General features: G+C 44.3%; 10 protein-coding genes and 6 non-coding genes across 17 annotated transcripts in view; 7 read left to right on the top strand and 9 right to left on the bottom strand.

Moving 5' to 3' along the window:
• The window catches only part of LOC129340492 (dnaJ homolog subfamily C member 3-like), a 16,070-nt gene extending 1,279 nt beyond the window's left edge, over positions 1-14,791 (bottom strand). The window contains exons 1-12 of the mRNA XM_054995317.1: positions 14,620-14,791; positions 13,195-13,305; positions 11,340-11,464; positions 10,247-10,321; positions 7,660-7,803; positions 6,580-6,761; positions 5,901-6,020; positions 4,279-4,384; positions 3,691-3,811; positions 2,640-2,772; positions 1,903-2,051; positions 1-92 (exon numbers count right to left, since the gene is read on the bottom strand). The exon at positions 1-92 is cut by the window's left edge and continues 1,279 nt beyond it. Of these exons, the coding sequence (XP_054851292.1) occupies positions 1-92; positions 1,903-2,051; positions 2,640-2,772; positions 3,691-3,811; positions 4,279-4,384; positions 5,901-6,020; positions 6,580-6,761; positions 7,660-7,803; positions 10,247-10,321; positions 11,340-11,464; positions 13,195-13,305; positions 14,620-14,767 (1,506 nt within the window). The 5' untranslated portion in view covers positions 14,768-14,791. The remainder of the gene's footprint in view (positions 93-1,902; positions 2,052-2,639; positions 2,773-3,690; positions 3,812-4,278; positions 4,385-5,900; positions 6,021-6,579; positions 6,762-7,659; positions 7,804-10,246; positions 10,322-11,339; positions 11,465-13,194; positions 13,306-14,619) is intronic.
• Positions 14,792-14,990: 199 nt separating this feature from the next.
• ADAT3 (adenosine deaminase tRNA specific 3) lies at positions 14,991-17,635 on the top strand. Its single transcript, XM_054994853.1, has 2 exons — positions 14,991-15,080; positions 16,556-17,635. The coding sequence occupies exon 2, from the start codon at positions 16,584-16,586 to the stop codon at positions 17,619-17,621; it is 1,038 nt and encodes a 345-aa protein (XP_054850828.1). The 5' UTR covers positions 14,991-15,080; positions 16,556-16,583; the 3' UTR covers positions 17,622-17,635.
• Positions 17,636-26,999: 9,364 nt separating this feature from the next.
• Positions 27,000-27,071, top strand: TRNAM-CAU (transfer RNA methionine (anticodon CAU)). Its single transcript has one exon. It is a non-coding gene; the product is annotated as a tRNA-Met (tRNA).
• Positions 27,072-28,192: 1,121 nt separating this feature from the next.
• Positions 28,193-28,265, bottom strand: TRNAK-UUU (transfer RNA lysine (anticodon UUU)). Its single transcript has one exon. It is a non-coding gene; the product is annotated as a tRNA-Lys (tRNA).
• Positions 28,266-28,518: 253 nt separating this feature from the next.
• TRNAL-CAG (transfer RNA leucine (anticodon CAG)) lies at positions 28,519-28,601 on the top strand. The gene has a single exon. It is a non-coding gene; the product is annotated as a tRNA-Leu (tRNA).
• Positions 28,602-29,543: 942 nt separating this feature from the next.
• On the top strand, positions 29,544-29,617 carry TRNAI-AAU (transfer RNA isoleucine (anticodon AAU)). Its single transcript has one exon. It is a non-coding gene; the product is annotated as a tRNA-Ile (tRNA).
• A 473-nt stretch (positions 29,618-30,090) lies between these two features.
• Positions 30,091-30,163, top strand: TRNAM-CAU (transfer RNA methionine (anticodon CAU)). The gene has a single exon. It is a non-coding gene; the product is annotated as a tRNA-Met (tRNA).
• Positions 30,164-32,649: 2,486 nt separating this feature from the next.
• Positions 32,650-33,032, bottom strand: LOC129338801 (histone H2B 1/2/3/4/6-like). Its single transcript, XM_054993291.1, has one exon. The coding sequence runs from the start codon at positions 33,030-33,032 to the stop codon at positions 32,652-32,654; it is 381 nt and encodes a 126-aa protein (XP_054849266.1). The 3' UTR covers positions 32,650-32,651.
• Positions 33,033-33,424: 392 nt separating this feature from the next.
• LOC129338594 (histone H2A type 2-C-like) lies at positions 33,425-33,865 on the top strand. Of its 2 annotated transcripts, XM_054992949.1 has the most exons (2): positions 33,425-33,505; positions 33,611-33,865. In XM_054992949.1, the coding sequence occupies exons 1-2, from the start codon at positions 33,425-33,427 to the stop codon at positions 33,812-33,814; spliced, it is 285 nt and encodes a 94-aa protein (XP_054848924.1). In that variant the 3' UTR covers positions 33,815-33,865. The 2 variants fall into 2 exon arrangements, with proteins under 2 accessions (XP_054848924.1, XP_054848923.1); XM_054992948.1 differs by having other exon boundaries at positions 33,425-33,865.
• A 2,908-nt stretch (positions 33,866-36,773) lies between these two features.
• On the bottom strand, positions 36,774-64,007 carry LOC129339770 (vomeronasal type-2 receptor 26-like). Its single transcript, XM_054994353.1, has 9 exons — positions 63,928-64,007; positions 61,317-61,608; positions 59,637-60,497; positions 57,988-58,215; positions 49,896-50,022; positions 47,137-48,012; positions 46,199-46,222; positions 39,246-39,447; positions 36,774-36,879 (listed from the first exon to the last, which is right to left on the bottom strand). Exons 1-9 carry the CDS (start codon positions 64,005-64,007, stop codon positions 36,774-36,776), a joined length of 2,796 nt encoding a protein of 931 aa, XP_054850328.1.
• Positions 38,290-38,362, top strand: TRNAK-CUU (transfer RNA lysine (anticodon CUU)). The gene has a single exon. It is a non-coding gene; the product is annotated as a tRNA-Lys (tRNA).
• A 5,365-nt stretch (positions 64,008-69,372) lies between the features above and the next one.
• LOC129339769 (vomeronasal type-2 receptor 26-like) lies at positions 69,373-82,664 on the bottom strand. Its single transcript, XM_054994351.1, has 7 exons — positions 82,462-82,664; positions 80,227-80,518; positions 76,492-77,352; positions 74,630-74,857; positions 74,404-74,530; positions 71,889-72,773; positions 69,373-69,518 (listed from the first exon to the last, which is right to left on the bottom strand). The coding sequence occupies exons 1-7, from the start codon at positions 82,662-82,664 to the stop codon at positions 69,373-69,375; spliced, it is 2,742 nt and encodes a 913-aa protein (XP_054850326.1).
• Positions 82,665-87,096: 4,432 nt separating this feature from the next.
• On the bottom strand, positions 87,097-96,518 carry LOC129339768 (vomeronasal type-2 receptor 26-like). The gene is made up of 6 exons (XM_054994350.1): positions 96,355-96,518; positions 94,949-95,240; positions 93,334-94,218; positions 89,276-89,503; positions 88,576-88,702; positions 87,097-87,998 (listed from the first exon to the last, which is right to left on the bottom strand). Exons 1-6 carry the CDS (start codon positions 96,516-96,518, stop codon positions 87,097-87,099), a joined length of 2,598 nt encoding a protein of 865 aa, XP_054850325.1.
• Positions 96,519-104,494: 7,976 nt separating this feature from the next.
• On the bottom strand, positions 104,495-113,279 carry LOC129339767 (vomeronasal type-2 receptor 26-like). The gene is made up of 6 exons (XM_054994349.1): positions 113,050-113,279; positions 111,911-112,202; positions 109,185-110,117; positions 108,177-108,404; positions 106,178-106,304; positions 104,495-105,408 (listed from the first exon to the last, which is right to left on the bottom strand). The coding sequence occupies exons 1-6, from the start codon at positions 113,277-113,279 to the stop codon at positions 104,495-104,497; spliced, it is 2,724 nt and encodes a 907-aa protein (XP_054850324.1).
• Positions 113,280-118,537: 5,258 nt separating this feature from the next.
• LOC129339765 (vomeronasal type-2 receptor 26-like) lies at positions 118,538-131,136 on the bottom strand. The gene is made up of 6 exons (XM_054994348.1): positions 131,042-131,136; positions 130,652-130,943; positions 127,272-128,156; positions 126,143-126,370; positions 124,696-124,822; positions 118,538-119,439 (listed from the first exon to the last, which is right to left on the bottom strand). The coding sequence occupies exons 1-6, from the start codon at positions 131,134-131,136 to the stop codon at positions 118,538-118,540; spliced, it is 2,529 nt and encodes an 842-aa protein (XP_054850323.1).
• Positions 131,137-137,589: 6,453 nt separating this feature from the next.
• The window catches only part of LOC129339764 (vomeronasal type-2 receptor 26-like), a 13,044-nt gene continuing 10,495 nt past the window's right edge, over positions 137,590-140,138 (bottom strand). The window contains exons 4-5 of the mRNA XM_054994347.1: positions 140,079-140,138; positions 137,590-138,494 (exon numbers count right to left, since the gene is read on the bottom strand). The exon at positions 140,079-140,138 is cut by the window's right edge and continues 67 nt beyond it. Of these exons, the coding sequence (XP_054850322.1) occupies positions 137,590-138,494; positions 140,079-140,138 (965 nt within the window). The remainder of the gene's footprint in view (positions 138,495-140,078) is intronic.

The raw sequence follows: 140,138 nt of genomic DNA, 5'->3' as shown, positions 1-140,138 counted from the left end.
TTCAAAAGGCCAGTGGTGCTGGTGCCCTGCTCCTCCCTGCTGATTCTCTGGATCTAGGGGGTCCTCGCCGGAATCGAACTTCTGCCGCATTTCTGGAAAACAGAAAGGGAAACAAGGCAGCACAAAGAGCTACAAGATGCAGATGAAAACACTAGAGAAAGGCTCAGGAGATGCTGCTTGGCATTCATTTTGCTTATGCATTTATCCATTTTAATTTAGATTAATTGCCCGTTTTATTAGACCTGTCCAACGTGTATTTCATATCAGCATGCCTGGGCCTTGGGCCTTCCGTCTAAGGGAAACTCTCTTCCAATTTGGTTAGCTCAAAGTTATGTAAGACTTTTTGGCATGCATGATTTAACTGCTCCTTCTCCGTGGTATTGCTGGGTCGTCTTCTCGGGATCCCCTTTTCAGATCAGTTATGTCCCTGCCCCCTCCAGTTGGTGGACTCTCTTATACACATGCTCCTGCAATGTCCTTATGTGCTCCAGTTTGGGCTAAAACGGGTTATGCCTCGTTTTAGTTAATGGAATATATCCCCTTTAGCGACATCAGGGCAAAAGGTTCAATTCCTCTTAGAGGATTCTATAACAACAACAACAACAACATTCTATTTATACACCGCCCTTCAGGATGACTTAACACCCACTCAGAGCGGTTTACAAAGTATGCTATTATTATCCCCACAACAAAACACCCTGTGAGGTGAGTGGGGCTGAGAGAGCTCCAGAGAGCTGTGACTGACCCAAGGTCACCCAGCTGGTATCAAGTGGAGGAGTGGGGAATCAAACCCGGTTCTCCAGATTAGAGTCCTGTGCTCTTAACCACTACACCAAACTGGCTTCTGACTCCAAATGCACTTATTTACTCAATTTCTAGAGGCTGCAGAGAAGTATTTCTAGACATGGGTTCTGTGCAAGTTTTCTTTTAGCCTTATTGTTCAAGACCTCAGTCTAAGAACAGGAGAAGAAGAAAGGAGCATGCCTGGAGCCATACACAAAATTACCCAGTCCCTGATCAGAGAAGATTTCAGTGTACAAGGTTATCGTGTGCAGCTGCTGTTCTAAACTCCCTTGCTGATACAGCATACTGGGATGAGGCACGGCAGGCGATGAACGGGTCTCCACTCCCCTGGCCAACCATAAGAGTCCCAGACCAGGTAACACTTGGGCGGGGGGTGGGATCTGACTGGTTATGATTTATGCCTGGCAAACTATCCTGCTGGACGGTTTTGTGGATTCAGGCTGTAGGTGCCCGCTGACTGCCCAACTGCACGCTTGAGTTTTGACTCTTGAAAGCTTGTACTCTGGAAATCGAGTTGGTATTTAAGGGGCTACTGGACCAGAATCTTGTTGTTTGATTGATTCCCCACTCCTCCGCTTGAAGCCAGCTGGTTGACCTTGGGTCAGTCACTGCTTCTCGGAGCTCTCTCAGCCCCACTAACCTCACAAGGTGGTCGTTGTGAGGATAATAACAACATGCTTTGTAGACCACTCTGAGTGGTGTTAAGTTGTCCTGAACGGCAGTATATAAATCAAATGTTATTATTATTATTATTGTTCTGCTACAGAACAACACGGCCATACACAGGGTCTCTCTCTATCTCTCCACACACACCCACCCACACACCCACACCCACACCCACCCACCCTCTTTCATGGGATTCAGCATCCTGTGATATTTTTGAAAAGTTCTAATGCACAAAGATATCAGTGGTCAGTGGGGTGTATGTGACTAAAGTTGTTTTGGTTGTGGGGTGACTTTTTTCAGAACTCTGCATTGTTCCTTATGGACAGAATAATTTAGGCCAAACGAGCAGACTTGCATTAGGCGTTCGTGTTTCCAAATGTAAGAGCATTTTTAAGAGAGTTCAGCAGTTGCGACATAAAGAGGTTTTAATACCTGGATCTGTCAGGACTTCTTTCGCTGCTGCAATGTCGATGAACTTTTTCTCCGCCTCCTTTTTCTCATCTTCAGACTGGAAATTGTCAGGGTGCCACTGCTGAGCCAGTTTCCGGTAGGCTTTGATGATTTCCTGCTTGTTTGCGTTCCTAGAGGGCAATTTGAAATAAAATAATACAGGGGTAGAACCTCAGCTGTCCTGTAAGGAGGAAGTTTACAGCAAAGGTGAGGGCTGAATTGGAGGATCGCATGGAGGAGGAGATACCAACTTTCTGGTAGTTTAGCTCACAAGTTGCCGTTTCAGTGAGTCAGGCCAAAAAGGCCTCCTGAAGCACTGCCTAATCTTTGAAAGAGGAGCTCTTTTTGGGTGCAAAATGGACGGGCTCCTCGACCCGCTGTCCAAGATCCTTTAAACCTGTCCCTCTCTAAACCTTTCCACCAGTACCACTCGGATGCCTCAAAACTGGCAGATGCTGTGGTGTAGGGGTTAAAGAGTCAGACTAGATCTGGGAGACCCGGGTTCAAACTCCCACTCTGCTAAGGACCCTGGGCCAGTCACTCTTTCTCAGCCCATCATGACTTTCAGCGCAGTTGCTGTGAGGATAAAACAAAGAAGGGGAGAATCCGTTTGTAAGCTGCTTTGAGTTCCCTTGGAAGATGGAAGGGGAAAAAGCACTGGGTGACCCAGATACATCCCCTTTCAGGCAGCAAAGGAGATCTGCGGATGGCACACACACCTCCGGATCCCCAGGATCTTGTAATAATCTCGCTTCTTGGACTGCTTCAGCAGCTTCTGTGCCCTCTCCAGACCTTCTTTCAACTCTTCGTTTTCCCCATCAAACTCTTTGGCTTCTTGGTAATCTTCAACAGCTGTGAACAAGACAGAGCTGGTTATAGCCCCACCTTCCCCAGAAATCACACCAACGTTCTGCAATGTTTGCTAGGGGCAGGGCTGGTGGGCACACGTGGAAGCAGGCAGAGCTGCACAAAAGGCACGAATCCAGAGAATCCTGGCTTCCGTTTGAAGGTGCAACATAAGTCTCTAAGTTGTGGTGATTTCAAAGACGGATTTCATAATGTGCAGGCGAATCAACCCTAAGTTTGCCCGAGTCCTTGTAGAACTCCCAGGCTGAACATAAGCTTCTGGATTGGGGAAACTGGCTGAGTGGGTGGCTGGAGAGCAGATGGTTACTGCGTAATACGCCCTAAGTCTTAAGTGAGAAAAGCAAACTATAAATATAATAAATATAATATATGATGAATAACTGTGGCCAAGAGGTCCTGGGTTTTGTCAGCGCCTGGATGGGATATCTGGGAATCTCATGTAAATTACCTTGAGCTGCATGAAGGAAGAAAGGGAGAGCGGCTATATAAGGAATAAATAAAGGATCTAATGCTCCAGGGGTGGGGGGTGGGGGGGATGAAAGTTTTGTGCCCCACCTCCCAGTGCAATCCTAAGAAGAGCCACACCCTTCTAAGACCACTGACTTCTGGTGGCATGAGACTGGCAGGTGGCAACAGGTGTACACTAGGGCTGCTGGTTGTGAGTCTGGGAGACAGTGACAGGCCACACCAACAAAACTCCTGGGGCTCATCTTGGACCTACAATATGGTACCTGTTTGGGGTGGCAAACTACATTGAACCACCCCTGTTGAAAAGGGAACGTGGCCATTTTTGGGAGGTGGCCTCAGCTGAGTTTCAGGTTGTGATCATGACCTAAAAGAACTTGTGTCTAAAAGGCAGGTTGTCTCTCTGGGAGATCTTCTCCGAGTCTCCTCTTCTCTTACCTTTCTCGAATTCCTCATTCAGTATGTATGCTTCAGCTCGGTCCCGCAAGATGAAGACGTTCCTGGGGTCAAGTTGATGAGCTTCTGTGCAAACATCGATGGCTTCGCGAGGTCGTTTGCTCTGTGGAGGGAGGACTCTGTGCCACTGGTTTCCCAACAAATGCAACATCTTCCTTTCATTCGCTACAGACGGCACCAATTCACCAGACAGCCTGTGACCCATATGGGTCAGCGAGCTCCATTTCTACAGATTCTTAAAACTGACTTTACAACTTTTCCATTACAACCATAACTGATGGATCCAGGTCATATTTTACCCTGTCCTTCCCCACAAGGAGTTCAGGAAGGCATGCATGGCTGTCTCCTAATTTATCCTTAACGATCCTGTAAGGTAGGTCAGGCCTGAGAGATGGCAACTGGCCGAGGTTACCCAGCGAACTTCACAGCACAGCAGGGCTTTGAACTCAGATCTCCTAAATCTTAGTCCAACACACTAACCATATACCACACTGCCCCCACTTTTTTGTTAAGCCAGATTCGTTTCAGTCCTGCCTGCCTTCTCTAGCAGGGAAAGACACTCCTGCTTACCTTGGTTAAACAGTGGCAGATGTGTCCTTTTGCCTTTGTGGTATAGATCGCCACATTTGGCTCTGTTTTAACTGCTGCTTTATACTTCTTGATGGCTTCTTCGTACCTGTTACAGGGCAACGACACACAAATCTCAGTATTCAGGAAGGAAGGATGGATAGGGCAGAGGCTCAGCTTTAGGCTGCCTGGCATGCATGCTGAGAGAGAGAACAAACATCCCAAGGACTCTCATGGGCTTTACTTTGTAGTCTGAAGGGTTACGGAGTATTGTGCAATGAATCCACGTGAGTGCAGAAAGGAGACAGGGTCTACAGCGCCGTTATGTTCTTAAAGGGAAAAGATCGGAAGAATGGGAGCAAACAACATGAAGGATTCAAGGGCCGTTTCCCCATGTCCCCAAAATAGCCCCCCACTCACTGAACATTGTCGGGTTTTCCGCATGATTTCTGACGTCACCATTTCCCAAACGGATGCAGGTAGTTTTGATTCCGTGTGTGGAAACGGAATCAAAACTGCCGCATCCGTTTTGGAAACGAAGTCAGAAATTGTGCGGAAAAGCCGCCATCATTCAGCGAGTGCGGCGCTATTTTTAGGACATGTGGAAACTGCCCAGGTATGGAGAGCGGAGTGATTTTTCTCTCCTCGCAGTACTAGAGTTCGGACTCAATCTATGAAACTGATTATTAGTGGCTACTGGTTATTAGTTGACTAAAGGGAACCTCCACTTTCAGTAAACTGCTGAATACCAGAGTCAGGAGGCAACCTCAGGGGAAGGCCTCAGCCTCTACTATGCCCTGTTCTTGGACCTCCAGAGTAACGGGTTGGAAACTGCATGAGACAGGAGGCTGGCTCGTCTTACATTCTTAGCAGTAGGAACAGGGTGCGGCAAGGAAAAGACATCTTCAAAAAAACCATAAATAACTTAAGGAACTCGCTTCTGTAAGATGGGATGATGGCCACTGGCTTAGAAAGTTCTGAAAAGGGTCAGCCAGTTTCCTGTGAAAGAAAGATGGCTAAATGGAACCTCCATATTCAGAGGCAGTATACCTCCAATCAGTTGAGGGGAAGCAGGATGGAAAAAAGACTTGTTCCCTTCACGAATTGCTTGTGGCCTTTTTCTGAGGGAGCCTTTTACACGGCAAGCCATCTTTTACTTCTTTAGAGGAAAGGCAACTAATAAATACTATAAATAAAAAAAAATAAGGCTGGCTGCTACTGGAAGCAGGAAACTGAATCAGATGGGCTTCGGCCTCTTTGAACAAGATCATTCTCACCCTTGCCAATTTTCAGCTTTTAACTCGTTGCCTTTTAACAGTGCCAAGGCAGGCTTGAGAACAAAAGAGCCCAATACTGAAGAAAAGCAGAAACTGGAACTGGAGGGGATCAAGAGCTACACTCTCCCAATGAGTACAGGTGAAGAACTGCACTGGAAGCAAACGTGCAAACTGCTTTAACTTTCATGACATCTACAAGAGGTTCCATCTCTACAGGCCTACCTCAGCAGACATATATTCGGCCCAAGGTATAAATGGCTGCACTACCTCCCCAGATACCCCTCCACTTTCTCCCCACAGACAAAAACCCCAGAATGAAAAGGGAGGGCCCTAACAGGCCCAACGCACCTCTGAGCTTTGACGTGTTCCTCAGCAGATTCCAGCTGCTTCGAGAGGTTCTTCACTTGCTTGTAATGGGAGAAGCATTCCTTGTCGTCTTGGTCTAGCTTAAGGCATTCGCGCACTTGGCTGCGGAAAGATAATTTGTTCTAGCAGCGGCAGGAAGGGCCTGCAACAAGATGTGGCTCACAGGCCAGATGGGTGGGGGTGGCGCGCTGATCACAGGGAGTGACCCACTCAAGGGTGCCCAGAGAGAGCCCACTGCCAAACTAGCCTTCCATTGGAAGACGGACGCCATCGTCTCCTTGCAGTGTGGTGACAGACAGCCCCAGATCGCACCCTCCCAAACAGGAGGGAAATGCACAAAAGGTCTCTATTTTGAATGAGCAATGGTATGCACATCCCTCACAGCACTTACTTGGGCACAAGGACGGGCAGATGCTGTCTCCAGTCACACTAACAGGCTTTGACTGAGATCACTGACCGTCCCCTTCCTGGCACAGTGCCCAGCTTATCTCCCCCTCTGCTACAGGGCAGCCTGATTTGCGATTTCCGGGCACACTCCTACCCAAGCTGTGACTGGGCTCAGACCTTAGCCTGAGAGAGAAAGCAGCCTATGCTGCCACCAGACCATCCATCGCGGCACGCGTCTGCAGCCTCAACAATGACACAATGGCCAGCTGCTCACTTTAGGGACTCCTCGTGCTCCCCCAAGTTGTAGTAGAGCTTGCTGAGCTTCAGGAAAGCCACCCTGTTGTCATTCCGCAGCCTGGTGGTTGGTTTCAGGTCAAGGATGGCCTTGTTGTAGTCGCCGAGGAACAAGTGGCACTCGGAACGCAGCTCTTTGGATTCCGGGTCCCAGGGAGAAATCTGAAACCCAAAAGCTGGTTAGATGTGTAAAGACCCAAAGACGGATCTTCAGACCTCTGTCAGCATCTAGCTTCTCTTGCTCTTGGATAAAACATCTCCCTCGCTGCGGGGCTTGCTGGAAAGTCCAATGATTAATGAATCTCCCTGTCCCCCCGCAATGTCTGCCCATTCCTCAACCACAACAAGGTCAATTGGCCTGGTGTTGTATCCCCCTGCCCCTGGGCAATTTTTTTGTTTGCAGCATTGATGCTCTGCTAATGAGTTAGGAACCGTAGACTTCACCGCTATATTGTACTGGATTCCTGTTAATGCTACGTCCTTGCGAACTTGTATCTATTTACCCTATGGAATTGTTCATGGAAATGTTCTTGATATTGACTGTACTAATCTCACACTCCACCTTGAGTCTCAGTGAAAAATGCAGACTATAAATGACATAAATAAATAATAAATACACCGGATACGGTTTGGGTCATTTTTCTCACCCTCTTCCCCTTTCCACCGAGAACACAGAAGATTACATTGACAAAAGTTATATTATTTTTGTTTTCTTTATACTTTCTCCCTGGCATCTTTGCTGTGGTCCTATCTCCACACACTTCCAAATGGAACTATTGAACAAAGTGCAGGTTTTCCCTCTTTGCAGTTATGTCGTGTTCTATCAAATTTTAAAAAATTCTATGACTTTGGGGTCGTTCATCCTCTATGCCAAATGATTACTGGAGAACTCTTCGTTTTGGCATTTACAATGACAGCATGACCGAGACACTTCCCAGAGCAATCCCTTCCACAGCCACAACCATTCCCTGATTAAGTGAGAATTTCAAGCCAGAGCACCTGGACGTGAGAGAAACTCTCTCCTTCCGGGCCAGAAAGGACAAGTTGTGGGCAAAAGTACCTCAATTACTCGATCCAGAATACTGATTGCTCCTAGGTAATTTTTCCTCTGGAAGGCAGTCCGGGCCTCCTGCATGGAAAACTCTACTTCGCTGACTCGGGCAAGCTGGCTTTGGGCCTCTGTGTTATCTGGATTGCTCTTGAGCTGTTAAAATCATGACACACAGAGAGAGACAGAGATGAAGAGATTTGCCCTGAGGTCACTGCACATAGGACAGGCCCATCCCGATCTTCAAACACATCTAGAAAAGCGAGGAAGATAGAAAAGGGACAAAAGATTGGAGCGAGCGCTAATGGAAAATATGTCCTAGAGTTGGGAGTGCAACACGCCCTTTACAGAAGCGCTTAGCTGGGCAGATGTTCTCTGGTCTTCCAGGGAGGGGCTGTGTCTCAGTGGCAGAACATCTGCATGGCATGCAGAAGGTCCCAGGTTCAATCCCTGGCATCTCCAGTTAAAAGGACCAGGTAGGAGGTGATGCGTAGGACCTCTGCCAGAGACACTGAACAGCCACTGCCAGTCTGAGTAGACAAGACTGACCTTGATGGACCAGGGGTCTACTTCAGTCTAAGGCACTTTCATGTTTGTTCATCTGTTCCACTGCTCCTTTCTCTCCAGAGTCTCTATAGTGGAGAAGACTCCCTAGCAGGATGCACCCCTCATTCCCTGTCATTGCGCTATGCACGGGTTTGTGTGTACACGCCACACATGAAACTTTGCATAACTGCAAGATTTTGAAGCCAAAACAGGAGATAAAAGTTCACTTTGACGAGGTGTGTTTGTCTTAGATTCCTAACTGGGAAAAAAACATTAAAAAGGTGAGATTTTTGTTGCAGCCAGGAATGTGACCCAGGCAGTAGTCGTAGTAGTAGTAACAACAACAACAACAACATTCGATTTATATACCCCCTTTAGGATAATTTAACACCCACTCAGATCGGTTTACAAAGTGTGTTGTTATTATTCTTACAACAATCACCCTGTGAGGTGTGTGGCGTTGAGAGCACTCTGGAAGAGCTGTGACTGACCCAAGGTCACCCAGCTGACTTTAAGCGGAGGAATGGGGAATCAAACCCAGCTCTCCAGATTAGAGTCCTGCTGCTCTTAACCACTACACCAAACTGGCTCTCAAGGTATTTCAAAGAGCCCTGTTCTCCCAGATCAATCTGCCAATTAGTTAAAAAATCAACCTCTGAAGCCCTGTTCTAAAGGCTCCCGCTTTCAGAAATAAGCTGGGCAAGCACCAGAAACAGGGCCTTCTTGGCTGTGGCACTTGGACTATGGACTACACTTTCACAAATTTGCCTCAATGAGCTTTCAACAACAGGCAAAAACATTTTTGTTTCCCCAGGATGTCTGGCTCATTCTGACTACAGCTGCCCTGACCTAACATTCTTCCAGGTTGAGTTATTTTTTTAGATACAATGAATAATTGCGGAGTACTCCTTAGAGCACTGTGCTAGATTCTGGAAAGAGTAGGATTTGATTCCCTCTTCAGTCATGAAGCTCACCCGGGTCAGTCACACTCTTTTTCTGCCTAACCTCTCACAAGGTTGTTGCAAAGATAAGAGTAAAGAATAGTAATATATACTACCCTCAGCTTCCTGGAGGAAACATGTGATAAAAACGAAATAGATTTGATCGAGGGGGATTGTTTTTAATGCCGCTAGTAGTGTTGCTGGCTACCTTATTTCTCAGTTATTATATTAATAGCCACTATTTGCCTTGGGAATAAAATCTGCTACATTAGCAAGCTATAAAAGGTTCAATCCTAATGTACTCCCAAGGAGGCCACAAAACAGGTTGGATCCAGCCAGCTTTTTCCTTCTTTCTTCATCAGCAGAAAAACTGGGCTAGATCCATCCCCAAATACACTACTGCTGATTGTTAGGAAATTTGGGGGGGGGGAGGTGCTCTGTTGTTTTCTACATGTGACTCTTTGTGGTCTAAATTGACTAAAGAACTTATAAATAAAACTTATAAATAAAACTCTTCTCCCCGTGTGCTTTTATCACTCCTCATTTGGGTTGTAACAACAACACGAAGGCCTTGCTGCTAACAGTCAGTTTGCACTCCGAGAACAAATGAAGGCCACATATGTTTCCTTCCTGCCCTTGGGTATGTTCTTCCTCAGTAACGTAGAGATAACCAAGGCGTCTTTCTGATAGTTTACGACCTGAACTGAAGCATAATCTCGACTTGTCAATCTATCATGTTCCGAACATCATGAGTCATTCACTGATTGTTTATATATTCTTGTAAGAATCCTCTGTACTTTAGGCAGTTGTTTACTTGCACGATGCCAGTGTGAGGGTATAAATGTAGGTGCCGCCTGCTTGTTGGCATGCACCTAGCTGTAATACTGTGTGCATCAGGCTTATTTGAGAACTTCTCATAATAAACTTTTTTTGCTTCTGAGATCACCAAGTTTGAAGCCCTGATTTATTATTCAGACAAGGAGAGAACCTTGAAAACGGCAAACAGAGGTAATTAAAGTTTCCCCCAACGCTGGTCTATTCTCAGCCGTGGCTGAAGGTGCATCAACAGCCCAGATGCTTGCACCCGCGGCCCTTTTCTGGACGGGGCTTACCACTGCTTCGAAGTCCTGCTTCGCCTCCTGCGAGCTGCCTTGTTTCAAGAGGATGATGCCTCGCTGCAGTCGGGCCTGGCAGGGGGTGGGGCAGAAAAGGGCAGAACCTTTAGCCTACAGACTTGGAAGCAACAGCCACCATTTCCTGTTTGGGAGCAGGAAGCTGACCAGCAGGTTTTTCTCATGCACAAACAAAAACACGTAATACTTGTCCTGTAAAGGGCAGATCGACAACTCCCTTGTCCTGCAGCAGAACAGGGACTTGTCCACCCAAGAAAACTGCTCCTGTTCCTATTCCTTTGTGTTACCAGTGCGTGCTGTATCAAGGGCTATCACTGCAATCCATTGCAGGAATTTACCCAGAACGACCTGGGCTGGCCTTGGAAATGTAACTTGGAAAGAACTTTACTGGCTCCCAGGAACGCTTTAAAGTGCTGACATTAGGACTTCAGCAATTAGACAGCCTGGAATCGGGAATACATCAAGGGCTGCTTCCTCCCACACAAACTGACCTATTTCTAACTGAGTTATCGTTCCTTATGCAATGCAGGTGGTTTTCAAAGACAAGGTCTTTCTGCAGTGATGGGTGCCCCAGTCACGAAACTCCCTTCCTCCTCTAGCTTGCCTGGCATCAGCACTGGCACGTTTCAGGTGCTGATTGAAGTCACTCCCCTTCATGTAGGTTTCAATGCCTCATTTTGGGCCCATTTTCCAAGGTAGGCGTTTTATTCTGCTTTCCCACCAGGTCTATATTCCCGCTTTTTAATTCTCATCTGCCGCTTTTTAAATAAATGTACAACCGCCAATACGTAAGTTACTTTAATCGAAAGGGATGATACAAAAATTCGTTTGAATAAATATTAGCATGGGTTATTAACAACCCAGAATAAAGTACGTTCTCCCTTATGATTTAGATTCCACAGGGAGGCACTAAAAAGGTGGGAGCAGGGAAAGGAACTGGGCCTTTCATATATCAAGTTGGTGCTTCTAAACCAGAACAATCCCCTTCACCTTATCCTGCCCCTTCTCATACAGAAAATCTTCCTGCTTTACATAGATTTTTTTTTTAAATGGGAGCGGGGAACAAACTTACAGCCAGGAAATCCGGCTTGAGCTCGATAGCCTTGGAGAGATCCGGCAGCGCTGACTTGAACTTGCCCATGGCCAAATAAATGGTTGCCCGTTTGTAGTACGTAAGGTAGTTCTTAGGATCACTTTCTGGGGAGGGCAGGTGGATGCATGGAATAAAAAAAGAGAGAAGACAAAAAAAGAAGGGTGAACAGAAGAACGTAAGAAGAGCCCAGCTGGACCAGACCAACGGTCCCTCTAGGCCACCGTTCTGTTTCACGCAGTGGCCAAACAGTTGCTCTGGAGGACCAACAGCAGGGCATAGAGGCTGAGGCCTTACCCTGATGCTCCCTCAAAGTCTTGGTATTCAGAGGTTTGCTGGTGTTTCTTCCCATATTAGGGTTGTTGTGCGTGGGGGACATACAGATAACACAAGAACTGGGGTGTGTCACACACGTGAGCACACATTTATTTATTTACTTTTTAAAACTTATCGTCTGCTCTCCCTGCAAGCAGGCACAGAGCGGATTCACAACATATAATAAAAACATATAATAAAACATTGGTAGCAATCACATAATGCTGCATTAAAATACTGCACTGAAAGCGTCCCAGGCGGCTCACATTGCACCCCGCATCTCAAAAACATCCCCAAGGTCTATGGGCAGGATGGCTAAGATTTAACAAGTACAGGTTGGGGATATCTTCCTCGCACTGGGAGGGACCGGTTGGGCAATTCATCTGCCTCAACCAGCATAAGCCTGATGAAACATCTCCATCTCACAGGCCCGCGAAATGATAACAAATCTGCCGAGACCAGGTCTCCACAGACAGAGAGTTCCACCAGGTAGGTGCCAGGACTGAACAAGCCCTGGCCCTGGATGAGGCAAGGCAAACCTCCGTGGGGTCAGGGATCACCAGTAGCTGTTCATCTGCTGATCGAAGCAGCCTCCGGGGAAAATAGGGCAAGAGATGGTCCCGCAGATGAAGCTGTCTTATACTGAATCAGACCATCAGCCCATTGAGGTCAGTACTGTCTACTCAGACTGCTGGCGGCTCTCCAGAGTCTCAAGCAGGTCTTGCAGATTGCCTCCTACCTGTACCTTTAACCTGGAGATGCTGCGGATTAAACCTGGGACCGTCCGTGTGCTAAATGGGTGCTCTGCCAATGAGCTCCTCCCCAATGTGGAATTTGCTAATACAAGGTAGAGTGATAGCTTTGGTAGCTTTTTAAGAGGATTGAACAATTTGTGGGGCTTGCTGCTGTGGGATGTTGTGATAGCTGCTGTCTTAGATGGCTTTTAAAGCTTCAGGCAGAGTCCTTCATATCACCTATTGCCTGATCCTTTTTCACTAGAGAAGCTGGGAATTGAATCGACGTCTCAAACAGATGCTCTTCCACTGAGACACAGCTACTCTCCTTAGCCTCTCAGGCAAATTTAAAAACATTCTCAAACTACAGACATTCACATCAGTCACTTGTGGCCCTGGGAAAGCACTAGAGAGAACCACTGCTTTTTTTGTAGTTTACATAGATACGTAGAACACGGCCTTATAATGAGTTAGGCCATTGATCCACCGAGATTGATCCACCGAGATCAGTATCAGCTATTCTGATTCGCAGTGACCGCTGAGGTTTCAGGCAGAAAAGTTATTCCCCAGCACTTGCTGTCTGACCCGGCTGTAGCTCAGCCATTTCACGTGTGTTTTTCTGTAGCCTTTGCAGCTACTCTTATAGACTAAGACAGGTGGAAGCCTTGCAAAGTCATGGCACTGATACAATGACCATCAGAAAATATATCTGCATCTCCTGCTGCCCTGAGGACCAGCCAAGGGGACTTTGCATTCACGGGCTGCAATCAGGTCAACTGGCTACTCACCCACCGCTGAGTGATAGTGGGACAGCGCCTCAGCCAGCTGCCCAGCCGCTAACAGCTTGCGACCCATTTCCAGATGGTTCTCAATTTCAGCTTGTCCAGCAGCCAGCAAACCTGGGAAGGTACACAAGTGAAGAAAAAAGAGAAGTCACATAAACAGGAGGAGGAGATTAAGGAAAGGCATGGAGATTTTAAGCCAGTTCTTGGTGCCAGAATGTGGACTCTTGACTATCTCTCATTCTGAAAGGTTCAGCAATGAGCTAGAGGGAGGGGAACAGTGGTCTACTTGTATTGCTTGATCAGCCCTGGCAGTAGACCCTTCACAAAGAAAACAGCCAGTTTCCTCTCATTTTCTTGTTCTACTGTGGCAGGCATTTTGTCATTGTGACCACCCTATGTCAAAATTCCAAAGGTACCCAAAGGCTTAAAAAGACTGGGATCCCTAACGCACAAGAATGGTGCTCAAGTTACCTTGTTATCTCTGTCTCTCCTTGCATCAATCTCACAACAATCCTGTTAAGCTGGTTTGAAGGACAGTAACTTTTAAAACAAGCAGGACTTTGGTGGGTCACTCCAGACCAACAATCTAGTTAATCACAGTACAAGTTTGGTTTTCATACCAAAAAGGTTCCTCTGCCAAGATCTACCACTTGCAGCAACCCTGTTTTTCTCCACTGTACAGTCAGCAAGTTGTACAAGCAACTTACAAAACCCATATAACCAAATGACCTAGGTTTGCCAGCCTCCAGGTGGGGCTGGGAGATCTCCCAGAATTGCATTTGATCTCCAGGCCAGAGAGGTCAGTCCTTCTGGAGAAAACGGCTGCTTTGGAAGGTGGATTCCATGGAATCAAATTCTGGCTGAGTTCCCTCCCCTCCCCAGGCTCCACACTCAAATCTCCAGGAATTTTCCTATCCCAAGTTGGCAACCATGGATTCAACAGAGTCGAACTTGATTTTAGTTTGCAAATAATTTCTTTTTCAAAGCTGCTTCTGTTACTGTTGGTCCTGACCTCCTGGGGCAATGAATCCCACAGATCAGGCATCTATGGCATTATACTCTGGTGAGGTCCCTGACTTCCTCAGACCCTGCCCTCCTTAGGCTCCACCCCCCAAATCTCCAGGAATCCCCCAACTTGGAGCTGGCACCCCTAAAATGACCCAAATCACAAATAAGGGGATTAAAGTGGGAACCGCATAAGATCAATGAGTAGTTTGAATTAGGTGGGGAGAGATGCCATGAGGCTCTGTGGGCGTGGCTGAGAAACATCATAATGGGCGTGGTTTAAGGAATGGGAGGCGCCTCACAGCCAAGGACGAAGCCTGAAGCCGGGAAAAGAGAAACCCCCAACAGCAACGGGGGGAGGGGCCAGCAGTTATGAAGGGGCGGGGCGAGAAAGAGGCGCTCCCTCCTCGTTTCCATGGTTACCTGGCAACTGCAAGTCCAGCAAGACGCACAGCAAGGACGCGGCCCAGAGCAGCCGCCTCTCGCACCCGCCGGGCCCGAGCGGGGGGCTCTCCGCAGCTCTCCCCAGCAGCCCCAGGCCGCGCCACACCGGCAGCTGCCCGGACTCCATCTCCCAACTCCCGGAACCAACTCACTTCCGCCTCCGCTTCCTCATCGGTGGAGAGACGCTTCCGGCCGCTCTGGCTCGTTCCTCAGCTGCTCCTAGAGACCGGAAACGACCGCTCTGGGACGCTCCCTCTCGGTGGTTCCTTCGGCTGCCCCGGCGAGGAGAGAATGGGGAAGGGGCGTGACTTGCTTTTGGCTAATCCGCTTCGTCCTGGGGCTTCGGTAGCCAATCGGCGCGGTCGGAGGTGGAGGAACCGGGCGAGGAGCCTGAGGGGAAATGAGGCTTACCGATAGGCGCGGGAAGGGGTCGAGGCATGGTAGGCTTGCCAACCTCCCGGCGTGGGTGGGCTGTAGATGTCCCGGAATTACAACTGATCTCCAGGGCACCAAAATCCGTTCGTGGGGGGGAGGCGGGGAAAGGGCTGCTTTTCAGGGTGGCCTTTCAGGCTGTATTCTCTAAGCTCCCTCCCTGAACCCTGCCCTCCCTAGGCTGCGTCCTCCAAATCTCCAGGACTCTCCCAACCTGGAGCTTGCTACCCCAACGAGGTGGGGTAGCAAGGAAGTTGTCCCTCCCCCTCCCCGCCTTTCAATATTGTTCCATCCGTTCCAGAGGATGCCTCTGAGCATATGCAGAGAGTCCTACTCTCGTGAGGTTGCCAGCTCCAGGTTGGGAAATTCTTGGAGACTTCAGAGGTGGAGCCTAGAGAGGGGCTTCTATAGGGAAGAATACCATAGAGCCCACCCTTTAATGCAGGGGGACGAATTTCTGTGGCCTAGAGATCAATTGTAAATCTTTTGAGATCTCCGGTCACCACCTGGAGGTTGGCAAAACTGCGTGATGGAGGACCTCCAGCTTTTCTGCCTATCCTGTTTTTTAAAACGCTGCTCTTCCTCTAAGGAGCGCAGGGCAGCATTCATGGGTCTCCCTTCCATTTTATTGTCGCAAACATCCCTGTGCACCTGGAGTTCTCCCAGGATTACAACTGATGTCCAGACTGCTTGGAGAAAAGGGCAGCTTTGGAGGGTGGGCTGCATGGCTGCACGTCCCTGATGAGTTCCCTCCCTTCCCCATGGCCTGCCCTCCCCTGCCTCCAAATCTCCAGGAATTTCCCAGTCCTAGAGTGACTGACTCATTCATTTTTCTCCCTATGTGTGGCAGAGAAAAGCAAACTCGAGGGTTTGTTCTAGCAAATGGATGAGCCAGGGTGAGAGCCCCTGCCCTCTGTACTGATACCTGTATGTTCATTTCATCATGTTATCTAATGTCTTTAAGGCATTCTGTAAAGAACATGATCATAATGCCTTTGGTGGTTGAGGCGGGCCTCCCACCCCGGCTTCTGTTTTTATTTGTTGTTTACCATCGGCCACCATGGACCCAAATGATTACGTGCGGGATTGTGCAATAGGTTCTGCTGAGGGTGTGTTATGCAATTTCTCTTTTAATGCTACCAATTTTAATTGTTCATATTTTCTATATTGTATATGTGTTAACTGGATGTGATCTGCTCTGAGCCTACTTACAAGGAGAGTGGACTATAAATCAAATCAATGATAAAAATAATCCCAGAGGGGTGGCTGTGTTAAGTCTGTTGCAGCAGAAAAAAACAAGAATCCTTGTTTGGCCACCTTAAAGTCTCAAAATTCCAGCACAAACTTTCATAGCCTAGAGACCCCCTTTTTCAGAAGGGTAAGTGGGAGAGTGGGATTTTGCCCGTGAGATGTCAGCTGCATGCATTCATTGACCTTACTCAATAAACCAGCCATTACTTGTTTCTCCTCTTGCTTCTTTCAGAGAGTGTGACTGGGAGGGATCTATCCTGATGGAGCCACAGTGCAAACGGCAGAAGACAGCGGAGCTGGAAGATGCCTTTCCTTGGCAAGTGGTGCCAGTTCTTTCCGAGAGGGAACTGCGACATGTTGTACTAATGCCAGTCTATGCTGCCCCTGTCCTTGACAAGAAGGAGGCATCTCGGTTGGTGAAGGAGGTCTCTGCCATCTACCCACTGGGCGACTACCCGCACTTGAAGCGTGTCCGAGCTTGTGGCTCTGTGGACAGCTCACACCCACTGGAGATGATCTTGTGCCTGGCAAGTGGCAAACAAGAGCAGGATGCTTTGCAGACTCTCTTGGAACTCTTCCCTGATGGCCAACTGGACCTGTATGGCTTGGGCGAACCATTCCTGACCCAGGTGCCGGTCTACCCGCCCGTGACCAGATTGCAGTATGAGGAAGCTGCCTCACACTGGCCGGTCTCCTTCCACGAAAACAAGCGCATCAGCCAGGCAATGAGTGGGTGCCTGTTCACTCCATCGGAGAAGGCCTCCATGCAAAGCCACATGAAGCTGGCCATCCAAGCCGCGCAGAGAGGGGCAAGGCAGGGAATGAAGCCGGTGGGTGCCGTGGTGGTTGACCCAGCTACTGGGAGGGTCCTGGCCGAGGGGCATGACTGCAGAGATGGCTTCAATCCTCTCCTCCACGCCGCCATGGTCTGCATCGACCTGGTGGCCTGCGGCCAGGGAGGTGGGGCGTACAGCTTCCAAGATTATCCTGGCTGCACCTTCCTTCCATCAGCCAACAACTTGGACCAATCCCCTTCTTTGGCCAATGGGCTTCCGTACATCTGCACTGGTTATGACATGTACTTAACTCGGGAGCCTTGTGCGATGTGTGCCATGGCCCTGGTGCACTCCCGCATCGAGAGGGTCTTCTATGGGGTCCCATCCCCTCATGGAGCCCTAGGGACCAAGCACCACATGCACTGCCGCAAAGACCTTAACCACCGCTACGAGGTCTTCCGGGGCATTCTAGAGGACCAGTGCCGGAACTTGGAACACTTTTCAGGTCTTAATAACCCGTAACAGAGGTTCTTTTTTTAAAATTAAGAGAAAATGTTTTATTCTTATGTTTCTTTTTACCTTGAAAAATAAATTATTTTTAAAATGGTTGTGAGTTTATGATCATTGAGAGTGACTGATCAACAATGTGGCATGGATTTCTAAGGGTGCTATGCATGGTGGGAAGTGAAGGGGTTCTCATGTGGGCCTGGCTTACAGAATGTGGTTATTTACTTATAACCCTGGTGACTAGGCTATAACCATACACCAAGCTTGCTGTCAGTATGTTGGGGCATGACTTTGCACCTTGTAATAATATCCGATTATGTTTTTCTTTAATTAAATAGCCATAGGCTCACCATCAACACCTTCTAAAGTGCACAGTGCAACTCCCATAACAATTTACAATTCCAAAAATTCATATACAATCACACTGTCAATTTCATATACAATCTTGCTTTGAAAGTCCAATGTTAGTAGAGTCCCAATGAAGATGCTTGACACACCACTTCCTCTTTTTTTTATATTTCGTGTCCAAGGCTGGGAATACTCAGTCTTTATGCAATAGGCTTTAAATTCTTTCCCAAGTGAATACCCACAAGTGGAAGTGGCTCACGTGGATGCTGTCTCCCAGGAGGGGGTGCCGCCAGGACTCCCAGTCTCCAAGAAGGAGGAGAATTCACATCCGTCCAGAATCCCTCGACAGGACGCCAGCACCTCTCCTGTTTCGTGATTCCTTTGTCAAGAGGGTTCTTTCAGCAGTTAATCTCTCACAGCTCCATGTACTCCGTATATCTTATGACTAGTCACTTCTCTTAATCCATCTGGAATCGTAGTACAAAGACATAAAAGAAAGACATAATCAGATATTATTGCACGGTGCACTTTAAATACTTGATCGTTTCCACAGTTTGTCTTTGCTTGCAACGTACTTTAGTAGCTGCAGCCCCCGTACTGTATAATTTATGAGTTTGCACCTGGCAAGAGACACTCTGTGAGGAATGTGGCCCAAACTAAAGAACTCTGCTTTTTGCAGCCATAGCCAGAGACCAGGAGTAGCTGACAGTTAAGGCTTAAGTTCCCCCAGAAACCATTCTGGCTTTAAATAAAGTTTTTGTTTTGTACTTGAGAAGCCACAATCTGTGATGAATGATGTGTTCAGTTTGATGGATCACGTAATGATCTCTAACTCTGGCTTCTCAGAGAGGGCTTCCATTGTGCGGGAGCCCACAAATAAATCAAAGCAGCACCCGTGGTATAAGTGGCCGTCTCTTTCCCCCTGGAGACATTCAGTGCAACCCTAACAAAAGTTACTCCAGTCTAAGCCCGTTGATTTCAACAGGCTTAGACTAGAGTAAGTCTTCTTAGGATTGTACTGATTAGTTATTTACTTATTTCTGTCAGACTATGTCATTCCAGAACTGATAGTCTGCTTCACTCCCTTTCTGCAAGAAGACAAGGTCCTTTGATTTCAAAAAGCTTTATTGTGAAGAAACAGCATTCATTTCCAGACGTACATATTCCAGGATAGAGATCCTGGCCAACCAAAGAATTGTCAAGAATGACTCATGAAAAGAAACTGGTTACATTTCACACTCCCAAGCCCAGCCTCCCCCCTTGAGTTCGCATAGCCAAGCTTTTCAGAGGAACGTAGAGCTGGCCAAGGTCGAGCAGACAGATAAGAGGATTTCCTTTCCCATGGACTCGACTCCTTGCAGGTGTTGGGGCCTAAAGGGAAGGAAGACTAAACACTACAAAGTTAAAGATGGTGTTACTCAGGCTCTTGTCAGGATCAGAACGCTCTTTTGTATACCTATGCTTAACCGACTCCATATTTAATCCTTTCAGTGTTCAGTGCTTTCTTCCCCAGGTGCAGAGGTTCCCAGGCAGCTATCTCACAGACCCGCATTGTTTTGGCTACCGACGTTCCACCAAGAACCGGCCTTGGGGAAGCTTTCGCTTTTGCAGCTTCAAAGGGAATATTATGAGAACTGTGGGGGGAGGATGGGTCAGCTATGATATTTAATATGTATCTCTTGCTTTGCCTGGCATTGGTAACAATGCATATGTACCAACCTGGATATTGCATTCAGGCCAGTGGACTATAATAATCTTTTTCTTCATTAAATGCTTTTTGGAAACAATGGACTTTTGTCTAATTGCAGAAGGCAGACTGGAGTAAGGATTTTATCTAGCCACAGTTCTGACATTTTGTTACCAATCTCTGTACTCTGTCTGTGGACTGCTGCGGATCCCCCGTATCCCCAGTAGTTGGAGGGGTTGTCGGGTGGTCCGTGCTCAGCGTCTGTTGCCACGGCAGGGGTGCTTCCACCCCTTGTTCCTCCTGCGACCGCGCAGCAAGTACACCTTTGGTTAATCCAGTGATTGCTGAAATCCCAGAATCAATGGCAATGGTTCTACTCTGGAGCTGTGCCCATTGATGCTCTCCAACATCTGGCTCCCCCGCTCTTGGGGTGACTTCGGCATAGTCCCAGCTCAGAGCACTTCGTTGGGAAGTATCCCCTTCCGTTCGCTCGGCCGTCCAGTTCCAGAACAGCCATGGACGGCCCTCAGCTTGCTCCGGTATAGACCCCAGGCTACGCCGGCTATCCAACTGTATTTGGGTAAACATCGCGCTGATCCTCCGCTCCCTCGTCTCTCTGGGCCGGGCGCCTCACTGCGTCGGGGTCGGCACGCTGAACAATGGAACGGCTGATGCGCTGGGCCTCGTTCTCTCCGTACTGGGAGCGAGGGTAAAAATAGTTGTAACCGTGGACCCTTGTCTCCTTGGCACAACTTGAGAAGATTCCGAGCCTCGAGGACCGGGAGAGACATACGGATCGAACAAAGGGTCCCGAGGCGGGACAGCTTTGGAGTCCGTTTGATCCGGTTGAGGCATTGGAAAGAGGATTGGTAACAAATTTTTTAATTTTCATTCCTGTAACGTTAGTAAATGCGGACAAGAAGATGCACATCCGTGTGCAAGCCCTTATTGATTCAGGCTGTTCTAGAGATATTATTGCACCTGCCTTAGTTAATGGACTAGTACTTCCAGTGAAAGATTTGGATATACCTGTCATTTTTGAACAAATGGATGGCACTAACATGAATCCGGTTACCACAGAGACTGCTCCGATCATAACCGGCATGGGATCACATTGGGAAATCAGATCCTTTGTCATTAGTGCCACAGCTAAATATCCCCTGATACTGGGAAGCCGATGGTTGTGTGATCACAACCCCCACATCGATTGGGCAGAAGGGAGTATTACTTTCACCCATGAATCTTGCAAAAATCATCGTTGGGATCAAAACTGGGGAAGGAATCCCACTATATCTGATTCAGCTCTACTCACCCAAGAAGAAATTAACCAAATACCTAAACAATATAGGGCATTCACTCAAGCCTTCACAGAAGAAGAGGCCAATACTCTCCCTCCGCATAGGAGGACAGACTGTGCTGTGGAAATTTTACCAGGGGCTTCACTACCAAAGGGTCGGTTATACCCTATGAGCCCCAATGAAAGAGACGAACTTCGGAAGTTCATTGATCTCGATTTGCAAAGGGGGTTCATCCGCCCAGCTAATACTCCCCATGCAGCCCCAGTTTTGTTCGTGAAAAAGAAGGATGGGGGCTTGAGACTGTGTACTGATTTTCGGGGACTGAACGCTGTGTCCGCTAGCAACGCCTACCCCATTCCACTCATCAAAGATCTACTCAACGTCGTGGCCCAAGGTAAGATCTTTACTAAATTGGATTTAAAAGATGCTTACTTCCATGTCCGTATCCGAGAAGGGGATGAATGGAAAACCGTGTTTAATACCCTACTCGGACAATATGAATATTTAGTAATGCCTTTCGGCTTGACTGGTGCCCCGTCAGTTTTCATGTCCATGATCAATGAAGTCCTACATGAATTTCTGTACCAGGGTGTAGTGGTGTATCTTGATGATGTGTTGATTTACTCGCAAACGGAGGAGGAACATGTGGAACTTGTACAAAAGGTCCTAACTACACTCATGAATAACAAACTGCCTATTAAACTTTCCAAATGTGAGTTCCACAAAACAAAACTCAATTATCTGGGCTATTGTATATCGTCAGAGGGCTTGAAAATGGACCCAGAAAAAATACAAGCGGTATTAAATTGGCAAGTCCCCTCCACCAGAAAAGAATTGCAGTCGTTTCTAGGGTTTGCCAATTTCTATAGAGAATTCATTGCTAATTTCGCCCAGACCACGCTCCCCTTAACTGAACTGTTAAAAACGAAAGACAAGGGGGAGCAAGCAAAGAAACCTGGTGCAAAGCTTTCATGGACAACCGAATGCGAGGCAGCATTCAATCAGTTAAAAGAGCAATTTGTCTCAGAACCCGTCCTACAACACCCCGATGAAAACCGCCCCTTCATAGTACAGGTCGATGCCAGCGATATGGCAATTGGGGGTGTGTTATTGCAACGAGGAGAGGACGGGAATCTCAAACCTTGCGCCTTCCTTTCTAGAAAGTTTTCTGAAGCAGAGAGAAATTGGAATGTGTGGGAGAAGGAAGCCTTCGCTGTTAAAGCGGCGCTCACAAATTGGAGACATTGGCTAGAAGGAGCCCGACATCCGTTCGAAGTCTGGACGGATCACAAAAATTTAGAGGCCCTGCGCAGCCCTCGCAGACTAAACGCCAAGCAATTGCGATGGGCGGAATTCTTCTCGAAATTCAATTTTACATTAAACTTCCTACCAGGCAAAACTAACTTCCTCGCTGACGCTCTATCACGCATGCCCCAACATAAAAGCAAAAGGGAGGAGACAGTCGACACGGTGTTTTCGCCTACGCAATTAGGGGGTGTGATGACTACGCGCAGCCGCGCTAAGCCCTCCCCGTCACCCGATCAGGGGTGGAGAGAAAAGCTGAAAGCCGAAGTGGAGAAGGAGGGGGGGGGGGAGGCGCCCAAAGACAAACTACAACAATCCGCCACGGGGGAATGGCTTTGGGGAAACCGTTTTTATGTGCCTAAATGTCTGAGAAAGGATGTTTTACAACGATGTCACGATGCCCCCACAGCGGGACACTACGGTTACCTAAAAACGCTGCACTTGGTGCAATGCCAATTCTGGTGGCCAGGCATGCGCAAAGACATTTCCCAATACGTAGCCTCTTGCCCCATCTGTCTCAGCGCCAAATCCTGAAAAGGCAAACCGCCGGGGCTTTTGCAACCCTTAGAAACGCCAAGTCGACCGTGGGAGATTATTTCTATGGACTTTATTACTGACCTACCTCCCTCTAAAGGACATAATTGTATTTTGGTCGTGGTCGATTTGTTTTCCAAGCAAGCACACTTTATACTGTGTACCACCATTCCATCCGCTAGAAAACTAGCTGATATTTTTATGAAAAACATTGTGAAAATACATTCTTTTCCATCCAAGGTGATTTCGGATCGCGGCGGGCAATTCGTTGCCAACTTCTGGCGGGAGCTTTTGCAACTACTGGGAATTGAACAAGGGCTCAGCTCAAGCCACCACCCAGAAACAGACGGACAATCCGAAAAAACTAACCAGATATTAGAACAATTTCTAAGATGCTACATCAACTTCCAACAAGACAATTGGATTGATTTGCTCCCGTTAGCAGAGTTCTCCTATAATAACAGTGTACACGCGTCTACCGGAGAAACTCCTTTCAAAGAAATTTATGGCTTCCACTTCAAGCCGTTCCCGTTCGAAGCGCTCCCCCCTCCTATTACAGCTTCTCAAGACATTACCGAGTGGTGGGGGGAAGCAGCTCAGCAATGGGCTCAAATCAAAAAACACCTCGACAAAGCCAAACAGGACTACAAGAAATATGCAGACCGCCACCGTGCGGCGGAATGGGATTTACAACCTGGTGATCTTGTCTATCTGTCCACAAAAAACCTAAAATTATCCCAAACCAGCAGAAAACTAGCTTTGAAGTTCTTAGGACCTTTCCCAGTGAGTAAAGTAATCAACAAAGTGACTGTTGCTTTAGATTTGCCAAAGAACCTACGCTACGTGCATGATACTTTCCATGTCAGCCTCCTAAAAAGGGCTCCAACAGATAACCAGTGGCACATCAAAGGCCCCCCTATTCCAACGTTAATCGATGACCAGACCCACTACGAAGTACAACAAATACTGGACTCAAAAATTAAACGAAACCAGCTGTTTTACCTAATTAGGTGGAAGGACTTTGATTCTGGGTTTGATGAGTGGGTCAGTGCTGTACATGTTCATGCCCCTAGACTAGTGAAAGCATTCCACTCTCGCTATCCACATAAACCGGGGGGGGGCTTCTTAGGGGGGGCAGAATGTCAGGATCAGAACGCTCTTTTGTATACCTATGCTTAACCGACTCCATATTTAATCCTTTCAGTGTTCAGTGCTTTCTTCCCCAGGTGCAGAGGTTCCCAGGCAGCTATCTCACAGACCCGCATTGTTTTGGCTACCGACGTTCCACCAAGAACCAGCCTTGGGGAAGCTTTCGCTTTTGCAGCTTCAAAGGGAATATTATGAGAACTGTGGGGGGAGGATGGGTCAGCTATGATATTTAATATGTATCTCTTGCTTTGCCTGGCATTGGTAACAATGCATATGTACCAACCTGGATATTGCATTCAGGCCAGTGGACTATAATAATCTTTTTCTTCATTAAATGCTTTTTGGAAACAATGGACTTTTGTCTAATTGCAGAAGGCAGACTGGAGTAAGGATTTTATCTAGCCACAGTTCTGACAGCTCTGACAATTTCCTTCTGAGTTTCAATCATTTTACTTCTTTGTGAAAGGAAGGTTCTTTCCATTGCCCACAAATTGGGCTCGCTGAACTGTGTGAACTTCCCCTATTTTATATTATTTTATCTTCTCCATTTCTATTTTTTATTATTACTGTTGATTCTCCAGAGCTGATTTTGTATTGAAACAAATTTTGACTGACTGACTGCATCTACTACATCTCCATCCAGCTTTTCTCACCAATGGGGACCCAAAACGGCTTACAGCATTCTCTTCTCCTCTATTTTATCCTTACAACAGCTCTGTGAGGTAGGTTAGGCTGACAGAGTGTGACTGGTCCGAGGTTACCCAGCAAGATTCTATGGCAGAACGGGGATTCAAACCTGGGGTCTCCAAAGATCATAGCCCACCACTCTAACTACTATACCTGATTAGATGAACATGGCAGAATTGCCCATAGTGCACCCCTTGATCTGATGGATGGGTGACGGTGTGAGAAAAACTGGCTGAGGCCTGCAGTTTGGCATTTGGGATAATGCGATGGCTCTCAAATCTCGGCTTGGCTAGGCAGACTAGCATAAGTCCATCTCAATTTCATGCCTGTAAAATGGAACAGGGAATGACTTACGTTGTAGGATACTTGAACGTAAAGCAATGACAACCGAATGGCTCTCGGCATGTACAAAGTGAATGTCCCTCACCTCTGCACAGTTGTGATTCTATATTAAATGGATGAGATCAGAAAAGAGGTCATTTAATGTTAGCGGGGCTGGCTGCCTATTAAGACCAAGCTCCAGTACACATTATCTTCCCCCAGCTGTCTTTAAATACTGTTTTTGTTATGAATATTTTAAAGGAATTTTACATTCAGATGAGAGAATCTGACTATACTTAATCCACTCAAAGCCTTTGGTTGGCTATCTTGTTCAACAAACAGAAAGAAATGGAGCCTGTATCTTTGGATGAGTGATATAGGATTCTACCTTCAAAATGCCTCTTTCTATATGGATGTTACTGCTGCGCACTAAACTGCTGGAATAATATACACCCAGTTCATTGAAAGATGATGCTCTGGTCTGCTGCCTTTGATATTGTGCCCCAGAATGCCCCCAGTTGCTTGGGGCAGCCCCACCTGAGGCCAGGAAGGAGCCTGCTGGGATCTCCCAATTATACTGCAAATTATAAAGAATGTTAAAAAGGGGTGGCAGGTGTCCCCCAGGTCTATCCGTCCACGATTCCCCCCGGCTCAGGATGGATTTTTAAAGATTGCTGTCATGCTTGAGGAATTCCGCAAAACCAAAATATCCTCCCATGCTTCTGTGAACACGGCAGGGTGGTTACGGAAGGGTAAAGGGCAACTTAATAAGGTTTGCTTATTCTGTTTTGTTTATTCATTATAAGGAAGCATAAGCAGAAAATAAGATTTTAAAACCAGTTTTCATATTTCTGACATTCACACTGCCTAGGTTACAGCACAGAGTCACTAGGGAAAACAATGGCTTAAAGTAATGTGTGTGGGATGGATTTTCAACTAAAGGAACAGTATATGGGGGAATAGTACCTCTCCATTGCCAATATTGAGGCCCCTGATCCATATCAAACCCTCTCCAGGCTGTGCTTTAGAGTGAAATACTATGGCCGGAGTCCAAATCATGGAATCCCAGCTTCATGCACAGTATCTGGAGATTGTGAAGCAAAGGCTGTTTCCAAGGCCCACCTGGCAATGCTACCTGGCAAGGAAGGGATCTTATTGTTTGTAGGAAAATATGCTTAGGTAGAAAATGGAGAGCAAAAAGCAATCATGGAGCAATCCCATGTCAACTGTGGTAGAGCTGCCACTTAGTTTTAAAGCCACTGTTTTCGGATTACTGGTGTTCAAAATATAGTGTGCAAGCTTTTGAGTCACACAGGGCTCTTTTTTAGTAGGCTATCTCAAATGAGAACCATTCTGTGCTGGGCTTGAGTTTTACTGAGCTGTCTTACACCTGCCCTTTCTACTTCAAGGCAGAAATCACCACTCATAAAACAAAAGTCCAGTGACATTCATAACCAAAAGATGCAGGAGCAACTGAAATAACATTAAATGGTGTGTAAGGTTTGGAGTTGTCCAGAACTCTTTATCAGGCTAGATGTCCAAAAGTGGGGTGGGGTGGGGAGGAGCAGGAGACGTTCTCAGGCCCCGACCCTATGGTTTTTCAGTGCATACCTATGAAGACTTACTCCAGTCTATGGCCATTGAACTAAATGGGGTTCAACTGGAGAGACTCTTCTTGGGATTGCACGGTCTATAGCTGTTGTATCTTGTGCAGAATGCCAAGTCTGGGTAGGTAAGGTTGCAGCCTTATAAAGAGAGAGAGGAGGTGAATAACTGCCTTCAATTGGAAATATTTTTAAAGAAATTATCCAAATGCCAGAACACAGCTTTTTAAAAAATACTTACAGCGCAATCCAAAGAAGAGTTACTCTAGCCTAAGTCCGTGGGAATCTTTTTGGGGTTGCACTGCAAGTGAAGAAGGGTGGGGGGAACGTGGTGGTAAATGGCACCTCCCACAAAAGCGAAATGGTGATATTTTCTAAAAGCGACTATATAATTCTGCAAGTTAGAGACTCTTAAAGAATCCAGTATTAAGACACCTAATACAAAATAGTTCTCTCAAGGAGCAGAGTGGCGCAGCGGAAGCGTGCTGGGCCCATAACCCAGAGGTCGATGGATCGAAACCATCCTCTGCTAAACTATTTTTTCCCTTTCCTTGATATGTGTGAATATTTTTTAGCCATTGGGAAGAAGAAAAATGCCGCTTGAAAAAATACTGATGGAGGACTGATAGAATGGGGGGGGGGGGAGCAGCTTCGCCAGCACCAAAGAAGATCCCTTCATGCAGCCTCAAGGCTGCTGCAGCGCGACCCACAGAACCGACAAGACTGCGCTTTTAAAGACATGGCAATTCTCTGCCAAACAATAAGGCTGCCAACATCCAGGTGGGACCTGGAGATCTCCCGGAATTTAAATTAATCTTCAGGCGACAGAGATCAGTCCCATCTGGAGAAAATGGTTGGTTGGTTGTGGGGGAGGGCTGTATGGCATTATAAACTGCTGAGCTCCCTCTCCCAAACCTCCAGGAATTTCCCAGTCCAGGCTTGGCAACCTTAGGCTTCTGTGGGTTTTTTTCCCTCCTAGAGGTGGGTGGGAGACAGAGATTCCGTCGATTTTTTAACTTGCTTTGACTTTTCCCTGAAGGTGCATAAATATGAATTCCTTACACTTTTCAATTTTTTTAAAACATCCCGATGAAGAGTTCTGTAGTACTAGGAAGCCTGCACGTTGTGTTGTCTTGGATACTGGTTGGCCTTAAAGAGGTTTTACGTGGCTTTCATTTTTTGGATCGCTCCAGCCGATGCCTTGCAAGATCGCATGCAAAAATAGCCGTAGGCCGCCATACAGTCAACCGGCACGTATTGAGTACGATACGCATTCATATTTTTAAAATGTCATTTATTTATTTGTATATATTTGTTATTTTTAGTCCGCGGATCTCACTGAGACTCAAGGCAGGGTCAGTACAGGCAGTTCAAAGTCATTTCAATAGACGTGCAATAGGGTATTTACATGCAAATTTGCAAAGATTTAAAACTAGCAGAGATCCGATGCAATGCATTTCACGAATGCTAAAAGGGAGCATAAAGCAATGACCAACCTCTAGGCACGCCCGCTGAGCGAGAGAGAGGGAAAGGGTTCACAACGTCATGGAAAAAAAAATAATGAACACTTTGTAACACTAAAGAGACTCTGTCGGAATAATGTCTTTGGGAATAGGCTCATTTGCTTTTAAATTGCAAAGAGAAAAAATTCATCGCCCGAACAGGGACTTGAACCCTGGACCCTCAGATTAAAAGTCTGATGCTCTACCGACTGAGCTATCCGGGCTCTTGTACAAGAAGTCATTCCAGATTTGTATAGTAGAGATCAATCAAGAAAATTAACATACCTGATTTTGGGTTTCTTGGTAGATTTTCTCTTGAATTCTGCAATATTCCTTTTGTAACAGTTGATTCCTGCCCCCATGGAGATAAAAATAGAAATTCGCCCTTATGCATAGCGATGCATAACAGAAAAAATTAATGATTGATGCCCTAAATACTATTATCATTAGACAAATATTACAGCTTTTTAGAAAGTTGTCAGGATGGCCGAGCGGTCTAAGGCGCTGCGTTCAGGTCGCAGTCTCCCCTGGAGGCGTGGGTTCGAATCCCACTCCTGACAGTGAAAATTTTGAGAAAATTCTATCAAAAACAAGTTTTTAGAAAGAAAAAAAAGCTTTCGTGTGGGAAACCTGTCACTTTGGAAGGGGAAAACAATTTCTGCCGCTTTTTTTTTTTAAAAAAACCCTTTCAGTTCCAACTGGATAATGCAGCAATTTTCCATTTAGATGCACGTCGCTGTTTTTATTATCACTATATCAATGTTCTGTTGTCAGAATTTAAAATCAGGAGTTATTAATTTTTTAAAAAAATAAGTATAAGCCCGCCTTTTTTCCTGAAGCCTGGAATCAACTCCATGGTGGGTAACTGCACAGAATAAAAGAGGAGCAACAGAAATAAAATTTACTCCAGATTCCACCTACAGAATTCACTTACAGAATCTACAAGCTCTGCTGCTGGACAGTTTGACAGTCTCTTATGAATACCCTCAGCAAGGAGGCCTTTTTCTCTTTTTTAGAGAAACCGTTGTATAAAATTGGTGGTGGGACTGGAAACACAATGGCAAGTCGAGCTGCAGCTAACCACGCCTCTAAAGGGGAGATAGCAGCGTTTTGCAAAAATTGTATTTTCCAGGTTGTCTTCAAGGGCAGCCATAGGGAGTGTATGGCAGCAGTCAAGCCTCAATATAACGCGGCGCATAACAGTGAGGCCAGATTGTGGGAAGCGGGTGAACCAGAAAAAAACACATGCACTTCTCCAGCCAAATAACACCCCAAACTCATAGCTGAACCTGCCAAAGTAAACTGTGCCCCATCTAAAAATGGAAAGGCAGTTCTTTTGGAAGTTCAAAGGCTGCGGCAATTTAAAACGGTCTGGCAATCCCTTTGCAGTGTAATCCCTTTGCAGTGATAATACAGCGCCACCACCTAGAATCCACTTGTATGAATTTAAATCACATTAGATTGACACTGAGTAGCTATTCTTGAAAACTTTTCCTAAGGGTGGCCGGTTAGCTCAGTTGGTTAGAGCGTGGTGCTAATAACGCCAAGGTCGCGGGTTCGATCCCCGTACGGGCCAGTAGCAACTTCTTTTGGTATTGCTATTTATAGTCCTTTCTTCGGTTCCCTTTGCGTTCAGTGAATTACTTCCAAGTTGCTCTGCTTCATTGTCTTTTTTTGGCAACATCCATGTGAGCCGAATGCAAAACTCGCTATTTTGCTATTCTGTATCCAAAACAAGCTTCCCACCGTAATGTTGCTGACACACAATCCTTGCCTACGTGGAAACAAGAAGTTGCACGAAAACTCACGTGAGTCTAAATCAAAACCTCCCCCCCCCAAATAAAAGTTGCTTAATATCTTTTATTAGGAGCAACTAAAACTGCAACAACAGCGGGAGAGTTTGTTATCTAAAACTTAAAGTTAGGATAAATGTTCAAAATATCAAGGGGAAAAGGGAGAAGGAAAGAAGACATTTCCAAACTTGGTGTCCCATTGCGAATAATATTTAGACAGAAATACTTTCCAAAGTTTCATGTTATAACAACCGCAGCCTCCTTAGCGCAGTAGGCAGCGCGTCAGTCTCATAATCTGAAGGTCCTGAGTTCGAACCTCAGAGGGGGCAGGACGTTTTTCCTCAGCTACGAAAAATAATGAACGTTTTAAAAGAGTCAACTTGTTTTCCGGAAGGGTCACTTTAAGTGATCTTCAAGTCTAATTGTATTGCTACTGCTCCTTTGGGAAGACACCAAATTAATCTCGCACTCTTGACATTTTCCAGTAAGTTTAAGTGGGTGGCCGAGGAGGTCTTCAGTAGAACTGCTGGACTGGAGTCTACTAACACCTTAGAGATCAACTAGATTTTCAGGGTTTAAGCCTTCGTGAGTCAGAGCTCCCTTCTTCTAAATCTGAAGAAGAATCAGTATCTGAAGAAAGGAGCTCTGACTGTCGAAAGCTTAGACCCTGAAAATCGTGGTGACTTTTCCAGAACTGTATCTTAATTAGTACTAGATGTCACTGAAAGCAGGTGAAGGGAAGACAAAACCAGCCAGTTATCTTGGGTACAGGGTCTGCCATTGTTAGTTTCAGATCGAGTTTCCAGACAACATACATCTAACCCAAGTTCTGCTCTGAGTCTTCCAAACCTGAGCATGATGTTTCAACATATATTCTGACCCTCCCATTAGCTCCCTCTTTAGTAGTAAAAAGAATTAAGCAAGGCTACAAGCTTCTTGTCCCTTTGACCTGTAGGAGAGGGCACATTCTACTTCAAGCCTCTCACCATCTCTCACAGCCTTGATCCATCATCTCTATTGACCACCTCTCTCCCTTTGTCCTACCAGAGCATCTTCAGTCCTCTGAAAAGGACCTTCTGCAGGCGCCAACCTGCACATGTGCAAAAGCAACAGCTGCCCACACAAGCACATTCTTTGTGGTGGCCCCCACCCTACCTGAGGGCCTACCTGAAGAAGTCAGGAAACCTCCCACTCTTTTGGTTTCAAAGCCAGGAGATGGTTTCAGAGATGCATTGGTAAATGGACAGGGACTATAGACTTCACTACTGCATACTGTCTGTTGCTATAGGCATGACCCTACTGGGTAGTTTCTATGCTGTTTAATATATCAGATTTATAGTGCAATCCCAAACAGAGTTACTCCAGGCTAAGCCCATTGATTTCAATAAACTTATTCTGCTTAGAATTGCTTAAGCTCTCTTTCAGCGTTTCTTCAACTCGGTCTTGGATTTCTGAGGGTTTTAAATCTTTGCAAAGATGCATTTAGGTATCCTATTACATTGTTTATTGAAATGGACTTGGTGAGAAAGGCCGACTCTAAACAATGGAAATAATAACGAACAGGCATCTTTACCTGCACCTTTTGTTCCTTTAGGAATAGCCCCTTCCCCTTGAATTCAGTATTGATTTCTGAGCAAGTGCAAAGACGATTGTACTGTCGCCCTTCACTGGACCACCCTATAGCCTCAGGTGGATAGCCGAGTCGCTCTGCAGTAGAGGAGCGAGATTCAAGCCAGTAGCACCTTAAAAAATTCCAAAGGTTTTACCTAGGCTATACCTTTGCCTAGATTTCCCCCTAAAAAGTTGTTGTTTGTGTTATTGGAGTGGAATCTTGCCGCCCTTATAGTCTCTATGGCTTTTTAAAAGGCCTCACAGTGAAATCGTAAGCAGAGTTAAGTCCAGTCCAAGCCCATTGATTTCAATGGGATTAGACTGGAGTGATTCTGTTTAGGATTTCCCTGTCAGTCACCTATCTGCTCAGTTAAAAACCATGAGCGTGTGATGTGAACATCCAGGTTTGTTGCTGGTCTAAGCTCACCAGAGCGGTCATTCATTAGTTGGGGGGGCTTTGTAGAAATGGAAACTATTTCAAGTTAAAGATGTGTAACCAAGTAACAGCAGCTCTTCTAGGCAAGAACTGGGTGGCTCTTGCCTTTGGGTCCCAAATGCCTTCCGTGTACACTCGACCTGAAACCAGAGATCTTGACTTTGATATAGTCTACAGGGAACAACTCACTAGATGTGATTCAGGGTGCCATAACTAAATAAAACCCATTTCAGTTTGATTAATGATCAGTGTAGTTAATGCTCTATGACGACTGAATGCTGCAAATCTAATGTAAAACCAAAGAAGTCACTCCTTTGTAGATGAACTCTCCCACTCTTTAAAAAACGGATAACTTTAATCTTTAACCACACTGAGAAAAGAAGTCACAAAGTACCAAGTATAAATACATTTCAGAGAGCAACACATTTTGTAACCCAAGATACGAACGTTTCGTTTTCAGGCTCCCTATAGACACTTTGCAAAGTCTAATGTCAAGCCAAAGAAGTCAATCTTTGGAAGAGGAACTCTCCTACTATGCTAAAAAACCCCTAGGGTCAATCTTTGACCAGGCTATCAAATGTATAAGTCGTGAAAGTATCACAAAGATACATCGCAATGCGATACATTCTGCAAGCCAAGATCCAAACGTTGCCTTCGCAGGCTCCCTCTGGGCACTTTGCAATCGCAGCTCTTTGGGGAGCAAGTGGGTGGCTCTGAAAAGAGCCTTTGGGTTTGCAGGGGGGGGGGCTGGCTGCTTGCTTTGGGGCGGCTCACTTGGAGCTGGTGTACTTGGTGACGGCCTTGGTGCCCTCGGAGACGGCGTGCTTGGCCAGCTCGCCGGGCAGCAGGAGGCGCACGGCCGTCTGGATCTCGCGGGAGGTGATGGTGGAGCGCTTGTTGTAGTGCGCCAGGCGGGAGGCCTCGCCGGCGATGCGCTCGAAGATGTCGTTGACGAAGGAGTTCATGATGCTCATGGCCTTGGAGGAGATGCCCGTGTCCGGGTGCACCTGCTTCAGCACCTTGTACACGTAGATGGAGTAGCTCTCCTTGCGGCTCTTCTTGCGCTTCTTGTCGCCCTTCTTCTGCGTCTTGGTGATGGCCTTCTTGGAGCCCTTCTTGGGCACTGGCGCGGACTTGGCAGGCTCGGGCATCTTCTGCTCTGCAAAACTCACCAACAATCAAGAATCTGGCAACGCGGCGAAACGCTGCTATTTATAGGAGTTCTTATGTAAATAAAGGCTCCTGAATTCTCCAATTGCAATTCGCTAGAATCTCTGTGACGTAATAAAGAGAACTCTAGCGCTCGTTCGGTGGATTTGCATTGGGCAATTCTTGGCTACCTCCGTCTCTGATTGGCTGTATCCAGAATCTTGTCTGTTATTGGCTGGTTCGAGGAGCTCCACGCAGCAGGTCGTGGAGTAAGCCAATCAAAACGTTCCTTTCCAACGCCTAGGGAAAGGATATAAGGGCTGGGGACCCTCGAAGTTGCACTTTTGGAGCTCGGAAGGTTTCGTAGTAGCTGTTTTGTTAATATAGTGCTGAGATGTCTGGACGCGGCAAGCAAGGAGGCAAGGCCCGCGCCAAGGCCAAGACTCGCTCTTCCCGCGCCGGGCTGCAGTTCCCGGTGGGCCGCGTGCACCGCCTGCTGCGCAAGGGCAACTACGCCGAGCGGGTGGGCGCCGGGGCTCCCGTCTACCTGGCCGCCGTGCTGGAGTACCTGACGGCCGAGATCCTCGAGCTGGCCGGCAACGCGGCCCGCGACAACAAGAAGACGCGCATCATCCCCCGCCACCTCCAGCTGGCCATCCGCAACGACGAGGAGCTCAACAAGCTGCTGGGCAAGGTCACCATCGCCCAGGGCGGCGTCCTGCCCAACATCCAGGCCGTCCTCCTGCCCAAGAAGACCGAGAGCCACAAGGCCAAAGGCAAATAGAAAAAGCTTCTCTCGGTTTCGGTTCTTGCGGGTACTTTTCCAGCTGCGGTACCCAACAAAGGCTCTTTTAAGAGCTACCCACAGTTTCCATGAAAGAGCTGTCCTCGCCCTGTACAGTCCAAGCCTGCCTTTGATACTGCACTCTTAGTGCAAAATACCCAGCAGTGCAAGGCACAGCTGGGACCTGAAGAAGGGAGCTTTGGACCTGGAAAGCTGCCCTGAAAATCTTGCTGCTCTCTAAGGCGCCAGTGGACTCAAATCCTGTCCTAATGCAGAACAACACAGCTACCCGCCTGAGCCGTCAGTTACGTTCAGGCGGCCCCTGTGTTGGTCTACAGTGAAAAGAGCAGAGTCCGGTGGCACCTGAGAGACCGGCAAGATTCTCAGGGTATAAGATTTCCAGAGTCCTGCCAGTAAAAAGGACCAAGATTGCAGCCCTGTAGCACAAGATTTCCGGGGTATAAGCTTCCCAGATATAATCGTATGGCTAGCATTAGATACTAGAAAAGAGCCAAGAGTCCAGTGGCTTTTATAAGACTTAACAGAATTTGGGATAAGGTATGAAAGCTCATGCTCTACCACAAATTTTCTTAGTCTTATAGGTGCTGCTGGACTCTTCTACTGCTACAGCCCATCTTGATCTAGCATTAGGTGGTAAAGAATCCAGTAGCACTTTTAAGACTAACCAACTTTATTGTAGCATAAACTTTCGAGAACCACAGCTCTCTTCGTCAGCATCCGATGAAGAGAGCTGTGGTTCTCTAGAGCTTATGCTACAAAAAGTTGGTTAAAGGTGTTACTGGACTCTGCTATTTTGCAACTATAGACGAACTCCTCTGGATCTGTGGCCCTTAGATAGGAGTGGTTGTGGTCACAAATCTGAGGGCATCGGGATTGGTATAAAAACATCGGAGAGTAAAGACTAGGGCAGGTTTGCAGTAGGACAGCAGGACTGGTGTCACCAGAGGCCTCAGTCTTAACCATCAAGATTTTCTGGGTCGAAACTTTCCAGAGTCTTCTGGAAAAGTATTTAAAGTATCCCTTCTTCGGGTACTTTAAATATAGTAAAAGACACTGGGCTGTTTTAAAGGCTGCCACAGTATCTGCTCGCAACACTTGGATGTTGGGGGCAATTTTACTATGAACGGCCTGGCTGTCCTTTCTTCCCACGACCCCCCTCTCCGAAGCTGCACAACTCTAACTTTCTGAGTAGATCGCTAAGCGAGCAAAGCTTCCTTCCGGAACTTCTTTTCCGACGCTGGAGCTGCACAGCCGGAAGGGCTGTTTGGGAAGGTTTCTCTGTTCCTCCTGAGAAACCAGCGGTGTAATCCGAAGAAGAGTCCCTCAGGTTTATGCCCATTGAAATCAGTGGGCTTAGACTGGAGTAACTCTATTGAGGATTGCATTGTGAATACATCTTAACTGTAAAACTACGTTGCAGAACGAAGAAGTATTTCCCCCTCGCTTTGAATTTGCCTTTTCTAGTTCCTGCAAATGTTCAGCTTCCCCACAGATAATTTGGAGAGGGAGCTCCAGTCGGACCAATCAGTGCAAGCGCGGGAATTTTGAAAAAAGGACGTGATCCAATCGGTGCAAGCGCGGGAATTTTGAAAAGGGGCGTCGGGCCAATCGCTTTCCAGATGGGCGTCTTTAAGGTCAGACGAGAGAATCTCCCTTTCTCTCCCTCGCCTTTCCTTTTCGTTAATGTCCAGCTTGCCCTGGAGTTCTAGGGAACTGGGAAGCGCTCCCCCTAGATTATTCTACCTGGGCTGGTCTCAGTAAAGGCCCCATGCGACTTTTGTTCTTTGACTTAGTTATGGGAATAAACAAGGCTGTCTATATTCAACCCCCCTCCCCTTCTCAGAAAGGTGGTTTCAAAAATACCTTTCACAAGCAATGCAGTTTTTATAATTACTCTCTTTACTAGCAACAAAGCCCATTGTGGGAAAAAATACAACGGGCTCTAGAAAGGAGAGGGCAGGTGGGCAGATATTCACTCCTCCTCCGTCACTGATTCCAGCTGGTGAAGGAGGGGGATGGGCGTTGTCATCTGCTCCATGCCTGATCTGCCTGATCTCCGCCATGTGAAGGGGTGGCAGGCTTTGCTACCTGCTCTGCTTCTGATCCCAGCTGGGTGAAGGAGGTGCCAGCATTGCCACCTGCTCTGCTGCTGATTCTGGCAGGTTGGAGGAAGCAGGCATTGCTGCAAGCTTGGCTCCTCATTCTGGCAGGGTGAAGATAGGGTGGGCATTGCCACCTGCTCAGTGGCTTATTCGGGTAGGTTGAAGAGGGCTGGCATTGCCACCTGCTCTGCTCCTTATCCCGGCTGGGTGAAGGGAAGAAGGGCATTGCCTCCTGCTCTGTGCCTGATCCCAGCCAGGTGAAGGCCAATGCAGGTGGGCATTGCCACCTGCTCCACTCTTAATACCAGCTGAGTTAAGGGGGGGGCATTGTCACCTGCTGATCCCAGCTGGGTGAAGGGAGGTGGGTATTGTCACCTGCTCTGGTCCTGATCCCAGCTGGGATTAGGAGTTAGAGAAGGAGTCACTGATCTGCCATTGGAAATCAATATATCCCATTTTTTAAAAGGCTGACTATGAAGCAATTGACATCTTCGGGATCATTTCTTTAGGGGCTGAAGACAAATTAAAGGGTGGGTTTTGTCTTCAATTTGTCAATTGAAGACAAATTGTGGGTGGGTTTCTTTCACACAAATGGAATGAGTGCGCTGAATTTATGCAGGAGAGATACATTGTTTGACTATGTGTGTTCAGCAAGTTTATTGCTCCCGGGGAGGACTTTCCAGCCCCTGAAGAAATGAATATTATACGAAACAAGCAGATTATTTGTTGCTGGACGCTTGTAGGGCAGGTTTTTGGAGCCCCTCGGGAGCTTCCCATATTCTTCACAACTCATCTACAAGAGAAGAAAAGAGAAAGCATCTTTATACTAAAGCAATTTATTTGGAACAATTAACCTTGAACTGATGGGCTTCTCTCTCCTGATACTCGTGGAAGGAGGGCAACTCAGGGGAGCCCCTCAGGAGCTTCAGTTTTTCATTCCACCTGTAAGAGAGAAAAAGAATAAAGAAAGCATCTTAGTACAAGAAAGGACAGTTTCTTTCCTTTCATTGAAGGATTCATTTTTCCTTTCAAAGTTTATAGACTATTTGTGATATTGATTGTTAGAAACATTGACTGCATTTCATGTTGTCACACTCGTTGCATTGCCATTTTGATTGTAAATATGAAGATTACTGACTAGATAAAACTTTATTTTGTTTTGGATCTATACCTAGTACTGGTGCTTTGAAGTGACTTGTTTCTCATTCTTGGGATCTTGTTTGCTTTTTTCTATTGTTTCCTTCCCAAGAAATACCTCTAGTTTGTTTGCTTATATGCCACTCCTAATATCAGCTGGGTTAAGGCTGATGGTGGGCATTGCCACCTGCTCCACTCCTTATACCAGCTGTGTTAAGGTGGGGGTGGGCATTGCCACCTGCTCTGCTCCTAATATTAGCTGGGTTAAGTTGGGTAGTGGGCATTGCCACCTTCACTCCTAATACCAGGTGGGTGAATGCTGGAGGCGGACATTGCCAACTGCTCCCATCCTGCTCCTGGCCTGGACTTCCCACCATGGCATGTTTTCTGGAGGGACTTGGTGCCTTGCCTAGGCTTCCCTCCATGGCAGCGCCCTCTGGTGGTGCACCAGGGTATGAAGTGAATTGTCTGAAATACGTTTACTCAATTATATAGTAAGATTTTCGAGTACTTAATGATCTGCCTGGACCTCTAGCACACTGCAGGGTCTGTGAACGCCCATAGCCGGTTCATCTTATAATTTTCCTGAAACAATCACAGCAAATAAAGAACCAAGAAGTCCCAGGTAGGTAGCCATGTTGGTCAGCAGTAGAACAGCAGGATGTCCAGAGGCACTTTAGAGATTTCCAGGGTGTAAGCTTTTGAGTGTCAAAGCTCTCTCAGATAATGTACCAGTGGATTCAAATCCAGCCCCCCCACAAAGTTCTGCGGGGGAGGGAGAGAAAATAAATATATGTTTTTTTCTATGCAGACGATGGAAATGGACTTTCTTAGCTCAGTAAGCAGCGGTGAAGGTCCTGAACTTGAGCCTCAGAGAAGACATGGGTTTCCTCTAAAAAAACCCGGCCTTTGTTTTGATGTGCCACGTGACATGATGCCAGGAATAACATTTGTACATGGGATTTTTAGACTATTTTGCATGTGCTGCGTCCACATCAGTCGCCTGGCACCGCCTTCCTTTAGCAATTCACAGTAAGTTCTAGATCCTGAATATTAGAACTGCCTTTACAAGTATAGACCCAAGTCCATCGCTGTGCACAGTCTATGCAACTCCGCAAAATATTAAAGAAAAAAGAAAAAAGTTTCTTTGGAAAAAAATTCATCTTCTCTCATTGCAATTTATATATATAAGTATTTTAATGCAGACCTTACGGAGCCCGGCTAGCTCAGTCGGTAGAGCATGAGACTCTTAATCTCAGGGTCGTGGGTTCGAGCCCCACGTTGGGCGGTTCTTTTTTCTTCCCTTAACTTTTTACAGCATACTTTTCTGATTGTTAAAAACGCAAACTGCTTTGCAAAGGAGAACACGCATTTTACTAAATATCGTTGCGAACTATTATGAATTGCTATGGATAGTTTCTTATTGCACTGCATTTAGCTAGTCTCTAATTTTCTGTAAAGCAAGGAAAGAGGAGCAATTCATTCATTCGAGAGATTAGAACGGGAGCTGAAGTTACAGTTGGAAAAAAAGCTGTAAATGTCTTCTGTGTCCGATGATGATTATTGAGAAAAGTTTTGAGTGGTGGTGGGGATATTGGAGGGGTGGGGTGGGGGAACTTAGCAGAGGATGGTTTCGATCCTTCGACCTCTGAGTTATGGGTCCAGCCCGCCTCTGCTACGCCCCTCTGCTTCCGTAAGCAAAGCATTTGTCAGTTTCATTTAAAACCCCTCTGGTGACAGCATTATGCTGTTGCAACCTGTTGCAAAAGATTGGGACCTTTCCTCCAGTCGCAAAAGTTAATTCTGAAATGGCTCCTCCTTGGAGACTGGAGTGAAAGAGTTCACCGTAAAGTGAAAATAGCGTGTCTGGAGTCTCCCTAGATATAGCCACCATGTATCAAAATTCAGTACTTCCAGGCAAACAAAACCGGATTTAGGCTGCTTCCACATATGTTGGATAATGCGCTTTCAATGCTCTTTAGCTATCATTTGGAACTGGGTTTTCATGTGTGAAACAAAAAATCCACTTCCAAAGGATTGCTAAAGCGCATTGAAAGTGCATTATTCAACATGTGCGGAAACGGCTTTAGCTATTGTGCTGTTTTGCTTCGGTTTATCATGGAGTGATGTGGATTGCATGATTTTTGGAGGGCTGCTGTTCTTGACCTCACTTTCTACAACTCAGGAGTACTCCACTGATTGGATCTCTTTCAATGGAATTTTCAAGCAATAAGTGTTTATCACCTTGAGCATCTTTAGAAGCTTCGAGTAAATTGGGGCGGGTGGCTTCTTCAAGGTGAGGTACACTGATGGAATGAACTTTCTCTGACAAGGATCCCTTTATTACACTAAGATGGACGCTTTTTGCTTTAGCTGCTAGGAAGATCACAGCAAAGGAATCAGTTTGCCACCGATGCCTTCTCAACGAAGAAGAAAATCTGCTGGTTGGGTTTCCATTGAGACACCCGCAGAAGCTAAGCAGGTCCCTCCCAGCACCGGGCAGGGTGAAAAAGCAGGTTTTATTCTCAGAGGAAGTTCATGGAGTTTTGCTCCTTTTCATTGGTGGGACTTGGGACTTCCCAACTCTCGAGCAAGCGCATTCCGCCACATGCTATGGGCTTTTAGGTGCCTAGAAATCCTAAACAGAATTATTGCAGTCTAAGCCCATTGAAATCAATTGGACTTAGACTGGAGCAATTCTGTTTAGGATTTCACTGTAAGAATTTAAAATATCCTTAAATTCTTGGGCACCTAAATCCTGCCCCCCCATCTATATTTAGGATATCTGAATGGTCTTTTCTTGCCCTGTATTTCAGGTGGCTTGTGTTATATTAACCTGATCTGGATAGCCCAGGAGAGCTTGATCGAATTTCCAAAGCTAAGCTGAGTTCACTTTGGTTAGTCATTGGATGGGAGATTTCCAGCGAAGACCAAGGGTTGCAAGGGTAGGCAATGGCAAACCACCTCTGTTAGTCTCTTGCCATGAAAACCCCGCCAGGAGTGGCCATAGGTCAGCAATGACTTGAGGGCAGGGCTTCATTTTTTCATTCATTTCAGGTGGCCTGTGTCCTATTATCCTGTCTCTGGAGGGGACATAGGCTAGGCTTGGGGGTGACTTGAGACTCAGCAAGGGGTGCTGAGTTAGAGAAGGAGTCACTGATCTGCCACTGGAAATCAATATATCCCATTTTTTAAAAGGCTGACCATGAAGTAATTGACATCTTCAAGATTTTCCATTCCTTGGTTCAGTCATCAACCCAAAGGGAGACTGCAACCAAGAGATCAGAAGGCATCGGGAGGAGGGGAAGAGGAAATAGTGTGGGGAAAGAGAACCGAGGGGAAGTGAGGCACCCCCTGCAAATCCTAAGGGTTCTCCATGGCATAACTGGCCTTACAACCAGGCCATAGTTTTACTAGAGATTACCAGGGGAGGGCAAGGTGGGGGTAGATTAGCTGGTGGGTGGGAAGGAAAGAAAGCGGCAGGAAAAGGGGAGAAGCTATGGGGGCTTTCAGGGAAGGGGAAAGAGGAAATAGTGGTGGAGGGGGGAAATGACGTACTCCTTCTGCAAGCTCCTGTGGGTCCCCTCTTGCGGCTGCCCTAAGAGGTGGCGCTCTTTCCTTGCAAGTTTTATTGGGAATTAACAGCAAGGATAGACTGCAAGAAGATGGTGACTACAGGATCTTTTAAGCAATGTATACCAGGATTGCTTGCCTCTGGAGAATGCTTTAACAAGCAGGCAGATGTTCAACAGGAGTGGTTTTTTTTATTAAAGAAGCAGTAAAAGAACAATTGCACAGAATACACACAGCACTCACACACAGATCTAACTAGAAGACAGTAAAGAAGTGGGAAAGCAGTTCCCCAGAAGACGCATAGCTACCAACCTAGAAGAGGAGACGGCAGGACTTCCTGCAGAGTAGCAGCCTTGAGTGACCTGCACTTGGTGGCAGGGAGAAGGAGGGAACTCAGAGCAAAGGCTGAGGGTGCAGGGAGGAAGATCCCTGGAAAGCCACCTTTTTAATGGGAAAAATCCATCCTTTGGGGCAGGATGAAGACTTTTGCTTAAAACCAGGGCTTTTTTTTCTGGGAAAAGAGGTGGTGGAACTCAGGACCACACAATGATGTCACTTTGGGTCAGCTGGAACAAGGGGGGAGTTTTTAAAAGTTTAAATCGCCCTTGGCGAAAATGGTCACATGACCGGTGGCCCCACCCCCTGATCTCCAGAGGGGAGTTCAGATTGCCCTCTGCGCTCAGCAGTGTGGAGGGCATCTGAACTCCCCTCTGTCTGGAGATCAGGGGGCGGGGCCACTGGCCATGTGACCATTTTCAAGAAGTGCTGGAACTCCATTCCACTGCATTCCTGCTGAAAAAAAGCCCTGCTTAAAACAATAATTTGCCAGGTTGTCTCTGGCATTGTAAGGCAATAAAACCAGAGAAGGTTTGAACAAGCATCTCTGAGCAAGCAATCACAACCAAAAGGTTGATCTATGGCTTGCTGAGCGTGGGACAAACAGAGCCCTCAGATTTCTGAGTGCCATTATCTAGGGAGGAGGTGAGGAGGAAGATCAGAAGACCCAGGGACTCTGAAAGATCTTTGATCTGTAGATTTTGCTGTGAGTTCACTGTTTCCATGACCCACAGTTCAGTACTTTTCCGGTCTCCTGGCCAGGAGATGGCAACTGTATTCCTGCCTTGCTGGGCAGCATGTGTTATAATGTAGGCCTGGTGGGTGGCTTACATATATGTCAGCCAGCTATCATTCACCTTTTCTCATCTGTGTGGAATACCTAAGTCCCTTGTATGGCAGATGAGAGGAAGCTAATTTACATGGCTGTGCATTGGCAAAACGGGAGATAAATCTTAAAACACAGTGCAAGGGATTGTGGCAATAGAACTGATATGGAGAGTGTTTCCTAGTGGTTGGAGGACCAATTTCTTTCTCCTCCAGTTCTAGGGTTCTCTTGTGCAGCTAAATATTAGTAGTCTCCAAAGGAGATGGACATTTCAGGCAGCCACTTTGGTTCATTGGGAACAATATGCTAAACAGCAACAGTAGCACAATGCCTTTATTATAAAAGTTACAGCATAGGTGAATTGATTATTTTAATGGTGTACTATTATTAACTTCTGCTTTTCTCTCCAACGGGGACCCAAAGCACCTGACATCATTCTCCTCGCTTTCATTCTATCCTCACAACACCCTTGTGAGGTAGATCAGGCTGAGAATGGATAGGCCAGTCCCCCAGCAAATTTCTGGAGATTTAAGTGGTAATACCTAGGGAAGGCAAAGTTTGAGAAAGGAGCTCTGTGGGGATGATCGCTATAGCATGGAGATGAATAGTAATTCTGGGGGGGACTGCAGCCCCCACTTGGAGGTTGGCAAACATAGGCCTCACCCCCAAAGGGCAGTTATCAGAGTTATTAATCATAAAATAATAAGGCAAGTTATTCATATTTTGCTTCAGAGGCATTAATGTAGCCCTGCCAAGACGGTACTCCTGTCCCTGAAGTGTCTGTATTCAGATGCAAAATAGTAAAGAGTCCTGTAGCACCTTTAAGACTAACCAACTTATTTGTAGCATAAACTTTCAAGAACCACTGCTCTCTTCATCAGATGCATCTGACAAAGAAAGCTGTGCTTCTCGAAAGCTTGTGCTACAATAAAGTTGGTTAGTCTTAAAGGTGCTGCTGGACTCTTTTACTATTTTGCAACTGCAGACTAACACGGCTGCATTCGGATCGAATCCATCTTGATGTAAAATTAATTGTAGCCAATGAAAAAAATCTGAATTTGTGAACTTTCTTGGAAGCGGTTAAGGCAGCAAGAATTGACGGAGGAAGGAAGGTCTTCGGAGTGCTTTTCTTGGGAATCTAGTAACAGCAGAAAATGAGAATTCACTTTAAGGGGTCATGGTCTCTAAGCAAGTCCATCGTTTTACTTTTATGGGAAGCCAAGAATCTTAGAAATAAAAGGGGGGAAATGAAACATCCAAAGCTGGATTTGCTATTGTGCTCCTGAGCTTTTCTTCTGTGGATTCACACTGCCCTCTATTGGAGCTACTGCATGTGTTTGAATAAAACCAGTCGTAGAGTGCGCGATGCGTCTAAGAAGCCTGATTCCTTTGGGTAGAATAAGCTAAATAACGCGAGGAAACGTGAAAAGTAATCCTGCACTGCCATCTGGTGGTATAATATATGTATCACACCCAGAAAAATTTATTTTTATAAAATATTAGGCTTGTAAAGCATTTTTAACGAGTTCATACTAAAAATCGCTTGAAATGAATCAAGTAAATCTTTGGATAGAGCTTGGAAAAGACTCTGAAGTAATATTTGTAAGTACTTTCCTTAAACCACAAAAACCCTTGACTTTATTTTTTTAAGTTCAAATATTTTTTATTTCTTTATTCATACAGTATGAAGATTCCTATAGTTCCTACCAAGTATGATACAGATGCAGAGGAAAAACTAAACATTCAACATAATCAATTTGTCATACGCAATCTAAAAAAAGTCTCACTCCCCCAACAGAAATTTATATTGATGGTTGTTGTGGGTTTTCCGGGCTGTATTGCCGTGGTCTTGGCATTGTAGTTCCTGACGTTTCGCCAGCAGCTGTGGCTGGCATCTTCAGAGGTGTAGCACCAAAAGACAGAGATCTCTCAGTGTCACAGTGTGGGAAAGATGTAGGTCATTGTATCTACTCAGGAGGGGTGGGGTTGAGCTGAGTCATCCTGTAAGAGTTTCCCAGGGTGTGGAATGCTAATGGCGGAAGGCTTCACTGTATCCTGAGGAGGTTCTTTTGCATATGGATTGGTGCTTGATGTGCTAATCTTCTCTGCAGGGCTATTGTCGGGGATAGAATGTTTTGTTAGCCTGGTGTTTTTCAGAACTGGAAACCATGCTCTGTTCATTCTTAAGGTTTCTTCTTTCCTGTTGAAGTTTTGCTTATGCTTGTGAATTTCAATGGCTTCCCTGTGCAGTCTGACAAAGTAGTTGGAAGTGTTGTCCAGTATTTTGGTGTCCTGGAATAAGATACTGTGCCCTATTTGAGTTAGGCTATGTTCAGCCGCTGCTGATTTTTCAGGTTGTCCAAGTCTGCAGTGTCTTTCATGTTCTTTTATTCTTGTCTGGATGCTACGCTTTGTGGTCCCGATGTAAACTTGTCCACAGCTGCAGGGTATACGGTATACTCCTGCAGAGGTGAGGGGGTCTCTACTGTCTTTTGCTGATCGTAGCATCTGTTGTATTTTTTGGGTGGGTATGAATACTGCTTGAAGGTTATGCTTTTTCATAAGCTTTCCCATCTGATCAGTAATTCCTTTGATATATGGCAAAAACACTTTTCCTGTAGGAGACTGTTTTTCCTTGGTTGTTTGATTCCTCCTGGGTTTGATTGCTCTTCGGATTTCATTTCTGGAGTAGCCATTTGCCTGAAGTGCGTGGTTTAGATGATTAATTTCCTCATTGAGAAACTGCGGCTCACATATCCGTCTTGCACGATCCACTAATGTTTTCATTATGCCTCTTTTCTGTCGGGGGTGGTGATTGGAGTTTTTGTGTAAGTACCAATCAGTGTGAGTTGGTTTCCTGTAGACCTTGTGACCTAACTGAAAGTTTGCTTTGCGGATGACCAAGGTATCCAGGAATGGGAGTTTTCCCTCGATTTCTTTCTCCATTGTGAATTGTATGTTCAGGTGGATGTTGTTGAGATGATTCAAAAACCCCATCAATTCTTCCTCCCCATGGCTCCAAATGATAAATGTATCCACAAACCGGAACCAGACACGATTGCACTTATTAATCAGATTTTCCCAGAGGATGTAACAGCCTTATTCCACCATTGTCTGACAACCAGTTACTTCCAATGGGACAACGAATTCTATGAACAGATGGATGGGGTAGCTATGGGGAGCCCACTCAGCCCAGTTATAGCAAACTTCTACATGGAACATTTTGAAAAAACAGCTCTAGAATCAGCACCCCACAAGCCTAGTGTATGGTTCCGGTTTGTGGATGATACATTTATCATTTATCGTTCTTACTCCTTGGAAACCCCCTTATCCCACACCGGCTCAAAGTGCCAAGGGGGTGGCAACGTATGACTTACCATCCGTGGCTGTCGTACGGCTAAGTGTGTTGGGTTGGGGAAAGCAATGGTGGAACTACCCTGTAAAAACTTCACTGCGAGACTCTGCAGATCTCTCTCGACGCGCTATAGGACAGAAAGGCCTGGAGGGGGACGGTCCACGGAGTAGCCGGGGGTTGGACGCGACTGTGTGGCTCGGATTGGATCGGACACTCAGAGTCATTGGGGGCAATGCGTGAAATTTGGTTTGTTTTAGGTAGCCATGGGGAATGAGGGAACGGTCGGCAGGCAGAAACTTGGGACAGCTGTAGGATTTTTTTTCGACCTCCAGAGGACCAACCAGAAGGATCGGAAGGGGCTTGTAAGTCTATTCCTTTTCATAACATTTAGTATTTTAAAAAAGAGTAGATTGATTGCAACTGCAAGTCTCTCTACATGAGACATGGGACATGTGAAGAACACATGTCGGGAGATGCAATGGTAGCTAGGAAGGGTAGTTGAAAAAGACAAAGCTGGTAGCAGGGCTTTGCTATACACTGGAGCTGCGTGAAGGGGCTGTGAAATGCCAGAAGGGAAATTTCAGCCCATTATCACTTCTCCAGGTCCAAGCCTGGTTCTGGAAGGCAGCTCCAGCCCATTTCCATTCCTTGCTGCCCTCTGGTTGCCATCCCACACAGTTTTAGACTGGAGAGGTGAAACTGACAGAGCCTTCCAGGAGGTGAAGATGAAATTAACAAACCCTCTGAGGAGTGATCTTTGCTGGCTCTGTCTTTTTAAACTATGCTTCCTGGCTAACTTTGCATCTCCTTACACTTGACGAACACACGTCAAGGCATCTCATGTAGAGAGGCTCATAGTTAAATTGGAGAAATGCACACTATATACAAAAATAACAACTATTGTGTTACCGGAAGTGGTCTCCTTGCAAAAATATGATTTATGGGAGAATTAGCAAGCAAGGAAGACGGCTATACGAGAGGCAGTAACTGGGATCTGTCACCTTTGTATACCAGGTCCCTTTGGACAATAAAACAGTGAGTCTGGTGCTTAATATCAAACAATAACTTTTATTGAACACACAAACTTCATGCACTTACACACAAATTACTGGGTATTACACACATACTCAGAGTCCTAGGAAATGTAGCTAGAGCTTGGGAATAGAGAGAGGGAGTAAGTATATATACCTATCCTGGAGAAGGGGGTCCAGTCCATGGAGGAAGAGAGTAGCTTCGAGCACAAGCATCCTCAGCCAAGAGAGCAAGAGCCTTAGGGAAGTGACCCCAAGGGAGAAGCCAGAAAGCTTGCACGATTTGAATGGAGCCAGAGCTCTACTTTTATAGGTAAAATGTGCCCTGAGGTGGAAGAGCCCACCAGCCGTTAGAACAAAGGCTGCAACAGTCAGTTCCTGGGTTAGACAAAAGGCTTGATTGCCTTGATGGATAGCTGCCGGGGTGTGTGAATGCAGATGCAAAACTAATTCTAGCGCTGCACAAAAAGGAGGGTTTTCTGATGAAGTACACCGGAGCTAGGTTAAGTGTTTTTAGGGAGGGAACGCATTGTGCCAGGAAGGACTGTCTATACTTATGAATGTCATTTGATTAGCTCCTCAGTCAAGGACAGGAGATCTCATCACTGAAGAAGGGAAAGGAATGTGTTAAGTGGGGATGACTCTGTGAGGCCTTTGTTGCATTGGGCACCTTTGGGGCCAGAGGGACTGCAATAATTCCTTAATCACCCTGCATTCCTGAGTGGCATTCCATTCATGCCATGTTTCTCCCAGGCAGGATTTAGCAACTGCTAGAGGCTCTCTGGTGGCCAAACCGCAGCCATTTTAATTCCAGAGGCCTGAACATCTTTAATATTAAAAGCAGCCATATATAAAACTGCTATTAAAATGGCGGAGGCCGGGCTGACCGCTTACAATTGCTGTCTTTTATGTTCTTCCCTTTTGGTTTCTTATTAGATTTTCCTTGCTGTTCAGCTCAGGCCTCAGTATTAGGACATAGCATTTGGGGGAAAAGATGCAGCCCAGCAACCCAGCACTGGAGGCCAAGATGGAGAAGATCTCTACGGCCACCATGCTTTTCCCTCTAGTGCTCAGGTAAGTGGGAACAAAGGACAGCCAAACACTGCAAAAGACCAGCATGCTGAAGGTGATGAACTTGGCCTCGTTGAACGCATCAGGTAATTTCCTGGCTAGGAAAGCCACTGTAAAGGTGACGGCAGCCAGGAAACCCATGTAGCCCAAAACACAGTAAAACGTGGTCACTGATCCTTCATTACATACCAATATAATTTCTTCAGTTAATGAGTGCCTGTCCACATCCGGGAATGGAGGGGAAGTGCCCAGCCAAATGGCACAAATGCCCACCTGAACAAGGGAACAGGAGAAGACGATACGCACTGACAATTTTTTCCCCATCCATTTTCGGAAAACGTTCCCTGGTTTAGAGGCCAGGAAAGCCACCACCACGGTGACAGTCTTGGCCAGCACTGAAGAAACAGACACTGAGAAGATGATGCCAAAAGCGGTTTGTCGGAGGAGGCAGGTCACCTGTGTAGGTTGTCCAATGAACAGCAGCGAACAAGGGGAGCAAAGCAGGAGAGAGGCGAGGAGGACGTAGGACAGATTCCGGTTGTTGGCTTTGACTATGGGAGTGTCCTGGTACTTAACAAAGACGACAAGCACCAGGGCTGTAACCAGAGATAGGAGCAGAGCCAGAAAGGTTAGAAGGATGCCCAAAGGTTCTTCAAACAACAGGAAGGTCGGAGTCTTGGGCATGCATTGGTCATGGCCCTGGTTTGGATAGCGATCTTCTGGGCAACTGACACAGTCATCCATGTCTGAAAAAGGAGAGATGCTCTTATTTGTCAAGAATTTGGGCCCCTGTTTATCTTCGTTTTACTATTTATGAATTATTTTCATCATTTTTTGAATGACAGGCACAAACAGAGAGAAGAATAATGTAAATGTTAGCCAAACCATGGAAGAGGAGAACAGCACATACATGATAGTGTAAGTAGGGTGGCCAGTCCCCCGCTGGGGGTGGAGGATCCCCTGCTTCCCACCCTGTGCCCCCACCCCTGCTTATCTGGCCTGCGGGGGAAAAGGTGGGGGAACATGCCTCCTAGGGTACACACCCAGGTGGCTCAGCGTGCCCCGCACTGCACAGTGGGCTGAATTGGGCCCTAAACAGGCCAAATCAGGCCTGTTAGGAGCCTAAATTGGCTCACTGTGAAGCACAGGAGCACTCCAGGGCCCATTGTGCCACCCCAGCAGCACTCCCACACTCCACAGTGGGCCAATTTTGGCCCCCAGTGGGCCTATTTGGCACACTGAGGAGTGTGGGAGCACTGCTTGGGGTGGTGCAATGGGCCCTGGAGTGCTCCTGCACTTCATAGTGGGCTAATTTTGGTCCCAAATGGGCCCGATTTGGCCCCAAACAGTTTGCAATCGGACTACACTGCAGAGTGTGGGAGTGCTCCCAGGGGCAGCCCAAGACCCTGTGTGACTATGTCACTCCTGGAAGTTATGTCATTGTGCAGCCCTGGGAGCGTGCATGCATATTATGTGTGCATGAAGACCTACAGAAAGGCAAGTGCCAGACTTCCAGCTGCCCACTTGGAGGATGAGGGGACTTGGAAACCCTAAGTGTAAGAAGAGCAATTAAAGGCAGGAGCCACCCTGAATAAAAAAGTTTTCCATTCCCCCATCCCCACCCCAAAAATGCTATGAAGTCAATGAAAGGCAGATTTCATGGCAGGGGCCAAGTGGTGTTCCAAAAGACCTGTGCACTCTGCCTTTCAGCCTACCTACCCATCATATAGACTGTTTCTGCCGTTGGAAGGATTTCTGTCCACCAAACTCAATCCCATCATTTCTTCCCTTCTACTGAGGCCTCAAATGCCCTCCGAATCACTTCCTTCCCCATTCCTCCATTGTTTTTTTAAAAATAATGGAAAATAGCAAGCCCTGCAGGGTTTGTCAAACTCTTACAAGTCTCAGAAGGTCTGGAAACCCTATTAGGCATATGTGCTTAAAGCCATGCCATGCTTAAGCATGCTTGGTGAATGAGGGAAGAAGGAGTATTATATGCTGTGGCTCTTGAGTGGTGTGGTATGGAAGAAGAGAGGCCTCAAAGGGGGGCAGCCTCAGACAGCACCCTTTGTCGAACCCCTACTGAACAAATGCAGTCAAAGTTCTGAAGTTTACATTGGCTTATAGAGAAAGCAGTAGTTCCTAAGTTTTGAAGGCCTCCGTCTCTTAGGGTTCTATAGGTAAAAACAACATTTTGCCATGGTGATGTTTGCTCTGGTGACATCTGGGTTAGATTACTGCAATGCACTCTACCTGGGGCTGCCCTTGGTGACTATTTGGAAGCTATAGTTAGTGCAGAATTTTGCAACCAGAATGCTAGCTTAAGAGGGTCATAGGGATCATATGACTCCCGTCTTGTTTCATCTACACTGGCTCCCAATTTGCTTCCAGGCTTGATTTAAAGTGAAGGTGTTGACCTTTAAATCCTTTTTTGGTGGCATTCTGAATTGGAAACCAAATGTATCCAAGAGTGGAAATCTCATTTGCTAAAGAAGAAAAAGCCCATCACAGCAACAACTAGGGAAAACTCTTCCACCCAGTCATGTCTGCTGGTCTTCCTTCAGTTTGCACAAAACAATCCGGTGTGTAATAGCATAACAGTCAGGTTTACTAAGAAATGGCCTCCTACCCATCTGGTCAGATATCTTTCCCTCTGGACATGGAGTACAGTCATAACAGCAAAACGGTTTCTCCTCTTTCCTTTGCCTTCTGCAACCAGGACTACAATGATCGTTGCACGAAGAAAGGGGCAGCACCTACACACCAACAGAACTGCAGTGTTTTTAAGTTTATTAGTTAGTGACAAGAGAAGACACAGTCATCTCTAGGCTGTCATAAAGAATAGCTAAACATACTTCTTCAGTGGGTCTTGCATCACTGCTGCTGCGAACTGAGTAACCCAATACAACACTTAGAACATCCTGCCACTTGTGGTTAAGTGGCTGGACTGCAATCAGCACTCTGCTGCTTCAATTCCCACGACTGCTGTGAGCTCAGCAGGTGGCCTTGGGTAAGCCACTCCTCTCAGCCCTAGCTCCCCAGCTGTATGGTGGGGATTGTTATAACACTGACTTAGTTGACTACTCGAGAGAGTCTCTACACAAGACATCTTACTCAAGTAGGATCAAGTGAAAGATCTTACACTTATTCTCTCATTGTGGATACACATGCACAGAGTACACTTGAATATAAGATCACATAGAAAGTAAATCACATGAGCATCTCCGTGTAAGATGTCTTGCATAGAGAGAATGTGGCATAAATCTGTCCAGAAGGGCAGTATAAAAAAACACGATTATTTTTGAGAACTTGCTGGCAGCGTCGTGGCGAAGCGGCTAACCTCAGAGCTCGTCTCTAGATGGAACTGAGCTGCCTCATCTGGGGGGTTCCTATACCCCAAACGGGCACCTGGAGGGTGCCGGATAGCTGGGGATTAATGCTTGGTGGTCACCCTTGTCAGTTGCAGCTGACAGAGCAGACCTGGGGGAAATTTCCAAAGCCAAGACGATCGCAGATGGCTTTATGGCCAATAAGCTGGGAACGCTGGAGCTGAGTAGTGGAGCTTTCATCTTCCCGCTGCTTGCTGTCTGAGACATGATTTACAACTCTATATTTGAACTGTGAGTTTAATGGCCAAGAACTACCAAATGATAAGAGCCTTTTAACATCGTACGTGAAAAAGAATTAAGAAAGGGGAGGGTGGTTTTGGCATTCCTTCCCCCCCTTTCGGGGCGGCTTTTGACTGTACAGAGTCACGTACTGCTTTTTTCTTTTCTTTTCTCCTGGCTTGCTTTTTGGATGGATTTATTTTTAGCTGGAAATAGAAGATTAAATTAAAGGACTATAAATTGTGATTTTCCTTTGTTCCCTCTGCAATTTATTTTGTTACTCTGGATCTTACAACTTAAACTCTCGGCTGAAAACAAGGGAACAGTGGAGTTCGTTTTTTATGGGATGTGCTAGACTCTCTGGAATATTAAGATTTTGAATTGTTTAATCATATCTGTAGGATTTGGGGAAACCTTTTCATCCTTTTCTTTTGTATTTTTCACTGGATTATACTTTTTCCTTATTTTTTATTCTTTTTGCTGGAATAGAAGGGGATTGGAATAATGATGTATTGAAACTGTGTCAACTTAAAGATTAGACCATGGGAAACTCCTAGATTAGTTACTGAGAAGAAAACAACGTGCAGACTATAGTTTGTGATCCTATATACTACCATCTGCTGGATGATTTATGAATTGGTAACCATCACATTGTGCTGGTAAACTGAACTGTGATGAATGGGGGGGATATGTGTTTGTAAGGTGAAAGAAATGTTGATTTTGAATCTCTGTACTGAACAATGAGTACTTTGAGAGAAGAACTGAAAGGGTGGTTAAATAAGAATTAAGAATTTAAAGGAAAGAAAGATATTGGTAGAAAACAATAGTTGGAATTTAAGGCCTTGTTCTATAGAGCAACAATGAGTAAGCAAGGGAAGCAAGGGAAAATTTTAGGTCCCACTCCTTCAGCCCCACCCCCCATCAGCCCAAGTTAAATCTACAACCTTTATGGTGCAAGAAGCAGAGACAGAGACTCAAAAGAGCCTATGAAATATGTTGCAGACTGGGATGGATAAAATTAATACTACATTAAATCAGGTGGTAGAACAAATGAAGAACTTAAGTACAGAAGTGGTAGAACTCAAAGGGAAAATGAATGACTTCCAGATGCAACTGGTAGAAAGTAAATGCATAACTCAAGATCTGGTGGATCAAATTCAAATAATAGATTCAAAATGCGAAGAAACTTAGCAGAAAACAGAAGTAGTAGCCTCTAAACAAGAAATTGCTTGGAACTCCCTAATGGGACTGGAAATGGAAAGAGCTGCACTCATTATAAGATGTCAAAATGTAATAGAATATAAAGATGAAGATTTGAGGGCAGAATTCACAGAAGCTCTTGCTGAGTTCTTGGAGGAGGAACCAGTGGAGATGGCCAAAGAAATGGATTTAATATACAGAGTCAATTCACTGTATGCAAAGAAGAATAAGGTGCCAGGAGAAGTTCATATCAAATTTACACAACGTATAACTAGAGAGCATATCTTGAGAATGTTGCAAGACAAACTACTTAAAATTCAAGATAAAGAGATAAGAGTTTTAAAGGAAACTCCATGGAAAGTAAGGCAGCAGTGGAAGGAGTATAAACCCTTAACAACTCAATTAAAGGAAGATTCAATCCCCTTTCAATGGTTAATACCTGAAGGAGTTACTTTCCAACATGTAGGACAGAGATTCAAGACTGACTCAATGTACAAGATGGAGAACTTTATGAAAAGGTATGGAAGGAGACAAAAACAGACAGATAGTAAGAAAAAAAGTACCAAAAAGGAAGAAGGTGCAGAGAAAGATGAAGGAACCTCGACACAGGACTACTCAACAGCATAAGAAGAGGAAGGGCCCTCAAATATCAAAACCAAAAGTTATGAATCGAAAGCGATGAAAGTGACAAGAAGAAATAAGGAAGACACTAATAAAGAAAGAATATAATGAAGAAGAAACCAATAAAAATCTTTTCAACTAACACCAATGGATTAAACTCACCAGAGAAAAGGAAAAAAACTTTTAAACAATTAAAAATTCGGAATGCAGATATTACCTGCCTGCAAGAAATTCATATTAGAAAGGAAGACCAGCATTATTTACAGTGTAAAAAACTTGGAGATACCTTTTCTACCGCAAACTGGACAAAAAAAAGAGGTATAGTAGCATATATTAAAGAAGAACTGAAACCAACTTTGATATATATGCGGCAGAAGATGGTAGATTACTACTGGTTGAAATTTTTATGGGAGAGAAGAAGGCATTATTGGCAATGATATATGCACTAAATGACCACCAGGAAAAATTCTATAATAACTTGAATGAAATTTTGACAAGGTTTGACTATATGGATATATGTCTGATTGGGGACTTTAATGCAGTATTTGACCAAGATTTAGATAGGAAAACAAAGAAATCTAAGAACTCTAAAGGGCTTTTACTGAGATCCTTTCTTAGACTGGGGGAAGAATATAAACTAATTGATGTGTGGAGAGCAAGGAACCCAACAGGAAGAGACTACATATTCAATTCAGAATGTCATAAATCTTGGTCTAGAACTGATATGTGTTGGATTTCCTCAGGCCTAATACAAGAAGTTAGAGACGCGGATGTACTTCCAAGGACCTATGCTGATCATAATCCCGACCCTTACTATTGAAAATAGCAGAAACAACAAGGAAATTTAGATGGAAGCTGAATACACAATTATTAAAGAATAAAAAGTTCCTGAATGATGTTAAAGAGGAAATTTAAAATTATTTCCAGCAAAATATAAATCCTAAAGTACATATGAATATTGTCTGGGATGCAAGTAAAGCATATTTTAGAGGACTGGCCATAAGATATGCAGCAAAACAGAAAAGAGAGAAGCAACAACAATATAAGGAAATAATGGGAAACCTGGAAAAAAAAGAAAAAGATTTTTAAAAAGACCCCTCAAATGTAAATTTAAAAACAATATTAAAACTTTACAGAACCAAATTAACTTATTACTGATGGAAGATATTGCACACAATATTAAATTTGCTAAGCGAAATTACTTTGAGCATGCAAATAAATCAGGGAGGTGGCTAGATTATAAGCTCAGGAAGGAAAAAGAAAAGAGATATATCCATTGCTTATACAACAAGACAAAGAAAGAAATGACGCAGAAAGATGAAATGAAAAAGGTAGTGGAGAATTTTTACAAACAACTATACAAAAAAGAGGAGATCTCAGCAGGAGTCCCGCTGGAGCCGAGGATGCAGCAGGAAGAGCAAGCCTGCCAGCCCGCCCTCCCTGACCCCACATCCCGCCTGCCAGCCGTCCCCAAACCCCCCTTGCCCCCCCACCTGCCATCCCTCCCCACACCCCTCCTGCTTCTCCACCCTCCCCACCCCCCTTGCCCCCACCTGCCATTTCTCCCCACACCCCTCCTGCCTCTCCACCCTCCCCAAACCCCCCTTGCCCCCCTACCTGCCATCCCTCCCCACACCCCTCCTGCCTCTCCACCCTCCCCACCCCCTTGCCCCTCTACCTGTCATTCCTCCCCACACCTCTCCTGCCTCTCCACCCTCCCCAAACCCCCTTGCCCCACCTGCCAGCCGTCTCCAGACCCCTCCTGCCTCCCCCCTCCCCACCCCCTTGCCCTTCCTACCTGCTATCCCTCCCTAGACCCCTCCTGCCTCTCACCTCTACCCAGACCCCTCCTGCCTCTCCACCCTCCCCAACCCCCCCTTGCCCCCTTCACCTACCATCCCTCCCCACACCCCTCCTGCTTCTCCACCCTCCCCAAACCCCCCTTGCCCCCACCTGCCAGCTGTCTCCAGACCCCTCCTGCCTCCCCCCTCCCCACCCCCTTGCCCTCCCTACCTGCCATCCCTCCCCACGCCCCTCCTGCCTCTCCACCCTCCCCAACCCCCCTTGCCCTTCCTACCTGCCATCCCTCCCCAGACCCCCCTTGCCAGCCCTCCCCAGCCCCAGCTTTCTAGAGTCCGTTGTATTTTTTTGCACAATGGGCTTTGTTTCTAGTTGAGAAATAATATTAGAGTTGCTTTAAATTTACTAGAGTATTATGAGGCCCACCCGGAAAAACAGATGGCGATGCTATTCCTAGACACTGAGAAAGCCTTTGATAATGTTACTTGGCAATTTTTTATTGAACACATGAAAGACATGGGATTTGGAACAGAATTTATAAAAGCTATTGAAGCTATATATAAGAAACAGAAAGCAAAAATAATTTTGAATGATGATTTGTCAGAACCAATTTCAATAGAAAAAGGGACAAGACAAGGCTGTCCACTCTCACCATTAATATTTATCTCGATGCAAGAAATATTGGCAAGAGCAATAAGAAAGGACACCGCAATAAAAGGAACATTGGGTAGAGGACATAGATAGAAACTACAAGCATTTGCAGATGATCTGCTATTTATACTAGAAGAACCATTGGAATCAATAGAACAACTAGTGAAACATGTAAAGGAATATGGATCCATGGCAGGAATGAAGATTAATTATCAAAAAACAAAAGTTATAACTAAAAATATAACTATACAGCAAAAAATGGAACTTACTAGAATGACAGGATTCCAACTAGAAAAGAAAAGAAAATATCTTGGAATACACTGGACCTTGAAATATAGTTCACTAATGAAAGACAACTATATGAAGCTCTTATAAGAAATAAAAGGAGACTTGGAGAGATGGAAAGGATTACAACTTTCATTGATGGGAAGGATTGCAACTGTTAAAATGAATATATTGCCATGTATAATATTTTTTTACCAAACTAGCCCGATAAGTATTAACAAATCCTTCTTTGAAGAACTAGACAAAAGTATAAGTAAATTTATCTGTCAAGGAAAGAAACCAAGAATTAAGTTGAAAACATTGCAAGGTTTGAAAGAGAATGCGTGTCTTGCTTTACCTGATTGGAAAACTTACTACTAAGCAAGTTGCTTAGTTTGGATGAGAGACTGGATTTTATTGGAAAATCCAAGACTTTTAGCTCTTGAAGGCCATGACTTACAGTTAGGATGGCATGCATTTATGTGGTATGGAAAAGCAACTGGACATAAATATTTTAAAAAACATTTGATAAGAAAATCTCTTACAACATGGGGAAGAGTTGTACCGCAAATGTATGGGAAAATCCCACAATGGGTTTCCACATTAGAAGCATTTACACAGCCAAATGTATTCTCCATAGATAAGGTTATCAGATATAAAGAACTTTTAGATAATAAAGGAGGATTAAAAACAAAAGAGGAATTACAAAATCAAGGTATTAACTTAGGTTGGTGGAAAAATTGATTAAGAAAATTTATTTATTTTTAATGCAAATGAAACTGAATGAGGGGGTGGAAAAGTGTAAAACTTTATGGGCACAGAATCTAGGAGATAATATCGATTCAGTAAAATGGAATAAGATATGGAAAGTGAATGTTAAAATAACTAAATCTGTCACATTCAAAGAAAACTTATACAAGATGTTTTACAGATGGTATCTAACACTTTAGAGACTGGCTAAAATGTATAAAAATGTGTCAAATAAGTGTTAGAAATGTGGGAAACACAGGGACATTTTTTCATATGTGGTGGTCCTGTAAGGAGGTGCATAGAGTTTGGATAATGGTACATACTGTAACACAAACCATCTTACAGATTTCAATTCCCTTCAAACCAGAGATATTTTTGCTAAACTTTATGTCAGATATGAGCAAAGAACAGAAGCACCTCACAATTCATGCAGTAACTATGGCCAGAATTTTATTGGCGTCATATTGGAAACGACAAACAATACCGCAGCAAGAGGAATTAATAGTGAAGAGAATGGAAACTGCAGAGATGGACAAATTAACTTCTTTAATGAAAGGACAAATGGAAGAAGACTTCTCCGTGTCTTGGAATCCTTTCTACAACTGGATTAAGAATAAATATAGAGACTAAAATCTAATAATAAGGCAATACTGTGTGTAATGTTAGAATTCACAGTTAAAGTTGTATTAGGATGAAATATATGACCTGGAGAACTAGAATGTTGATATAAGCAAACATAATACACTCTTTAAATTTCGTTGTTTCCTTCTCTGCCCCCCTACCTCTTTCCCTTTTCTTTTTTCTATCTATGTGGAAAATAATAAAGTATATTAAAACAACAACTATGATTATTATTATTTCTAAGAGGTCCCTCTCCTCCTTTCCGAGACGCTAATCTATGAGAAGCCAACACAATTATGGAATTAGTGACCTCCAACAAATCTCTTTTATGAATGATAAAAGATATTAGATGGTTAGGTTTCTTTACAGTTGTCAGGGTGGCCTCTTATCCATTCACTGCCACAGGAAGTGGTGGCAGCTTCAAGCACAGACAGCTTCAAGAGGGGATTGGATAAACATATGGAGCAGAGGTCCATCAGTGGCTATTAGCCACGTGGTATAGATGGAACTCTAGGCCAGTGATGCTCTGTCTAGGCCAGTGATGCTCTGTATTCTTGGTGTTTGGGTGGGGGGGGGCAATCAGTGGGAGGGCTTCTAGTGTCCCTTCCCCACTGGCAGATCTCCTGAGGACACCTGTTTTTTTGGCCACTGTGTGATACAGTGTTGGACTGGATGGGCCATTGGCCTGATCCAACATGGCTTCTCTTACGTTCTTATGTTCTTATTTTGTTACATTCGCTTAGCGGTGATAGAGGAAAGTGGCGTCAAATCATAGCTGACTTATGGCGACCCCTGCTGGGGTTTTCAAGGCAAGAGACTAACAGAGATGGTTTGTCCTTGCCTGCCTCTGCGTAGAGACCCTGGTCTTCTCTGGAGGTTTCCTATCCAATTACTAACCAAGACCAATCATGCTTAGCTTCACGATCTGACAAAATTGGGTTTGCTTGGGCTACTTAGGTCAGGGCTCATATCTTAGTAGATTATTAATTCTCACTGTCATTTGAATCTAAAAATTATACCCTGCAATTCTATATTCACTGATTTAGGAGTATCTTCAACCGAATCAAGTTGGGCTTACTTCGAAATAAGCAGGTGTAAGAGCAAGAAACATCATTATTAAGAATGTTTGATGTAGGATAAATATAAACGATACCAAGACATTGTTTATTTTTCTTGTGGACATGAGGATCTACAATCACTTCTCACCTGGTTAAAGCTTCCATGCCATGCAATCAGGGCATCATTGATGGTCAGTTTTTCGCCCAAAGGAGCTTGAAGATCCAGGCTTCCAAGTTTGACTTTAATAAATGAGTTGTTTGAAAAAGTGACCCAGTTGATAATGTCAAATCCGGCTACTAATTCCCCATTTTCATCAAAACGGACTGTGTCTCCAGCACTGTTGTTAAACAAGACATTTTCCAGAAATGGATGGAGCTAGATAGGAAGGAAGGAAGGAAGGAAGGAAGGAAGGAGGAAGGGAGGGAGGGAGGGATGAAAGAAAAGAAGGAAGGAGGGAGGGAGGGAAGAAAGAGGGAAGGAGGGAGGGAAGGAAGGAGGGAGGGAAAGAAGGAAGAGAGAGGGGAGGAAGAAATGAAGAAAGGAAGGAGGGAAGAAAGGAGGGAGGGAGGGAAGAAAGAAAGGCGGGAGGAAGGGAGGGAAACGGATGAGTACTACAAGCTTCACTGCCTATTCTTCAGCCAATGCTAGATCAGGACTACTTATTTTAAAACAATAATTAGTCTATACAGTTAAATCAACAGCTGGGACAAGACATGGCCAAATCACCTACTCAGCAGCCATATTTCTAGAAGTAAGTCTTACAACTTCTATGAAAAGTCGCAAGACCAAAACGTTTCTAAACGTCAACAGGAAGGTCATCCCTCAGCCTCAGAACTAGGGAAGGCATCAAGGGCCAGCAGGACCAGGTGTCTGCTGAGTCGTCTAGCCCAGTGAAGATCCACTGCTGAACTGAGGTTCTTGGTCCATCTGCTCCCAGAAATAGGAGCAGTGACTCAGAGCCTTGCTACAAGTGACATTTTACACGCGAAGGATAAAGGATCATTTTCGCAAGTCTTTCTGGGAACTGAAGTTCCTCTCCCCCACCCCTTTTCCTTCTGTTCCTTCCCCTCGCTGCCTGAAGAGACAAAGAGAGCCTACGGCAACATCAGCTTTTGCAAATCGTCTTGCTGGGGTGGGGGGGAATGCTCCGGAGAAAGCTGAGAAAGTTGCAGCTGCCTGCCCCAAAGATCATTGAGAGCAGGCTCGTGACTGGAGAAACGATTTGCAAAAGTTGCTGTTGCCGCAGGCTTTCTCTGTCTCTTCAGGCAGCGAGGGGAAGGAACAGAAGGAAAAGCGGTGGGGGAGAGGAACTTCAGTTTCCAGAAAGACTTGCGAAAATGATCCTTTATCCTTCACGTGTAAAATGTCACTTGTAGCAAGGCTCTCAGTCACAGAGCACACAATTTCCAACCGGATGGTCATGGCAGTAAGATGTGGGAAAGTCCTTGCTCTACCCAAAGGAAGGGGCTTTGTTGCCAGTCAGAGTGGACAGTGCTGAGCTAGACGAACCATTCGTCTGACTCAGGCTGCTTCTGCACATGCTGAATAATGCACTTTCAATCTACTCCCAATACACTTTAGCCATCATTTGTGGGGTTTCCATTTCACACAATAAAATCCAGGTGCAAAGTGCATTGAAAGAGGGTTGTAAGTGCATTATTTACTGTGTGGGAAAGCAGCCTCAATATAAGGCAACTGGGGCTGGAGGAAGAGATGGCTTCCCTCTACGGTGTTGTCATAATCTTCATTACAACTAAACAGAGCAGGAGCTTTCATGTGTCGGAGGTAGTTGTTACCTGCCATGGTTGCATAGTCTGATGCTTCAGTTGCAGTCTGCTCCCAAACAATTTGAGATTGGATCTGGATTCGGACAGAGCATGTAAAACATGTGCCACAGCATGTGCGGCATTGTAGACCCCGTAACTGTGGCTAGTCATAGACATTTCAAAAAAAGGCCCAGGCAGGGTCTCCAATTTCTCTGCCCTGGTGCAGGTATTCTTATATTCATCGTCTCCGTCAGATAAGATTAGAGAACAGTTGAATGCCTGTTCCCAGAAATTCTGGATAAAGCCATCTCCTTTTGCCCAGGAAGGCCTTACGATCTGAAGGAAGTTTCGGAATCCCAGGGGCTCCTTGGAGTGAACAGCAAAGGATATTGCGCCGTGAAAAGGCTGTAAGTCCCAGTTTTTTTGAGTGGTCATTGATGCAAAATCCCACTGCGATGTCACAATCCACACCTTTCCACTAAGAGAAAGTGAATGCATGAGTAATGCTCCGTAGAGCATGAATCTCATATTCATCATGGAAGGGTATTCTCCATTGACAACAAAAACTTTGACTCTGTTCTCCATGAAAACGACATTCCTTTCAATCAGTTTGAAAAATAAATCAGTTATGTCATGTGTATAGGTCAGTTCAGGGGTTCTTTCTACAAAGGCAGGGCAGATGCCATTGTGGGAAAGCAGTGGGGTGAGCATCTGCAAAAAATTTTCCCCGTTGTCATCATCCACAACAAAAATCCCAATCCACGTCCATCTGAAATGCTGAAGCAATAGAACAATTCCCCTGTATTGATCAACTTCGTTTGGGACCATCTGGTACACAGAAAGGAAGCGTGCTTTGTCTCTCAGCCCTGGGGCAAAGGAACCGTAGGTGAACTAAAAAAGAAATACATACTTCATTTTTATAGATGAAATGCAAATATCGCATAGGGATAGTGTTTGGGTCAGAGCATTGGACTACGACTGGGAAAACGTGAGTGCCAATCCTCACTTAGCCATTAACATCACTGGGTAATTTTAGGACAAGCACTGTGGTTCAGCTTAATCAGCCTTTTGTGATAACGAAAACGGCAGGGGGTAAACCCCATAGCCTGCCCTAATCTCATCCGATGAACGTTGGGATAAAACTGGTGTATGCCAATAGATTTAGCCACACTTATAGCCAATACTTGTTCCTTGAAGTGATATAATAAAAGATTTAAACTTGTACTATCATAGCACACACACACACAAAACGATACTAGAAGAGCCAGCTTCAAAACTGACCAGTAAGGTTAGTAAAAATGTGTACTGTAATGCAGGTAACATAAAAATATTGTAAAAATATTTTCTTATACATCATCCTAAGAAGGCAGACCAATAGTGGTGGGGGAACCAGTTCGGTATAGTGGTAATAGCGGCAGGACTCTAATCTGGAGAACTGGGTTTGATTCCCCACTCCTCTGCTAGAAGCCAGCTGGGTGACCTTGGCTCAGTCACAGCTCTCTCAGAACTCTCTCAGCCCAACCCATCTCACAGAGTGATTGTTGTGAGGATAATAACTGTGGAAGTAATAGGTTACTGTGGAAATAATAGTACACAGTGGAAATAATAGGTTACTGACCCCTTCAGACCCCTTCAAGCATCCCAGAATGACAATGGAATATTGAATCATGAGCCGCAGTCTTAAAATTTCTTCTGCAGAAAATAACCTACTTGTGGAATCTTGTGCAGGTTGAAGATGGTTGCCATGTGAAGTGACGTTTCAGAGCCAAGTCCCCCAATGACAGCTATCAGGTTGCTTTGGAGGCCACACTTGTAGTTGGGGATGAGCCTCCGGCGTGCTGAAAGCAGGTTCAGCGTGCTCTTGTAGGTCATCTGGGCATTGTGGTAACTATCATAGATACGGATCCCCAAAGTGATATTGGGAAGGATCTTAAGATCTTCATTGATTTCATGGATTGCAAACACCAAGGCTAGGAGATGTTGGTAGTTCTTTGGTAATACTCTGAAAACATGACGGAAGAAGAAGGAGAAGAAGTTGTTTGGGCTTTGGATGGAAAGTGTTTCCTTCGCAGACTTGGTTCACACATGCACATCCTTTGCCAAAGAGCTGCACCCTCAAGAGGTGTCTTTCCGATGTGAGTGAAGCTGGAGAAACAATTGTGTTTGAGAGAATGGAAAGCCATGTGACAGAAACATCATTGCACGAGCTATGTGCACTCTTCCCAGAGTCATTTCTAGCAAAGAGGTTTGACAGGTTTTTATCAGTGATTCCAAAACCTCCAAAATATATTTCACCGGAGGTTACAGGAATAAATGCACACACCAGGCAATGACGCTTCATGCTACCTTCTCCTACAGACCACTCTCCATTTCCACATTCATCGAGCTAAGATTTTTTTTAAAAAAAATCCTATTGCCTCAAAAGCAAAAGTTTTTAAATTGGTGTCAAAATTTGCACATTCATTTTTAAGTCAACAAGTGCTGAGTATGGAATGGCGGATAGGGCCGTGGCTCAGTGGTCAAACGTCCGCTTGCAGATGTCTCCTTTTGTGGGGGAGGGAATCAAGTAGGAAACAAACTATTCAAACAAATTGTTTGTGTGTTATATGCTGTCAAGTTGCTTCCAACTTTTGATGACCCTATCAATTAATGGCCTGCAAAACATCCTGTCGGTAACAGCCTTGTGCAGGTCTTGTAAACTGAAGTTTTCATATGTCAGAGTGCACTTCAACAGATGCCCACCTCTACTGAAGCTGGAATAAATTTTCTTAGTCTTTAAGATGTCACTGGATTTTTATTTTATTTTACTACAACACAGGTACCGTTCTGGAAGCATTAATTAAAAAAGCCACAGCAAAGAAAAATTCGCCATAATCTCTCACATGAAGAACTAAGCATCTCTTTAACACGAGATGCCTCAGCAAATGTTCGTCAAGTATAGAGAGACACAATGTTAGCCGGGAAGTGTAGTTTAAAAAGATAGCCCTAGCGGATACTGCTCCTCAGAGGGTTTGTTAATTTCATCTTTGCCTCCAGGAAGGCTCTGTCAATTTCACCTCTCCAGTCTAAAACTGTGTAGGATCTCAACCAGAGGATGGGCTGAAGCTGCCTTCCAGAGCAGGATTTGGACCTTGAGAAGTTATAATGGGCTGAAGTTTCCCTCCTGGCATTTCACAGCAACTTCACACTGTTCCAGCTCTGTCGGCTCTGTCTTTTAAAACTACCCTTCCTCGCTAACATTGCATCTCCTGCCACGTGTTCTTCATGTGTTAGATGTCTCATGTAGAGAAACTCTAAGTTAGTGTGTTCAGGATTCACAGTGCTTCAACAACATGATGTTGTTTGAACCCTTTCCACAAGTCCTTTGGATGTAAGTTAATATTGTTGTCTCACTATTATGTTGGAGTAGGATGCTTATTCATTTTGTTTTACTTCATCTTTACTTTGCCTTTTTTCCCGATGGGGACCCAAAGTGGCTTACATTAGTCTCCTCTCCTCCATTTTTTCCTCACAACTAACCCTGTGAGGTAGGTTAGGCCAAGACATTGACTGGCGTAAGGTTGCCCAGCACTCTTCCATGGCAGAACAGGGAATCGAACCTGGGTCTCCCAGATCCTAGGCTGTCACCTTAGCCACTACACTACTGGCTCTGCTGAGAGACAGGAAAGAGATGAGTTCATGGTGGAAGGATGGCTCCAACCAGCCACACCCAGGGCCGTATTATTCATAAGGCTGACTAGGCCGAAGCCTAGGGGCCCTGCAGGGACTAGGGGCCCATCAATTTTTTTTGCTGAGGCACAGCCCCACATAAATTACAACAATTGATTCTCTTTTATAATCTCTATTAATAAGATAATTAACTGCTTCCTTGTTGAAGTGAAACAAATTGTCTTTTATATTAAAACGATTATCCATAAATTATATATTTTTAATAAATAATAAAAAAATTATTCACTTCAAATTATTACAGTATTGAACAAACATACCCCCAAAATGTGCTTTCCTGAAGAGTTCTACTCGCACAATAAAATATAAAAAATATTGTGAATAGAATTCTTCAGGAGAACCTCAAAATGGATAGAGGGCTATGTACTGTGGTCTAGTACCTACTGTATCAGGCGCAGGCTGTCAGCTGTAGTGGGGTGAAAGACTGAAGTGCCGGAGGGGGCCTGAGGTACCTGAAAGCCTAAGGGCCAAGTTATGGGTTAATATGGCCCATATCCCTGCTTAGCCATTCTTTCAGCTCTCAAAGCTGTCTCTAATACTCAGAAACTGCTGATTAACTTTGGATTCCTAGCTGAGAAATAAATGAATTCCTTACAATGCTTCATTCAGCAGCATCTGTGTGGGCTGTTCCTTGAAGGAAACGGCATCAGAATGGAAGAAGACCTGGGAAGTCATCCCGCCTACAGTGTAGTCACCCGGCTGATCAAAGTCATGAGGAATAGGAAAAGTGTCATTGCAGTGGCAAGTCACAGAATGGGTTTTGCTAACAGTATGAAGCAGTAGAACTAACACCACCACCATAGGGGCAAGGCATACACACATAACCTCCAACACATTTATCTTTTTCTGTCTATGACACTTTTTTAATAGCACAAGTGGGATCACAGCCTGTCTTGAATGGCAGCTGGTTCTTTGGATGCTCTGGTTGGAAGCAGCGCCTGTCTTGGTAATTAAGCTGTCCATTCTAGTTCTTAACTGGGTAGCGTTTCCTTAGCTGTTGTCCTTCAGTGCATCCACCAGTGATGGTCTGAACTATTCCTGCACATAAACATTTTACTCTCCAGGTGAGTAGGCTGTTGAGATGGGCTGGCTTAAGTTTTTTCTTAAAAGAAAACAAATTCAAATAATATGTTGTTCTTGACAAAGGAAAGTGTGTGAAGATGCCAATAATTTTGCTGAGAGGCACAGATGATAGGAGATTGAGACCTCAGTGGGATTGCAAAGTATCTGGAGGATGATGGGAAGCAAAGAAATGAACATCTAGTTGTTGGTAGTTCCCAAAACCATAGCCATGCACATCTAGTTACTAGACTATGGAAGAAAAGCAAGGAGAAATCCCTCTAAAAATAGAAGACGGGCATTGTGAACCATTTGTCTGGACAATCGTCAAGGAGAAATTCATAGTTTCCTGATGAGTTACTAAATGTTATGGTCCATAACCCAATGATGCAGTGCTGGTTGGGAAAATAGATGGGACTCCATGCAAAATATCTCAAATACTTGAGGTATTTCCTAAAACAAATTTCAGGGGAGGGGAAAATGGATGCAGGCAAATCATAAAATGCCTACAGAAAATGTTCAGAAACCAAAGTGGCAGAGCCCAGCTGGTCTCTATATTGAGCTCTGCAGTAGGATTTTATAATAACATTCCATATAGCAGCCTTTTCTTGTGGTTTGGTAGCTTGAGAATTAATCATAGTGATTGGGATAATGAGAGTGGAGATAATTGCGTGGGACAATGCACTGCAAAACAGTTGGAGAAAACTTTTTTGGTGTTTTCATTATCTCTGAGATGTCATCAACATTCTTTTCTGTAGAATAAGACTTGGCACACAGCTTGATCTTACAGCCAGGTTGTCTTTCCCCAGAACTGGAAGACTATCAGCTTGCTTAAGAACATAAGACCATAAGAGAAGCCATGTTGGATCAGGCCAATGGCCCATCCAGTCCAACACTCTGTGTCACACAGTGGCCAAAAAACCAGGTGTCCTCAGGAGGTCTGCCAGTGGGGAAGGGACACTAGAAGCCCTCCCACTGATTGCCCCCCCCCCAAACACCAAGAATACAGAGCATCACTGCCCTAGACAGAGAGTTCCATCTATACCTTGTGGCTAACTGCTAGTGGTACAGTGCCTTTATTATGACTATCTAAAAAGGCACAGTGTGAGCAGTCAGCCCAGCCTCTGCCATTTTAACAGCAGTTTTTATATGACTGCTCATGATATTAAAAGTGTACAAGCCTCTGGAGTGTAAAATGGCTGCAGCACAGCCGCCAGAGAGCCCCTGTCATTGCCAGATCCTGCCTTGGAGAACCAGGCACATACGGAATGCTGCATTGGAATGCAGAGGTATTGTGATGTGACTGGCCTCGCTATCCACCCAAGCTCCGGAAGGCCCAGAGCAATAAAGGTCTCGCTGAGTCACCCCCGCTTAGCACATTCCTGTCCCTCCTCCCATGATGAGATCCCTGTCCGTGACTGAGGAACTGATCAATTGGCATTCATAAGCATGTACAGTCGTTCCTGGCACAAAGCATCTCCTCCCTAAAAACTATCAACCTAGCCCCGGTGTATTCTTCCAGCTAACCAGCCAGGTTTGCCCTCTTATTCATACACCCTGGCAGCCATTAATCAAAGTATTTGAGCCTTTTGTCCAACCCAGGAACTAACCATTGTAGTCTTTGTCCTAACTGCTAGAAGGACTCTCCTCTACCTCAGGGCACATTTTACCTATAAAGGTAGAGCTCTGACCCCATTCAGATCTTTCAAGCTTCCTGGCTTCTCCCTTAGGGTCAACCCCCCCCCCCAAGTCTCTCTTCATTCATGCTTGCTTGCTTTCCTGGATCCACAAGCGCTGTTCCACACCTCTCTTTCTCTGGGCTGACAATGTGGGTGGGACATTTGAAGCTTCTCTCCTCCAGACTGGACCCCTTCTCCAGGATAGGTAGATATAATTACTCCTTCTTGCTCTATTCCCATACTTCTGGCTATTATTTCCTAGGACTCTCTCTCTCTCTGTGATTCTTCTCCCCCAGTAATTGGTGTGTATGTGCATAAGATTCTGTTCTTTAATAAAAGTTACTGATTGATTTGAAGCACCAGACTCGCTTGGCTTATTGGGATTGGGACTCCGTAGACACAGGTGATTTGATTCCAGTTACTGCCTCTCGTATAGCTGTTTTGCTTGCTAGCTAATTCACCCCATAAATCATATTTATGCAAGGAGACCACTTCAGGTAACAACAGCATAAGAGAACTGGTTGTTTTAATGGTGTACTCCTATTTATTGACTAATGGTGTACTCCTATTTATTGACTTCGTTTATATTCTGCTTTTCTCTCCAATGGGAACCCAAAGCAGCTGACATCATTCTCCTCTCTTTCATTTTGTCCTCACAACAACCCTGTGAGGTAGGTTAGGCTGAGAATGTGTGGATGGGCCAGTGCCCCAGCAAATTCCTGGAGATTAACAGTGAAGCCAAGTTAGAGAAGGGAGCTCAGCAGGGATGTGTGATGCTTTAGAGTCTGCCCTCCAAAGCGACAATTTCCTCCAGGGGAACTGATCTCTTTGGCATGGAGATGAATTGAAATTCTGGGACAACTACAGCCCCCCCACCCTCGGAGGTTGGAAAATTCAGGCCTCACCCCAAAGGGTAGTTCTCAGAGTCATAAAATAATAAGGCAAATTATTCATATTTTGCTCTAGGCTCATTAATGTAGCCCTGGCAGACGGTACTCCTATCCCTGAAGTGTCTGCATTCAGAAGCAAAATAGTAAAGAGTCCAGTAGCGCCTTTAAGACTAACCAACTTATTTGTAGAATAAGCTTTCGAGAACCACAGCTCTCTTTGTCACAGCTCTCTTGGAAGAGAGCTGTGGTTCTCAAAAGCTTATGCTACAAATAAGTTGGTTAGTCTTAAAGGCGCTATTGGACTCTACTGTTTTGCAACTACAGACTAACATGGCTAACTCCTCTGCATTCAGATGGAATCCATCTTGATGTAAAATAGATTTTAGTTAATCGAAAAATCTGAATTTGTGAACCTTCTTTGTTAACCCAGCAAGAATTGACAGGGGAAGAAAGATCTTTGGAGTACTTTTCTTTGGGAATCTAGCAACAGCAGAAAATGAGAATTCACTTTAAGGGGTTATGGTCTTTAAGCAAGTCCATTGTTTTACTTTATGGGAGGCCAAGAACCTTAGAAATAAAAGGGGGGAAATGAAACATCCAAAGCCGAATTTGCTATTGTGCTCCTGAGCTTTTCTTCTGTGGGTTCACGCTGCCCTCTCTTGGAGCTACTGCATGCATTTGAATAAAACCAGTGGTAGAGTGCAACAACGCGTCTAGAAAGACAGATTCATTTGGGTAGAGTGAGCTAAATAAGGCCGGGAAACGTGAAAAGTAATCCTGCATTGCCATCTGGTGGTATAATATAGGTATACACCCAGAAAAATTGGGCTTTTAAATCATTTTTAACGAGTTCATGCTGACAATTGCTTGAAATGAATCAAGAAAATTTCAGATAGAGCTTGGAAATGATTCTGAAGTAATATTGGTAAGTTCTTTCCTTAAACCATAAAAATTCCTGACTTTAGTGGAAGACTAGGGGCCAAGCTACACATGACGAAAGACACTTGCCTGGCAAGTGGATTGAGTGGAGGGCAAGTGAACAGGGAGAAATACACTTGCCATTCAAGTGTCATTTGTCACTTGTAGCTTGGCCCTGAATGTTGCAAAAGACAAAAACAGCCTGGTGTTACGAGTTCGTATTCTGTCAACTGAAGCAAAGGGCACTTTTCCAAAACAATAAGCTGCATATAACTACTTTTTGGGAACTACTAATTACACAGGAGGGACTGTGAAGCCACCCCAGTGCCCCAGACAGGTTGCCAATCTCCAGGATGGCCTGGAGATCTCCTGGAATTGAAACTGATTTCCAGACTACAGAGATCAGTTCCCCTGGAGAAAATGGTCGCTTTGGAAGGTGGATTGTGTAGAACTATGGATCCCTTCCTTTCCCAAATCCCACCTCCCCAGGCTGTGCTCCCAAATCTCCAGGAATTTCCCAGCCCAGAATTGGCAATCCTTGTGACTCCAGCTCCTAGAATGAATGATATAGTTGTAGCAGAGTGATATAGAAAACCGGAAGAACCCTAGCAGGGTGCACAGCTTTGTAGCACAAAGAAAGGGTACCCTGTAATACTTATGCATGGAACAGGTCTCTAAGGATTCCCAGATTCAGCAAAGGAGCCGAGAATGGGAAAGGCACAAGTAAGCTCTGGACTTCAGCTGACATGAGCAGCCCTTTTATTGACTCAGTAGGGGCTCCTTCCCTGCCTGCCCGCTTTGCCAACCCTGTAGCTCCCTACACTTGCTGTATTTGATGGTATTTTGAAAACTGAAGGCACTTTTAAGTCTCTTCACCAAAATCAAAGGGCAAGGAACTGGGAGTATACCACAACAAGAAACTGCAAAGCTCCCAGAAAGGGTCTCACATCATACAGTCAATGTTCAATACCTTAATGTATATGCCAGAATATGTCAGAATTATCAAAATATTCTATATATTGTCGAAGGCTTTCACGGCCGGAGAACGATGGTTGTTGTGGGTTTTCCGGGCTGTATTGCCATGGTCTTGGCATTGTAGTTCCTGACGTTTCGCCAGCAGCTGTGGCTGGCATCTTCAGAGGTGGACACTGAGAGATCTCTGTCTTTTGGTGCTACACCTCTGAAGATGCCAGCCACAGCTGCTGGCGAAATGTCAGGAACTACAATGCCAAGACCACGGCAATACAGCCCGGAAAACCCACAACAACCAAAATATTCTATATATTCAAAGAAAGAACATTAACAATTATTGACAGTTATACATCATCAGTACAAAGAAATACAGCGAGCCAGTATAAACACCCTCAGCGAAACGTGCTTACGAAGGAGTAAAATCTCAATTCATGAAGAGATCCAATTGAGTGCAAAGTGATAAAATGAATGAGGCAGGCTACATCACCAAGAAGTCCGTGAAGTTCAAAGATACCAGTCCTCTCAGATTTGTGGGTAGGTACAATTCTTTTCCGTGTCATGCACTTCTCTCATACGGAAATTCACATGGATGCTCATAGTAACTCTGCCCCAAAGCACCCCAAATACCAAATGAAGCAAGAGTGATCTCCTTCTGTTGGTTAGATGTTGCCAAAATTAGATTTATACATAATATCATATGCCACCTTTCCCTCACCTGGGGACTCAGAGAGGCTTATATTGTGCCTATATACTGCTCTTCTGGACCATATAACACCACACTCAGAGTGGTTTACAAAGTCAATGTCATTATTATCCCCACAACAAAACTCTGAGAGGGGGGTGGGGTTGAGAGAGCTCTGAGAGAGCTATGACTGACCCAAAGTCACCCAGCTGGCTTCAAGTAGAAGAGTGGGGAATCAAACCCGGTTCTCCAGATTAGAGTCCTACCGCTCTTAACCACTACACCAAACTGATTAATTTAGGAAGCACCTAGTGTAGGGAAATAGAACCACAAGTTTTCACTTTTTCTTTGTTCCCTTGCTCAGCTCGGAAGCTTGAACATCATAGGTGTATTCTTTTCTGCATTTATTAAACTTTCTTATATATTGAATGCTTTAGGTCCGGTTTCTGGGAATACACCCTGCCTGTCTTGCTATTTGGGTCAGTGGATCAGCTCACCTTGCCTGGGGCACATTTGCTTGTAGAAGCCACAGCCACTAGGTGGGACCTTTCAAAGGCAGCAGAGGTATCGAATGCTTGTCATACAACTTGCTTTAGCTGGATATACTCTCAGAGTCATTGGGGGCAATGCGTGAAATTTGGTTTGTTTTAGGTAGCCATGGGGAATGAGGGAACGGTCAGCAGGCAGAAACTTGGGACAGCTGTAGGATTTTTTTTGACCTCCAGAGGACCAACCAGAAGGATCGGAAGGGGCTTGTAAGCCTGTTCCTTTTCATAACATTTAGTATTTTAAAAAAGAGTAGATTGATTGCAACTGCAAGTCTCTCTACATGAGACATGGGACATGTGAAGAACACATGTCGGGAGATGCAATGGTAGCTAGGAAGGGTAGTTGAAAAAGACAAAGCTGGTAGCAGGGCTTTGCTATACACTGGAGCTGTGTGAAGGGGCTGTGAAATGCCAGAAGGGAAATTTCAGCCCATTATCACTTCTCCAGGTCCAAGCCTGGCTCTAGAAGGCAGCTCCAGCCCATTTCCATTCCTTGCTGCCCTCTGGTTGCCATCCCACACAGTTTTAGACTGGAGAGGTGAAACTGACAGAGCCTTCCAGGAGGTGAAGATGAAATTAACAAACCCTCTGAGGAGTGATCTTTGCTGGCTCTGTCTTTTTAAACTATGCTTCCTGGCTAACTTTGCATCTCCTTACACTTGACGAACACACGTCAAGGCATCTCGTGTAGAGAGGCTCATAGTTAAATTGGAGAAATGCACACTATATACAAAAATAGCAACTATTGTGTTACCGGAAGTGGTCTCCTTGCACAAATATGATTTATGGGGGAATTAGCAAGCAAGGAAGAAGGCTATGTGAGAGGCAGTGACTGGGATCTGTCACCTTTGTATACCAGGTCCCTTCCGGCAATAAAACAGTGAGTCTGGTGCTTAATATCAAACAATAACTTTTATTGAACACACAAACTTCATGCACATACACACAAATTACTGGAATTACACACACACTCAGAGTCCTAGGAAATGTAGCCAGAGCTTGGGAATAGAGAGAGGGAGTAAGTATATATACCTATCCTGGAGAAGGGGGTCCAGTCCATAGAGGAAGAGAGTAGCTTCGAACGCAAGCATCCTTGGCCAAGAGAGCAAGAGGCTTAGGGAAGTGACCCCAAGGGAGAAGCCAGAAAGCTTGCGCGATTTGAATGGGGCCAGAGCTCTACCTTTATAAGTAAAATGTGCCCTGAGGTGGAAGAGCCCACCCAGCCGTTAGAACAAAGGCTGCAACAGTCAGTTCCTGGGTTAGACAAAAGGCTTGATTGCCTTGATGGATAGCTGCCGGGGTGTGTGAATGCAGATGCAAAACTAATTCTAGCGCTGCACAAAAAGGAGGGTTTTCTGATGAAGTACACCGGAGCTAGGTTAAGTGTTTTTAGGGAGGGAACACCTTGTGCCAGGAAGGACTGTCTATACTTATGAACGTCATTTGATTAGCTCCTCAGTCAAGGACAGGAGATCTCATCACTGAAGAAGGGAAAGGAATGTGTTAAGTGGGGATGACTCTGAGAGACCTTTATTGCACTGGGAACCTTTGGGGCCAGAGGGACTGCAATAATTCCTTAATCACCCTGCATTCCTGAGTGGCATTCCATTCATGCCATGTTTCTCCCAGGCAGGATTTAGCAACTGCTAGAGGCTCTCTGGTGGCCAAACCGCAGCCATTTTAATTCCAGAGGCCTAAACATCTTTAATATTAAAAGCAGCCATATATAAAACTGCTATTAAAATGGCGGAGGCCGGGCTGACCGCTTACAATTGCTGTCTTTTATCTTCTTCCTTTTTGGTTTCTTATTAGATTTTCCTTGCTGTTCAACTCAGGCCTCAGTATTAGGACATAGAATTTGGGGGAAAAGATGCAGCCCAGCAACCCAGCACTGGAGGCCAAGATGGAGAAGATCTCTACGGCCACCATGCTTTTCCCTCTAGTGCTCAGGTAAGTGGGAACAAAGGACAGCCAAACACTGCAAAAGACCAGCATGCTGAAGGTGATGAACTTGGCCTCGTTGAACGCATCAGGTAATTTCCTGGCTAGGAAAGCCACAGTAAAGGTGATGGCAGCCAGGAAACCCATGTAGCCCAAAACACAGTAAAACGTGGTCACTGATCCTTCATTACATACCAATATAATTTCTTCAGTTAATGAGTGCCTGTCCACATCCGGGAATGGAGGGGAAGTGCCCAGCCAAATGGCACAAATGCCCACCTGAACAAGGGAACAGGAGAAGACGATACGCACTGACAATTTTTTCCCCATCCATTTTCGGAAAACGTTCCCTGGTTTAGAGGCCAGGAAAGCCACCACCACGGTGACAGTCTTGGCCAGCACTGAAGAAACAGACACTGAGAAGATGATGCCAAAAGCGGTTTGTCGGAGGAGGCAGGTCACCTGTGTAGGTTGTCCAATGAACAGCAGCGAACAAGGGGAGCAAAGCAGGAGAGAGGCGAGGAGGACGTAGGACAGATTCCGGTTGTTGGCTTTGACTATGGGAGTGTCCTGGTACTTAACAAAGACGACAAGCACCAGGGCTGTAGCCAGAGATAGGAGCAGAGCCAGAAAGGTTAGAAGGATGCCCAAAGGTTCTTCAAACAACAGGAAGGTCGGAGTCTTGGGCATGCATTGGTCATGGCCCTGGTTTGGATAGCGATCTTCTGGGCAACTGACACAGTCGTCCATGTCTGAAAAAGGAGAGATGCTCTTATTTGTCAAGAATTTGGGCCCCTGTTTATCTTTGTTGAATTACATTTTTGAACAACAGGCAAAAACAGAAAGGAGAATCAATGGAAATGTTAGCCAAACCATGGAATAGGAGAACCATGAAAACATGGTAGTGTAAGAAGAGCAATGAAAGGCAGGCGCCTGAAAACATTGTTTTAAAAAGCCACCCTGATTTAAAAAGTTTTCCATCCCGCCCCAAACGTGCTGTGAAGTCAGTGAAAGGCAGATATCATGGAAAGGATCAGGGAGTGTTCCAAAAGGGTTCTCAGGTGCCCGCTGGTGGCAGGCAAACTCCCGGGGGTTTGCACTCTTGCCTGCTGATCTGCTAGTGATCGGCAGGAGGTGGCAAGCCCCGGAGGTTGCCGGCCACTGGCAGGCATCCCAGGAAAACGTGCAGTGTGCACGCTCCCAGGGGGCACGACAACACCACTCCCAGAAGTGATGTCATCTTGCAGGCCACGGGAGCCACACTTTGTTTGGGGCTGATTTTGGCCTGAAATGGGCCAAATTGGCCCTGCACAGAGCATGGGAGTGATGTCATTGCGCAGGCACTGGAGCACATGTACAAAGAGGAGTACACTGCCGGCATGAGGTAAGTGCTAGGTCCCCCTTCCCATTGGGAGGGTATAGGGACCTGGCAACCCTAAGTGTACCCTACCTTTTGGATTACAGAGGCAAGTATAGACTGTTTTTGCAGATGGAAGGATTTCTGTCCACGGAGCTCAATTCCCCCATCTCTTCCCTTCTACTGAAGCTTCAAATGTCCTCCGAATCACTTCCTTCCTCATTCTTCCATTGTTTTAAAAATATCGTGCAAAACAGCAAGCCCAGTTGGGTTTCCCAACCTTTTGCAAGCCTCAGAAGGTCAGGAAACCCTATTAGGTATATGTGGCTGGCCAGGCTGTGCTTAAGGATGCCTGGTGAATGAGGGAGGACGGAGCAGTATATCCTATGGCTCTTGAGTGGCATGGTAGGGACCAAGAGTGTCAGCAAAGGGGGACAGCCTCAGACAGTACTCATTGTGGAACCTCTACAAAACTCATTTGAGTTTTGACGTTTACGTCGGCTTGTAAAGAAAGAAGTGGCATCTAAGTTTTGAAGGCCTCAGTCTCTTAGGGTTCTGTAGGTAAAAACAACATTTTGCTGCTGTGATGCATGCCCTGGTGGACATCTGGGTTAGATTACTGCAACACATTCTACATGGGGCTGCCCTTGAAGACTATTTGGAAGCTATAGTTAGTACAGAATTTTACAACCAGGATGCCTGCCTAAGAGGGTCACAGGGATCATACTAATCCAGCCTTGTTTCATCTACACTGGCTCCCAATTTGCTTCCATGCTTGATTCAAGGTGCAAGTGTTGACCTCTAAATCCTTTTCGGGTGGTGTTCTAGGATCTGAGTTGGAAGTCAAAAGTATCCAAGAATGAAAATCTCATTTGCTACAGAAGAAAACGCCCATCATAGCAACAACTAGGGGTAATTCTTCCACCCAGTCGTGTTTGCCGATCTTCCTCCAGTTTGCTCAAAACAATATGGTTTGCTCAAAACAATAGCATAACAGTCAGGTTTACTAAGAAATGGCCTCCTACCCATCTGGTCAGATATCTTTCCCTCTGGACATGGAGTACAGTCATAACAGCAAAACGGTTTCTCCTCTTTCCTTTGCCTTCTGCAACCAGGACCACAGTGATTATTGCATAAGGAAAGGGGCAGCACCTACACACCAAGAGAGTTGTGGAGGGTGGATAAATATAAACGATACTAAGACATTGTTTATTTTTCTTGTGGACATGAGGATCTACAATCACTTCTCACCTGGTTAAAGCTTCCATGCCATGCAATCAGGGCATCATTGATGGTCAGTTTTTCACCCAAAGGAGCTCGAAGATCCAGGCTTCCAACGTTGACTTTAATAAATGAGCTGTTTGAGAAAGTGACCCAGTTGATAATGTCAAATCCGGCCACTAATTCTCCATTTTCATCAAAATGGACTGTGTCTCCAGCACTGTTGTTAAACAAGACATTTTCCAGAAACGGATGGAGCTAAATAGGAAGGAAAGAGGGAGGGAGGGAAGGAAGGGAGGGAGGGAGGGAAGAAAGGAAATGAATACTGCAGTCTCCACTGCCTATTCCTCAGCCAATGCTAGATCCGGAAGGACTACTTATTTTAAAACCATAATTAGTCTATAAAATTCAGTTAACAGCAGGAACAAGACTTGGGCTGCTTCCACACACACACTGGATAATCCACTTTCAATACTCTTTAGTGAACATTTGAAACTGATTTTCCATGTGTGGAACAAAAAAATCCACTTCAAAAGGATTGCGAAAGTGCATTGAAAGTGCATTATTCAACGTGTGTGGAAATGGCCATGGCCAAATCACCCACTCAGCAGCAGTATTTCTAGAAGTAAGTCTTACAATTTCTACGAGAAGTCCAAAATGTTTCCCAACTTCAACAGGGAGGCCATCTCTCAGCCTCAGAACTAGGTAAGGCATCAAGGGCCAGCTTGACCAGGTGTCCGCTGAGTCTTCTAGCCTAGCGAGGGGCCACTGCTAAAGCAGAGGTTCTTGGTCCATCTGCTCCCACCAGGAACAGCAGTAGGGTCTCAGTCACAGAATGCACAATTTCCAGGCAGATGGTCATGGTAGTTAAATGTGGGAGAGCCTCTAACCAGTGGAAGGAGATACGTTACCAGTTAGAGTAGACAACGCTGAGCTAGATGAACCATTCGTCTGACTCAGGCTGGTTTTACCCACGCAGAATAATGCACTTTCAATCTGCTTCATTGGGAATACTGTGTACAATTCTGGTCACCACACCTCAAAAAAGATATTATAGCACTGGAAAAAGTGCAGAAAAGAGCAACTAGAATGATTAAAGGGATGGAACACTTCCCCTACAAAGAAAGGTTAAAGTGCTGGAGGTGCTTTAGCATGGAGAAACGACGACGGAGGGGTGACATGATAGAGGTTTACAAGATTATGCATGGGATAGAGATGGTAGAGAAAGAAGCATTTTTCTCCCTTTCCCACAATACAAGAACTCAAGGGCACTCATTGTAATTGCTAAGCAGTCGGGTTAGAACTGATAAAAGGAAGTACTTCTTCACCCAAAGAGTGATTAACACATGGGATTCTCTGCCACAGGAGGTGGTGGCAGCTTCAAGCATAGACTGCTTCAAGAGGGGATTGGATAAACATATGGAGCAGAGGTCCATCAGTGGTTATTAGCCACAAGGTATAGATGGAACTCTCTGTCTAGGGCAGTGATGCTTTGTATTCTTGGTGTTGGGGGGGGCAATCAGTGGGAGGGCTTCTAGTGTCCCTTCCCCACTGGCAGACCTTCTGATGACACCTGGGTTTTTGGCAACTGTGTAACAGAGTGTTGGACTGGATGGGCCATTGGCCTGATCCAACATGGCTTCTCTTATGTTCTTATGTACTTCCAATGAATTTTAGCCATCATCCGTAGGGTTTCCATTTCACACAATACAATCCAGATGCAAAGTGCATTGAAAGAGGGTTGAAAGTGCATTATTCACTGTGTGGGAAAGCAGCCTCAATATAAGGCAACTGGGGCTGGGGGAAGAGAAGGCTTCCCTCTACGGTGTTGTCCTAATCTTCATTGCAACTAAACAGGGCAGGAGCTTTCATGTGTTGGAGGTAGTTGTTACCTGCCATGGTTGCATAGTCTGATGCTTCAGCTGCAGTCTGCTCCCAAACAATTTGAGATTGGATCTGGATTCGGACAGAGCATGTAAAACATGTGCCACAGCATGTGCGGCATTGTAGACCCCGTAACTGTGGCTAGTCATAGACATTTCAAAAAAAGGCCCAGGCAGGGTCTCCAATTTCTCTGCCCCGGTGCAGGTATTCTTATATTCATCGTCTCTGTCAGAGAGGGTTAGAGAACAGTTGAATGCCTGTTCCCAGAAATTCTGGATAAAGCCATCTCCTTTTGCCCAGGAAGGCCTCACCATCTGAAGGAAGTTTCGGAATCCCAGGGGCTCCTTGGAGTGAACAGCAAAGGATATTGCGCCGTGAAAAGGCTGTAAGTTCCAGTTTTTTTGAATGGTCATTGATGCAAAATCCCACTGCGATGTCACAATCCACACCTTTCCACTAAGAGAAAGTGAATGCATGAGTAATGCTCCGTAGAGCATGAATCTCATATTCATCATGGAAGGGTATTCTCCATTGACAATAAAAACTTTGACTCTGTTCTCCATCAAAATGACATTCCTTTCAATCAGTTTGAAAAATAAATCAGTTATGTCATGTGTATAGGTCAGTTCAGGGGTTCTTTCTACAAAGGCAGGGCAGATGCCATTGTGGGAAAGCAGCGGGGCGAGCATCTGCAAAAAATTTTCCCCATTGTCATCATCCACAACAAAAATCCCAATCCACGTCCATCTGAAATGCTGAAGCAATAGAACAATTCCCCTGTATTGATCAACTTCGTTTGGGACCATCTGGTACACAGAAAGGAAGCGTGCTTTGTCTCTCAGCCCTGGGGCAAAGGAACCGTAGGTGAACTAAAAAAGAAACACATACTTAATTTTTATAGATGAAATGCAAATATCGCATAGGGATAGTGTTTGGGTCAGAGCATTGGACTACGACTGGGAAAACGTGAGTGCCAATCCTCACTCAGCCATTAACATCACTGGGTAATTTTAGGACAAGCACTGTGGTTCAGCTTAATCAGCCTTTTTTGATAACGAAAACGGCAGGGGGTAAACCCCATAGCCTGCCCTAATCTCATCCGATGAATGTTGGGGATAAAACTGATGTATGCCAATAGATTTAGCCACACTTATAGCCAATACTTGTTCCTTGAAGTGACATAATAAAAGATTTAAACTTGTAATATCAAAGCACACACACACACACACATTCTATCTTTACTGCAGATTGATGTAACACACCCTTATACATTGGAAACCAGGCCTCAGAGTACAACAATAAATGAAGAGCGTTGTGTGAATGCAGTCCTGGGTCTACTGAAATATTTGTATTTTATCACACAATACTAGAGCTCTAGATAAAACACTGGGACCATTTCATGATTGGTTTCTATATTTGTGGGTGTGTTTGATTATAAATTGTTTACAATTGACTACTGAGAAAGGCCTTAGGGCCGAAATGTGCCTGGTTGGTTTTTTTACTGTAACTTGTTCTATTTGTGTTGGCCCTTGCACTGTACCATCATCTGAACCTTGAGATGTTTTAGTAAGTTTTAGCATATACATGTAGCCTGCTATTCAGGCCTTATGTTTTAAACTTGTTTTTAATCTACATTTGTGCACATTTATAACATACTTTCTAATATATATTTTTAAGTTGTTGCTTAACCCCTCTGTTTTGTTCCCCTGCTTGTTTGGGTTGAGTCTGTGGGGACTTCCCCCACACCCCCTTTTTTCTTCTTTGTTGTCGCCAATAGATTTAGCCACACTCATAGCCAATACTTGTTTCTTGAAGTGACATCATAAAAGATTTAAACTTGTAATATCATAGCACACACACACACAAAATGATATTAGAAGAGCAGGTGAAGGACCTTCAAAATTGACCAGTAAGGTTAGTAAAAATGTTTACTGTAATGCAGGTAACATTAAAATATTGTAAAAATATTTTCTTATACATCATCCTAAAAAGGCAGACCAATAATGGTGGGGGAACCAGTTTGGTTTAATGGTTAAGAGTGGTGGGACTCTGATTTGGAGAACCGGGTTTGATTCCCCACTCCTCCGCTTGAAGCCAGCTGGGTGACCTTGGGTCAGTCACAATTCTTCCAGAGCTGTCTCAGCCCCACCTACCTCACAGGGTGTTTTGTTGTGGGGATAATAATAACATACTTTGTAAACTGCTCTGAGTGGGCATTAAGTTTTCCTGAAGGGCGGTATATAAATCAAATGTTGCTATTATTATTATTATTATTATTAATCCCACATACAACCCCCCCCATTGAAAAAATCACAGAATTTTTGGTTCATTTACACTTAATGCTTGATGCAGAAAACTCAAAAAGTGCCAGACAAAAGGATGTGCGGAGGGTAAAGCCCAGTTTGTTCTCACCCTCCTGGCTACCAGCCCTACTTCCAAAGATGGGGTTGCCTAGCAGAGGGCCCTAAGATGTGTTCAGTGCGTAGGCAAGCTCATACAGGCAGATGGTCCTTTATGTACTCAATTTCCCAAATCATTTTGGGCTTTCAAGGCAATAACCAGCATGTTGTATTTGTGTGTGGGTTTTCATTGTGTGCATTTATTGATTTGATAAAGATCCCTCTTTATCATCTGAGGCTCAAGGCAGCTAGCAGCAACAGGGAGTAACAACAGGGAGCAACAATCCACTCGCAAGATAAAAACACAACCAGAAGGGCCAAACAGTTTCGCCTCCATCTAATGTCCTTTGAAATCAAGCTGTTTTTCCACACCTTGCTGAATGCAAAAAGCAAAGGGGCCTCCACATTCACTGTGGTTAGCCGTTCCAAAGCACCGGACCTACTCAGCCTGGTGGGACGCTCTCCCAATGGAGAGCTGAGCCCTGCGGGACCTCCTACAGTTCTGCAGGGTCTGCAAGATCGAGATGTTCCACCGGACCTTTGACTAGGTGGCCAGTATTTTGTCCCCCATCTGCCCGCTCTGCCCTCCTTTTGTGGACGCCCTGGAGTTACATCATGGTGGTGCCCATGGCTTATGGTGACTTTGCAGTAGCCCGATTTGCTTGGTGGTGCCTGGACTCTTTCATATTATTTGGACCAATGTGGTTATAATGTTTTAATGGTATTTTAAACTGTATATCCTGTTGGAAGCCGCCCTGAGCCCACTCGTGGGAAGGGCAGAGTATAAGCTGAACAAAATAAATAAAGATAAATAAAATATCACAGAAAAAGACCTCAACCTGACTGTTGCCAGACAGAAAATCTTCAGAGAGGGCACCACAAAGAGAAACCAATATGAAGAGCACAGCTGGTACTTTTGAGTGAATGAATACATCTCTCGCTCTCCCCCTGTACATATATTGCAACAAATGACTTGCTATCATTGTGTCCTGACATCAGATCACTTAAATTCCAGATGTTCAGTGATCAAACCTTGAGTATAGACAAATGATGATTTTTTTTGAGTTGCGGTTGATATGAAAGACCTTTTTGCTGCCTGTACTAAGTCAACTCCAATCAAAGAGAATTTTAGGCATTCATAGTGTTCAAAAGTCTGCAAAGTGCATTTGACCAGAGATGAGAGTGGGCCAAAGTTACCGAATTGTACACTGTGGAAATAATAAGCCACTGATAACCACCTTTAGGTCCTTTCAAGCGTTCCAAAATGACAGTGGAATATTGAATGACAATGGAAAATTGAATGACAATGGAAAATTGAATGACAAACCGCAGAATAGAACCTACTTGTGGAATCCTGTACAGGTTGAAGATGGTTGCCATGTGAAGTGACGTTTCAGAGCCAAGTCCCCCAATGACAGCTATCAGGTTGCTTTGGAGGCCACACTTGTAGTTGGGGATGAGCCTCCGGCGTGCTGAAAGCAGGTTCAGCGTGCTCTTGTAGGTCATCTGGGCATTGTGGTAACTATCATAGATACGGATCCCCAAAGTGATATTGGGAAGGATCTTAAGATCTTCATTGATTTCATGGATTGCAAACACCAAGGCTAGGAGATGTTGGTAGTTTTTTGGTAATACTCTGAAAACATGACCGAAGAAGAAGAAGAAGTTGTTTGGGCTTTGGTTGGAAAGTGTTTCCTTCGCAGACTTGGTTCATACATGCACATCCTTTGCCAAAGAGCTGCACCCTCAAGAGGTGTCTTTCCGATGTGAGTGAGGCTGGAGACACAATTGTGTTTGCTGGAATGGAAAGCCATGTGACAGAAACATTGCACGAGCTATGTGCGCTCTTCCCAGAGTCATTTCTAGCAAAGAGATTTGACAGGTTTTTGTCAGTGATTCCAAAACCTCCAAAATGTATTTCACCGGAGGTTACAGGAATGAATGCACACACCAGGCAATGACGCTTCATGCTACCTTCTCCTACAGACCACTCTCCATTTCCACATTCATCTAGCTAAGATTTTTTAAAAGAAATTCCTATTGCCTCAAAAGCAAAAGTTTTTAAATTGGTGTCAATATTTGCACATTCACTTTTAAGTCAACCAGTGTTGAATATGGAATGGAGGATAGGGCCGTGGCTCAGTGGTCAAACGTCCGCTTGCAGATGTCTCCTTTTGTGGGGGAGGGAATCAAGTAGGAAACAACCTGTTCATCAAAAAGAAATCCATTGACACCTTAAAGAGTGAGAAAATGTGTGTGTGTGTGTGTTATGTGCTGTCAAGTTGCTTCCAACTTGTGATGACCCTATGAATTTTTGACCTCCAAAACATCCAGTCAGTAACAGCCCTGCTCAGATCTTGCAGACTGAAGTTTTCATGAGACAGATTGCATTTCATCAAATGCTCCTAAGGAAGTGTTCATTGGTTCACCTCTACTGAAGCTGGGATAAGTTTTCTTGGTTTTTACAATGTCACTGGATTTTTATTTTATTTTACTACAACACAGGTACCGTTCTGGAAGCATTAACCAAAAAAGAAGCAGCAGACAAAAATTCCTCTAAATCTATCACATGAAGACCTGAGGGCCAAGCTACAAGAGCCAAAACACACGTTAAGAAATACCTAGGTTCAGCACGTGTTCTCTTACCTCAAGGTTTGCCGGGATCTGTAGGCGTCCTGGAAGCTTAAAGTAGGCGTCCTGGAAGCTTAAAGATCTGTAGGCGTCCTGGAAGCTTAAAGTCCTGGAAGCTTAAAGGATCTGTAGGCGTCCTGGAAGCTTAAAGGCGTCCTGGAAGCTTAAAGCTTAAAATACAGGCGCCTGTATTTCCCTTCCCCTTTTTGCTGCTCTGTAAATGCTAAACTTTAAGCTTCCAGGACGCCTACAGATCCCGGCAAACCTTGAGGTAAGAGAACACGTGCTGAACCTAGGTATTTCTTAACGTGTGTTTTGGCTCCAAGTGACGAATGACACTTGAACGGCAAGTGTATTTCTCCCTGTTCACTTGCACTCCACTCGATCCACTTGCCGTTCAAGTGTCATTCGTCACTTGTAGCTTGGCCCTAAGTTAGTGTGTTCAGAATTTACAGTGCTTCAGCAACATGATGTTGTCCAAATCCTCACCACAAACCCATAGGATGTAAGCTAATATTATTGACTGACTATTATGTTAGAACAGGATGCTTATTCATTTTATTTCATCTTTACCCCACCTTTCTTTCCAATGGAGACTCAAAGTTGCTTATGTCATTCTCCTCTCCTCCATTTTTTCCCTCACAACAAACACTGTGAGGTAGGTTAGGCCAAGACTTTGTGACTGGCGTAAGGTCGCCCAACGCTCTTCCATGGCAGAACAGGGAATTGAACCTGGACCTCCCAGATCCTAGTCTGTCACCTTAGCCACTACACTACCGGCTCTGCTGAGAGACAGGAAAGAGACGAGTTCCTGGCGAAAGGATCGTTGGAACCATCCGCATCCCTGCTTAGCCATTCCTTCAGCTCCCAAAGCTGCCTCTACTTTTAATATTCAGAAACTGCTGATTAACTTTGCATTCTTAGCTGAGAAATAAATGAATTCCTTACAATGCTTCATTCAGCAGCATCTGCGTGGGCTGTTCCTTGAAGAAAACAGCATCAGAATAGAAGAAGACCTGGGAAGTCATCCCGCCTACAGTGTAGTCACCCGGCTGATCAAAGTCATGAGGAATAGGAACAGTGTCACTCCAGTGGCAAGTCGTAGAATGGATTTCGTTAACAGTATGAAGCAGTAGAACTAACACCACCATCATGGGGGCAAGGCATACACACAACCTCCAACACATCCCTCTTTTTCTGTCTATGATCCCACTTGTGCTATGAAACTTTTTACATAGCTGGTTCTTTGGATGCTCTGGCTGGAAGCAGTGCCTGTCTTGGCTATTAAGCTGTCTATTTCAGTTCTTAACAGGGTAGCGTTTCCTTAGCTGTTGTCCTTCAGTACATTTACTATTCCTTCACATAAACATTTTACTCTCCAGGTGACTAGGCTTTGAGATGGGCTGGCTTAAGTTTTTCTTAAAATAAAACAAAATTCAAATCATATGTTCTCGACATGAAAGTGTGTGAAGACGTCGATAATTTTGCTGAGGTGCACAGATGATGGAAAGGAGCTTGAGGCTTCTCAGTGGGATTGCAAAATATCTGGCAGATGATGAAAAGCAAAGAAAGTAACATCTAGTTGCTGGTAGTTCCCAAAAACAGTAGCTGTGCACATCTAGTTGCTAGACTATGGAAGAAAAAACAAGGAGAAATCCCTCTAAAAATAGAAGATAGGCATGGTGAAATATTTGTTTGGGCGATCATCAAGGAGAAATTAGTACCTTTCTAGTGAGGTACTAAATCTCATGGTAGGAAACCCAATGAAGCAGTGCTGGTTGGGAAAATAGATAGGACTCCATGCGCAATCTCCCAAATACTTGTGGCATTTCCAAAACCAATCTCAAGAGGGGTGAAAATGGATGTAGGCAAATCATAAAATGCCTATAGAAAATGTTCAGAAACCGAAGTGGCAGAGGCCAACTGGTCTTTGATTTTATAATACCATTCTATATTCTCTTTTCTTGTGGTTTGGTAGCCTGGGAAATTAATCATAGTGATTGAGATAATGAGAGAGGAGATAATTGGTTGGGCCAAAGCACTGCAAAACAGTCGGAGAAAAAACTATGAGTGAAGTCTTCCAAAGCTTTTATCAAGTTTGAATGATCAAACAGACCACTTTTACCCTGCCCCAAAACACTTTTCCTCACAGTGACAAATGTGACCTACTGTCCAAGTGTCCTGATGGGGGTGGGACAGAGAGACAAAAGCCATGGTGCTAGAGTGGTACATCTCTCTGGCCAATGTGCTTCTTCCCTGTAGGAGACCTCCACTCCAGACCAGTCCAGTACCTTTCCCTCTGGTTTTTTTCAAGGTAGCAATATTCCCCTTCATTTCCATAAATAACAACAACAACTGTTCTTATATACTGCTCTTCTAGACAGATTAGTGCCTCACCAGAGCGGTGAACAAGTTAGTGTTATTATTATCTCCACAATACAGCTGGGGAGCTGGGGCTGAGAGGAGCGGCTTACCTCAGGCCACCTACTGAGCTCATGGCAGTAGTGGGATTTGAACCAGTAGAGTGCTGTTTCACAGCCAAACCACTTAACCATTGCACTTGTCCTGGAGGGTTTCGAGGTTTTTGTTTTTGAGAAAAGGAGGTAACCATGAGTGGAAGAAAGAGAAGGAATCACCAATTACAGAAGCAAAAAAGTTAAACCAAACCAAGACAAAAACCAAGATGCACCCACTCCTTCCCTCCAATGTTTCTGAAGCCAATAGGGGTTAATATCCCATTGTGAGGACCAGATTGGCAGAGAGACAATGCTATTACTTGGATAGCACCACAAAAAAGTACACTTATACACATATTTCCTCATTGTTTCATTAGAGTTAGTTAGATGGTGGCTGTTTCCACATGCTGTTAAAGCGACGGGCTACTTACTGAATGCTGGCGTTTTTTTCCACAGATTCCAGACGCCTCTGATTTCAAAGCGGAAGCAGGCAGTTTGGCTTTTGTTTGTTCAGTGTCCTTTACCCGGCACAGGAAAGAGTGGGAAATCCCGTTCTCACAAAAGACGTTGAACAAACGAAAGACAAACTGCCTGCTTCCGCTTTGAAATTGGATGTGTCTGGAATCTGTGAAAAAAACCATCAGCATTCAGTAAGTAGCCCGTCTCTTTAACAGCATGTGGAAACAGCTGGTATCTTTCTCTTTGAGACCTGACTGGCAGGAGACAATGCCATTAAGGAAAACAAGATGCTGCTGGCCCAGTGCCTGCCTGCTGTTGCCACTGCATGGTAAAAGTGGAATGAAGAAATACATGAACTTTTTGGTGGGAGGGTGTTTGTTATAACTTGGTTTTCTGGATTTGATTCATTGTTCCAGAAGGCAGTTTAATGAAACAAAACAGTGATTTTCGGATGTATTTCTGGCTCATTGGTTTCTTCTGCTCACCTCTAGTATTGTCCCCATCCTCTTTGGTTGCAGGCGTAGAGAAAAACTTTTTTCTGCCTGACCCTGGAGTAGACAATATTAAGGTCTAAGGGAGGCTCATAGTTTGTAGGGCTGAGTTTAAAGTTCTCTAGTGAACTTTTTCATCTCTAAGAGGGCATTTTTTTAAATGGAGGAAACCAATACTTGCTAAGACTTCCATCAACTTTTGCCCCACGTTCATAGTTCTTGGGGCAGCTCAGACTGAATTCCTTGCTGTCATTAAGTACCATTCCATCCTTGTCCCCCAAAGGAAAAAATTCCAAAGTACAGGCAGGAATTGTGATTTGCCTCCCTCAGTCATTGACTTCTGCTACCATCGGAAGACTTTTTTGTCCTGTTCGGCTGGCCCGCAATAAATTTATCGACCTCCTCCCTGGTTTTTAGTGTTATGTCTCTTTATATGGATTTTGTTTTGAATTGTTGTGAATATAATTTATATTAAATGTTTTAAAGTTGAAATTTTACAGCCTTGGCAACCTTATTTGAGTGGAAAAGTGGCCTAGAAATGTTTCAAAATAAAGGAATAAATAAATAATCCCATTTAGTGATGGCAATATCTGATGTTCAGTTTCAATTGGAAGCATCTTTGCACTTGCACAGTTCTGTAAAACTCTGATACAAATCTGTTCTGATCAAGACCTTAAAACATGACATTTGTAGCAAAATTCATAGTTGGGATATGAGGAAGGATGCCACAAACATTGCAGCCCAAAATACCATTTTTGAAAACTGTGAGAATATGGGAGCCAGGCTTCCAGTCTCCTTGTTTTTCTGCCATCAAAGGCCATTTTCATACGGCTGCAACCTCTGGAAAATCATGCGAAACTCACGGCACGAAGTGTCTTCCTAGCACGATTTCCTGTCACGATCCCATGTAATGGTGCGATTACGGGGGTTATGTGGGCGTGTGAAAATGGCCAAAGTCAAATTGCCGACAAACACCTTTGTGGCTGCACATTAGGTGTGGTGGTGAAGTTTTGTTTCCTTCTGCCTTGCCTGCATTTCTCTAAATACGTGAAGGAGGTTAAATCAGTTCTTCCCATAGAACACAAGTGATTGGGTCAGGCAATTAATCGGTGAGGGGAGAAGTACTACAGTTCCCATAAGGCTGTGTGACATGAGCATGCCTGGATATTGTGGACTGAAATGGTACCAGATGGTAAGCCTTCTTCTTAAAAAAGTGTTTTTTCAGGGTTATTAACAATGGCTGATATTTGGTTTGTTCACTCTTTGTTTTGATAACTGTCAAGTGGTATACCATAATGACAGATTGGGGAGTGAACTAGTACATCCATCAGGCTTTGTAATAACATCAGGGCTCATTTCGAGGGGGAACGCACAGGAACGTAGTTCTGGCAGTTCCCCAAAGAGGTCACATGTCAGGTGGCACCGCCCACCTGACTCTCGGCCATTTTGGGCCCATTTCGGCCTGGATTGGGCCTGAAACAGCCCAGATTGGGCCTCTGATGGGTGGTGGATCACTCTCCCGCTCAGCAGCGACCTGATCCTGACCATTTTAGGCCCCTTTTCAGCCATTTTCAGCCCCTTTTTGCCATTTTGGGCCCAATTTCGGCCCTGAATGGCCAGGATTGGGTCCAAAACAGCCAGAATAGGTGATGTCAGGGTGTGTGGCATATGCAAATCAGTTATACTAACGACCCACTTCAAGTGATGGCAAGAGGCGTGGCATATGCTAATGAGTTACGCTAATGAGTTCCTCCAGCTCTTTTTCTACGAAATGACCCCTGAATAACACCATGGGTGAAATACTGCTGATTGTACTATAATGTACTGTTTGAATAAGCTGAGAATAGCCTGCCAAATAGTATCTATCCAATTTTTTCCAACTGGACATAGTGCCTGAGAAATGGACAACGCCTCTAGATATGCTGTCTTTCCCTGTCCCATAAAGTACATGGTAAGCATTTTACATTTCAGGCTTACAAGAATGAAACATTCTGATGTAAAATTCTTCTGTATGAAAAGTCAAGGAAATCTAACTCCCCAGCTAGGAACAAAGGCACACAAAGACTCTGTAAGTAGGTATTAAATATATATTGCAGATGATGTTCATCGATTTCATTCTATGCACAAAACAAAATTGCCACAAAACAGAAGGACAAATAGATGGCTGATTGAAGAGTTCAATGCTTTTTCCTAATCAGCTGCTCTCTTCTGTTCAATTCAGGCCTCAGTATAATGACATAGCATTTGGGCAAAAAGATGCAGCCAAGCAAGCCAGCACTAGAAAGCAAGATGGAGAAGATCTCTACGGCCACCATGTTTTTTCCTTTAGTGCTCAGGTAGGTGGGGACAAAGGACAGCCAAACACTGCAAAATACCAACATGCTGAAGGTGATGAACTTGGCTTCGTTGAAACTGTCAGGTAGGTTTCTAGCTAGGAAAGCCACAAGGAAGCAAATAGTGGCAAGAAAGCCCATGTAGCCCAAGACACAGTAAAACATGGCGACTGACCCTTCATTGCATTGCACTATGATTTCTCGACTCAGGGAATGCATGTCCACATCTGGGAATGGAGGAGAAGAACCCAACCAAACAGCACAAATGCCAATTTGAACAAAGGAGCCAGAAATAACAAGGTAATGCGCTGTTTTCTTCCCCACCCATTTTCGAAAAATGTTTCCTGGCTTGGAGGCCATAAATGCCACAACGACAGTAACAGTTTTTGCCAAAACAGAAGAAACAGCCCCTGAGAAGATGATGCCAAAAGTCATTTGTCGGAGGAGGCAGGTCACCTTGTTAGGCTGTCCGATGAAGAGCAAGGAGCAGAAGAAGCAAAGAAAAAGAGAGACGAGCAGAACGTAGGTGAGGCTCCGGTTGTTGGCTTTGACTATGGGAGTGTCCTGGTATTTTAGGAAGATTGCAAGCACCAGAGCTGTGATCTGAGAAAAGAAGACAGCCAAAAAGGCTAAAATAATGCCCAAAGGTTCTATAAATGAAAGGAAGTTTGGAATCTTGGGAGTGCATTGATCTTGTCCCTGCTTTGCATAATGACCTTCTGAGCAAGTGATGCAATAATCCATGTCTGAAAAGAGAAGATAACCTACTTAAAAGCTTTCATCATGCAATAACGAAAGGGTTTGTGAAAGAGTATGGAACCTAGTTTAGTCAACCCTTGGTCAAAGCAGTTCTATAAACCTATTCTGAGAATATCGAGGACGCAATGCGGGCATTTAAGCCTTAGGGCATATATTAAGAGGCCATCATGAATTGCATTGTGCTCAAGGGACCTCTGTGGGTCTTGTGTGGTTCATGGTGATACTTCTCAGTATCTTCCCGGTAACCTCTTCCCTTAAAACTGAACTAAGTCCTACCACTGCCCAGGAGTTCTGTTACCTTTAAAGATTAACACCCATAATTTCTGAAAAGTATTAATTCTGTGTAGCTTAAAAAAATAAAAATAAAAGTATAAAAAAAAAAATTCTGTGTAGCTAATGGAGGAATACATAGGAATGCATAGCAATGAAACAACATCTTTAGCTCCTTTTTCACATTCTCTTAAGTGCAGATGTTTAAATTCCCTCTGCATCACTTTACAGGCTACTGGTCCTTAAAATGTTGATATTTTTAACAGGAGCAATCTTTATCGGTGCATCTCCTACCTTCTTTGTCTGACATTTTCCCTTCTGGGCAAGGATCACAATCGTAGCAGCAGAATTTCTCCCCTTCCTTCTTTTTCCTGTTGTAACCAGGCATGCAGTTGTCATTACACACAGAGAAAGGAGGCACCTTTCCTTGAACAAAGGAGGAATTTAGGATTGAGACGATATTTAGGAAATTTTGCTTCATAATTGCTCTACAATGTTTCTAATATCTGAGATCTCCAAGAAGGAAAGCATTGTAGTATTATCAAAAACATCGTAAACCAAAGACAAGATTAACCATTGAATGCTTGTGGATCCCATTTCTGTCGTCATTAAATGCTGATTGAACACATTTTATGGGTTAAGAAGAGGTTTCATTTGCTCTGTGAAATCATCTGCTATGTCATTTCATTTGTTTTCATTTGAGCAGGGCTTTCTTTCTGGGAAAAGAGGTGGTGGAACTCAGTGGGTTGCCCTCGGAGAAAATGGTCACCTGGCTGGTGGCCCCGCCTTCTGATCTCCAAACAGAGGGGAGTTTAGATTACCCTCCACGCCGCTTGGTGGTGCGGAGGGCAATCTAAACTCCCCTCTGTCTGGAGATCAGGGGGCGGGGCCACCAGCCAGGTGACCATTTTCAAGAGGTTCTGGAACTCCGTTCCACCACGTTCCAGCTGAAAAAAAGCCCTGCATTTGAGAGACAGTGAAGTTATTTTCTCACCTCTGTGAGGCAAGGGTGCCACTCAATTCTGTCCTCATTGATGAGAACTCTTTTACTGAGAGGAACCTGAGGATCTAGGCTTCCAACCTTGACTCTGACATAAGAGTTATTTGGAAAAGTGACCAAGTTTGTAATGTCAAATCCACCTTCTAATTCTCCATGTTCATTCAAGGTAATTTCATCTCCAGCACTGTTGTTGAAAGCAATTCTCTGAAGAAGTGTGTGGAGCTGGTGAAAAGAGAGACAGAACCTTACGAGTACATTTCTTTTTAAAACCGATTTTTAGATTAAGTTATGTGGGACACACACACACACCTACCTCATTTTAGTAGTAAGCAGAAGCCCTCAGCACACCTGAGAGACATATGCAACTTTAGATATAGTGAGATCATACGTTAGAAGGAATATAGTTATAATGGCCAGAGAAGCTAGTACCTCTGCAGCTTGGCCTAACTCTTTGTATAAGGCAGGAGAAAGGAGACCTTTTTCTCTTGTTTCCTTATTCCTGCATTTCAGCTTGAGCTGGCTGCAAAACCAAAAGCACATCCCAGAAATGCAAAATAACATGCAATTGCCCTCTTTGCCTAGTCTCTGTTCTGTGTCAAAAGATTAGGTAACACATAGGCCTCAAGAGTTCAGACTAACAATTTGCAACTTGAGTGCCTGCTAGGCTCCAAAGTAAGATGTATGGCCTATCTCCTGTCACAAACTGGCATGCTTGTAGTTACAAACGTTACCAGATCAAACTTGTGTTTCTGGAACGCTTGGAAGATCACCTCCTACATGGACCTATATCACCATATGGGACAGATTTATAATCAGTGCTTGTTAGGCTAAGGGATGGAAACACATAAACAACCGGCCTTGGAAGGTGGCACCTGTCAGCAGAATAGTTACTTTATTGATACCAAGGTGCCAGTACAGGAATCGTTTGTTCTTTGATGTGATCAACAACTGTTACAAGTGCTAATTGAAAGAATGGGCAGCCCCAAACTATAATGAACCAATGGATCATTGCCAAGTCATATGCACGCTTTACCTGTTTGACCAATTATTTGCTTTCTGTATAATTTTTGCTAATGAACCCAAAGGGATAAAATCTTATGTCATAGCCTTGAAACCCCGAAGAGCAGCCTGGTTCTGAGGGGCTTTTACTCTCTGTATCTTCCTGTTTAGTCAATAAACATTTTTAGTTAATCTTCCTCACAGGGCTTCTGCCGTTTGCTTCCTTTGAATTGGATCAGGGAGCATTCTGGGCCACGGGGTTATGTGGTACAGTTAGATCCCTCTAGAAGAGAAGTTGCAACTCTTGTTGTTTTCAGTCATGAGAATAAACATTCATTGCCGGATACAGGCAAAGGAATGAAGTGTGGTTCAACGTGTTTCTTGAAGGGATGCTGATGAGAGAACTTCATAATAGACCCATTTTGGTTTTGCTGCAGCCATAGAAGGCAAAGAAGAAGGATGCGTGGCACAATGTTTGAGCATCCACTTTGCTTGCTGAAGGGCCTAGGTTCAGTTACTGGACCCTCCAACTGAAAAGCTCAGGTAGTAGGTGATGTGAAAGACCTCTGCCTGAAACTCTGAAAAACTGCTTCCCATCTTAGTAAGCCTTGAGGAACCAAAAGTCTGATTCAGAAAGAGGTAGCTACAAATTTGTGCAAAGAAGAAATGGTAATCGGAAGGGACGTGGGAGAAGGGCCAATGTTTCTGCCAAACTGTGGCGAAATGCTTTCCATCTCTGAATTTGTATAAAAGGTTGTTATAATTTGTTCTGCCGTATGACTTACCATCCATGGCTGTTGTACGGCTAAGTGTGTTGGGTTGGGGAAAGCAATGGTGAACTACCCTGTAAAAACTTCACTGCGAGACTCTGCGGATCTCTCTCGACGCGCTATAGGACAGAAAGGCCTGGAGGGAGATGATCTACGGAGTAGCCGGGGTTCGGACACGACTGTGTGGCTTGGATCGGATCGGATCAGAATTTGTTCTGCATTCCTTATTCATTTAGAGGGTTACAAAGTGCATTTTGTTGGGGGAGGGCTAAGAGATGAGTGGGTATAACACTCCTCCCAAACATTCAGTGCCATAGATACACACATAGATACACTAGTCAGCAGAAGGACAATAGGCATGCCCCACCTTGTCTATAGAGCCGCAGGAGCACAAAGGAGACAGGCAGAGAAGAAACGTCTGAAGGGCAGGCAGAAGGGGAGCTGATAAAACTCCTGGAGACATGGTTAGCACTTTTTCCTGTGGTGGTAGGCCATTTCTTGCTTTTCAACACCACGTCTGTCTTTTTTCTTCCATGTCATGGGAGGACAATGTGGGGGAGGGCTCCAACAATATCAGATTGTCACTTCTGGGTGAAAACCTGAAAGTGACTTCACACCACTCCATGACTCTCTAGGAATTCCATCATATCTATGGTTTTATCATAGAGTTTTGGGGAATTTCTAAAGCATCCCACGGGGGGTGGGAAGTGATGTCATTTTTTGATTTCCAACTGGAAATGATATCACAGTGCCAGTGACACTTTTTCAAGGCTTCCACCCATGAAAACTCGCAATATTTGCCAGCTCTGGGCTGGGAATGCTCTCTGGAGATGAGGAAGAGCCTCCCCTAAAGCAGCCATGGGTCACGAGGTGCTCTTAACACTCATCATTCATTTTTTTTTCAATGAAGGGTTAAGCCATTCTGTTTTCTGTACCTGGACTCTGTAGTGAGCTCATGTTCCTGAAACCTCAAAGAAGAAAGCCCCAAAGAACTGAATCTAATAATGGATGGATTCTAAATGTTTGCAGTTCCACGAATCAATAGCCTACCCTAGTTTTCCATCATTGAGGGTATGTAAGAGTTAAGGAATTACTATTTTTTAACCTTTTCTTTTCATACATTTTCAAATATTCTGTGCACTTTTATTTCTTTAACAAGTTTTCTGTTATTTAAAACAAAGTCTTTTTGTTAGTTGTTGTAGATTTTCTGGGCTGTATGGCCGTGGTCTTGGCATTGTAGTTCCTGATGTTTCACCAGCAGCTGTGACTGGCATCTTCAGCGGTGTAGCACCGAAAGACCGAGATCTCTCAGTGTCAATGTTTGGAGAAGATGTCCGCAGGTAATTTATATCTACTGAGGAAGGTGGGTTTGGGCTGAGTCATCCTGTAAGATGGTTGTTGTGGGTTTTCCGGGCTGTATTGCCGTGGTCTTGGCATTGTAGTTCCTGATGTTTCGCCAGCAGCTGTGGCTGGCACACAGCCACAGCCAGCCACAGCTGCTGGCGAAACGTCAGGAACTACAATGCCAAGACCACAGCAATACAGCCCGGAAAACCCACAACAACCATCGTTCTCCGGCCGTAAAAGCCTTCGACAATACCTCATCCTGTAAGAGTTTCCCAGGTTGTGGAATGCTAATGGGGGGAAGCTCCTCAGGATACAGTGAAGCTTCCCCCCATTAGCATTCCACACCCTGGGAAACTTTTACAGGATGACTCAGCCCAAATCGACCTTCCTGAGTAGATATAAATTACCACACATTGACACTGAGAGATCTCTCGGTGCTACACCGCTGAAGATGCCAGTCACAGCTGCAGGCAAAACATCAGGAACTACAATGTCAAGACCACGGCCATACAGCCCAGAAAATCTACAACAACTAACGTTCTCTGCCCATGAAAGCCTTCGACAATAAAATCTTTTTGCTTTCTGGGAACCACATTGAAGGCCTTGTTCAATCCGCATGTACCAAAGGAGGAGAACTGAGGAGGCTGCAGTTACCCTACTGTCCAGGGACACTCAAGAGCTAACCTTAGATAGGAAGGCGGCTGGGGAGTCGACATGGGTGGAAAATTCCCATTAACTATAGACTTGATAATGGTGGTGAAACACACACAGAGAGTAAATCCAGTAGAAAGTGGAAGAAGCCTTGTTTGGCAAGAGGCCCATGACGACTAAGTGACATTATTGCTCCCAGAAGGAAGAAGTCCTGTTTTCCCACACATAGCAACATATGGAACCCAGATCATGGCACCGGCCTTTTTTCCAGAGAGGAATTATTACCTTCCAAGGCATCACATGCTGAGGATCTAGGCAGCCCCCATTTCCCCTTGCTCTGTGTTTGGTTCTAGACGAGTCCATGACATGTAGGGCATGTGCAATGGCATAGACAGCATTATAGATGCTGTAGCTGTGGCCAGTCATGCCCATTTCAAAAAAAGGTGCAGGGATACTCTCCAATCTCTCCTCTCCGGTACACATTTCATTAGAAGTGGTTGTGTTAATGGAATCAGGAAATTCACAGCTGAACGCTTGTTCCCAGAAGTTTTTGATAAAGCCATCCTGCTTTGCCTGGGAGGGTTTTAGAGCCTGAAGGAATGTATGGAAACCTGGGATCTCCTTTGAACGAATTGTGAAGGAAAGAGCCCCATGGAATATTTGTATATTAAACATTTTTTGAAAAACCGTGAATGCAAAATCAATCTGGGCTGTTGTAATCCACACCTTTCCTGTAGAATTCCTCACCACAGATTCAGACTCCATTATAATTTTCATAAATGTGGGGATATATATAATGGTTGCCAGCCATATAAGTGTCCCGATTTCTCCGTATACAACAATTGCATTGGCTTTGGAGTCTAGGAAGTCTGTATGACTACTAGCAAGGTATTCAGTAATGACATGCAAGTTATCCCACGGGACTTCTCTTGTAACCTTTACTGTGAAGGCAGCGCAGATTCCATTTTTGGAAAACATTGGCTCCAAAATCTGCAAGAAACGATCTCCGCTTTCATCATCCATAGTGATCAGCCCAATCCATTTCCACCTGAAATGCAAAAGTAGCTGGACAATTCCCACATACTGAAGGGCTTCCATGGGGACCATGCGGTAAAAGGAAGGGGAACTGGTGGAGTCATCTGCTTCTGATTCAAACGAGCCGTACGAAAACTAATTAAAAAAAACATGTTACAGAAAGAGAATTGGAATACTTATCCATCCTTTTCTCGTTTAAGAAGGTACTGAAGTGTTATGCCAGATCTTGAACTCATAGTTTCCCCAAGGTAAGTTGCATAGAAGAACAACTTTAATAGTAATATCAGTAATAATAACATTTGTTTTAGGTAGGCTGGATTTGCCAACAATTCAAATAAATAACAATCCATTGAAAAGATTCAGCAAATCTCTCCCCACACCTTTCTTAGGCAGTTCTCTGTTTATTTCTCCCCATCAATGTGGATGGAACTTCAAAGGGAACAAATTAAACATGCATTCTTTGGAATGCTTCTTGGTGGTGGAGAGTGCCCTTGAGTCACAGCTGACTTATGGCAACTCGCCCCCCCCCAGGCAGGATTTTCATGGTAAGAGACTAAGAGAGGTGGTTTACCGTTGCCTGCCTCTGCAATCCTGGTCTTTGTTGGAGGTCTCCCATCCAATTGCTAACCAAGACTGACCCTGCGTAGCTTCTGAGATCTGATGAGATCAGACTCACCTGGGCTATCCAGATCGGGGCTGGAAGGCTGCTTGACAGCTATCATTTGAAGATCCATTTTACACCCTAATGCAGCTTGACCTATCCCTTCCCCTCCAATTCTCATTTTTTGCCGCCCTTGATAGCAGAACATGAAAAGAGAATTAAACTACATGTGAGATTAGGGAAAGTTCAGTTTTTTGATCCTACCTGTGCGATCTTGTAAAGACTTAAGATATTTGCCATGTGTGATGAGGTTTCAGCACTAAGTCCCCCAATAACACCCATCATTTTTTTCTGGATGCCGCATTTGTAGTTTGGGACTAGTTCAGATGATGTGAAGAGCAGGCCCAAGGTGGTCCTGTAAGTCCATCTTGGATCTATGGAGGGATCCTGGATGTGGAACCCAAGAGTGACGTTGGGCAAGATGCTGGGGTTCTTGTTGATCTCATTGATGGCAAACACCAAGGCCAGGATGTGCTGGTAGAACTTTGTTACCAGGCTGCAAAGAAGAGCAAGGATTATTTTAGAAGACAATGCCACCATGCTACTGGACTTTTTACTATTTTGCAGCTACAGACTAACACGGCTAACTCCTCTGGAAGGTGAGCTTTGACTCTCCCAAAAGCTTATACCCTGGAAATCTTGTTAGTCTTTAAGGTGCTACTGAACTCAAAACTTGTTCTTCTACTGCACACAACACAGTTACCAACCTGAAACTTTTTAATGTCTGTCCTGCATTTATTACCAAGCAATTTCAGCCAGGGATTCTGTGTTTTACTTTTGTGAATGGTGGGGAAGGCATTCTCATTCTTTCTCCAAACTCTCACATCTTCCCTTATATACCTTTTTTCTAAACTACAAGAGGTATTTAAATGCGGGCATAAAATATTTGCCCACTGATGCAGCACTTGATTCAGTCTGTACTGATAAACATCACAAGCTTCTTGAGTCACGCAAACATTTTTGTATCTTCATCACCCTTTCTTCCATGTTTCCATGTTTGTCAAATATTAGTTTCCTCCTCGTTATTTTCAAGTTTTGTGTAACTAAGTTCCATCAAAGTAGTTCATGAGTGAATGAATATATATTTAGGGCAATTAAAAAACCCCTCTATATCTTGCTATTGCCTTCACCTGCATAGTCCAGGTAAACCCAGTCTCATCAGATCTTAGCAGCTAAGCAGGGTCAGCCTTGGTTAGTAGTTGGATGGGAAGCTTCCAAGGAAGATCAGGGTTGATATGCAGAGATGGGCAATGGCAAACCATCTCTGTTAGTCTCTTGCCTTGAAAACCCCAGGAGGGGCTGCCATAACTTATCTATGACTTATGACACTCTCCACCACCACCACATGTCGTTATGCAGATTCGAATCTAGGAAGACTTGGCATATTCATATTATAGCCAGGAGAGAGCAATTTGCTGGAATAAGCACAAATTATGTTCCTGATGCTGGGATAAGCACAAATTATGGCTCTCGGATTATGAGTAGCCACAATTCTTAGCGTGCATCCATTATTATATAAACATGCCTATTTGTTTCTGTAGATAGACATATAATATAATAAACTCAGACAGCACCATCGACACTACATTAGGGGAAAATTACCTCCTTACATTGGATAGCTTCTATAATCCTGCAAGGAGTGCTGCTCAAATGGAACCATTTGGGAAACGGAACCGATATGAGAGACAATCCCACCAATAAGGATTTCACTTGGCTGATACCATTGATGCAAAATTGGTGGAGGATTGTTTCCAGTGCACTTCATTTTATGCATGTTATGCACTACATGAGGAAGCAGCATCTGTACCAGTAGCAACTTCGCAGACTGCCATGTGGAAAGAAAGAGCTCCTGTCTCCGCACGGACTCTCTCGGTCTCTTTCTGCAGCAGCATCATTAGCTTCCATCTGGTTTTAAACAAATGGCTCAGATGGAACGTGGCTCTTCTAACACACTTTTAAACAGTGCATGATATGAACCTTATCTTTCATGTCCCAGAGGTCTGCTTTGTGAGAGATAGAGAGTAAGAAGACAAGAACTACTTCTCTCTAGTCCCCCATTTTAGCCTTGAATGGCACAGCAAAGGAGTTTATAAGCAGAAATGTGAGATTTCATTTGTGATTTGTTTTCTGTTGCCTTCTGGAAAGCTATTGAAACTTTGACTTGGTGAATGTATAACAGTGATTCTGATAATTATAATGGTGATACTCTCCTATGTAAATCTGTTGAGATAATTCTGGGGTAATTAATTGCAGAACCACTGAAGCTAACATATTTGTCTGATCACTCCAGAAGTTTTCTCTAGTGAAACAGCAACTGGGGTGGTGAGCTCCAAAGGGTTGAGCATGAAAAGGAAGTGACAATGCAAAAAATCTATTCTCCTGGGATTCATTTATTTATTTAGAAGATTTCTGTGTTGCTTGTCCAGGGAACCTGCTTGAAACATCAATCAATCAATCAATCAATCAATCAATCAATCAATCAATCAATCAATCAATCAATCAATCAATCAATCAATCAATCAATCAATCAATCAATCAATCAATCAATCAATCAATCAATCAATCAATCAATCAATCAATCAATCAATCAATCAATCAATCAAAGGTTTATTACAGTTGCAAGACCAGCCAAGTTAAGTACAGATAAAAAGAGCAGTTTTTAAATATTTAAAATGGATACACACATAAAAGATAAAATCGTATATATGTATAACAGTATATCTATATATATATATAAAGACAAGTGTCCTGACTGACTCATCAATGCCCAGTCCAAACCCCTGGACCTAGAAACGTGAAATGTGGGCAGGACGTTCCTTTTGTGATGTAGGGGCTCACTAAGAAGGGATTTTAAGAAATTTGCCCCCTAAGGGGGTAAAAAGGGGGAAAATGGGTTTTCCCATAGGGATACAACTTCCCTGTGTGGCTGGCAGGGTCCTCCCCCCACCAACTGCCACTCTTTCCTGAGGTCATTTGCATATGTGGCCTTGATTGGTCATCTCTCCAACATTCTAAAGAGTATATACTTGTTATTGGGAGTCACTGAATGTGTCCTGAGGTAAAAATACACCTCCCAGTCTAGGGTTGCCAATCTCCCTGTGGGGCCTGGCTTTCCTGTGTGGCTGGCAGGTTGATGGGTCAGCTGTGGAACTGTGTTCTGAGGTAAAAATCAGGTAAAGGAAACTGGAGACAGTTGAAGAAAGGCAGTACAAGACTCCTGAAAAGGGATTTTATATAAAAGTCAGTATGGCAACTGAGTTTTTAAATGTTCATGGGGAGATGGTGCATGACCTTTCTAGGAGCCATTTCAATGCAAACCTCTCACATGAACTTGTTGAAGTGCCCACCACACCACCTCTCCCTCAGTCCAACTCCACCTCACACCTCTTGCAGTCATCACCTCTAACTGCCCCCAAGAAGCCTTCTGGCAAACATTGTGTAAGATATACTGAAGCTAAAAGGAGACAGCAACTTAGAGATGCGGCAAAGAAATATGCACATCATACTCCTGCGGTGCACTGAGCAGCAGTTACCCAGTACCAGCAAGTGCCGAGTCCAAGGGAAAGGTCTGGGCACAGCAGTGACAACCCTAGCAGACCTAACAGCCATGATACACCCTGATATTGTCCCTATCATGGACGGGCTGTGCAAGTGTGCCATCCTGACCCCCAAGAACAACAAGGCTACCATCATTAATGAAACACAACTTAACTCCCTCGAAGGGGCAGAAATGGAGTACAGATCTGTGGACTCAGTGGTGCAAATGGATGATATGGTCCACTATCATGTAGAGTTCCTCAACATGCTCAACCCTCCTGGCTTCCAAGCCCACAAGCTTCTCCTTCAAGTGGGGCTCCAGTGATGCTGCTGCAGAACCTCAGCCCACCCAAACTCTGCAATGGCACCAGACTATGAATGAAAGCCCTCCACAGGAACATCATAAGGCTACATTGTTCACCAGCAGTGCTCAGAGGGTGGGGGCAGTCGATGTTCATACCACGCATACCATACATACCATCAGATAACCACTTTGAGTTCAAGAGACTGCAGTTCTCCTTCAAGATCTGCTTTGCTATGATGATCAATAAGTCCCAGGGGCAGACACTGAAGGTGGCAAGAATTGACTTGAGGGAGGACTGCTTCTCACACGGGCAGTTCTACGTGGCCAGCTGCAGAGTGAGCTCACCCAGCAGCCTGGTGATCCTAGCACCCGAGGGGAAAACCACCAATGAGGTCTACAAAGAGGTCCTTAAGGGGAAAAAAAGGCTGTACATATTTTTCACTTTATTTATTGTACTACAATCTTTTCCTTTTAATATCTCTTCAATAAATGTTACATTTCAAAATTCACTTCATCAGTTTTCAGCATCAACACGCTTCACTTTATTCAAACACTTTTGTGAAGCTTGGTTACTATGCTATTATACTACAAAACTAACTCAAACCCACCCCCCACCCCAAACCAAAAAATGTTACATACCCATAAGTATTATAATTGGACTTAAAGTAGTTAAACACCGTAGCGAAGCACGGGTATCAAGCTGGTCATCATATAGATCATATATATATTATATAAAGTCATATATATATGTATAACAATAAAACTCACTCACTTCATTAATTCACTTTTCAGCAATTGACGTTTCCTTTGTCAAGTGACTCGGCTTTCTGAGTGCTATCACACAGAATTTTGCAACTGCGTAAGAAAACAGTTATCTTAAATACAACTCTGTGGCTGTGGCTAGTGTGTATCTTTAATATAGTTAACAAGACTCTGAGGAGTAGTTGTGCTGAGTATCAGTGACTTGACTGTAACTCGCCCCTGACTTTATTCCTGGCTCAAGAACTCTGTGATGGATGCTTAGTCAACCATCTTTGCGCTTTGCTGTGATGCTTCACTGATGTGCCTCTTCACTAGAGACTGAGAGCAGAACCACAAGTGACAAAAGGCACAGATTGGACACTTGTCTGCTTCCCTCAAGTTTTGATGGGAAATGTAGGCAGCTTGGTGGAATGTTGGACAAGTGACAGTTGAAAAGTCCATTGGACAGCAGTCAGAGAGCGAAGCTGCGAGACCAGGATGCCTACATTTCCCATCAAAACTTGAGGGAAGCTGACAGGTGTCCAGTCTGTGCCTTTTGTCACTTGTGGTTCTGCGACTTCTACACTTTTGACAACATCTGGTTTTGCCTTCTGTTGGATTACTGTGGTATGTATACAAGAGCTAAACATGCTTTGGGATCTATTTGTTTTATCCCCACATTCTGTCTTGTGTATTTAGAGCCAGTTTGGTGTAGTGGTTAAGAGCGCAGGACTCTAATCTGGAGAGCCAGGTTTGATTCCCCACTCCTCCACTTGAAGCCAGCTAGGTGACCTTGGACTAGTCACAGCTTTCTGGAGCTCTTTCAGCCCCACCCACCACACAGGGTGTTTTGTTGTGGGGATAATAATGACATACTTTGTAAACCACTCTGAGTGGGCATTAAGTTGTCCTGAAGGGTGGTATATAAATCGAATGTTGTTGTTGTTATTATTATTATTATTTAGATAACCTTGCACCTTAAAATAGATAATTATATTTTACTTCTGTGTGGGTTTGTTGACTTTGAAGCCTCAAACCTACAAATTGTTCTGTTGAACTCACTTTGTGAAGCTCGCGAACCACGTACCATAATAACATTTTGTTTTGTGAACTCTACTTGCAAGCCAGCCTTGCAGGGTAGACTTCTGTTCTGTTTAGTTCCCTTACAGCCTTGGAGCTTTGTCCCTTTACTCTTGTGCCTTGGGATAGGCAAAGGGATTGGTGGCAGCTTACTAAAGCAATTGTGAGACTTTCTCTCATTGCCAGTTTTGAAACTTGTGTGAAACCAGTCTATAGGGCAACGCGTGGCTCTTCCCCTCAGCTGGGTTGAGGCAGCGGTGCCCTGTATTCCCCCCGCCCCTGAGGAGGGGACCCATTTGCTAGAGGAAGGGGCAAACAGGCCCCCACACCATTTCTGGTGGCAAAAATTCTACAAGGGGGAAGTCTACAGTCTTCCCCTTCCCCTTGCACTGTTGCAACTGAATGAAGAAACAGAATTTTAAAAGGCCAATCCCTGCTTGAACATAGAACCATGAGTTGGGTTAGGTACCCACATCCTGAGTCTTGGATTTTATAATGTATTTTGGCCCTCAAACATTTACCATCTATTTTTTTCTGCATTCAACATTTTGAAATACAGGATTTTCTTGGAGGGTACCATGCAATCTCAAATTCTGAGAGATCAAACCCTAATAAAATAATTATCCAGATATATTCGGAAATATCTGGAGATGACATTTTAAAGGTTGCAGTAGCTTATGTCTTTTTTATAAGTTGGATATGACTAAAGTTGGGATTTTATTTTTACACACCAATGAAAAAATAACAGCGTCAAGAAATAAACATAGCATCATTCATTTGTTCATCTGTCTATCTATCTGTCATCCATCTATCCATCTATCATCTATCAACCAACCTATGTACATACAAATTATTCTCCATTATCTAAATTTGCCCAAATTAATCTGCAGTCATACAAGCATAGTCAAGAAATGAAATCAAATATAATTTCACAGTGGGAAAATTGCTTCGTTGTAGGGGAAAATTAGAAGACATCTCCGAAAGGTGTTTCTGGAAGAGAGTTTTTTTAGAAGACATGAAAAATAAGAGATGCGATTCCACCCATGACAATTTCACCTGGCTGGTACACTCATGTGGAATCTCAAGAAGTTCAGGCTGAGTATAATCATAATGGTGTGCCATTGTAACCTTTAGTCCACTAGAGGGAGGTAAAGAGTTGGGGTATTCCTTATAAGGAAAAAAAGGCACAATTTTCCGTGAGGGACTGGAGGGTCTGAAACTGTAGGGAGAGGCACTCTCACCTCAGAAGCACCCTTTTCTATGAATATCCTATATTAATATTTTAGCTATGAGAATTTCTTATACTATTTACTGAAAGGGAGGATTGTGTTTATATTAATTGGCTATTAGTCTGCATTTTGATTGTTGCTGGGACTATTTGAAATGGATGTTATATATAAATTTTCCCTGAGAGATTGGACGGATCTGAAGCTGCAGGGAGAAGCACCTCAGAATCACTCCTTTCTATGAATATCCTATATTAATATTTTAGGGATACCAGCAACTCCTGTAAAGAACAGAAGACATCCCAACACAGAGCACAGCTGCAATGTCGATGACGAAGCTGAAGTTGGTTCCCGGTTCCTAGTTCCTTATTCACAGTTCCTAGTTCCTTATTTGCAAAGCCAAAGCCAAATATTGTGGGAAAATTGAAAAGCTCTGCACCCTAAAATGAAGTTTGTAGGGGCACATATCATGCACCTACAGATTCAGCAGACTCAGCCCTCTAAGTGGACCTATACTGGGTCATCTTACAAAGTCCAGTTCTTGAGTTTACAGCTTCAAAGTAGGGTGCCCCTAGAACAAGTCAATGAGCAGAAAGAGGAGCTGCTGCAGCAGAAATTTTTTTGGATCACTTCAAATCACAGAGCTCTGAACTCCAGAGACTGCCCCCTGCAAGACGACATGTGCTGGTGCTGATCCAGTCTCTGGTTCTGGAGCTAAGGCCTCCTATTTGGACTGCCTCCTCTTAGACATAGCTGTGAATAAGGAACTGGGGAAAATAAAAGCCCTCAGTGCCCCAAAACAATTTTTGGATCACCCCAAATCATACAGCCCTGAACTCCAGAAACTACCCCCTGCAAGAGCACCAGCACATGCCATCTTGTAGGGCAGAGTCTCTGGAGTTCGGGTCTGTGTGATTTGGGGTGATCCAAAGATTGTTTTGGGGTGTAGAGGGCTTTTATTTTCCCCAGTTCCTTATCCACAGCAATATCTAATAGAAGGTTCTGGGAGGCAGTCCAAATAGGAAGCCTTAGCTCCAGAACCAGAGACTGGATCAGCACCAGCACATGTCCTCTTGCAGGGGGCAGTCTAGAGTTCAGGGCTGTATGATCTGGGGTGATCCAACGATTGTTTTGGGGTGCAGAGGGCTTTTATTTCCCCCAGTTCCTTATTCACAGCAATGTCTAATAGAAGGTTCTGGGACGCAGTCCTTCGCTCCAGAACCAGAGACTGGATCAGCACCAGCACATGTCCTCTTGTAGGGGACAGTCTGTGGTGTTCAGAGTTGTGTAATTTGGGGTGATCCAATTTTTTTTCTGCTGCAGCCGCCCCCCTTTCTGCTTATTGACTTGTTCTGGGGGCACCCTACTTTGAAGCTATTAACTCAAGAACTGGACTTTGTAGGTTGACCCAGTATAGATCGATTTAGAGAGCTGAGTCTGCTGAATCTGTAGGTGCATGATATGTGCCCCTACAAACTTCATTTTGGGGTGCAAAGCGTTTCAATTTCCCCACAATATTTGTCTTTGGCTTTGCGAATAAGGAACTAGGAACTGCGAATAAGGAACTAGGAACTGGGAACCAACTTCAGCTTCGTATGTCGATGCATCTTCAAGGGACTGGCTAGGCAGAAGTCAGAAAGACTGAGACCCGAGTCTGCTCAAAGACAACAGGGCCGTTTCCAGATGGCTTACCTGAAGCTGCTCCATGCCGCAATGTTGTGGATCGTGGCGGGGAAAATGCGAAATATCGCGTTTTCTCGTGCGAGTTTTGCGCGACGTCGCACAAAACTCGCGTGAGAAAACGTGATATTTCGCATTTTCCCCGCCACGATCCACAACATTGCGGCATGGAGCGGCTTCAGGTAAGCCATCTGGAAATGGCCCAGGCCTGAATTCTTGCATGTCAATTGTTGTTGTATATGCTTATTTACTGTTCCAAATAAAATGTTTTTACTAGTTGGTTCACTATTAATTATTATAAATGCAAGTGTCAGAAGGTGGGATCACACTGTCATAGATGTGAATTCTCTCAGTTCTTGAATTAAAAAATATATATTTATTTGATATTGCTCCTTGAACTAAATAGGTTACACCATCAAGTTGCAACCATCTCATGGCAACCCCAGGACTATGAGTTTTCAAGGATATATTATTTATAAGGATGAATAATTTGCATGTAGAATTCATTTAATTGATTAGTCAAGAAAGGAAAAAGGGGAAATCTGATTATATAACCATGTTACTTCACAGTTAACAACCACACTGGTTTAATTCTCAACAAAAGAGAATTATTGCAGTTGGTTTTAAAAAGGGAGGGATATAAACTGGCTTTCTTAGTAAGTTAAGCTAAGCAAACCCTTTGCCCACTTCCATAGATATTCCTTAGCTGCTTTCAGGGCAGAGTGGCTATTAAGGCCATCTAATTGGCTAATGGCCTCCCTCACCAGGGCTTGGTCGACCCTGTGGTGAGAAGGGCCCGTATGGGGTAGGTAGCAGTTGGCTAGCTTACAAGAGGAGGTGCACATAGCCTACAGGGCCCAGGGGAAGTGGTACCTGGCCCACCTAAAGCCTAGGCAGTTGGGGATGGGAGGTGGTGCCCAACCTGCCCAAACTTCATCTGGTCCAGGAGAGATGGTGTCCACACACCCAAGCGCGATGCAGGGGAGGCTCAAAGCCCACTTGAGCTACCTTGGGGACATGGATACTTAGCCAGCTGGGGAGGCAAACAGAGTCTCCTGCCATGACTCCTTTGGGGGGTGGGTCCAGGGGAGCTTGGGCTCAGAGCTGTTATCCAGGGCCATTTCCCTGTCCTTCTCCATCCCTTGCTGCTCGAGTGGAACTACAGTTAGCAATAAACATGGTTTATTGTGAAATAATATGGCTTTTCCTTATCAACTGCTTTCTGCTGTTCAGTTTAGGCAAGAATATAAGGATATAGCATTTGGGGGAAAAGATGCAGACCAGTAATCCAGCACTGGAGGCCAAGATGGAGAAGATCTCCACAGCCACCATGACCTTTCCTCTGGTGCTCAGATAACTTGGAACAAATGTCAGCCAAACACTGCAAAAGACAAACATGCTGAAGGTGATGAACTTGGATTCATTAAAACTGTCGGGCAATTTCCTGGCTAGGAAAGCCACAATGAAGCTGATGGTGGCCAGCAAGCCCATGTAGGCCAAGACACAGTAGAACATGGTGACCGAACCTTCATTACATCCCACTATAATTTCTTCAGTCAGTGAGTGTTTGTCAAGATCTGGGAATGGAGGAAAGTATCCCAGCCAAATAGCACAAATGAGAACTTGAACAAAGGAGCAGGAAAAGACAATGGAATGTGACAACCTTTTCCCCACCCATTTCCGGAAAATGTTTCTTGGCCTGGAGGCCATGAAAGCCAGCACCACAGTAATGGTTTTGGCCAAGACAGAAGAAAGAGCCCCTGAGAAGATGATGCCAAAAGTTGTTTGTCGAAGGAGGCAGGTCACCTTGTTAGGCTGTCCGATGAAGAGCAAAGAGCAGAGGAAGCAAAGAAGGAGGGAGATGAGGAGAATGTAGGTGAGACTTCGATTGTTGGCTTTGACTATTGGGGTGTCGTGGCGCTTAATGAAGATCCCAAGTACCAGAGCAGTCATCAGAGAAAAGAAAACAGCCCCAAAGGCCAAAATCATCCCCAAAGAATCTTGAAAGGACAAGAAGCTTGGAATCTTAGGAATGCATTGATCTCGATGCTTGTCTGGATAGTAACCTTCTTGGCAAGTGGTACAGTAATCCATATCTGAAAGAGGAAAAGAGGAGTGATGCAAGGCTATTGCAATTATTATCAGAAATAAAAAAAAAATACTTTTCCAGGGTCTAACTCTGTACTTAGAAATCAGATCTGTAAACATTTTCAGACATGAAAATATTTGATATGTTGTTGTTGGGGGGCGTGTTTCTATTTGAACATCCTTTGTTCTATAGTAACATTTGACCTTTCTGACATATAATGAAATGAGAAAATGAAGCCCGTTCTTGTTGGTGGAACTTTGTAGATCAGAGATGGGAGCCTAGCCATGCTTTTTATTGTCTTCCAATGTTCTTGCTGGAGGGATTATCCTTACAGTAAATTCTCATTGGAGGAGAACTTACAAGTTCTACTTCTCCACAGCTGAAGTCATTTGTTTTATTTTGCATTTACTCCCCCCGCCATGCTATGTTGATTCTTTAGCATCTGATTGTGTATGGATTCCCAAAATAAAGGGGAAACTTTACCCAATGTTGCCAGAAAAAAATCTCTCTAGTAATGCCCAGTGACCACTTTTATTCACCTCTGTTGGACATAAAAGCTACTTTGTCCATCACATGTCTCTGAACATTTTATTTTTCTAATTGCATGATAGAAAATAACTGGAGAAATGGATAATAAGAAATCACTTTCTTTGGCCTCAATTTCACATTTCCCAAATGTACAGATAGTAAACTACCCTCCCAGGCATCGCTCCTGAACACCTCCACAGAATTTTTTGATATTTGATTAGATTATTTTTCACTGTTGCATCTTCTACCTTCTTGGTTTGACACCTTGCCTTCTGGACATGGAGGACAATCATAGCAGCAAAATTTCTCCCCCTCCTTCTTTTTCCTGCTGTAACCAGGATAGCAGATGTCATTGCACAGAGAGAAGGGAGGCACCTACCCTTGAAAAAAGGAAAGATTTGCTTTGAGCTGATGATTTTTTGAGGAGGATAATTTATGCATAGGAAGAGAAGGCAGCATGGTATAACCCACTCTTGTCAGATCTCGGAAGCTAAGCAGGCTTTGAACTTGGATGGGAGACCCCCAAGGAAGATTCTGCTCCTCAGTTGCCTTGACAGCTCCTTGCTGGGGCTGCCATAAGTCACTTGCAACTTGACAGCACATATACACACACACAATATAAGTGCACACAAATTTTTAACTGATTTCCTCCCTCTCTGAGTTCAAGCAGTATGTGAAAAGCACAAGGTAATAATTTTTTAAAAATTAAAAAACTACAAAGTTAAACCATTGCACATTACAGTAAACATATGACGGAGCTTTATATATTGTCAGCACATCCAGGCCAATATTGTCTATTCTACTCTACTCTGACAGGCAATGGCTTGTGTTTATTGATTTTTTTTGTATCTATAGTCTGTTATTGTTTGTCAGTTTTTGTGTAATTGTGTTTTTATGTTTTTTTTTCTTTTTTATTACATAAAATTCTCAACAAAATCCCTCCTGGAGTTAATTCCACATAGTGGTGCTATGGCTGCCGCTGCCAACAAGAAGCAGCAGCATGAATCCTGGCTACCACAGAATAGACCTGTCTGATTGAGAGTAATCCCAAAAGAGCCTGCAGAGTTGACTTAAGTCAGCACTCTGGCCGTTTCCACGTGCTGTTAAAGAGACGGGCTACTTACTGAATGCTGGCGGGTTTTTTCACAGATTCGAGATGCCTCCGATTTCAAAGCGGAAGCAGGCAGTTTGTTTTTCGTCTGATCAGTGTCTTTTCTGAGACCGGGATTTCCCACTCTTTCCTGTGCCGGGTCAAGGACGCTGATCAGACAAAAGACAAACTGCCTGCTTCCGCTTTGAAATCAGAGGCATCTGGAATCTGTGAAAAAAACCCGCCAGCATTCAGTAAGTAGCCAGTCTCTTTAACAGCATGTAGAAATGGCCTGTATATCAGAGAGGCCATTGTTCAAGTTTGTAAGTCATGGAAGTCTCTCCGGAGAAGAATCAGAACCCTGAACTGAGCAGAGAAGCAAGTAGACAGCCTATGAAACGCTGTCCTTATTGGCTTAATAAACAAATTAGATGAGCAGCTCGCAAACTCTGGGCTGCTGCATTTTGCCCTCAACGATACTTTCAGACTATCTTCAAGGACAGACCACAGGAGACCATGTTACTTGCTAAGAGCTTATACAAGTGCGGTCCAAAGCAGACAGAATGGTTGAGTCATGAAAACTAGACAAGTTATGACCTTGTGGAGATGATCAATGGTTCTTTTAGTTACAACATCAACCTGTTCCTCAAAAAGGAAGGATGGGTCCAGTAATATTTGAATTGTCTCTGAAAACATTACCCTTTTAAAGAGAAGTATGTCAGTCCCTTATACAACATCAGTTTTTCCATTAGCATCGCCTCAAGTCGTGTGTGTTTGGGTAATTCTGAGGTGAAATTATACCAAAGATTTGCTGTTTCCTATTGTATCAGTGGCCAGGTCTACTGATATCCAGTATCCCCCCTAAGATGTTCCCAGAATGGATTTCAGAAACAGTAACAGCCCTCCTGAAAATCATGACCTTCCTGAAATTCTGAATTGAAATTAAAACAGAATTTGTGAACATCCAGAAAAATAAACTTCCTGTGTGTGATTAATCAGATTAATGATGCCATTATACAGTTCCTTGCACTGGAAGGGATTACAAAGTCATGCATGAAGGAAAGATTCTACTTTTTCTTCTAAAATTTAGTAACAATCTTATTCAATGGACCACTATGAATCTTGCCATTTGAGAGACTATGCTGTTATTATCCCACCTGAGTGAGGGCTTTGTGCCACTCAATTCTGTCCTCATCGATGGTGAGCTCTTTCCCTGGAGGAGCCCGCGGATCCAGCCTTCCCACTTTCACTCGGGTATAGGAGTTATTTGGGAAAGTGATCAAGTTGGTAAGGTCAAACCCGGCTGCTAGTTCCCCATGCTCATTAAAGCGAATTTCATCTCCAGCACTGTTGTTAAATGAGATCTTCTGAAGGCATGAATGCATCTAGAAGGAAAGACAGTGGAAGTCAAGGGGACAATAAATTTTTGAAATCTTCTCTAGGAGATTTTCAAAGAGACAAAAACCAGTTTATGAATGCAAGCAGTTTGCACATAAAGATATCAACAGACAGCATTTCATTCAGAGTGCTAGATAAGGCCAAAGAGTAGGCATGTGAATCTTGGTGGCTTTATAGATTTCTAAGATGTTCTGAAGAAATGAATGAATCGAGATGGAAAGAAAGAGAAAATCAAGGGAAATATAAAGCTGCGGTGTATACTCTATTGGTTTTGATTCTGTTAGTCTCTGAGAGAGGAACGAGTTTATGAAAGCAATGTATTTTTCTTTGAAGTTGTTTGACATAGACAAGTTAACTGTCAAGTATGGGCAAAGAGTATCTGGTGAATCCTAATGGCTTTAACAATTTGGTGTCATTCTCAGGAAACTTCTAATAAGATCCAGATAGGTCAGCCTGGGAATATCTGCAAGACCAAAGGCAGCCATGAACATTTTTAGGATTCTGGAATATGCAACCCAAAAGATTTCAGGTTGTTCCTGGGCTTTTGGACAGTTCAGGGCCTCTATTTTGCTGCTCTGCCTTGCTGGGGCATCAAGAGTCAGAGGTGAGACAAAGGATGAGTACCAAAGTTCCTTACTGATTTCATGGTCAAAGACGGGCTGATTGTTGCAGCAACACATTGTGGAAGCAGGCTGATCATTGCACAATACAACAACACATTGGAACCTTAGTTATGACATGAGAGTTCATCAGTGGACAGCAATTACCTGCCAGGGCTTCATCCTCAGAAGATCCCGTCTGCCCCCATCCTCCCTTGCTCTTTCTTGGGCTCTACATGTTTTCACATTGTGTAAGGCATACGCCAGAGCATGGACAGCATTATAAATACTATAGCTGTGGCCTGTCATAGCCCTTTCAAAAAAAGGTGCTCGAACACTCTCCAGTCTCTCCTCTCCTGTACACAGTTCACTAACGGTGGTTGTGTTAATGGAATCTGGAAGTGCACAGTCAAACACTTGTTCCCAGAAGTCCTTAATAAAACCATCTTTGTTTTCCCAGGTGGTATTGATGGTCTGAAGAAAGGTTTGGAAACCTCCAATCTCATTTGTGTGAATTGCGAAGGAAAGAGCACCATGGAACATTTGTACGTCAACACCCATTTGAAATATATTGAAGGCGAAATCCATCTGGGCGGTCATGATCCACACCTTTCCTGCAGAGGTCAAATATGGAGTATCTGGTAGCCTTACTGTTGCTGAGGGCAATATCAATATAATTTCTGCTAGCCACATAATGGTGGATGCTTCTCCATACACAACGATTGCATTAGCTTTACTGTTCAGTAAATCAGAACTATTATTGTGACAGTAGTTGTACATTTTTGAGAGACTATCAACACTGATACTTCTTGATGTCCTTATTACGAAGGCTGAACAGATGCCATGCCTGAGAAGCATCAGCTCCAGCGCCTGCAAGAAATGTTCTCCGCCTTCATCATCCATAGCAACGAGTCCAAACCATCTCCACCCGAAATGCAGAAGTAGCTGGACAATTCCCACGTACTGAAGGGCTTCATTGGGGACCATGCAATAAAAGGAAGGGAAATGGACTCGATCCTTCACAAGTGATTCAAATGATCCATAAGAAATCTTAGTAATGGTAAGAGCACTCATTAGCAAGGAAGGCAAGAATAAGGGCACCTGAGAATATATACTCATTATATTAATGTACACATTTTCCTTTCAGGCCAGCTTTAAGCCATAGTATCCCTATGGTAACTTATGTACGTGTTAATAAAAGGCTCTGTCCGTCTGCCCATTTGTTCATCTGTTTTTCTGTAGCAGGTGTAGATCCACAGAAAATAAATCCGGTGCCTCAAAATCGGCCACTGGCTTCAGGATAGGGTTGCCAGCTCCAAATTGGGAAATTCCTGGAGATCTGGGCGGGGTGTGTGTGAAACCTGGAAAACCTGGAGAAAGTGGGGTTTGGGGAGGGAAAGGACCTTGGCATGGCATAATTCCATAGAGTCCACCCCCCAAAGGAGCCATTTTCTCCAGGTGAACTGATCTCTGTGGCCTGGAGACCAGCTGCAATTCTGGGAGATCTCCAGCCACTACCTGGAGGTTGGCAACCCTACTTCAGGATGATCATGGGAGTTTATTTATTTAGATTTCTAAACCACCCTCCCCCATAACCAAGCTCAGGCTGGTGTACAACATTCTGATACAGTTCCAACAGCATAATTAAATCACATAATGAAATATATAAATTGCTACAAATTCAAACCGTCAAACAAGTCAGAAACCGTTAAAATAATGCAATCTGCAACTACAGATGGCTTTAAAACAGCATACACCCTTCCCTCCATATTGGGATGGATATGGTGGTAAACGTTGCTGTCCTCAGCCATGAGCCTGTCAGAACACTTCTGTCTTACACATCCTGTGGAACTGCATTAGGTCACATAGGTCACGGATGTCACCAGGCCGAGAGTTCCACCAGGCAGGCACCAGGGCCAAGAAGGCCCTAGCTCTGGTTGAGAACAGCCAGACATCTTTTGGGCCTGGGATCACCAGGAAATTCTGATTTTCTGAGCACAACACTTTTGGGGAGACATACCAGGAGTGTCAAAAATGAAGGGAATCGGAAGCCTCCTTGTCCCCCATGATTGAGACAAATAGCTATTCCACCCACCCCCACTGCCAATGCAAGCTACTAATGTTTGGTGATTGCGACAGGCATAACTCATTCGAAAATAAAGCTAGGAATCTCAAAATTGGCCAGCAGCTTCAGGATGTTGGTGGGACTTGCAGTAGCCAGAATGAAGGGAATTGGACCAGGCATAATCAGCAGAGTTGGACCTGCAGTGTAAGCAGTCATGGAGAAATTCCCCTGTATGTAAGTTCCCTTACTCCCTGGACAAAATATACCAAGTAGTTTATGAGGAATTATGTTGGTCGCTTTGATGACACTCCCAAACATTACTGATATGGTGACTAGCTGACACTAAGGTAGAAAGTACTAAGTAATTCTTCTCCAAAGGTAATGTTCATAAAGTGCTTAGCATATTGTCTCTGAGACCAGAGTCCCAACCAGAAGCAAAATCAAAAGGATTAGATCCAAACTGACAACAGCCCACCCAGAACAAACCAGCAATGGAACAGAGTTCCTTTGGTCGCCCCAGATCCAAGTCTGAAATGGAAATATTTTCAGTGCACATAAACTGCTAGCATATTCTCTCTGAGACCAGAGTTCCAATCAGAAGCTAACGCAAGCAACAAGGAATAACACTCAATCATAAAGCCCTGCCAATTAAGGTAGGAAAAGTGTTGACCAGTGAGCCATATATATATTTCTGTGGGCATTCGCCCACCCTTGACCCATTATGCAGGAAACAGGAAGCTTCCTATTATCACTGGTAATTTTGGATCCATCTTTCCAGAAATAGAATACATGTGAAATCAAGAAATGCCGTCGTATTCACTCATCCCACCTGTGGTATCATATAAAGACTGGAAAGTTCTGCCATGCGGGAGGAGGTGTCTGATCCCAGTCCTCCGATGATTGCTATGAGACCTTTCTGGGCACCACATTCATAGTTGGGGATGAACTTGTGTGATTTGAAGAGCAGGTCCATAGTGGTACGGTAGGTCATCCATGCATCATTGTAGCTGTCATAGATGTGGAATCCAAGGGTGGTGTTGGGTAAGACTGCGGGATCCTCATTGATCTCCTTGATGGCAAAAACCAAAGCCAGAACGTGCTGGTAGAACTTTGTTATCAAACTGCAAATAAAATTAATTTTTGTTTCACAGGGGCATTCAATCCATGTTTATTACAATATTGGTTATAAAGAAGCAAGGAAGAGCCCAGCTCGGTTCGTATAATGGCTGATCTTGTCCATCCTGCATACTCTACACCTTTGTACCATTTGTAAATCAACATGCCTTGAGCAATTTTTTTAAAATTTATATTTGAAAAGAAAAAGACAATAAACAATACATAAAGAAACATAAACAGAATATATAACAGCACGTTTAAGTTACAAAATATTATTCCTCTCCATCTCCTTACTTACTTTTACTCAAGATTTTATACTGAACATTTTATATTTAACATTCTATTTAACATTTTATATTCAATATTTTAAAATATTAGTTTTCTAATTGGTCTGCTCCCATAGTAACTATTCCTAGTTTTTCTTAATTTCCAGCTACATATTCAAAAAAATCTTTTCATTTTTCCTGAAATTCTAAGAAAATTCTGTATTATGCATATAGGAAGTTAATTTAGTTGTAGACTGGCTCCTACAATCCTGTTGGGATAAAATTGCCCAAGCAGCCATCAGGACAGTTTAATCATTCTTGGTGGAGGGAGTCTTCCAAAGGCTTCAAAGGAGACAGTTATTAGAGGAAAAGAATGAAAAAATATATAGTATCCTTCCTTCATTCCTTAGTTTATTCAAAACGTGTACATTTATTTATTGACCAACCAACCCATGCACATAAAAATTGTTCTCTTTTTCTAAATTTGTCAGAATTAATCTACAATCATACCAACATAGAGAAGAATGTAAAGATGAATTAAGATAGAATCATATATAATTTGTTAGGGGCAAAATTGACTCCTTACACAGGAATATTAGCAGACGTCTCAGAAGGGGATTTCTGGAAGAGAATTTCGGGGGAAATACGTAAAATATGAGACATTATCCCACCAATGACGATTTCTCCTGGCTGGTACCACTCTTGTGGAATCTGAAGAGGTTCAGTGTGAGCACATTTCATTGTCTGCCCTTCGCAAACTTCGTGAGGGAGCAGGATTAATAGCTGCAGCAGTATCACAAACTCCTTTCTCGCCATGGACTCTCTGGAGTTGATTTTCAGCATCATCACTAACATCTGCGAGGCTTAAACAAGGTGGATGGGATTGCAGTGGATTCTACGACAGCCACCATACTACTATAGCTACCCTCATCACCATTGTCTTTAGTCCCAGCAGTGTTCCAAAAGTATGTTTGCATGCCAGTTGAGAGACAATTGGCACAGACAGGGATGCTGCTTATCTGTAGTCTTTAATCTGAGCTTTGAATGACAGCGTGAGTTTTATAAAGAGAAATATCAGGCTTCGTGGTTGAATTTTTTTTCCTGGATTCCTTCTGGAATGCCTTTTGAGCTTTGTCCATGTGAATCAATGACCATCATTCCGCTAATTACAGGAGAGGTAATTACCTCTGCAAGCCTTTTGAACTGCTAAATCAGCAGAAGTGCGGGAGCAAACATATTTTTCTGATGTTGTTTCATCTCCTTTCTAGAGGGAGGGCTATTGGGAGGATGGGCTCAAGATGACCCTCAATAACCTTTTGGGATGGAATTCAAGAGGAAGTGGGCATCCTTAGAACTGCACTGACACGGCTACAATATGGTACTTCCTTCTCTAGGACAAACGGTTTCCTATCATTGTCAAGGTGCACCCACATTGGAATTTAAGTAAATTTTAAAGCATTGATTCATAGGATATTTGATGGATGTTGAAAAATGTTTTGTTCAGACTAAGAGTCCACTAGGCTTTAATAAATGAATGAATGAATGACTATATTGTATATGGCCATAGGCCTGCACAATCCAAAACCATTAAAAGCAAAAAAAATGCAAGAATACAGATATAATTACATAATTACATACATATAAATAAATAAATGAAATCTATCGTCATTTCCTCCCTCTCCCTGAAAAAATCTAATAATACAGGCAGGGAAGATATGATAAAAAACATTTACACTTAAAATGAAAAGAAGCTTTCCAGAACAAGCAACTGAGCATAAGGCAGATGCTTCTGAAAGCTCCAGGTTACATCCTCCCCAATTGCAGACTAGCTCATAATGAAAGAGGAGGGGGGAAACTTGTGAAACATGAGCTATATTTTAAAGGAAGAGAAATGTCATCTGAGGCTTACTCTGAAGACGGTTAAGAAAGTTCACCAGATGCAAAATTGGACATGAAAGGTTTTAACATGGTCCTGCGGCAGAAGTTATATTTAACTAGCAACAAAGCCCATTGTGGGAAAAAAATACAATGGGTTCTAGAAAGGGGCGGGCGGGCGGGCAGGCAGGCATTCACTCCTCCTCCGTCACTGATTCCAGCTGGTGAAGGAGAGGGCGGGCATTGCATCTGCTCCATGCCTGATCTGCCTGATCTTGGCTATGTGAAGGGGTGATGGGTTTGCTACCTGCTCCATGCCTGATACATGCCTGGTAAATGGGGGCGGGCATTGCCTCCTGTTTTGTGCCTGACTACAGCTGGGTGAAGGGGGGCCATTGCCACCTGCTCCGAGCCTGATCCCAGCTGGGTGAAGGGGGGTGGGCATTGCCACCTGCTCCCTGCTGGGTGAAGGGAAGAACAGGCATTGCCTCCTGCGCCGTGCCTGATCCTGATAGGTGAAGGTGGGTGGTGGGCTTTACTACCTGCTCTGCTTCTGATCCCAGCTGGGTGAAGGGGGTGCAGGGATTGTCGCCTGCTCTGTTCCTGATTCCAAATCGTATCACAGAAGGCTTCCCCCGGTAGCAACAACAATAAAGGAGCGGTTAAGAACCGCCCGGGAGTATGAAGAATTAACGAACTGATAGAATCAAATTTTCATACACTCAAACTGTGTTATTCAAACTGAAATAACATATTTATAACAATTAATGCTCATTGATCAAAACAGGTAGTATCTAATTCAGCAATTTCTTTTACAGAAAGTTTGAACAAGAGTCCCCAACAAGAGGACCCTAGGGTGTGGTGGCAAAGCAAGATGTAACACAGGTAGGTCTTATTGTTGGTGCTAAGACCTGAAAGTAATTGTATTTTCTTTTCCTTTTCAGATGATGTAAAGAGAGAATGAGAATCCAAAGGCTGAAATCCCCAGACTCAAGCTGTGCCCGGAACTTAAGCCAGCAAAACGTCTTTCAGTTCTTCGTCCTTAAAGACTTCCTCAGGGGCAGCCATTTGTGTCTATATCACACATATAGAAAATTAAACACAAACCTTCTAATGCGTAAGTTTGTTACATGTTAGCAAAATGTTACATGCTCACCCTTGCAGAGTCTCATTTCATACATGCCAAATACAGCACCCAGTATGACGCGGAGAAATCCTATGTACCATGACTCAGGATAATCTTGCTTATATGCAATGATATAGTTAAAGGTACAACATATACTAATGTAATTAAAGGTACAACATAATGACATAGAAAAATACTACGTACCAGAGCTCAAGATGAATCTTGCTTACATACAATGATATAATTAAAAGTGCAACCTCTACTAATGTAATTAAAGGTACAACATAGTCACTTTGTAATCCTGAAATTACTTACATACTTTTTGTTACATATACAGTATGCTTAACCATCAAATTGATACCAGTACATTAGTTGTCAAACAGGAATTATCCCAGAAAACATTTCAAGGACAGCTCATTGTTCAGTCCCTTTGGTGACATAGTGCCTAAAGTGTGAATCCACTTCGCCTCTTTGCGAAGAAGATCCTGTTGCTGACTGGATTCTCTGGTGGTAGTATAAAGTCCAACTGCCTTAATGTCCTTAACATCATGTCTCTTATCTAGAAAGTGTTGTGCTAGAAGCACCTCTTATACCTACTCCACTCCTAATACCAGCTGGGTGAAGGCAGGAGGCGGGCATTGCCACCTGCTCCCATCCTTCTCCTGGCCTGGGCTTCCCACTATGTCATGTTTTCTGGAGGGACATGGTGCCTTGCCTAGGCTTCCCTCCATGGCAGCGCCCCTCTGGTGGTGCACCGTGGTATAAAGTGAGTTGTCTGAAATACGCTGACTCAGTTATATAGATTGGTATTATCACTTTAAATGGCTCAGTTGCTGATTTCTTTGTTGTTTGTCTAAGTGCTGGTATGGATTAAAAAGGGTGGCACTTAGGTCAAAGATAGGGAGAAATCCTAAGCAGTTAAGTCCCATGATGTTCCATGAGCTTTGCTCCCAAGGAAATGTTCTTAGGATTGTTCTGCTGTTCCAACGTATTTGCCTACAACTGAAGTTCAGCTGCCACGTCCCTGCTTCACATCGCAATTGAGTTGAGCTGTGATTGGTAGGCACCTCCCCCCCATGCAATTTAATTTATCAGCTTGCTTTCTACCTTCCAGATATTTCTTAAAACTATGCTATGCCAGGTGGAATTTGTAGGATGAGTAAAACTGATCTGCTTATGCAGGCTACCTCCTTGCTCCGCTGATAGCTAGTTTTATTCCACCTTTTGTTTGTTTTAATGTTGTTTTTCATTTCATTGTGGTTAGGGAAGATGTGAGCTTTACACACCACACAAATTTAGCAGCTAAGCATACTATGACCTGGATGGCCCAGGCTAGCTCAGTCTTATCAGATCTTGGAAGCAAAGCAGGGTTGGGCCAGGTTAGTACTTGGATGGGGGACTGTCAAGGAAGTCCAGGGTTACTACGGAGAGGCAGGGAATGGCAAACCACCTCTGTTTGTCTCTTGCCTTGAAAACCTTATGGGGTAGCCATAACTTTCCTCCTATTTGTTGGTGCTTTACACACAAACATACTATATTCATTTGCTATGACTGCTTGTGAGCTGATCTTTGGGCATCTTTTCTTCACCACTTCACAAGCTCACCTAAATGGAGCTAATTCTCTAACACAGCAGTGTCAGAACTTTGCAGTTCTCTCGCCTTTCTCTGCAGGAACAACTCAGATGGTGCGAGAGGAGGGAGCTATCACATGGAAGTTGCAGTGGTAAACATTAAAGGAATTGGATAATCTTGGCACATACAATTCCCAGAAACCTGTACCTCCTGCTTTTTTGAGTTGTCTGTGGTTGTCTGTGGCAGGAATAACTCATCTGAAACTAAAGCTAGGAAACTCAAAATTCAGGACAAAGCAGTATAAAAGTGTTCTAGGATGGAAACAACCAGAATCACTGTGGGGAATTGGATAGGAAGATGTCGCCAAATTTCACAAAACACTACATCAACAATATACACTGAGTAGAATATCCACTGCTGAACAATGACATTACATCACTTTGGAAGACAGCTTCATTCACACTATGTCAAACTGTTTCACATTGGTAGTAGTAAATCAAAATTCAAGTCCAATAGCACCTTAAAGACCACTGAAATTGTCCATGATATACATTTTTGTGAGTTAAAGCTCATTTTGGAGTGAGACCCAGGCTGGAAGTCTTAGGATATAAACATAGCCCCCCTCTGCTACCAGGATGTCCCAACACAGCCCCTTTTACATTGGCATGAGCCCAGCAATAATGTGGTGTGGTCCCTGAGTGTCACCAATGTATCCCCAGATACAATGGCATGTCCAGGAAATATACCAGCAAAAGGAGGGGTGGGGGGATTCACTGAGATCCAAAGCAGGTCAGAATTTGGTTTAGAAAAGTACCTGTAACGTCACGTTTCATGAACCATGAACTTTCATGAACCTGCCCCGGATCATGAACTGGTTCATTTTGGTTCATGAACACATCACTTTTGTGCCAGCAAATCACCACTTTTGGGATCAGCAGAAGGTCACTTTCAAGTCATCAGAAGGTCTGCAGAAAGCCCAACCCCCCCATTGCCTAGGAAACTGATTGATTGGCACCAGGCTGTCTGCAGTGACAAACCAAAAAACGAACCAAACAAACCACCCTAAAGTTCGTGGCGGTTCATCAGAAATGGGCTCTGACAAACTGCTGGTTCACGGCCTGGTTTGTGACGAACTTTCGTTCGTATTTCAGTTCGTGCCCTTCTCTAGTTTTCACATCTCCTGGGACACAGCCAAGCAACAAACAGGCAGGTTACTGAGCAATGGTTTTTTATAAGTTCTCACAGGTTTGCATTTTTTGCATTTGATTTGGGCAAGAAAAAAGAAAAGCCGATGAAGAGTCAAAACAGCCAAGATACTGGGAGCACTGTAGAAGTCCAATTCAGATTAGAGCAGCCTGAAAGAGTGGGGTTTAACTTGTCCATTCCTGAGCAGCAGAACTAATCCAAATCACACTCCCCGTGGCTTTAAAGAAAAGAGAAGCAATGGGCACATACTCATCTCTTTTTTTCCCTTTGAAGAGCTAATTGAACTGAAGTACTTTCACTTTTTTTTCTTAATCAGTTGCCCTTTGTTGTTGAGTTCAGGCCTCAGTATAATTACATAGCATTTGGGCAAAAAGATGCAGCCCAGTAAGCCAGCACTGGAGGCCAAAATGGAGAAGATCTCCACCACCACTATGTCTTTTCCTTTGGTGCTCAGATAGGTGGGGACAAAGGAGAGCCAAACACTACAGAAGACCAACATGCTGAAGGTAATGAACTTGGCTTCATTAAAAGTGTCAGGTAACTTCCTAGCAAGAAAAGCCACAATGAGGCACACTGTGGCAAGAAAACCCATATAGCCCAAAACAAAGTAAAACATGGTGACTGAACCTTCGTTGCATTGAACTATAATTTCTTCAGTCAGTGACTGCATGTCCAAATCTGGGAATGGGGGAGAAATACCCAACCAAAGAGCACAAATGCCTACTTGAACAAGGGAGCAGGAAATGACAACGGAATGTGCCAGTCTTTTCCCCAGCCATTTTTGGAAAATGTTTCCTGGGCTGGAGGCCATAAACACTATCACCACTGTAGTGGTTTTTGCCAAGATTGAAGAAACAGCAATTGAGAAGATGATGCCAAAAGCTGTTTGTCGGAAAAGGCAGGTCACCTGGTTTGGTTGTCCAATGAAGAGCAAAGAACACAGGAAGCAAAGGAGGAGAGAGATAAGGAGAACATAGGTGAGACTCCGGTTATTGGCCTTGACGATGGGACTGTCCCGGTATTTGATGAAGATTCTAAACATCAGAGCTACAATCAGAGAAAAGGAAAGGGCCCAGAAGGCTAAAATAATGCTCAAAGTATCTCCAAATGAAAGGAATCTTGGAATCTTGGGGATGCATTGATCTTGGTCCTTGTTTGGATAGTGGTCTTCTGGGCAAGTCATACAGTAATCCATGTCTGAAATAAGAAGATAGAGAACCTGGCATTTTTAGGATGAAAATTGTTTGGTCTACAGTGACATGATGTTTTCAACTGTATTTTAATGAGAAAAATGGTTGGTAGATACCACACAGGCTCTGATAGGCTGAAAATTCTTAAATCAGCCCTTCTTTTGCAACAAAGGGGATATTTTCCACCCTCCCTGTCTGTGCTGCCTGCCTTTCCTGGCTTCTTATGTGTTAATTTTTACTTCCATTGCAAATACTAGAGGGATTTCGGGGAGCCCATCGTGTTTGTCATTCTAACTCTCACAATCCTCCTGAAGCTGGCATCCAACTCTGAAGCTCTTAGATTTATTTTCTGAGGAATTATGCATGCCACAGTCAAATGGACAAAGGGATGTCCCCCTCGTTTCTTGTTACAGATTTCCTGCCCCATCCTCTGTAATTGCTCAACAGTTTTTGCTCATGAATATTCTTTTCCTTGTTATAACCAAGGACTTCAAGTTCACGTAAAGTTAGTTAACTTACTTTGTATTGATTTTGAGCCGCAATATTTCTTCTCACCAACATATATTGTCATCTAAAGCAGAGTTTCATCCTTCTAAGCCTGTGGACTTTAGTGGATTTAGAAAGGGTAATTTTGCTTAGGACTGAATTGTTTAATGTCTAACTTCACTCACATTAAGGTACAAAATGCTGGTAGTGAGTGTCCTGTAGGCATCCTATTTACTCATCCAGGCAGCGAATTACCTTTCCAAGTCTAGATTTCACATCCCCCAAAGAATTAAGGAGCAGGAAAAAAATAGCTTACACATATCAACTCTCTAGGAATCTCCCCTAGTCTCCATAGTAAATAACCATAGAGACTAGGAGAGGCAGCCTAGAGCATCACATAGAAATGACATCATATCATCCTAAAACTTCACCCTTCCCAGAAATCTCTCCCCCCACCCCCAATATCTTGGCATTTGCCGAGGCAGTTTTGGTAACCCTAACATGGACTGGAATTTTTACAAGAAAGGTTCCTAAAGGTCTAGAATAATTTGGAATAGCTGGCCAGGAAATGCCTGAGGGTCTTGGGAAGAGACCTCAAAGACACAAAATTAGATGGTTTCCATCACAAAGAAACTTTGCTTTCTCTAAACACTTCATGCAATGTCAGTAGTAAAAAAGGAATCTTATTTCTGGTCAGTAGTGGTGAAAAAGAACTTAGAGGCCATCAAGATTTGCAGACTGTAAGCCTTTCAGAGTCAGAGCTCCCTTCTTCAGACATGAGTAGGAATGGAGACACCTGAGCCTTTATATTCCAGCCAAAGGTGGGTGAGGTGTTACAAGTAGAGATGGGCATGAACAGAAAAACAAACATGATGTTCGTTGTTCATTGCCATCCACGAACAGGGACTCACGAACACTTACGAGCATGACCTGTTCACGAACATGTTCGTGGTTGGATATTTATGGGGGCCAGCATCCTCTCCTCCAGCGTCATCCAAGTTTGGTCAAGATCCCTACTGCACCACTCCCAGAAACCTGACCTGAGCAGGCACCAGGAAAGGTACCAATAATAAATAATAGCTTGGCCCAGAGCCTGGCAGCAGCCCTGGAACTTTAAGGGGTAGATCCCAATCACATCACACACAAAGAAAATTCAAGCTTCAATGCACTCTATCAAAATGCCAACAGCAGCTGTCTCTTTACCTCTCCACTGTCTGCAAAGCCAGAGCTGGGAGCCCCCCTCCCCTCTGGACTTTGCTCCCTTGTAACAAATTTGGAGCTCCACACTTGAAAGGAAGTCCTGCCTACCAAGCTAGATTGGGGTTTCCAGGTCAACAGCAGAGTTCAGACAGAGTTCAGACAATCCCTGCCTAAGTTGCCAAGGGAATTGATTGCAGGTGCCAGACTGTCTGGCTTGACGAACATCAACGAATGAGGCTCGCAACAACCACCTGTTCATTTAGAATGGGGTCTCACAAACAGCTTGTTTGCGAACAGCAGATTGGGCTGTTCATGGCTTTTTTTTGTTCGTATTGCTGTTCATACCCATCTCTAGTTATAAGGGAGGGTGTTGGGATGTAAAGGTGCAATGATTAGATGAGGGAAGTAGCAAAGGAAGCTGTCAGGATGTAAAGTTACATTGTGGCCATGCATGGCAGCCGCGGAGCGGCTTTAGCGTGGGGCCGAAGTTTGCCTCCTGAGAAGGAGAAGGAGACAGATGGCTGTCCTGGGCATTCTGGTCTTTACATTGTGGAGGCAGAGACAGAGCTGGTTAAGGCATCTCTGCCCCCAAAGGCGCAGGTGCTTCTTGCGATCGGATGGAGCAGGAGGCATTTTTCTGGAGCTCCTGATCTTCCATTGCATGGAGGAATCCCTGGGTGAGCGAGGCAACGTCGTCGTCATCAGGAGCGAGTGGCGTATTGTGCCTCTTCCCCGGCTTTTGCCTGCTGACGGCAGTGGTGGTTTTGCAGCAATGGGTTATTCAGCTTGTGGGGCACCTGGTGGTGTTTGGGGCAGTGCAGAGGAGCATTCCTGGCTGCTATCCCTTGCTGCAGAATGGTTTGCTGGCACGGTAGTGCCTATTGGGTTCCTCGGGTTTTTTTTTGCTAGGTGCTGGGAGGGAGCAGTTGGTCCTTCACTCCCCCCTTTTTTCTTAGGCCGCGGCCAGGTGTTCTTGCCTGTCATGATTGGCAAGGAGGCCTGCGTGGGGGTGTCTAGACCCTTGCGGGTAAGCAGGCCCAGTGGGGCTACATGGGCCTTGCGTGCCCAGTCCTCAGCGTTGCTTTGAGTGGCGCCGTTTTTGGGGACACCCTTCTGGGTGAGCATTAAGTACTGGCCACCATTTTGTGGTGGTGGCCATTTTAGTGTGCAGCTGCTGATTACACAGGCTGGCAAAGTGGTAGCCTTATAGGAACTTATCCTGTCATTTCATATCAATCTGTGGGGCAGCAAGCCATTTCAGTGCTCTTGCTACACTGGCACTGCTGATTGTTGGTTATTGTTTCCTTTACTTTCCCTACTGGGGATCATACTATAGTCACTTAATAAATACATCAACAAATAGAGAGTTGGTGAAGCACAACAGTTAATTGGACTACGCTGTTTGTGCCTTGTTGGGATGGCATCTAGAAAGGGCAAGGGTCAGGCCAAAGGTAAGCAGCCTGCTAAGAAACAATGTCCCAAGAGAGCCCCCCCCTGCACTCTCCTCTTCCAAGGATGAGGGGGACAGTAGTTTCAACATGGAGATATTGAAGCGGTTGGAGGCTTTGGAAAAGAAAAAAGGGACCGCAGCTACGACTGGGGACACGAGTAAATGCAGTCAGCTGGTTAGATTAGCATCCAAATCGGCCTTCCACTTGGAAATTTTGAACCATGTGTCTGCTCTTGAGTCCACTGCAGGTTCATCAGAGGCTGGACCTATGGCTGGCTGTGAGATATGTGAGGCGGAGGAAGATATGGTTTGAGAAGTTGAACCGGAGGAACGAGTGGAAGGAGGTCAAGTTGCTGTGGTTGTAGAGCCTAGTGGGCCAGAAGGTAAGTCTGCCCTGCCGCAGCAGGCATGTACCTGGCCATGGGGACCCTGGGGTCAGGCCGCTGCCTCCGGGTCCCTAGGTCCCTCCACATCTTCTTCTTTCAACACACCAGCTTGACAGATGCCAGGGCACTTGGTGTGGTCAGACATGGGTTCTGGTGCAACTAGTGCCCAGTCGGCCACGGGGAACCTTCAACAACCTGGGGGGGTGGTTCTGACAGTCAGGCTTTTAGCGTACCTTCTTTGGGCTGGCAGTATGGAGCATACCTGCCATGGAGCCTCATGCCTTATGGTGCTTATGGTCAGGTTCCATACAGGGCGCTCCCCTTTGGTGATATAGCCCTGCCCCTGGGGAATCATCTTACCCAGGCTACCAGGAATAAGATAGTCAAAGGGGAATACGTGGACATTTTCACCCTTTTATTCCGTGAATTGGAAAAGAAGGATAAGGATGATCTAGATGATCAGGACAAAGAAAAAATTACACGAAGGAAGGTGGGCTGCAGTTGGCACAATTGGCTCCTGGGGTTCTTGATATATGCGGGGGTTTTGGGTAGGACTCAGCCTTTACAGGCAGTGTCCCTATTCCAATATCTAAATATAATCTATAGGGGGTATACTGACTTTGTTGGTGCTTCATGGCTACCACCACCTGTACAGACTGCCTCCAGGGAACCCCAGGTGCAAGTCCTTCCCTCATGCTGTACGGCTGAGGCTTTAGGAGCTTGATGGGGGGACCCCTTTGCCTGGCCGGCTGGCCAGACTGAGGCCATTCTAAGAATGGCTCATGCTCGGGGCAGTGGGGCTCACCCAGACAGGTCAAGGTGGATGTCAGGGGTGACCCCATGGCTTGACCTGTACCACCAGTTAGCCTTTGCTGCAGTTTAGTGTTGATGTTGTGTTTAATAAAGCGGCTCTTAATTCCAAAGCCTTGTGTTTGTTTCATTCTTCCAACTGGGGGGGCAATGCAATTTGATTAGAGCCGAAATTAGCATCTGTTGTGAGATAAGAATCCTGTATGTTACAGCTACATCTGTTCCAGTTCCTCTGACAGATATTCTCACCTGCAGGATCTATAGCAGACAATTTTGGAATTACAGTACTCACCCGATACACTAAGAAAACAGATCGACAAAGCCAGAATGTTATCAAAGGAGAACCTGCTACAAGACAGGCCCAAACAAAATAACAATAGAACACGACTGGTGGTCACAGAGCTGTCTGTGACCAGTTCAGCGTTGACTTGAAACCTATGCTGGACAATGATACTCTTCTCTCACAAGCATTGAGAGGCAAACCTTGTCTTGCCCACAGACTGCCCCCTAACCTTAAACAACTCACTCATAATAATGTACTTCCCATCACCAACACGAACTCTGGAACCAGAGCCTGCAATAAACCAGGATACCAACTCTGTCCCCGTATTTACTCCAACAGCATGTCACTGGACCTAACAATACCAGTTATACCATTTCGAGATCATTCCCCTGTTCATCTCCCAATGATATATATGCCATCAAGTGTCAGCAATGCCCTTCTATTCTCTACAAACAGGTCAGTCCCTTTGCAAAAGAATAAACAGACATCAATCTGACATTAGAAATCACAACACTCAAAAAACTGGGAGAACATTTTAACCCCTCCCCATTGTGGAAATGAGGTGTTAACCACTTTCTCCTGCCAACAGTCCCTCAAAATTTTTGGATATTGGATTAGACTTATATTTGTCAAAAATAAATCACTTACCTTCTTTGTCTGACATCTTCCCTTCTGGACAAGGAGCACAAGTATAGCAGCAAAATTTCTCTCCATCCTTCTTTATTCGGATAAAACCAGGCTTGCAGAATTCATTACACACAGAGAAGGGAGGCAGCTGTCCTTGAACAAAAGAAAAAAGTTACAGGCATGAAGATGCTTACTCATATACGCATATATACTCCACATTTTAAATCTAAGGAAGATGATTTGGCATTGCTAGGCACAATCCCTGTGTTCTCTCAAACAGAAAATACTCTAAACAAATAGCTAAACAAACAAAGACAGTTATTTTGCTGAGGGGAGGGTGGATAACAGCTCAGCTCGCAGCTGATCCCACATCCTCTGTGTTCTGGCTTCTGACCAGCAAGGAGCTGCAAAATTGTTTGCAGCTATTCGAGTCATTCAATGCAATCAGAAGGCAGCCCTGATTGGCTCACTCTCTGAGGGTGAGTGCTGAACAAAGTAAATTTGCGTAAAAACGTGCAGTATCCCTACCCCAAATCAATAACCAATGCTCAAAAGGATTTAAATGAATAGGGGCTTATGTGTGGAAAGCCAGTATCCATGATCTCATCTATACTACATTCATTGGAAGGAACTTTTACTGTCAAAAAATGACCTGAACCCCAAAGGGGGATGGATCCTACAGTGGAAATCCATTCTGCTGACATTGCCGTTGAAAAAGAAAGACACCAGTAATCAGCCAGCCTACATGTTGGGCTGTTAATTGGTCAGTCAGTGTGCGGGGCTGGAGAAAGCTTTAAATAGCCTCACCATGTGTTGGAGCCCGGTATTTGAATAATAGAATCATAGAGTTGGAAGGGGTCTTACAGACCATCTAGTCCAACCCCCTGCACAATGCAGGGACAGCCTAAAGCATCCCCAACAAGTATTTGTTCAGCCACTCTTTGAAGACTGCCAATGATGCGGAATCCACCACATCCTTAGGCAGCCGATTTCACTGCTGAATTACTCTTAACGTGAAGAAATTTTTCCTAAAGTCAAGCTGGTACCTTCCCTTCTGTAGCTTAAATTCATTGTTTTGAGTCCTATCCTCTGTTACCAACAGAAACACCTCTTCTCCACACCCCACAAGGGGGGGGGTGACAGCCTTTTAAATATTTTAAATTAAAATGTTATTAAGGTTTATAAAATACACGCTGCGTCCTTGAAATTTATGGGTTAACTAAACCCTGAATAAAGGAAGGTACAGTTTACAAGATCTGAGCAAGGCTGTTACTGATAGGATGTTTTGGAGGTCATTATATATTGAGTGTTATTATTATGTTATTATTATTAATTCATAGTGTTGCTATAAGCAGCTTGACAGCACATAACACACACACAAACCCTTAATGAAGAAAGGACTGCATTTGTCCTCCTTAAATCTGCTAAGGGTTTTGGGTTTTTTTTGAGAGTATAGATATATCCTCACCTGAGGGAGGCCCCTGAGCCACTGGATTCTGTCCTTGTGAATGGTGAGCTCTTTCCCTGGAGGACTCTGAACATCCAGCCTTCCAACTCTGACTCTGACATAAGAGTTATTTGGGAAAGTGACCAAGTTTGTTATATCAAAACCAGCTGTTAATTCTCCATGCTCATTAAATGTAATTTCATCTCCAACACCGTTGTTGAATGAAGTTCGTCGAAGAAATGAGTGGAGCTAGATGCAAAGAGGAAGAATGAGTGGAGCTAGATGCAAAGAGGAAGAATAGGAAAGAGATAGATTCAGAGCTTTTTCAATCCAGGAGAGAACCACTGTATCTGAATGCAACTATTGTGCAACTGAAAAAACAATGCAGAAGATCCAATTTTTGATGCTAGGTATGAGAAAATACTGTGAATTATGGGGCAGTTGATGCTACTGTGGAGCAAACTTCCAAAAAAGGTCCATGTAGGACCCATTTGTTTGTTGTATGCTTAGCTGACAAGGAAGAGATACAATCTGAGAGGACGTAAAAGGATGGAGCCTACAGAGATTTCACAGTCATATGCTGGTATGCTGAACAATCTTTTTCACCGTAACATTTGGAACATAACTGACAGTTGTCAGATACACCTCCAGCATATCTGTCATGTGTTACAGATTTCTTGCTGCAGTGTGTAGTGTACCTCTGAGAACATGCAGAGGGAAACCTGTTTTGCTGAATGATAGCTAGCTGCTTATCTTGCGGGTGTTTTGGTTACAATTTCCTGGCAGGCCTGAGAACGTGGCCTTGAAGTTCCAACAGAGACTGCACCAACCTCCAAGAGACTGAGCAGAGCTCATCCTTTCCCTCCTCCCCTCTTCCCTGGCTCCCTGGCTCTGCATGCCAAAATCCTCACGGACTTTCTTTCCCACTGGTGTGTGTGTGGGGGGGACTTTGCCCTATAATTAACCTTGCTTTACTACACTGAGTCATTCCAGCCAATGATCCTGTCTGACCATCTTGATACTGGTATTCTTCAAGAAAGTAACTTTAACTCATACACCTAAGCGATGCAGTGAAGTGCTTGGGATGGGGGGGGGGGAATACCTGGCAAGACCTGACATTTTGGCTGGAATCGCAGTGAGGAGACATTACCTGCCAGGGCTCCACATGCAGATAAGTCTGTCTGTTCCCATCTTCAGTTGCATTGTGGCTGGCAGTGCGTGAGTGCATGATATGTAAGACATGTGCCACAGTATAGACAGCATTATAGATACTGTAACTGTGGCCAGTCATGCTCATTTCAAAAAATATGGCTGGCACACTCTCCAGTCTCTCCTTCCCAGTACATCTATCTTCCACCTTTGTTGGTTCTCTGGAATTTGGAAATAAACAGTCAAAAGCTTGTTCCCAGAAGTCCTTGATAAAACCATCCCCTTTGGCCCAAGCAGGATGAATAATACGAAGGAACTTTTGGAATTCTGAGATTTCATTGGAGTGAATTGAGAAAGAAAGAGCACCATGAAACATTTGTATATCGAAATTCTTTTGAAAAACAAGGAATGCAAAATCAATCTGGGCAGTTGTAATCCACACCTTCCCTGCAGAGCTTCTCTCTGGATTTTCAGACTCTGGTAGAGGAATCCATACTGTGCGTGTCCATAAAAGGAGAGCAAGCCACATAATAGTGGCTGGTTCTCCGTAGATGATGACTACATTGGCTTTGCTGTCCAGGAAATTTGAACGATTACTGTAAAAGTTTCTGATCATTTCTTCCGCATTATCAAAATGGAGCTTCCTTGGAGCCCTTTCTATGAAGGCTGCACAGATTCCCTTCCTGGAAAGCATTGGCTCCAGTGCCTGCAAAAAATGTTCTCCACCTTCATCATCCATAGTGATGAGCCCAACCCATCTCCAGCTGAAACGCAGAAGTAGCTGGACAATTCCCACGTACTGAAGGGCCTCATTGGGAACCATGCGATAAAAGGAAGGGAACGGAGTTTCATCGGTTACTGCAGATTCAAATGAGCCATATGAAAACTAGAAATAGAGATTACAAGGAAGGGCAATAAAGATTGCTTATCATATATGCCACCTCTCCAGAGAGCTGATTGAAGTGGCTTACAAAAGCATGAAAAGCCAACCTTTCAAAACTGAAGTCATTAAAAATGCCATTAAAACAAGACAATGCCATTAAAACAAGCGGGAGCACAACAGCATAAAATACACAGTAAGCAGCCTAAAATATTGTAGATAAATGATCATTGAGCTAGAAGCAGATCATGAAACATCCTCCTTTATAAAAGGGTAACCGTGTTCCTGACAACTCACATTTAGCACAGGAGCAGTTGCACTGTCGCCAACCGGTCAGCTGGGAAGGGATGGGATTGCCAAGCGCACAGCCTGCCCCTCCCAGCTGATCAGCGGGCACGGGGCAGTGAGCCACTGTTTTCTACCTACCCAGCTGATCCATGGCAAGGGGGGCTGTGAAGCCTGCCCCTCAGCTGGGCAGGGAGAAGACAGGTTCATCCACCTTCTCCCTGCCCAGCTGATCCACGGGCAAGGGGGGGGGCTGCGGATCCTGATGGCAGCCCGCTGCCGCCCCGATGGCCCGGCCGCTGAGGTATAGCCAACTGCTGGGTGGCCTGGCCCAGCGGCCCTCTGTTGTGTGGGCCAGCTGGCCAGCACCCTGCTACAACCCATTGTATTATGACAGAAGGATAAAACTCCTTCGTTGAAACCTAGGTGAAAAGGAATGTTTTAGCCTCGCATTTAAAAGAAAGTATGACTTGGGGAAGGCATTCCAAACATGATGGGCTACCACCAAAAAAGCCCTGTGTCTGATCGCCACCCTCCTCACCTATGAATTTAGAGGCACAGAGATCAGGGACTCAGAAGAGGATCCTAACATGTTGGCACTAGGCTGGACATTACAAGGAGACATTCACCCAAGTGTACAGGCCCCAAGCCAAATCTGCAAACATAGAGTCAAATAAAACTATTTTTTCTTATGTTTTTCTTATTTTTTTCAACATAAATATTTATTTTCAAATAAAAATGCAATTAATGTAATGTATATATTTCTTGCTTCTTTGTTAGAATGTTGTGGCAGAATGCACTTTAAGGAGGGTTTTCTAAGTTCAGAACGTACAGAATTAGAAAGGGAGGAATTAACAGTGGCTGGAATAAGGCTTTTCCCTGAGTTGGGCCGTCCGTCCATCAACAGATACAACTGGGTGTCATCTGCATATTGATGACACCCAAGTCCAAAACTTCGCACCAACTGGGCAAGGGGGCGCATATAGATGTTAAACAATAAGGGGGAGAGTATTGCTCCCTGTGGACCCTGCACACCAAAGCGTGGTGGGATGACAATTTCTCCCCAAGCTCCACCCTCTGTCCCCGACCATGGAGAAAAGAGACAAGCCACTGTAAGGCAGTCCCTCGTATCCCCACATTGGCGAGGCAGTGAGTCAGAAGATCGTAATCGACTGTATCGAACGCTGCTGGCAGATTCAATAATATCAGCAGCGCCAAGCCGCCTTGATCCAGATGTCTACGAAGATTGTCTGTGAGGGCAACCAGCAACGTCTCCGTCCCATGTCCTGGATGGAACCCGGACTGGAAGGGGTCTAGGGCTGAGACACCCTTCAGGAACCCCTGCAGCTGTTCCACCACTGCCTGCTCAATCACCTTTCCCATAAATGGGAGATTCGAAACTGGGCAGTAATTGACCAGGTCAGTGGGGTCCAGTGATGGTTTCTTCAAGAGAGGTCTCACCACGGCTTCCTTTAATGTCCCAGGAAAACCCCGGAGCCTAAGGATAGATTAGCAATGGCCTCCAGCGAGGACCGCAGCCCCTCGACACTGGCCAAGGGGCTCTAGGAACTCTCGGGTTGTTATGCAGAAGCAGGCAATGGCAAACCACCTCTGAGCATTTATTGCCTGGAAAACTCTATGGAGTCTCCAAAAGTCAGCTATGGCTTGATAGCACTTTATACCACCAGGCTTGCTGAGGATCCCCCTTCTCTTGGCAAGAACAGTGTGAAACATGAAATCCCATTATCTCATCATTGATTGTTAACATTGACCTCAATCTGTATAAACCTCTTGTCACTTGGACAAAGAAGAAAGAGAGGAAGGCAATTTCATTTGAGGACATTTATGCATATTTTCCCTCTTACATCTCAGCTGGAAACAGAATCACCTAAAATGATCATTGGTATAAGGACTGTTCTGTCTCTTCTTTAACATACATACCCTTTATCATCTAATTCTCTATCTATTCAGTCCATCAGTCTTAGGAGCAACATGACACTACACATGTTAAACACACAGGTCTGAATTGGAACCCTTCCCTTCATCAGACTTTTTAGATTGAAGGTATATCCCAATGGATCTCCTTAGATCTTTTCCTGGTTTTTAGTCACTGTTCTTCCCCCTTTCTAGCCATTAAAATGATGTGAGGAAAAACAATGGACTGAACTACATGTGACTTTGGAGAAATCACTGCAGTTCTCAGGCATTAATCCTACCTGTGGAACCTTGTAAGGACTTAAGATGTCTGCCATGCATGAAGAAGTATCTGAACTAAGTCCTCCAATGACTCCTATCAGCTTTTTCTGGACACTGCAGAGGTAGTTGGGTATAAAATGATGTGATTTGAAGAGCAAGTCTAGAGTGGAACGGTAGGTCATCCTTGCATCAAAATAGCTGGAGTGGATGTGGAAACCAAGAGTGACATTGGGTAGGATCTTCACATTTGTATTGATCTCCTTGATGGCAAACACCAGAGCCAAAATATGCTGGTAGAACTTGGTTGTCAAACTGCAAATAAAGTGACTGTCATAAGGCTTCTACAGTGCACGGATGCAGTTTGTCACAGTCTTGGTTATAAGCACAAGAAGAGAAGCTTGCTGACTTACTGGTGGGCTGGGTTTTTGCCATTGTGAAGGATGCAGTGGAGGCGGGTCAGCCAGGATGGGGCGGAACGCCCAGCCCACCTCCAGTCCAGCCTCATGGTCGATGCCATTCCTCCCAGAGCGTTGGCAGGAGCAGCACATTTCCCTCCCACCCACCACTTCCATGGACTGGAAGGAGGACTGTCACAACTTTATGGGTTTGGCGGTTTTGTGGCATTGGGCCAGATCCCAATAGGGTGAGTGGGCCACAGGTCTGCTCACCCCAATGGATTGGGGAGAGAAGACTGCCTGGCATGCGCTGGCAGCGGATGACACTTGCTACAGTGGGCCAGCACGGGGCCGGTGGAGGATGCACCGGTCGGCAGGATGGCCCTCCGATGCCAACGGGGATCCGAGCCCAGATGCCTGGCCAATGCTCCATTAAGCTGTAATCAATAAAGCTGTGGCCATTTTCTAAACCAAGAAAGGTGTTGTGTGAGTCATTTGAGCCGGAATGCAGACTGACATAACACATAGGCGACATCATTTCCCACAGCTATACAGTATTGTGAAGCACTCGAGCAGGGCATTCAGGTCACTGTTCCACTTCTTGCATTAGCATTCAAAGGTATCTTGGACAATTCCTGCAGGTTCCTTTTAGCTACCACAACTACTACAGCTCTGTAGACATGTCCTCTATGCATTTGTCTGATCCCCTTTTAAAGTTGTCTAAACAGTAGCCAATAGAAAACAGCAAAAGTCCAGTAGCACCTATAAGACTAATAAACTTTGTGGCGAGGTATGAGGTTTCGTGAGTCACGGCTCACTTCTTCAGAACAGTAGCCATTATGGCATCTTGTGTCAGAGAATTCTATACGTTCATGTCTTGTACTAGGAAGTATTTTCTTCTGTCTGCCATTAATATACTGCCAATACATTCATTAGGCGACTCTAGTTTTGCTATTGTGAATGATAAGCAGAAAAATTTCCTTCTGCCACCAAACCAGAACGCATTTTATAAAACCCTATCTGATTTGGTTTTTTTCTAAACTTCAGAAGATCTGCAAGTGTTAGCCTATTGTTATCAAAAGATGCTACACAAACCTCTGCAGTCTTGAAACATACACAACTCATATAAAGTCCAGCACTCACATTAAAAGAGAGAAAATTACATTACTGGGTATTAGGGAGAGAGGCCTCGAAGATGGTTGGGGAAGGTTCTGACTTACAGACAGAAGGGCAAGTTAACAAGGAAAAGGTGTGAAATGCAACTGCAAAGCAGAAGATAAAATAAAAAAGGTTGATAAATAACAGAAGTACAAGAAGGAAAATGTAGAATGATCTAAAATGCTTCAGAATCTTATGCTCAGTCATGAAAAGGTTTTCACACTGACATTTTTTATGCTTTGTTTTCTGACACATATTGCAACCAACTTTCCCGCTCTAGATACTTTGAAATCTCATCACATTCTCCCCCACCTTCCAAGTATCATTTTCTCCTCCCTATTCTCTTTCCTAGCTTTTCAGAAGCTGCCCCCCCATGCCTTCTAAATCGGGAAGACTGAGCACATATGGACTATCTGCATGACAAGTTGCGATAGGTTCAGAAAAGATTCATGCTCAAATTGTTCCTATTGCCATGTGAGCACCTTCTTCATGAATTGCTTTCAGAGGATTTGATTTTTTTGCATTCAAAATGTTCCATTCCTTAATTTTTTCATTCCTTTCCTATCCTTTTATTCCCGTAGAAGGTCATTGACCTATAAATCTTGACCGGTAGAAATTACTTATTCCTTATTTTTTAGATGCAAGGGCTAAAAGGACGGAGACATATTTTCAATTGCTAAAGTAAATTTACAATAATTTTTTCATTCCTCAGTTGATATAAAGATACCCTCTCACTTTCCAATATATGAAAATAACGGTGCTACCACCCAAACAAAATTAAACTTATTTTCAGTGTGGGTGATGGGGAGGGGGGAATCGACTCCTTACAATGAAAAGTCAATAGTCTCCCGAGAAGGATGTTTGTCAAACGAAACTTTGGGGAACATAAAAGTTAGATGAGTCAGGACCCCACCAATGATGATGTCACCTGGCTGGTACCACTTGTGGGGAAGCACAATGGCCTCAGTTACTGCGCACTGTCTTGCATGGACTTTACACATCATGTCAGGGAGTAGCAGCAGGAACAGCAATGACCTCAGCATCCTGATGGCAAAGCTCCTCTTTTGGGAACCCTTCTGAAATGGTCTCCAATATTATCCCAGCATCTGCTGTGTTCAAACAAGTAGGAGGAGATGGCAGTGGACTTTGTTAACAGACATCCTTAATGTACATACATGTGCATTATTGTTAATCTCAACTGTGTCCCCAAACCATATTTTGAGTATCAGTCGAGAGATGTTGCATAAGGACACGGATGCTGCCCTTCTCTTGTCCTTAATTTAACTTGAAGCAGGAGCTGAAGCAGAAAAATGTTTATTGCTGGTGGCCAAAGTTCATCATGACGGAGCAATTAAAACACAAAAGTAAAATGTGAGCTAAAAGCAACAAATGATAAAACTATAATGCTAAAAGCACATAAAAGTATGTTAAAACACATAGCACCTTCACTATACACAGGTCTCAGCCATGAAGCACAGCTCGAGCCTAAGTTTTCTTAGCTGCCTGGGGAAACTGCTACTTTATAAGAGATAATCTAAACTGTGAATGGACAGGGGATTTTTTTATAATACCAAAACTCAGGACTTGTTTTGCTGTTTTTTTAAAAAACAGTATCTTCTGGAAAGACTGGAGCTTTGACCAGGAGAGAATGATGATTCTCATAATTACAGAGAAACTCTTAGTAATTAAAGCAATTCTTAGTATTTTGAGCTCTGTGGTATTGAGGCAGTGATGGCAGAACCTTTGAGGCAATAACATTTTCTTAACACAACTTCGTCTAGAGGGACAACAGATGGGAAGCTGAGCTCAGAATGACCCACAGTGATCCTTAGGGCGGAATTCGACAGGAGGTTGACACACTTGGAACAGAAGTGGCAGTGCCACAGTTGCATTGCTCCTCTCTTAGGAAATAGAGAGTGGCAAAAAGAAAAAAAACCCTCCTTTAATTATGATTGTGCCCCACTCATATCCACCACCTGAATCTAAATTATTAAAAGTTTAATTCATAGAACATCTACTGAGTAGAGATGGGCACAAACAGAAAGAACCCCCGAACATGATGTTCGTTGTTCGTTGCCATCCACAAACAGGGATTCATGAACAACCATGAACATGGCCCTGTTCAAGAATATGTTCGTGGTTGGCTGTTCGTGGGGGCCAGCAGGCTCTCCTCCAGCCATCATCTAAGTCAAGATTCCTACTGTACCACTCCCAGAAACCTGACCTGAGCAGGCACCAGGAAAGGTACCAATAATACGTAATAGCTTGGCCCCAGAGCCTGGCAGCAGCCCTGGAACTTGAAGGGGTAGATCCCTACTGCACCACTCCCAGAAACCTGATCCCTATCCCACCACATACAAAGAAAATTCAAGCTCCAATGCACTCTGTATATCAAAATGCCAACAGCAACTGTCTCTCCCTCTCCACTGTCTGGGAAGTCAGAGGTGGGTGCCCCCTCCCCCCTGCTCTTTGCTCCCTTGTTGTAACAAATTTGGAGCTCCACACTTGAAAGGAAGACCTGCCTATCAAGCTAAATTGGGCTTAGATTGGGGTTTCCAGGGCAACAGCAGGAGTTCAGACAGAGTTCAGACAATCCCTGCCTAAGTTGCCATGGGAATTGATTACAGGTGCCAGACTGTCTGGCTTGATGAACAGCAACGAACAGCAACGAATGAGGCTTGCAATGACCACCTGTTCGTTTAGAATGGGGCCTCATGAACAGCTTGTTCGCGAACAGCAGATTGGGCTGTTCTTGGGGTTTTTTTGTTCATATTGCTGTTTGTGCCCCTCTCTACTACTAAGTCTGCAAAAAACATTTTTTTTCTTTTGGCCTAACCAGGGTCTTTTTGAAGTTTAAAGTGAGTTCTATGACCAAAACTTCCCCATCTTGGGCAAACAGACTGGCCAACAGCCAGCCAGCCAGCCAGCACTGTTGGGATGTGTTAATGTAGATTTGGATTGTAGCCAAAGATAGAATGATTAACTGGTCCCCTATAGGTTCTTTTTTCAACTGAAATTTTATATCAGGAGGTATTGTTTGCCCAAAGACAGTGAAAATGCATAGAATGGATCCAGCAATGCCTGGAATGGAAAGGAAAATGGACTTTGCACAGTTCTGCTTCTACAAGTTATAGCTCAAGGGCTGCAGCAACACCCAACTGTTCAATACAGCTTTGAATGAAACGGCAATGAGTATATGGAACAATGGAATGTGCCATGGGTGAGTTGTGTGATTTTATTTAATTTGCTTGGGAAAGTCTATCACAACTGACTTATGGCAGTCCCAGCAAGGGGCTTTCAATGTGAGTGAGGGGTAGAGGGGGTTCGCCATTGTCTTCCTCTGCAGATCAACTCCAATCTTGCCTGGTGGTCTCCAATCCGACTAGTGACGCTGCTTGGTTTCTGTGATCAGACAAGACTGGGCTGTACCATGCAATTCCATCACCCATCAGAAACAATACCGTGTTCTGTATCTTTTGCATGGGGAAAAGGATAGTGGGGATATAAGCCCTTTCACTTAGAGCAAACAGACGACAGCAAGGAGTAATTTTAGAGTTTCTGCTAGTGCAAGGACTGTTGTGTCCATGGACATTTTCATGGGATGCAACTCAAGGATCATTGGGCTGCCAGGGAGTGGTGGTGATTGGTATTGGGAAAAAGCACACTGCACATTTCATGACATACTTGAGAGCTCCTGAGTGAGCCCTCTCCGTATAGCAAAAAGTGGAAGAAAGAAGTTGGACAAGGAGCTCCCATCAGAGTCAGAAGAGGGGTGGGCTTCAGAATGGGCCTGGGAGAGTGGGGATATTACTTTCTGTGATGTTTCCATCTAGGACTGTGTGTCTTTGATTTATCCTTTTCAGCTCCTGTCCACCCCCTCCACCGTCTTATGGAGTCACCCAAAGGGTAGGAAATTGAATGGTATCCAAGGACCTATGCACCATGAATGATTCCAGGAAGGCTGGAGGCTAGTGAATAATTTTTTGCACAGATACACAACGTGATCATAGAGTCATAGGACCAGGTGATTTCTGTCTTTTTTGGCTCTATTTCAGAGTCTTTAAAACATGCCCCACAAACCCGAACAAGAAAATGCACAGGTCAGATATTTCTTCTTCCTAATGTCACCGTGATCTGTTGTGCTCAGCTGCCGATTGACTCTGAGGGTCAAGGGAAAGGGGATAGTTCTGACACAAACGACTGTATTTGAAAAGAACAGCAGTATCACTTAAGGCTGCCTTTGAAGTCTGTAAGGAAACTTCACCTAGTGAAGAACGCAGTTCCCGTGGTTTAAACTAGAAAGCCACAAAATGTCTTCTCCAATCATCCTGAAGCCAGTGACCATTTTGGAGGCTTCTAGCTTCATTTTTGGGTATGTTATGCCTGACTTAGTCAACCGTAGCTTCCACTTTATATAGGGAGGGCAGGGTCTGGATATAACCTGAGCCCAGATGTTCCACTTGCCTTTATGTTTGGGGCTGAAACTCACATGATCATTCTAAAGATGGTGGCCAATTTTGAGATTCCTAGCTTCATTTTCTAAGGATAATTTATGAGTACCACAGAAAGAAGGAGAGACAGATAGACTGAAGGACAGATGGACAGATCCTTTTTTTATTTTAGATTTTCAAATGAATGCCTCTAATTCTGATGTGTGTTTCTGTCAACAAGAGAGCTTCCAAACTATGGGGTGATTCCACCCTGGCCATTGTTACTATGGGCTTCCTACCTGCCTCCTCATTTAAAACCTAATCAGTCTACTAACCAGGTCTGTTTAAATAAGTTTCAGCTCTCTAATACAACAGTAATCAGGCAAAAAATGGATCAGCAAATCCAATACTGTATGCAAGCTGATACATGGACATATTATCCACAGTTTCAGACCAAAAGTCATATTTTCATATTTGCTTCTTTTCTATCAAAGGCAACTATTTGTTTGACATGGTTTCAGTCCCTATGTTAATATGGCGTGTAGCTACTGCTTTCCACTTCTGAGGCATTATCCATGTTTTCCTTGTAGATTGACATGGGTCATTCTAATGTAAGATTCCTTTACTTCAATCAGCATTTATTTATTTCAGTCAGCATAGATTCTGTGTAACAGGTTTTGAGTTACTTAATCCCAACATTTTGCTAATGGCTGGTGTCATGGAAACCAGGAAACAGAGAGTGTTGCGGAGAGTGTTATTTCGTCGCCTGTTCCATTCTGCATATGAAAAATAGTTTCAAACACAATACATTGGATCTTTCAGTAGATTGGGTATAGTATTTGCACTGCCGTGAACATTCTAAAGATGCTTTAGTAGAAATGGAACTACAAACAGAGCAGGTGGAAGGAATATTACTTTGTTCTTATCAGTTGCCCTCTACATCCTTATCAGAGCAGGTGGATTGACTATTAAAGATCACAGTGCTTTTTTTCTTACCAGCTGCTCTCTACTGTTCAACTCAGGCCTCAGTAGAATAACATAGCATTTGGGCAGAAAGATGCAGCCCAATAACCCAGCACTGGAGACCAAGATGGAGAAGATCTCCACGGCCACCATTTCTTTCCCTCTTGTGCTCAGGTAGGCTGGGACAAAAGATAACCAAACACTGCAAAAGATCAACATGCTGAAGGAGATGAACTTGGCTTCATTAAAACTGTCAGGTAGTTTCCTAGCTAGGAAAGCCACAATGAAACTGGTGGTGGCCAGAAAGCCTATATAGCCCAAGACACAGAAAAACAAAGTCAATGATCCTTCATTACATTTCAGTATAATTTCTTCAGTTAATGAGTGCATGTCCACATCTGGGAATGGAGGGGAAGTGCCCGACCAAAGAGCACAAATGCCCACTTGAACAAATGAGCAGGAAATGACAATAGAATAGGCCAACCTTTTCCCTACCCATTTTCGGAAAATGTTTCCTGGCTTGGAGGCCTTGAAAGCCACCACCACAATAATGGTTTTTGCCAAAACACAAGAAACAGCCACTGAGAAGATGATGCCAAAAGCTGCTTGTTGGAGGAGGCAGGTCGTCTCATTAGGGTGTCCGATGAAAAGCAAAGAAGAGAGAAAGCAAAGAAGGAGGGAGCTGAGGAGAACGTAAGAGAGGCTCCGGTTGTTGGCTTTGACGATCGGTGTATTGTGATGTTTAAGGAAGATTCCGAGCACCAGAGCTGTGATCATAGAAAAAGAAAGAGCCAAGTAGGCTAAAACAATACCCAGTGGTTCAGCAAGCAAGAGGACATTTTGTGTCTTGGGAATGCATCGATCTTGTAGAGTATTTGGATAGTGGTCTTTTGAGCAAGCAACACAGTATTCCATGTCTGGAAGAGGAAGATAAGCCTATTTAGTTTCTAAGCTGGAATAAAAAGCAGATTTTGAAGACGGCATTTAACTCAATACTTGAGTGAGATCAATATTGAGAAACTATCCTAACAAGACAGCATTGAACATGTAATGTAGGAATTGAACTTGCTTTTATACATGAGCGTTGTGTGCTGTACAGTGACATTTGACCCTCCTGTCAAAGTGAGAACTGACAGAATAAAGCCACTTGTGGTCAAATCTTTGTGACTCATGGAAGGGATAGTAGTTTAATTTGTTGCAGTTTTCGATCAGCTATGCGCTACAAACAAGTTGACAATACATGAAAAGTAATAAATAAAAACTACATTAAAATGATGCTGTTCCATCTTGTATCTTCTTGCAAGAACACCCCTTTATGATGTGTACTATAAAATAACTTCAAGGACTGGAGTTAAAAAATAATGCAATGATTTCTCTAAAATAGAGAAATCAAAGAGATTTCCCACTTTTACAAGAGAAGAGAAGAATCAAAGGCTAAATCTAAAAGAATGAATAGTGGAAAACAAATTCCTCTCTCTAGAACAATGCTATCACAGTATGGGTTTTTTTTAAAGGAAACATTTACTTGATTCTCTCTTATTCTATACTTATTCCTTGGCTGATCATGTATTTGCATACCAGCTGATGATACTTTAATTGCAAAATAGTGTTGCTAAACTCTCTTTGTTAACACTCCATAACCCATTCCAATCAATCATGTTTAAGCTTCATAATCATATGTCAATGCAAGCCTAACCAGAGATCCCAATGCTTCAAAGCCATTGACTTCCATCAGACTTAGAGAAGTGGAATCTTGTTTAGAATTGCATTGTGTATCTGAAAGTCCCTATAACATCTTTGAAGAAGCTGTTAAGTATTAAGGAAATAACTGAAAATGAATGCAGAATAGAGGAACAGAATCTTCAACAAGTTGTTTTACAATCAATCAATCGATCGATCGATCGATCGATCGATCGAATCAATCACTTTATTCAGCCATAGATCAGTACAAATAAAAACCAATAACTTTATAGTGAAATCATAGGAAAATAGATTTGATTCAACCAATGACCACAGTTAATATGTAAAATCCATACATAAAATTTCATGACGAATTCTGCAGGCCACTGAGAAAAATTTAGCACAGCTAATAATGACCTGTTGGTAAACGCCCATTAAAAGTTTCTTTAAAATATTGGCATCAGAACATCCTGTAAACATTTTAAGCAGAGCGTACATGATGTTTGACCGAGCTTCCTGATAAAAACAATAGTAAAACAGTACATTTTTATTCAGATTTTTTTTATGCTGCCTCTCAAAGAACCTGTCAGAGGTAGCTTACAAAATAAAAATAATAAACCAAACATTAAAAAAATGTTAATTAAAATATAGCATTAGAAATCCTGCCCAGTATAAAGACATACAGCAGCACTAATGAACTGTGCCTGGAAACAAATGAGCTGCAAAGGGGGCACATATCCCCAGGTCATGCCCCAGCAATTACTTCCATAGAATTTCTTTCTGTCTAATTATATGGGTATTTTTAACAGTACACCTCTTACCCTCTTGGTCTGACATCTTTCCATCCGGACATGAAGCGCAATCATAGCAGCAAAATTTTT

Source organism: Eublepharis macularius, chromosome 12 (genome assembly GCF_028583425.1).
Source record: "Eublepharis macularius isolate TG4126 chromosome 12, MPM_Emac_v1.0, whole genome shotgun sequence".
Lineage (NCBI taxonomy): Eukaryota > Metazoa > Chordata > Lepidosauria > Squamata > Eublepharidae > Eublepharis > Eublepharis macularius.
Note: the sequence above shows the minus strand (reverse complement) of the source record. Positions and strands in the feature narration are given on the sequence as shown.

What these genes read in the sequence shown, in the direction of transcription:
- LOC129339767 (XM_054994349.1), bottom strand. Translation starts at nt 113,279, where the DNA reads ATGGCGAGAAAGGAGTTTGTGATACTGCTGCAGCTATTAATCCTGCTC. An exon ending in ACGTCTGCTAATATTCCTGT is followed by an intron (nt 112,203 to 113,049) that starts GTAAGGAGTCAA and finishes TTTTATTTGCAG; the next exon opens with TTTGATAACAAAGTTCTACC. An exon ending in GGCACAAAGCCCTCACTCAG is followed by an intron (nt 106,305 to 108,176) that starts GTGGGATAATAA and finishes TTTCAAGGGTAG; the next exon opens with GTGCCTCCCTTCTCTCTGTG.
- LOC129339768 (XM_054994350.1), bottom strand. Translation starts at nt 96,518, where the DNA reads ATGCATAAAATGAAGTGCACTGGAAACAATCCTCCACCAATTTTGCAT. An exon ending in GGCACCCTTGCCTCACAGAG is followed by an intron (nt 88,703 to 89,275) that starts GTGAGAAAATAA and finishes GTTCAAGGAAAG; the next exon opens with GTGCCTCCTTTCTCTGTGTG. An exon ending in GAAAATGTCAGACAAAGAAG is followed by an intron (nt 87,999 to 88,575) that starts GTAGGAGATGCA and finishes TTCTCTTTTCAG; the next exon opens with ACATGGATTATTGCATCACT.
- LOC129339769 (XM_054994351.1), bottom strand. Translation starts at nt 82,664, where the DNA reads ATGGTGGTGTTAGTTCTACTGCTTCATACTGTTAACGAAATCCATTCT. An exon ending in ATGCTGCTGAATGAAGCATT is followed by an intron (nt 80,519 to 82,461) that starts GTAAGGAATTCA and finishes TCATGTTTTCAG; the next exon opens with AGTATTACCAAAAAACTACC. An exon ending in ACCTGTACAGGATTCCACAA is followed by an intron (nt 77,353 to 80,226) that starts GTAGGTTCTATT and finishes TTTCTTTTTTAG; the next exon opens with TTCACCTACGGTTCCTTTGC.
- LOC129339765 (XM_054994348.1), bottom strand. Translation starts at nt 131,136, where the DNA reads ATGAGGCTGGACTGGAGGTGGGCTGGGCGTTCCGCCCCATCCTGGCTG. An exon ending in GTCCTTACAAGGTTCCACAG is followed by an intron (nt 128,157 to 130,651) that starts GTAGGATTAATG and finishes CTCTATTTCTAG; the next exon opens with TTTTCATATGGCTCATTTGA. An exon ending in TGCATGTGGAGCCCTGGCAG is followed by an intron (nt 126,371 to 127,271) that starts GTAATGTCTCCT and finishes CTTTGCATCTAG; the next exon opens with CTCCACTCATTTCTTCGACG.
- LOC129338801 (XM_054993291.1), bottom strand. Translation starts at nt 33,032, where the DNA reads ATGCCCGAGCCTGCCAAGTCCGCGCCAGTGCCCAAGAAGGGCTCCAAG.
- LOC129338594 (XM_054992948.1), top strand. Translation starts at nt 33,425, where the DNA reads ATGTCTGGACGCGGCAAGCAAGGAGGCAAGGCCCGCGCCAAGGCCAAG.
- LOC129339770 (XM_054994353.1), bottom strand. Translation starts at nt 64,007, where the DNA reads ATGACTTCCCAGGTCTTCTTCCATTCTGATGCCGTTTCCTTCAAGGAA. An exon ending in ATGCTGCTGAATGAAGCATT is followed by an intron (nt 61,609 to 63,927) that starts GTAAGGAATTCA and finishes TCATGTTTTCAG; the next exon opens with AGTATTACCAAAGAACTACC. An exon ending in ACCTGCACAAGATTCCACAA is followed by an intron (nt 60,498 to 61,316) that starts GTAGGTTATTTT and finishes TTTCTTTTTTAG; the next exon opens with TTCACCTACGGTTCCTTTGC.
- ADAT3 (XM_054994853.1), top strand. Translation starts at nt 16,584, where the DNA reads ATGGAGCCACAGTGCAAACGGCAGAAGACAGCGGAGCTGGAAGATGCC.